Source organism: Neoarius graeffei, chromosome 14, assembly GCF_027579695.1.
Source record: "Neoarius graeffei isolate fNeoGra1 chromosome 14, fNeoGra1.pri, whole genome shotgun sequence".
NCBI classification, from domain to species: domain Eukaryota; kingdom Metazoa; phylum Chordata; class Actinopteri; order Siluriformes; family Ariidae; genus Neoarius; species Neoarius graeffei.
The window spans coordinates 80,225,494-80,369,672 of NC_083582.1; positions in this window are offsets into that span (position 1 = coordinate 80,225,494).

Here is a 144,179-nt window from a genome sequence, read left to right on the forward strand (position 1 = left end):
TTCGTTCTGTTGTGATCATTCTGGAGCTTGTAAACAATGAGACTTAATCTCACAAATGGACTCAGGAAGGAGGATGAAGCGGTGACTGAACACTGTAGCTATAACGAGTGTGTGATGAATAAATGCAGGCCAGGCTGCAGCTGCAGGCAACGGAGCTTTGTGTGGAGGAGCTCCGTCTGATAAACAACAATAATTAGTCCCCTCACACCTGCTTGATCTGCTCTCCAACCTTCGCACCATGGATACATGGCTGAGAAATAAATGTACAGGGATTTCTAACCTCGTCATGTTTGCAGTCACGCTGTGAACTACAGTTTCAGATCAATAATTGAGCAGTGATGAGAATTCATGGTGCCTGATCGAACCCAGACCTGTTCTTCATTACCATGCTCATGGAAGATTGCCTGCTTCGATTACAGCATTGATTTTTTGGGGGTTTAAATTGGAAAGACAGAAAGAAATACAAGGGATGACAAGGTTGAAAAAGACTCATTTTTTATCATGTGGTACATTTTGTGTCTTCATTAGAGCTCACTGTGTTTCTAAAAAAAAGAGCAATATCAGTTGTAAAAGTGTGACTGATTAAAGAACTTCTCAACGCCAGATTATACATTACAGTACGTTAGATGATTCTCTAATGACAGACATGAAATTGAAAAAACTTCACATACAGTGCTACACTCTGCTTTCTCCAAAACGCAACGTCCAAAGAAACCCCAGATACTGAAAAATAGCCCAAGATAACAGGGGGCATGACATTAAACTGGCGCCTCTGCTAGTGAAAGGAGTCTGGGAATTTTCCTGTAATAAATAACCTTGTGCTGGTAGAAAGGAAATGGTAATGTTTGATAAAGTTTAAAATGGCTTTTAGTAAGAACGTAACGATCGGACGATTTGGATTGATGCATCGATTTAAAAGGCGACTATTAAAATAAGTCATGGCAAGAATAATACATTGATTATTATTTAAAAAGGGATGAGAACTGGACATCAGGACAGCCAGCAGACAAGGAAAAAAAAATTTTTTAGCCATAATTTAAGAGGCTAGCAAGGTGATTTCTCGATAACTGATATTTTAAAAATAATCCTTCTCTACATCATTACATTTGTGAATTGACATTAGGCCTAGATTCAGTGGTATTGTCAAATATCAAATAATTGCCTTAAGAATCAAAATTCATCTCATCTCATCTCATTATCTGTAGCCGCTTTATCCTGTTCTACAGGGTCGCAGGCGAGCTGGAGCCTATCCCAGCTGACTACGGGCGAAAGGCGGGGTACACCCTGGACAAGTCACCAGGTCATCACAGGGTTGACACATAGACACAGACAACCATTCACACTCACATTCACACCTACGCTCAATTTAGAGTCACCAGTTAACCTAACCTGCATGTCTTTGGACTGTGGGGGAAACCGGAGCACCCGGAGGAAACCCACGCGGACACGGGGAGAACATGCAAACTCCACACAGAAAGGCCCTCGCCGGCCACGGGGCTCGAACCCAGACCTTCTTGCTGTGAGGCGACAGCGCTAACCACTACACCACCGTGCCGCCCCTAGAATCAAAATTATATCATATTATATTATACAGGCCCAAGTGTTTTAGTGTGAAATACACCACTCGTGTTTTTAATCTGAGCTCCATCCGGGACATGGAGAACCAAAACCATGACATAAATCTCTATTTGTCACTCGTGAGGAAATCGATTAATTGTTTTTGATAAATTTGGGGACTTTTTGTTTGTGAATGTGTCGATATAATAAAAAGAAACTCACACATTGGCTTGAAGATATGAAGTTTATCTTCTCATGTTGGAAAACTCGCATTTTTCATACAAAACACATTGCGGATCTGAGTGACATACAGTTATGTCCATATATATTTGGACACTGACACAATTTTCTTTTTTTACCTGTTTACTGAAACATATTCTAGTTATAGTTATATAATGGACATGGACATAAAGTCCAGACTTTCAGCTTTCATTTGAGGGTATCCACATTAAAATTGGATGAAGGGTTTAGGAGTTTCAGCTCCTTAACATGTGCCACCCTGTTTTTAAAGGGACCAAAAGTAATTGGACAATTGACTCAAAGGCTATTTCATGGGCAGGTGTGGGAAATTCCTTCGTTATGTCATTCTCAATTAAGCAGATAAAAGGCCTGGAGTTGATTTGAGGTGTGGTGCTTGCATTTGGAAGATTTTGCTGTGAAGAAAACATGCGGTCAAAGGAGCTCTCCATGCAGGTGAAACAAGCCATCCTTAAGCTGCGAAAACAGAAAAAAACCCATCTGAGAAATTGCTACAGTATTAGGAGTGGCAAAATCTACAGTTTGGTACATCCTGAGAAAGAAAGAAAGAAAGAAAGAAAGAAAGAAAGAAAGAAAGAAAGCACTGGTGAATTCATCAATGCAAAAAGACCTGGACGCCCACAGAAGACAACAGTGGTGGATGATCGCAGAATAATTTCCATGGTGAAAAGAAACCCCTTCACAACAGCCAACCAAGTGAACAACACTCTCCAGGAGGTAGGCGCATCAATATCCAAATCTACCATAAAGAGAAGACTGCATGAAAGTAAATACAGAGGGTTCACTGCATGGTGCAAGCCACTCATAAGCCTCAAGAATAAAAAGGCTAGATTGGACTTTGCTAAAAAACATCTAAAAAAGCCAGCACAGTTCTGGAAGAACATTCTTTGGAGAGATGAAACCAAGATCAACCTCTACCAGAATGATGGAAAGAAAAAATTATGGCGAAGGTGTGGTACAGCTCATGATCCAAAGCATACCACATCATCTGTAAAACATGGCTGAGGCAGTGTGATGGCTTGGGCATGCATGGCTGCCAGTGGCACTGGGTCACTAGTGTTTATTGATGATGTGACACAGGACAGAAGCAGCCGGATGAATTCTGAGGTATTCAGAGACATACTGTGTGCTCAAATCCAGCCAAATGCAGCCAAACTGATTGGTCTGTGTTTTATAATACAGATGGACAATGACCCAAAACATAAAGCCAAAGCAACCCAGGAGTTTATTAAAGCAAAGAAGTAGAATATTCTTGAATGGCCAAGTCAGTCACCTGATCTCAACCCAATTGAGCATGCATTTCACTTGTTAAAGACTAAACTTCAGACAGAAAGGCCCACAAACAAACAGCAACTGAAAACCGCTGCAGTAAAGGCCTGGCAGAGCATTAAAAAGGAGGAACCACAGCGTCTGGTGATGTCCATGAGTTCAAGACTTCAGGCAGTCATTGCCAACAAAGGCTTTTCAACTAAGTATTAGAAATGAACATTTTATTTACAATTATTTAATTTGTCCAATTACTTTTGAGCCCCTGAAGTGAAGGGATTGTGTTTAAAAAATGCTTTAGTTCCTCACGTTTTTTATGCAATCAATTTGTTCAACCCACTGAATTAAAGCTGAAAGTCTGAACTTCAACTGCATCTGAATTGTTTTGTTCAAAATTCATTGTGGTAATGTCAAAGTCCTTCCCATGCCTTACAGTACCTGGTGTGGGTGCAATCAGTTACTTATTGAAATTAAGTGATCAATCTCGTTAAATCAGTCTCATTAAATTTTGAAGGTTAATAATTAAAATGAATCAATCCCATTGAATCATTTACTTTGACTCACTTGAAGTGAATCATACCATAGAATCAGTCTCATTCAGTGAATCATTCAATGAATCGTTTAATGAATCATTTAGTGAATCGTTCAATGAATCGTTTAGTGAATCATTTGGTGAATCGTTCAATGAATCGTTTAGTGAATCATTTGGTGAATCGTTCAATGAATCGTTTAGTGAATCATTTAGTGAATCATACCATTAATCCTGGTGCTTAATAATAAATTACCAAACAGCTAAATTATGGTATATTTCCAAATTATTACGATCACTTACCATATAACATTTGCACCCTTTTGAATTCTTTGAGAAGATTGGGGATTTCAGATATTGTTGTTCACACAAATAAACAGTTTGTTTAATAAATGAATTTATTATACAAAGATAAAAAGGTAAAATAATAAATCAATATATACAAGCAGTGAGGTGTGTGTGTGTGAAGGACTTGACCATGTGTTTAGCCTCGTGTAGCTAACTACACGTGGTGGAGGCCTAGCTTGTTGGTAGCTAAACAAAAGAATGTTATCTAAACAGAACAAAGGATTAGCTCTGTGTTTAGCCTTGTGTTGCTAGTGTGAGTTTGCTAAAGGCCCTATGGCCTAGCTAAAGTGTGTTTGTTAAGCCTGGTGAGGCCTACTGAGCACGTGTTGCTAAAGACAAGGGTATTAGCCGTAGCTAACTAAAAGCTAGCTTGTGGATTTCTAGCTGAGGTGTGGTTTATCAGGCCTGATGAGCACATGGTAGGCCTTGATTAGCTTTGTGTTGCTAAGCAGACAAAAGGGAAGCTGTAGCTAACCCACTAGCTCATAACCATACTGAATCCACTGAAATCTTGAGATCAAGATGTATAATAAGAGAACTATATGTTAGTAGTAAAGAATAAGAGAGAGAAGCATGCGCAGCCTATCTATTAAACAATTGAGAGAACATAGAACCAAAATAAATCAACACGCTGCGTGTCTAACAGTGTAACAGATAAACCTGGGTTTAAATTCACACTATTTCAAATAAAAGCAAATTCCTAAGACTATCCTAATTATGCCCAAATGCCAAAATCTTACTTAATCCTGCCTTTAGCAAGATATGAAGAACTATTCGCCGGTGTAGTCTCGGGCCTCGCCGTGGGAGCACGTGAGCCGCTCGTGATGGAGGCGCAGAAAACTTTCTGGTCCAGCGGAGCACTTGGGTGGTTCCCGTGGAAAGCAGAGGATTCTTGGTCCGAACCTCAGCGTTCGTGAGGAAAAGTCTCTGATCAGAATAAGATGCACAGCGCTTTGAGTTAAAAAGGATTCAATCGCTTCTTAACTTTTGACTGCCTGGGCTGCAGTCGTGACGTCACTTCTAATGCAAGTAAACCGGTTGTAACTCAGGTTGAGTTTAAAGATCGCGCGACTCTAGAGTTTACCTTTGCCAAGGGTAAGAAGCAAAATCGCGCTGAGTGATGGATCTTGCAAGAAAGAAGACGTCTTTTTGGGGTGGAGAGCGCGCCTCTTTATACATCCAGATTCATCGGAAGCTAGACGTGAGAGACAAAATGGAAGAGCTTTGTCCCATTGTTTTATGTTTCCTTGTATGATGACGTAGATGATCCCGCCCACGCGTGACGTAGGTCACACGGAAGTGGACTGGGAATTGTAGTTCTGACACAAGATGGCGGCATGATACCTACACTGGTATTCCTAGGCAGTCTCCCACTCAAGTACTAACCAGGCCCAACCTGTATGTGGCGCATCGGGCGGCGCCGATCTCTGTTTCCATAGCCCTCAGCCTCTCGCCTATTACATAGCTAGGGTTACAGTGGGGGGCTAGTCCTCTGGTAACCACGAGAGTTTAATTCCCCATGCACATCTGTATTGCAGCGTGCCTTGCCAGATGGCGGTAGGTACCATTTTTATGATGGTCTTTGGTATGACCCGACCGTGAATAGAACTCACGATCTCCCGATCGAGAGGCGGACATGCTACCACTAGGCCACTAGTCGGTATTGTGGTAATGTACAGAACCAAAATTAGAAAAATGTTGTCTCTGTCCAAATATTTATGGACCTAACTGTATTTAAATAATATCATCTGGCTTTTTTTGTGGTCTATCAGATATATTCCATTCAGCGAGCATGATACTGAACGAGTCGAAGACGAAGAGCTGAGTGGAATATATTTGATAGACCACGAAAAAAAGCCAGATATTATTATTATTATTATACATACACATTCCTTTCGGGTGTTCAACGCGTCTTTCTCTTTCAAAATTCACTCAAAATCTTCTGTATTTAATGAAGCAAACCTGGCGGCCATGTTTGTTTACAAATTGTCACAGTCACTCGCTAGCGTGGAAGTTTTACATCTCCGATGTGTGACGTGATGTTGTCTTGACAACTATGCAATATCGTAAACCATATTCAACGCTCATTCTCCATTGGGTAGAGTGATGTAATACATGTAGGATAAGCGATATGCTAACAATATTGCATGCTATCAAACCAAATGAATGAAACTGGCTAGAAGGGAATAGAACACTTGTTTTTATTCCATGGAAAAAGTATCATGTATGGATAATGTGCTTTATTTTCTGAGAGATCATGTTAGAAAATGAACTGGCTGTATTCTTGTTCTGATGGCTTTTCACTTAAATGAACAGAGCTCCTTGTTTTCAATCCTTGTCTCATAGTCAGTCTAATTTCTTTTCTTTCCCATTTTCTCTTGAAATGTTCATCTCAGGATCTAATTACGGTGAATTTCAAAACCACTTCATGCTCTGTAATACTAAGGCTTTATTGCAGGGTGCTCTTCAGGGTCAGAGAACAAAAACAAAGGGAAAAAGCTCATGCCAGTTTAACGTGCAAATGACCTTTCATCCCTGTGCATTTTGTTACCATGGAGACAGACAGATGATGTTGAAACAGATACAACTCAAGGACCAAACTAATCAGGTGTACATCATAAGGGAGATGACCCCTGTGTGTCCTTCAACCAGAGACATGACAAAGTTTATCCAACAGGTTGTTCAAATCTCTGTTGCTGAAACAGCTACAGGATGACAGGGATGGTATATAAATGTCTAAGTATTTAGGTCTGTATAGGGTCTTGATTGTCCTGCTGAATCATCTTCAACATCTAACATTAAATCTCTTTACTGTAAATGATTCAGTGAATCATTTGTTTAAATAAGTTATCTGCATTTGTATTGTTTCCCACTATTCATTACAAATGACTTGATTTAATGCATCATTTGTTACAATAAGTTATTCATTAAAACAAGTCATTTGAATTTGTATCATTTTTCCCTGTTATAATGAATCATTTGCTAAAAGGATTCATTTGTTAATATGAATCATTTAAATTCATATCAGTTTACCTTGTTATTTACAACTTCAAATACCATATTAGAAAGAATCATTCATTTAAATGAGACATTTATTAAAAAAGGAGTAATTTGAAATAATATTTTTTCCAGATAAATTACTCTTTAAAACGGCCTGTTATAATCTCATCTCATTATCTGTAGCCGCTTTATCCTTCTACAGGGTCGCAGGTGAGCTGGAGCCTATCCCAGCTGACTACGGGCGAAAGGCGGGGTACACCCTGGACAAGTCGCCAGGGCTGACACATAGACACAGACAACCATTCACACTCACATTCACACCTACGGTCAATTTAGAGTCACCAGTTAACCTAACCTGCATGTCTTTGGACTGTGGGGGAAACCGGAGCACACAGACACGGGGAGAACATGCAAACTCCACACAGAAAGGCCCTCGCCGGCCCCGGGGCTCGAACCCAGGACCTTCTTGCTGTGAGGCGACAGCGCTAACCACTACACCACCGTGCCGCCACCCTGTTATAATCATTTGTGAAAATGAATAATTTGTTAAAATAACTCATTTGAATTCATATTATTCTTCCAATATCATGTACAACTTCACCTGCCTTGTTATAATGAATTATTTCTTGTAATGAGTCATTTGAATTTGTATTATTCTTCTCATAGTGACTCGTTGTAATGAATCATTTGGTAAATTGAGTTATTCATTAAACTGAGTCATTTGAAATTGTATTATCCTTGCCATATTAATTATATTAGTTCATTTGAATTCGTATTATTTTTCCAATATAATTACAACTGACTTGATTTAACGAATCACTCATAAGGGAGTCATTCATTAAAATTAATCGTTTGAAATTGTATTATTGGTTTCATTAACTACATCTTCAAATGCCTTGTTATAATGGAATCATATTAAAATGAGTCATTCATTGAAAGGAGTCACTTGAATTCATATTATTTCTCCCATATAAATTACATTTTCAAGAGCCTTATAATGAATCATTTGCTAAAATGAGTCATTTGTTAATACATATAATTCTTCCTATTGATTGATTGATAGATTGATTGATTTTCACACATGCACACATCATCAAAAGAAACCTTACAAACATATTAACATTACTACAATGACTCGGTATGTGAAAAAGGGGGCACCCCAAGGAAGCTACTGTACTTAAAGCTCATAGCAGGGGGCCCAATTTCTCACAATCACACTAACACAACAGACATTAAATACAACAACACACTATAAGGCAGACACTCAACAGACATTCCCAGCATTCAACGCAACTTTGCATGTGAGGAAAAAAAACAAGTCAGGACACAACAGTTTAGGAGCAGGATACAACTATTAAGGGCAGCATTGCCAACAATGAGTGGCATGTGGTGTAGTGGTTAGCATGGTCGCCTCATAGTAAGAAGGTTCTGGGTTCGAACCCAGCAGCCGGCGAAGGCCTTTCTGTGTGGAGTTTGCATGTTCTCCCTGTGTCTGCGTGGGTTTCCTCTGGGTGCTCCGGTTTCCCCCACAGTCCAAAGACATGAAGCTAGGTTAATGTGGGGTGGCCTTGGGCTGAGGTGCCCTTGAGCGAGGTACTGAACCCCTGACTGCTCTCCGGGCGCTCTGGTGTGGCTGCCCACTGGTGTGTGTGTGTTCACTGCTTCAGATGGGTTAAATGCAGATGAATTTCACTGTGCTTGAAGTGTGCATGTGACAAATAAAGGTTTCTTTTTAATTTTCAGGGCAACATTGATGAGAGGAAACACACCACCGGTACACCAAATTACCCGCCTATATACATGACTGGTCAATCAAACATACATTGACAATAGTTGTTTCTTTAAGTTTTTCTTAAAGATTGAAATACAGCGTGACATTTCTAGAGTGTCATTGAGCTCGTTCCAAACTGTGGTCTTCTACACACAACACTGAAACTGGTGCAGTTTAGCTTTCGCCTTTTTCCTGTGATGAGATGTTTGTTTCTAGTGCTGTAGGTGTGCAGAGGTAGACAGATTGGAATGAGGTCACATAATTTATGATTGAGTTTGTGCACAACTTGATACATTAACTCAGCGTTTTGGAGATAAATGTAATCAGTAAGCTTCAAAAGATTAAAACGACAGAAAAGTGGTCCGGTGGGAGAATTGTAGTGGGACCATGATAAGGCACATATGGTTTTCTTCTGGAGAATCTCTAGTTTTTTAAAGTAAGTAGGAAATGTGTTGCACCATATGACATTACAATAATTTAACTGAGGTTCAAATAAGGTTTTGTATAGGATAAGAAGCGCAGAAAGTGGGATAAAATGCCTCAATTTGAAAAACAAACCGACATATTTGAAAATTTTTTTTAATAGACCATCAATGTGTTGTTTGAAGTTGAGAAATTCATCGATCAGGATCCCCAGAAATTTTGTAGAGCTAACTTTAACAATGCTCTGTCCATTCATTTTAGGACAAATGTAATCAGTATCGGTTTGTTTTTTGTTGGGACGAAACATATAATTTGTTTTGCTGATATTAAGAGACAGATTGTTACATTTAAACCAGGTGTCCACTTGTATGAGCTCACTGTTTATGGTTTGTTCAAGTTCAACAAGGTTTTTGTGAGAAAGAAACATGTTTGTATCATCAGCAAATAGAACTTTATGCAATACACACGAGGAATGAACTAAGTCATTTATATACAAAATAAAAAGAAGTGGCCCCAAAGTGGAACCCTGGGGAACCCCATGTTTAATGGGTTTGAGTGATGATTTATGGTCATGTACACAATGTTGTCTCCCAAATAAATAGCTACTGAACCAGTTAAGTGATAGGCCCCTGATGCCATAGTGTTGTAATTTATTGATTAGGATTTTGAGGTCGATGGTGTCAAATGCTTTAGATAAGTCCAGAAAAATACCAACGCCATAGTTGCCTTTGTCAGTGGCATCACTGATCTTTTCAATTAAATCTAGTACTGCCATACAAGTGGTGCTATTCTTCCTAAAGCCATACTGGGATGGAACGATGATGTTTAGCTTGTCCAGATAATTATTCAGTCTACTATAAACTACTCTTTCCAGGACTTTGGAGAGAGTAGGCAGGATGGAGATTGGATGATAATTGGACAAATCATTTTTGTCACCAGATTTAAAGATTGGAGTGACTCGGGCAATTTTCGCGAGTTTTGGAACCACTTCAGAAAACAGAGATAAGTTAATACAGTAAGTAAGGGGTTCAGCAATTTCATTCACAATACCTTTTAAGATTCTGCTGGAGATTTCATCAGCTCCAGCTGAATTTGAATTTTTCATGTGCATGATGATTTTACATACTTCATCACAATGACTAGGTTTCAGGAAGAAAGTGTTAGGACTGGGACTGTTTTGGCCTCTAGAGGCCGCTGTTTTGTTTATCTTGTCATGTTTGTTTTGGCCTCTAGAGGCCGCCACTGTTTTGTGTTTGTCTTGATTGCCTGTTTCCTGCCCCGCCCTGTTCCTTAATTGTTTTGTGTATAAATACCCCTCTGTTTGTTCCCTTGTCATGGAGTCTTTATTCTATGCTATGTTGCCTAGTGCTAGTTTCCTCTGTCCCACGTATCTTGCCTGTGCCCTTGTGTTTTTGCTTTCTTTGGACTTTGTATTTTTGATCTTCTGAGCGTTTGGATTTTGCCTTTTCTTTTCTTATCTTTGGCCTTTTGTTTTGACTTTGAACTTTTGGATTTTTATTTTTCTTGTACATCTGAGCTTTTGGATTTTCTTTTTGTTTTTCCCACCAGATTGTATATATTGTAAATATACGATTTTTTTGATACTCTACCTACGCCTCACGCCTCTGCACTTGAGTCATCCCCCTGGTGGCCTAGTGGGGGTTTGCTGGATTATAACACCAGCGACCCGGGTTCGAACCCTAACAGAAAGACTCCATCATGACTGACTCAGCAGAGGCTTCTTCAACTGTCTACCCAGCTAACCTTCAGGGAATGATGGCTGCATTAACATGCCTCGGATCCACCATGGACACTCATGGACGGACTCTTGCAAGCCAACGTGAGACCCTTGCTCGCCACAAGGTACTGCTTCAGCAAATTGGAAAAACCCTGGCACAGCTGACTTCTCTGCCCCCATCTCCTCTGCCTGATTCTGCTCCTGCTCCACCATTCGCTCCAGTGCCTCCTGCCATGCTGCCTTCTTCACCTCGTGAACCCAGCCTTCCTGCACCACAGAGGTATGATGGCAAGCACAGTAAGTGTCGGGAGTTCCTTACTCAGTGCCAACTCACCTTTGAGCTCCAGCCTACCACCTACACTACGGATCGCTGCAAGATTGCCTTCGTGATAACCTTGTTAGTTGGTAAGGCACGAGCTTGGGCAACAGCCATCTGGCAGAGACAGGGACCCGAGTGCTCTGATTTCCAGCTGTTTATGGAGATGCTTCGTGTCTTTGATCAAGCAGACATCAGTAAAGACGGAGCCAGAAAGCTCATGTCCATCCGGCAAGGAGGAAGCGTCGCAGACTACGCCATCTCGTTCCAGTAAGTGGATGGAACGAGACTGCCCTGGTTTCAGCCTTTCACCATGGTCTGTCTGACCTCATCAAAGACGGTCTGGCCTCTTTCGGATGCCCAAGTGACCTCGAAACACTGATTTCTCATGCCATTCGTCTGGACAACAGGATTAGAGAGTGTTGCCAAGTCCTGAGTCTCCCTGGCCTCACTGCCTCAACATGGAGCCTGTCTACAGCGTTTGATCTGCTCCAAGGTGCCACTGTCTTCACCAAATTGGACTTATGGAACGCATACCACCTCGTATGTATCCAACAGGGAGATGAGTGGAAGACTGCCTTTAACACCCTGTCTGGGCACTACGAATACCAGGTGATGCCCTTCGGACTCACCAACGCACCAGCTGTTTTCCAGGCCCTAATCAACGACGTCTTGAGGGACATGATTAACCTGTACGTTTTTGTCTACCTCGACGACATCCTAATCTTCTCCAAGACCATGCAGGAGCACCGCCACCATGTCCGCCAGGTTCTCCAGAGGCTGCTACAGAACAATCTGTTCGCTAAGGCCCAGAAATGCGAATTTCATGTTTCCGAGGTCTCCTTTCTGGGTTTTATTGTACGGACAGGCCAACTCCAGATGGATCCAGCCAAGACCCTGGCCGTCCGGGACTGGCCCACCCCCAAGTCCATCAAAGAGGTTCAGCGGTTCTTAGGATTTGCTAACTTCTACCGCAAGTTCATCAGGAACTTTAGTTCTGTAGCAGCGCCCATATCGGACCTCACCAAAGGGACAGGTGGATCATATGTCTGGTCTCCTCAGGCGGAAAAGGCGTTCAAAGACCTCAAGCACCGCTTCTGCACGGCACCCATTCTGGTCCTCCCGGACCATTTGCAACCCTTCGTCATCGAGGTGGACGCCTTGGACAGTGGTGTCGGTGCGGTCCTCTCTCAACGCTCGGAAGGAAGGTTGCACCCCTGCACATACTTCTCCCTCCACCTGAGTTCTGCGGAGTCCCAGTATGACGTGGGGGATCGAGAACTGCTAGCAGTTAAACTGGCCCTTGAGGAGTGGAGGCACTGGCTGGAGGGAGCGCAACATCCATTTTTGGTCTGGATGGACCACAAGAACCTGGAGTACCTCCAGCAAGCAAAGAGACTCAATCCACGACAGGCTAGGTGGGCCTTATTTTTCAGTCGGTTCGACTTTACCCTATCATACCACCCCGGGCTCCAAAAATACCAAACCTGACGCGCTTTCCAGGCTGTTCGCTCCCACCAACAGGGAGAGCGAAGTTGGGCCTATTATCCCTGTGTCCCGGATTGTGGCCCCTGTCCGCTGGGGTATTGAGGAGGCCATCCGACGAGCCCAACGCCAGGACCCCGGTCCTGGGACAGGGCCACCGGGCCTCTTGTACGTCCCACATCAAGCCCGGGCCAAGGTTCTCCAGTGGGGTCACTCGTCCCCTCTCACTGCCCACCCGGGAGCTTGAAGGACCCTGGACTTTTTGAGAAGATGCTTCTGGTGGCCTAGCATGGAGAAGGAAGTGAGGTCATTCGTCCTTTCCTGCAAAGTGTGCACCAGAAGCAAGAACCCATGTCAGCATCCCCAGGGTCTCCTGCATCCCTGGTCCCACGTGGCAGTCGATTTCATCACGGGTCTCCCTGAGTCACAAGGTAACACTGCCATTTTGGTCATAGTTGACAGATTCTCCAAGGCCTGCCGCTTTTTACCACTGTGCAAGCTCCCTTCTGCTCTTGAAACAGCTAAACTGTTGTTTAATCACGTCTTCCGAGTCTTTGGTCTCCCACAGGATATCGTCTCTGACCGGGGGCCCCAGTTCTCCTCCCGAGTGTGGCACGGGTTTTGCAAGGTCATCGGAGCCACTGCCAGCCTCTCCTCTGGTTTCCACCCACAGTCCAATGGCCAGACGGAGAGGCTCAACCAGGACCTGGAAACCACCCTGCAAGGCCTAGCTATGGATAACCCGACATCGTGGAGCACCTGGCTGCCATGGGCAGAGTACGCCCACAACACCCTGCAGTCATCGGCCACCAAGCTGTTGCCATTCCAGTGCCAATTCGGGTTCCAGCCACCCCTGTTCCCGGACCAGGAGGAGGACGCTGGGGTGCCCTCGGTCAATCAGTACGTGAGACGGTGTCGCAAGACCTGGAGCAAGGTCAGGAGGACCCTCATCCAGACCTCCAGAACCAACCAGACTCAGGCCAACCGCCATAGAAGACCTGCCCACGCTTTCCGCCCTGGGCAGCGGGTTTGGCTGTCCACCAAGGACCTTCCACTGCGGGTGGAGAACCGCAAGCTTGCTCCTCGCTACATTGGCCCCTTCAAGGTGGTGCGCAGGGTGAACCCTGTCGCCTACCGGCTCCAATTGCCCTGGACTCTGAGGATCAACCCCACATTCCATGTTTCCCTGTTGTGGCCCGTACTGATGTCCACGTATGCCCTGGCCCCTAGGAATCCCCCACCCCCCCGCATCTTCCAGGGTCAGACTGTGTTCACTGTGCATCGCCTGCTTCACTCCCGCCGGGTCCGCGGCGGACTTCAATATCTGGTAGATTGGGAGGGCTATGGCCCTGAGGAACGCTGTTGGGTCCCTGCCTGGGACATTTTAGATAAAGGACTGTGCCGGGACTTCCATTCGGCCCATCCAGATCGCCCTGGGAATGTCAGGAGACGCTCCTGGGGGGGGGGGTGTCCTGTTAGGACTGGGACTGTTTTGGCCTCTAGAAGCCGCTGTTTTATTTATCTTGTCATGTTTGTTTTGGCCTCTAGAGGCCGCCACTGTTTTGTGTTTGTTTTGATTGCCTGTTTCCTGCCCCACCCTGTTCCTTAATTGTTTTGTGTATAAATACCCCTCTGTTTGTTCCCTTGTCATGGAGTCTTTATTCTATGCTATGTTGCCTAGTGCTAGTTTCCTCTGTCCCACGTATCTTGCCTGTGCCCTTGTGTTTTTGATGTTTTTGCTTTCTTTGGACTTTGTATTTTTGATCTTCTGAGCTTATGGATTTTTGCCTTTTCTTTTCTTTGGCCTTTTTGTTTTGACTTTGAACTTTTGGATTTTTATTTTTCTCATACATCTTCTGAGCTTTTGGATTTTCTTTTTTTTCCCCACCGGATTGTATATACAGTATTGTAAATAAACTATTTTTTTGATACTCTACCTACGCCTCACGCCTCTGCACTTGAGTTATCCCCCTAGTGGCCTAGTGGGGGTTTGCTGGATTATCACACCAACGACCTGGGTTCAAAACCCTAACAGAGTTCGGATAGTTACCTGTTAAGTAGTGTTTAAAAGAAGTGCCATATGGTTGACTGATTTTACTAGACAAGTTATCTCCAATGGAGACAAAATAATCATTAAATTTGTCTGCAAGACTGGTGTTGGTATTACTACTCATGGTATTATCTATATCAGGGAACACTGTGATTTTTTTTTGACCCCTATTTAAGACCTTGTTGAGCACTTTCCAAGATTTCTTTGGATCTCCATGTGATGCTTTTATAAGTTCTGTATAATGATTACTCTTTTTCTTATTATATGAGTTTGTTTTTATAATTGTTATATTAATTTTTGTTGGTAGTGTTTGGGTTTTTTATGTAGTGATTATACAGTTTATTTTTGTGCTTAATCGATTTTAATATGCCCTTGGAGATCCATGGATTGTGAGTAGTACTGTAAATGACAGTCTTCTCAGGAATGGTCCTCCAAATGGAGTCTGTAATTTCATTGGTCAGAGTGTCAAATGTAGCCTCAACATCACTATAATTGCAAACTTTGTCCCATGCTTTGGTCTGCAAGTTCTCTCTCAGACATCTTAAAGTTTCTTCATTAATTACTTTGATCTTTATTTTGTGATGTGAGAGTGAGGATCTGCCAGAAAGGTAAAAAAAAAATACAATAGGGAAATGATCAGAAATCTTGGAGAGCACAACTCCTGACTCCAGTGAGGTATTACGAATGTTTGTGATAATATTGTCAATAATAGATTTAGTGGAATGAATCACTCTGGTAAATGTATTTATAATGGGGAAAAATGAATATAATGTATTTAGCTGCATCATCCCTTGAGAGGTCTATGTTGAAGTCCCTGAGGAGGATGCAGTTTTTATTTTTTTCATTTATGGAGAATAAAGTTTCCTCTATTTTGATGTTAAAGGTATCAAGGTTGGCATCTGGGGGACGATAGATCACGCTAACAATAAAATTCTTCCCATCTTTTATATTTATCTCAACAAAGAGTGAGTCAGAGTGATTATCTGTTATGGCAATATCATCCCGGACATTCACCTGGAGTGCGGAGGAAATATATAGACACATACCACCGCCAGATCTACCATATCTGTTCTTGATAAGCAGTTTATAGCCTTGAAGGTTTAGGATGTCAGTATATGATCTATCATTCAGCCAGGTTTCGCTACAACCTATTACATCAAAGCTGCAACCAGTGTTGGTAAGCAAGAGTTGTAAGATCATCATGGTGTTTGCTCAGGCTCCTGATGTTAAGATGTAAAAAAGAATAATTATTTCTATTTTTTAGGTGTGTTAGCTGCTCTGGAACATATTGATTGCAGCTTATGTCCCTACCATAGTCAGTACATTGTGTCACTACCATTGGTATCCTCATTGAAGACCATATGTACATTGACTAATGTGATTTACTGGGGTTGCCCAACATACCGTAAATACATACATAAAAGCACAGACTTACACACACACATACCGAAAGTGGCCAAACACACACACCCACACACAAGCACAAACACACAAATGTTCTGTTGACATTAGCCGCTGTATTGTCACGGAACAAGCACACACACACACAAAGATAATGAATCGTTATAATGAATCGTTTGCAAAAATGAATGATGTGTTAAAATGACTCATTTGAATCCATATCATATGATTCTTCGCGTATTATTTATGACTTCAAATGACTCGTTATAATGAATAATTTGTGAAAATTGTTCATGATTTAAACCGAGTAATTTGAATGTGTTTATTTTTCCCCATGTTAATTAAGGTCAAGTCAAGTCAACTTTATTGTCAAATATGCTATACATGCTCAACATACAGCACAGATGAAATTTCAGTCCTTTTTGACCCACGGTGCAAACAGGCAATACAATAAATAAAAATAGAATAACGGAAATAAACAATATAAACAGTATAAACACTCTAGATAAGAAATAGACAAACACTCACAGGTATATATATATATATATATATATATATATATATATATATATATAAATCTCCTTCTCACCCCTGGCGGGGGGGTGGTATCCATGTCATCCTCAAGCTCGGGTCCTGGGAGTTTGAGGGTTCTGTGCAGTATCTTTGATGTTCCTAGTACTGCGCTCTTCTGGACTGAGGCTTCAGATGTTGTTCCTGGGATTTGCTGGAGCCACTCTCCCAGTTTGGGGGTTACTGCCCCAAGTGTCCCCACTACCACGGGGACCACACAACCCTTGACCTTCCACATCCGTTCCAGCTGCTCTTTCAACCCTTGATACTTCTCAAGTTTCTCATGTTCCTTCTTCCTGATGTTGGCGTCAGCTGGGATCGCCACATCTATCACCACCACCCTCTTCTGCTTTTTGTCCACCACCACTATGTCCGGTTGGTTAGCCAGGATCTGTTTGTCAGTCTGGAAGCTGAAGTCCCACAGAACCTTGGCCCTGTTGTTCTCAGCCACCTTCTGTGGTATGGCCCATTGGGACTTGGGTACTTCTATTCCATACTGGTTGCAGATGTTCCTGTATACTATCCCAGCCACTTGGTTGTGCCTCTCCATGTACTCTGATCCAGCTAGCATCTTACACCCTGCTACTATGTGCTGGACTGTTTCAGGGGCTTCTTTGCACAGTCTGCATCTTGGGTCTGATCTACTCTGGTAGATCCTGGCCTCTATGGCTCTTGTGCTTATGGCCTGTTCTTGTGCTGCCATGATTAGTGCCTCTGTGCTGTCTGTCAGTCCTGCATTATCCAGCCACTGGTAGGATTTCTTGATATCAGCCACTTCCTCTATCTGACGGTGGTACATGCCATGTAGGGGTTTGTCCCTCCAGGTTGTCTGTTCCTCCTCCTCCTCTGCGCTCTCATCAGGGTTCTGCTGCCTGAGACATTCACTTAGCAGTTCATCCTTTGGGGCCATCTTTCTGATGTATTCTTGGATTTTCGATGTTTCATCCTGGACCGTGGTCTTGACGCTCACTAGCCCTCGGCCTCCCTCTTTCCGCTTAGTGTATAGTCTCTGGGTGCTGGACTTGGGGTGGAACCCTCCATGCATGGTGAGGAGCTTTCTAGTCTTGATATATGTGGCTTCTATCTCCTCCTTTGGCCAGTTTATGATACCAGCGGGGTATCTGATGACTGGTAGTGCATACATGTTGATGGCTTGGACCTTGTTCTTACCATTCAGCTGACTTTTCAGGACCTGCCTTACTCTCTGGAGGTATTTGGCTGTGGTTGACTTCCTTGTGGCCTCTTCATGGTTTCCATTAGCCTGTGGGATGCCAAGGTACTTGTAGCTGTCTTGGATATCACCTATGTTGCCCTCTGGTAGGTCAATCCCCTCAGTCCGGATCATCTTGCCTCTCTTTGAGACCATCCGGCCACACTTGTCCAATCCGAATGACATCCCTATGTCATTGCTGTAGATCCGGGTGGTGTGGATCAGCGAGTCTATTTCTCACTTGTTCCTGGCATACAGCTTGATGTCATCCATGTAGAGCAGGTGGCTGATTGTTGCCCCACTACGGAATGGGTACCCGTAGCCGCTCTTCGTGATGATCCGACTGAAGGGGTTCAGGCCTATGCAGAACAGCAGTGGTGATAGCACATATGCCACACTTGATGCTGACTTGGGCAATGGGTTTTGAGTTGGCCTCTAGGGTTGTCTTCCACATTTCCATTGAGTTCTGGATGAAGGTCCTTAGGTTCCTGTTGATCTTATACAGTTCCAGACATTCCAGTATCCATGTGTGTGGCATTGAGTTGTAGGCTTTCTTGTAGTTAATCCAGGCAGTGCACAGGTTGGTCTGTCTCTTCTTACAGTCTCGGGCGACTGTTCTATCGACCAGTAGCTGGTGCTTGGCTCCTCTGGTGTTACTGCCAATCCCTTTCTGTGCCTCGCTCATGTATTGAGCCACATGCTTACTCATTTTTGCTGCAATGATGCCTGACAGGGCCTTCCATGTTGTGCAGAGACAGGTAATTGGCTGGTAGTTGGATGGGATGGGTCCCTTCTGGGGGTCCTTCATGATTAGGACTGTCCTGCCTTGGGTTAGCCATTCTGGGTGGGTCTCATCCTTCAGCAGCTGGTTCATCTGTGCTGCTAGGTGTTCATGGAGTGCAGTTAGCTTCTTCAGCCAGTACGTATGGATCATATCGGGGCCTGGTGCTGTCCAGCTCTTCATCTTTGACACTCTTTCTTGGACATCTGCCATTGAGATGGTTACTGGTTCTTGTTCTGGGAGGTTGCTGTGGTCCGCTCTTAGATCCACTAGCATTGGTGTTGTGTGATGCCTTTCTTTCCCATATGTCTTTCCAGTATTTTTCCACCTCAGCTCTTGTTGGGTCGGACCGGTTGTTGTTCCCCTGCCACTGAGAGTACAGTGAACAGCTTGTTTATTCTCCTGGCCTCTCCCTCCTTGGTGTATCTCTTCAACCAGGTGGCCAGAGCTGTTAGTCGCTGTTTGGCAGTTTCGAGTGCCTCTGGTATGGAGAGTGAGTTGTACTTCCTGGGTGCCCCTTTATTCACCATGTTCCCTTTCTGTAGTTCAGCTAGCTGGCTAACTTCTCTCCGTGCTGCCTTTATCTTGGCCTCTAATTGTCTCTTCCATGGTGGATACTGTTTGTTATGTCCCGAGCCCACCTTGTGTTCAACCATCTCCATGATTACTGTTGCTGTACTGTGTATCAGCTTGTTGGTCTCAGTGATGGTTCTTGTGGAGATTGTCTTCAGAGCAGCATTCACATCTACTAGTAGTTCTTCTGAAGGTACTTGGCAACTCAGCTTCGGTATTCGTCGGGGGCTCCAGGTTTCCAGTTGGGTCATGATCTTCCTTCTCAGGTCAGCAGCACTTGTGTTGAGGCTGTTAGCTGTTGGGGCCTGGTACCCAATCTCTGGTTGTGGGGATGATGATGACATCTCCCCACTGACCTGTCTTCCTGGCTCCCCCTTGCTGTAGCATCGTTGTTGTATTTCATTAATCTCTAGTTGTGATAGTAGATTTCAATTATGGATGTTGGAACACTGGGCTAATAGCTGTTTCTTTGTTAGCCTTGATTGTGGGTTTCGAAGTATCCAATGGTCCCACATTCGCTGCATGTATCCCCTCTCTCTGGGGATACATGATACCATGATACTACCACCACCATATTTCACAGATGGGATAAGGTTCTTATGCTGGAATGCAGTGTTTTCCTTTCTCCAAACTTAATGCTTCTCATTTAAACCAAAAAGTTCTATTTTGGTCTCATCTGTCTACAAAACATTTTTCCAGTAGCCTTCTGGCTTGTCTACATGATCTTTAGCAAACTGCAGATGAGTAGCAATGTTCTTTTTGGAGAGCAGTGGCTTTCTCCTTGCAACCCTGCCATGCACACCATTGTTGTTCAGTGTTCTCCTGATGGTGGACTCATGAACATTAACATTAGCGAATGTGAGAGAGGCCTTCAGTTGCTTAGATGTTACCCTGGGGTTCTTTGTGACCTCATCGACTATTACATGCCTTGCTCTTGGAGTGATCTTTGTTGGTTGACCACTCCTGGGGAGGGTAACAATGGTCTTGAATTTCCTCCATTTGTACACAATCTGTCTGACTGTGGATTGGTGGAGTCCAAACTCTTTAGAGATGGTTTTGTAACCTTTTCCAGCCTGATGAGCATCAGCAACGCTTTTCCTGAGGTCTTCAGAAATCTCCTTTGTTTGTGCCATGATACGCTTCCACAAACATGTGTTGTGAAGATCAGACTTTGATAGATCCCTGTTCTTTAAATAAAACAGGGTGCCCACTCACACCTGATTGTCATCCCATTGATTGAAAACACCTGACTCTAATTTCACCTTCAAATTAACTGCTAATCCTAGAGGTTCACATACTTTTGCCACTCACAGATATGTAATATTGGATCATTTTCCTCAATAAATAAATGACCAAGTGTAATATTTTTGTCTCATTTGTTTAACTGGGTTCTCTTTATCTGCTTTTAGGACTTGTGTGAAAATCTGATGATGTTTTAGGTCATATTTATGCAGAAATATAGAAAATTCTAAAGGGTTCACAAACTTTCAAGCACCACTGTATATATTAATTACAACCCCGATTCCAAGGTGGCACGGTGGTGTAGCGGTTAGCGCTGTCACCTCACAGCAAAAAGGTCCGGGTTCGAGCCCCGTGGCCTGCGAGGGCCTTTCTGTGCGGAGTTTGCATGTTCTCCCCGTGTCCGCGTGGGTTTCCCCCACAGTCCAAAGACATGCAGGTTACCGTAGGTTAACTGGTGACTCTAAATTGACTGTAGGTGTGAATGTGAGTGTGAATGGTTGTCTGTGTCTATGTCTATGTGTCAGCCCTGTGATGACCTGGCGACTTGTCCAGGGTGTACCCTGCCTTTCGCCTGTAGTCAGCTGGGATAGGCTCCAGCTTGCCTGCAACCCTGTAGAACAGGATAAAGCGGCTAGAGATGATGAGATGAGACAACCCCGATTCCAAAAAAGTTGGGACAAAGTACAGATTGTAAATAAAAACGGAATGCAATAATTTACAAATCTCAAAAACTGATATTGTATTCACAATAGAACATAGACAACATATCAATTGTCAAAAGTGAGACATTTTGAAATTTCATGCCAAATATTGGCTCATTTGAAATTTCATGACAGCAACACATCTCAAAAAAGTTGGAACAGGCGCAATAAGAGGCTGGAAAAGTTAAAGGTACAAAAAAGGAACAGCTGGAGGACCAAATTGCAGCTCATTAGGTCAATTGGCAATAGATCATTAACATGACTGGGTATAAAAAGAGCATCTTGAAGTGGCAGCGGCTCTCAGAAGTAAAGATGGGAAGAGGATCACCAATCCCCCTAATTCTGCACCGACAAATAGTGGAGCAATATCAGAAAGGAGTTCGACAGTGTAAAATTGCAAAGAGTTTGAACATATGATCATCTACAGTGCATAATATCATTAAAAGATTCAGAGAATCTGGAAGAATCTCTGTGCGTAAGGCTGCTGGGCCATAGAAGGTTCACGCTGTACGCTGCATGCTGCACGCTACACGCTACACGTTCACGTGAAGAACCGGACCCTGGGCCATTAAACTTCATGCTTGGATGTTCACGTGTTGCGTCTGTTCTACTTTGACCGAGTAACCAACAATATGGACTCTTCGGATGACGACGATTGCCTCATTCTGCTTTTACTGAGACAGAGGAAGAGAAAAAGGAACAGAATTTGGAGCCGAGAACACTTCCTTCTGAGAGAAACCCGTGGTGAATTTCACCGAACATTCTATAATCTGCTTGACAATCCCGATGAAGAACTATTTTTCAATTATACCATTCAATTATATTTTTTCTGAAGTTTTCCCCTGAAAGCATAGAGTTATCTCCCTAGACCCGTTCTGATTGGCTGGCGCGGCGGTGACCGCATGCATTGACTGGAATTTCCATCTTCACGCCTAGAAAAAAGTGTGCATGTTCATTTCACGCTTCACGCGTGAAGTGTGCAGCGTGCAGCGTGCAACGTGAACGCCGTTCTATGGCCCAGAGCAAGTCATGCTACGTTTGTCCACTTTTCTTTACACGCGTGTAGCGTGTAGTGTGCTGCATGCAGCGTGAACCTTCTATGGCCCAGCTGCCTAAGGGTCAAGGCCGGTAAACCATACTGGGTGCCCGTGATCTTCGGGCCCTTAGACGGCACTGCAATACATACAGGCATGCTTCTGTATTGGAAATCACAAAATGGAAATCACAAAATGGGCTCAGGAATAGCCCATTTTGCCGTTGCCAGCTAAAACTCTACAGGGAGTGCAGAATTATTAGGCAAATGAGTATGTTGACCACATTACCCTCTCTATGCATGTTGGCCTACTCCAAGCTGCATAGGCTTGAAAGCCTCCTACCAATTAAGCATACCAGGTGATGTGCATCTCTGTAATGAAAAGGGGTGTGGTCTAATGACATCAACACCCTATATCAGGTGTGCAAAATTATTAGGCAACTTCCTTTCCTTTGGCAAAATGGGTCAGAAGAGGGATTTGACGGACTCAGAAAAGTCAAAAATAGTGACATATATTGCAAAGGGATGGAGCACTCTTAAAATTGCCAAGCTTTTGAAGCGTGACCATCGAACAATCAAGCGCTTCATTCAAAATAGTCAACAGGGTCGCAAGAAGCGCGTTGAAAAAAGAAGGCGCAAACTAACTGCCCGTGACCTGAGGAAAGTCAAGCGTGAAGCTGCCAAGATGCCACTCGCCACCAGTTTTGCCATATTTCAGAGCTGCAACATCACTGGAGTGTCAAAAAGCACAAGGTGTGCAATACTCAGGGACACGGCCAAGGTAACAAAGGCTGAAAAACGACCACCACTGAACAAGACACACAAGATGAAACGTCAAGACTGGGCCAAGAAGTATCACAAGACTGATTTTTCTAAGGTCTTATGGACAGATGAAATGAGAGTGAGTCTTGATGGGCCAGATGGATGGGCTCGTGGCTGGATCAGCAAAGGGCAGAGAGCTCCAGTCCGACTCAGACGCCAGCAAGGTGGAGGTGGGGTACTGGTATGGGCTGGTATCATCAAAGATGAGCTTGTGGGACCTTTTCGGGTTGAGGATGGCGTCAAGCTCAACTCCCAGTCCTATTGTCAGTTTTTGGAAGACACCTTCTTCAAGCAGTGGTACAGGAAGAAGTCAGCATCCTTCAAGAAAAACATGATTTTCATGCAGGACAATGCTCCATCACACGCATCCAAGTACTCCACAGCATGGCTGGCCAGAAAGGGTCTAAAGGAAGAAAGATTAATGACGTGGCCTCCTTGTTCACCTGATCTGAACCCCATAGAAAACCTGTGGTCCCTCATCAAATGTGAGATCTACAAGGAGGGGAAACAGTACACATCTCTGAACAGTGTCTGGGAGGCTGTGGTTGCTGCTGCACGCAATGTTGATCGCAAACAGATCAAAACACTGACCGAATCCATGGATGGCAGGCTTTTGAGTGTCCTTGTAAAGAAAGGCGGCTATATTAGTCACTGATGTTTTTTGTTTTGTTTTTGAATGCCAGCAATGTATATTAGTGAATGTTGAGTTGTTATATTGGTTTCCCTGGTGAAAATAAATGAGTGAAATGGGTATATGTTTGTTTTTTGTTAAGTTCCCTAATAATTATGCACAGTTATAGTCACCTGCACACACAGATATCCTCCTAAGATAGCTAAAACTAAAAAAGCCCTACTCCAACTTCCAAAAATACTCAGCTTTGATATTTATGAGTCTTTTGGGTTCATCAAGAACACAGTTGTTTTTCAATAATAAAACTAATCCTCAAAAATACAACTTGCCTAATAATTCTGCACTCCCTGTATAGTTCAAAGAAGCAGCCGTATCTAAACACGATCCAGAAGCACAGACGTCTTCTCTGGGCCAAGACTCATTTAAAATGGACTGTGGCAAAGTGGAGAACTGTTCTGTGGTCAGACGAATCAAAATGTGAAGTTCTTTATGGAAATCAGGGATGCCGTGTCATTCGGACTAAAGAGGAGAAGGACAACCCAAGTTGTTATCAGCGCTCAGTTCAGAAGCCTGCATCTCTGATGGTATGGGTTTGCATTAGTGCGTGTGGCATGGGCAGCTTACACATCTGGAAAGACACCATCAATGCTGAAAGGTATATCCAGGTTCTAGAGCAACATATGCTCCCATCCAGACGACGTCTCTTTCAGGAAAGACCTTGCATTTTCCAACATGACAATGCCAAACCACATACTGCATCAATTACAGCATCATGGCTGCGTAGAAGAAGGGTCCAGGTACTGAACTGGCCAGCCTGCAGTCCAGATCTTTCACCCATAGAAAACATTTGGCGCATCATAAAACGGAAGATACGACAAAAAAGACCTAAAGGCCCGGCCCCACTGCACTTACGGATGCAAAGAGGATGTAAAACGTAAAAAAATCTTTGCCATCCGTTGGAAAACGCTATGCATCCGTTGTGTACTCATTGCATACGTGCTTCATACGCTCTATCCATCGAGCATCCGTCCACTGTGATTTCATCCGCGCAAAAAGTTTTGAGCTGCACAAAACTTTTAGAATGGATGAACTTTCCGCCGTGTACGATGTAAATCCGCGACATATACGAGCAACAAACGTTCTATGTCCGTTATCATCCGTTAAACGTCTGCTGTATCCTCTCTGCATCCTCTGGGCATCCTCGCAACTCACATCCGCTGCAGCTGAAAATGGAAAGAGGGAGGACAGATAAGGTACATGAAACGTCTATTCATCGTTAGTAGCACGGAAATAGAAAAGATGTAAGCGTATGCATCTCGTATATAAAATATTCAAAACGGACAAAGCGTTTATATCTGGGATGTATCTCGTATATTTAGGATGTCTGGAGTATGTCTAGAGTATGTAGAAGGATGTAGTAGAGATGTATCAATGTAGCCTTCTTCAAAAACGAGATGTAGTAGAGATGTATCGATGTAGCCGCCAGCACGTCTTTCCGCTTTATGCTGACGGCGTGCGTGCTACATCCCTTTATATCCGCGGAGCAGACGCAATTCATACCCCCTGCATGCGCAGTGAATGGTCTGCATCCGATATACATCCGCGCAACATCCCCTTTGTTTCCGTTAGGCGTACGTGATGCATCCCCTTCATCCGCTATGCATCCGCTCTTTCTGCTATGCGTCCACTTCTCAGTTATCACCGGTAACCCCTTTGGAGCTGTCATCCACTTCCATCCGCTTTCATCCGCTAGGCTTCCTATGAACATGCGTTTAACATCCCCGCTATATACTACCCACGTCCGTTCTTTTCCGTTCTGTTTTTGCAAATTTTCGCCAATTTTGTCCATTTCTGGAGCGGATGAAAACGGATAGAGCCACCCCCGAAATTTTGCTCGTCCGCTGTGTCCTTTTTGCATACGTTTTGTGTCCATCGGCCAGTGGGACCGGGCCTTAAGACAGTTGAGCAACTAGAATCCTACATTAGACAAGAATGGGTTAACATTCCTATCCCTAAACTTGAGCAACTTGTCTCCTCAGTCCCCAGACGTTTACAGACTGTTGTAAAGAGAAAAGGGGATGTCTCACAAACATGGCCTTGTCCCAACTTTTTTGAGATGTGTTGTTGTCATGAAATTTAAAATCACCTAATTTTTCTCTTTAAATGATACATTTTCTCAGTTTAAACATTTGATATGTCATCTATGTTCTATTCTGAATAAAATATGGAATTTTGAAACTTCCACATCATTGCATTCCATTTTTATTTACAATTTGTACTTTGTCCCAACATTTTTGCAATCGGGGTTGTACGTTATTGATTATCTTAGTCATCTTTTATAAAAAAATTTTTGAAAACCTTTTATCACTAATCTGATTTCTTGTTCTTTCTTTCTTTCTTTCTTTCTTTCTTTCTTTCTTTTTTTATAAACAATTGTCCTGAAAGCCATGCAGTGTGAGACCTTTTGGAAAAACACACTCAAGAATGAATTTTATAACAATCTGCATAAACATATTTCATTTTTGTTCTCTAAGATTCAACAGACATCCTGTGCATGATTGTTTTCATAAACCCATCCACCATCATCTCAGTACGGACTGTTTATGTGTCTTGGATGGCAGCTAGAATATATTTCCATAATTGTATTATTTTAAATGCAAACCCATTGATGAGATGCTGAAATCTTTCTTCAAGGATCCCTGCTGCTCACATCCTCCGGGGTTCTTCTCACACGGGTAGAGATCAGTGCAGCTCTGAGGATCTACAGTATACATCAGCTAAAAACGGCCTCCTGACACATGAGCACTGTATTTGTACAGTCACGGAAGTAATATTTGCTGAACCTGGCAGGCAGTTTAAATAAAACACCACCTGACTCATTATCTTTGCCATTTGATGGAAAAAACAAATACTACATTACGGCTATTGTTTGTTTTAATACACATTAGGGAAGAATCTGAAGAATAAATAATGGATGATATAGTGAGTGTATTTTTCATATTTTCAATATATAAGAAAATAAAACACTTCATGTCGTGCTGTTGTAGGAAAATGTCCTGACGGCATATTCCAAAGTGTTTTATTCCTTGTATACTTCAGCAGTCTGCGAATGATTGCGATTTTTATTTATTAAAAAATGAGGTACTTTTTATCCCTTTATAGTTACATGAAATAAATTAGTGCCCTCACCACACCAGCCTCTCTTTATTCTCTGTCACCTGTCCTGAAGACTTTCCCATGGCAGAAAACTTCTGACTAATACCTAAAAAGCTGTGAGACTGGAGATGCCTGACATAAATGTTTAATAAGCATCTTTAAAAATTTATTTATATGTCACATCATTTGTACAAGTCTCCATGAACTAGCTGTTCATAGAAACAATAGTATACTGTATTAGAGTGAGTGTATTAATGTAAACCTGTGATTTGTAGCTACACTACTGTCAGAGCTGCGACTTATTATGGAAAATTAAGCAACACCTTCAACAACACTGTGGTAAATGATCCAATATATGATGATGATGATGGATTCTCATGTCGAGGGCGACGTATGAGTATTCTGTGACTGATGATTTTTTTCGTGGGAGTGGAGACCAATACTTGAATGGCAGGCCCAATTACAGGTTCTACAAATGTAAAGTGTTGATGCAGCTGTGTTGGTGGAGTTGATCTTCCTTCTGGCCCTTTGATCTTTAAGGTGTTTTGTTCTGCTTTCCTCAAACATCTGTACCCCCTTAAGGCAGGTGCTGCACCATGTCATATGTTCTTGGGCAGTTGTTTCCCAAGTGTTAGGGCAGACTCCACATGCCTTGAGATTTTGCTTCAAGGTGTCTTTATACCTTAGTCTTGGTCTTCCAACTTCTCTCTTACCATTGGTCAGTTGACTGAAGAAAAGTGCTTTAGGGATCCTGGCATCCTCCATCCTGACGAGGTGTCCAGCCCAGCGAAGCTGTGCTTTGATTATTTGACATTCAATGCTAGTGATGCTGCAGCATTCAAGGACCTTGACATTGGTGACCTTGTCCTGCCACTTGATACCTCATATTGATCTCAAGCAGCGTTGTTGGAACTGTTCCAGGACTTTAATATGACGTCGATAAGTTGTCCAGGTCTCACATCTATAAAGAAGGGTGGTTAGGACACAGCTTTGTAGACTTTGACTTTCGTGCATAGCCGGATGTCATGTTCATCCCACAGTCTCTGTCTTAGCCTCCCAAAGGAGCTGCTGGCTTTAGCTATGCACTGTGTTATCTTGTCATCGATGGTTGACGAGTTAGACAAGAAGCTACCCAGGTAGCAGAATTTCACAACGGACTTGAGAGGCGCATGGCTGATGGTAATAACTGGATCTGTGTGGATTCGGTTTGGAGAGGGTTGATACATAACCTCCTGTGGTAAATAATCCAATATATAATTACCAGTTATTCCATGAAATCGAGTCATACATGAGCTGATAGGTGACGAGGCGCGTAGCACTGAGTTGTCTATAATCCATGTACAATGAGATTGAGTGGAATAACTGTTTTATTCTCTCCACATTCACTGGATTTTCAGAAACAGAGCATTTTTATTTTTTGTAAATTCGATAAATGAAAACTTTATAAAAAACGTCCAACAAAATCATTTCCGCTTAGAATGTAATCAAACCAGTGAAATGACAGGAGCAATTTGTGAAAAATGTGAGAATAATAATTCTTGAGAAATAAAAAAAGATATGCTCTTACCATCAAATAATTCCATTCCATATTTTGTTGCTTTTTTGTATTTCTGGGGGTTTTGTTTTCAAGTAGAATTTTTATTTCATCCTCGATTGGTTCAGCAACACGCTCCACCATTTTGTTTTTCTTCTTCTTCTTTAGGGTTTTTTAGTGGTTGGCAAACCAACTTAAAGGTGCAGTACTGCCACCAACTGGGCTGGAGTGTGGAACAGGAGCTATTGGAGGAGAAAAAACTATTTTCTTTTAGCTATTTCTGTTTCTATTAAATAGCTGATAACAAAGTGATACAGTGTCTTGCAAAATTATTCATCCCCCTTGGTGTTTGTCCTGTTTTGTTGCATTACAAGCCGGAATTAAAATGGATGTTTGGGAGGTTAGCACCATTTGATTTACACAACATGCCGACCACTTTAAAGGCGAAAATTGTTGTCCATTGTGACACAAACAATAATTAAGATAGAACCCTCCCCCCCCCCCCCCGAAATCTGGACTGTGCATAAGTATTCACCCCCCAAAGTCAATACTTTGTAGAGCCACCTTTTGCTGCAGTGACAGCTGCAAGTCTCTTGGGGTATGTCTCTATTAGTTTAGCACATCTAGCCACTGGGATTTTTGCACATTCCTCAAGGCAAAACTGGTCCAACTCCGTCAAGTTAGATGGGTTGCGTTGGTGTTCAGCAATCTTCAAGTTATGCCACAGATTCTCAATTGGATTGAGGTCTGGGCTTTGATTAGGCCATTCCAAGACATTTAAATGTTTCCCTTTAAACCACTCCAGTGTAGCTTTAGCAGTATGTTTAGGGTCATTGTCCTGCTGGAACTTGAACCATCGTCCCAGTCTCAAACCTCTGGCTGACTCAAACAGGTTTTCCTCCAGAATTGCTCTGTATTTAGTGCCATCCATCTTCCCTTCAGTCCTGACCAGATTTCCTGTCCCTGCAGATGAAAAACATCCCCACAGCATAATGCTGCCACCACCATGCTTCACTGTAGGAATGGTGTTCTCAGGGTGGTGGGTTTGCGCCACACATGGCGTTTCTCATGATGGCCAAAAATTTCCACTTTTGTCTCATTTGACCAGAGAATCTTCTTCCATGTGTTTGGGGAGTCTGCCACATGTTGTTGGGCAAACTCCAAACGCGTTTTCTTTAAGCAATTACTTTTTTCTGACCACTCTTCCATAAAGCCCCGCCCACTCTGAGGAGTGTAGGGCTTAAAGTGGTCCTATGGACAGATATTCCCATCTCCGCTGTGGATCTTTGCAGCTCCTTCAGTGTTCTCTTTGGTCTCTTTGTTGCATCTCTGATTAATGCCCTCCTTGCCCGGTCTGTGAGTTTTGGTTGGTGCTCTTCTCTTGTCAGGTTTGTAGTGGTGCTATATTCTTTTCATTTTGCTATAATGGATTTAATGGAGCTCCCTGGGATATTTAAAGTTTGGGATTTTTTTTATAAGCCAACCCTGATCTATACTTCTCCACAACTTTGTCTCTGACCTGTTTGGAGGCTCCTTGGTTTTCATGTTGCTTGCTTAGTCATGTTGCAGAGTCAGGGTCTTTCCAGAACAGGTTGATTTATACAGACATCATGTGACAGATCATGTGACACTTTGATTGCACACAGGTGGGTCTTAATCAACTAATTATGTGACTTATGAAGTGAATTGTTTGGACCAGATCTTATTTAGGGGTTTCATATGAAAGGGGGTGAATACTTATGTACACTCCAGATTTCTGTTTTCTCATCTTATTGTTTGTGTCAAAATAAAACAGCAATTTTCACCTTTAAAGTTGTCGGCATGTTGTGTAAACCAAATGGTGCTAACCCTCCAAAAATCAATTTTAATTCCAGCTTGTAATGTGACAAAACAAGACAAACACCAAAGGGGATGAATACTTTTGCAAGACACTGTATATCTGACTTGATGTGTGCCGCCATTTTGTTTTTCTCTACTCACAGTATATGAACTGATAGCCAAGTAGTAGAGTAGCCAATCAGAGCATGCTATTGCTCATATCCAATGAATATATATATATATATATATATATATATATATATATATATATATATATATGGGTATGTCTCAGAAACTGGGTACTGTGGGGGTACCCCAATAAATATACTCACAGTCAATAAACTATATGGTTTTGAATGGTGATGTTGGTTTTAATTTGAAATAAAATGATGAAAGAAATAATACAGATAAAACTTAATCTTTGATGTGAATATTCAGAATTTGGCAAAAATTCTGCAAATTTATGGAAAAATGGCGGCTTGATCTGGGACATGATAAACGGTCAACTACATCGCATTCCCTTAAAAAGGCTGTAGTCCACTGAAAAGTCTACAGTTATCACTAATTGTATTTTAAGTTGTAACTTTATACACCCAAGGATTGGTGCGCTCACAGAATAATCATAACCATAATAAAACATCATGCAAAATATTTGATCACCATTGTAACTCCATTTTCCGCAAACCCAAAACCAATACGATCGTGTGTTTTGATCTAAATGGAAAGCCTCAGGGTCAAGGTCACTACCTCACCAAAGGTAGTAACTTAAAATCACTACACCATATAAACATTTAGTTATAAATCTGCAATTTTGTTTTTTAAAACTAAAGCTGAAAGTTAGGTATAGAATATGTTTCTTACAGAATATGTTACGATGGTAGCTGGTCTTGTATGAATTTCTGAGCTATAAAATGAGTTGTGGTCTATTTTTTACCGTAGCGTGTTATTTGTGTGCGGGGAAGGACACACATTAACAATTTGCATGTGTAGAATGGAATTTTCCACTCAAACAGTTAGAAGTTGATCGTGCTTCCATTTGCGGTCTTTCTGTTACGCGGGTGATCTGTTCGGACGTTATCACTGAAAAGGTGAGTTTTGACAGTTTTATTTTGTTTTAGTCTTGCAGTATAAGGCAATAGAATGTTTCTTTTTCATCTTACTTTCATATTTCGTTGTGTTTGCGTATTTGTGGGCAATATTTTGCAACCGTGGTCAATTTAGATCGAACTTTTGATAGAATCTAAAGCCAGTCATTTTGCCCCACCCCCACCTCGCACTCTGTCCGGTGCGGTAGTGATGTCCCGTTGCTCGCGCGCCGCAGCAGAGACCCGCGCGACCTTCAGCCGGTACAGTCGCTGTTCTTTTACCACCGCCGTTATTCTCATCTTTCCGGTGTGTTCTTGATTTTTCCATTGTGTCCTATTTCGCCATATCAAATCCCCAAAATGTATCATATTATTCATATTTAAGTGAATAATCAATTCAGTCATCATAACTTGGCATTTTTAACTCAAGCAATCAAAAAGAGGAAATTTATTCAATATTTTCACTCATGGGGCGGCACGGTGGTGTAGTGGTTAGCGCTGTCGCCTCACAGCAAGAAGGTCCTGGGTTCGAGCCCCGGGGCCGGCGAGGGCCTTTCTGTGTGGAGTTTGCATGTTCTCCCCGTGTCCGCGTGGGTTTCCTCCGGGTGCTCCGGTTTCCCCCACAGTCCAAAGACATGCAGGTTAGGTTAACTGGTGACTCTAAATTGAGCATAGGTGTGAATGTGAGTGTGAATGGTTGTCTGTGTCTATGTGTCAGCCCTGTGATGACCTGGCGACTTGTCCAGGGTGTACCCCGCCTTTCGCCCGTAGTCAGCTGGGATAGGCTCCAGCTTGCCTGCGACCCTGTAGAAGGATAAAGCGGCTAGAGAAGATGAGATGAGATGAGATTTTCACTCATCTGTGAAGGAGGGGCTTTAATTCTTCATGATGTAATTATTTTATATGTAAATCAATTTTACAAAAGCATTTTAATTGTAATAAAAAAAAATGTTCCACAGTGGAGGCCAGATAAAGCAAGATGCTATCTTTATTCTTATTAAACATGACAAAAGAAACATTGAGTGTTCGGTAAATGCAAAAAAAATAGCAAAATTAGAAAATGTATTTTTTGACCATAATGTCCCAAATGAGAGACCAGTTTCTGAGACAGACCATATATATATATATATACATATATATATAAAACAGAAAGTGATGCAATCAACTGAGAAGTATCCACACATCATCCATTTAATCAGCGTTTATTTCCTTCCTGTCTTGCTTCAAATACCACCATATTCTCTCATACACACCTCATTCCCTTCATTACACTTTAATTGTTGTGTTCATTTGTTCATTTCATGGCTCAGACACGCAGTAAAAGTGCCACAAGTCCTGAAACATATGGTGTGATGCTCAACCCTGTAGGCTAATCTCATTACATCCTTACACCCACCAGTAGAAATGAGCTCTAATGAAGCCTCTCTTCAACGACTTAACACTGGATCATCTCAGATTGCCTGAAGGCTGTGGATGAAAAGAAAATATATTGTAATCATAATCATGATAGATGAGAAATCTGTTCTTTCACACACGAAATGCTGCTTAGCATAGAACACCTAATGAGCAGAAATTTCAGGAACAACACATAGGGAGCTTGAATGGAATGTTTAATCACTGCAATTATTTTGTCTAATCTTTATTAGGTGTAAGGTTTGTTCAAATTAAAGCACAGAAATGACTCATGTCCTCTGCAATTTGAAGACAGTCACCTCACTGTGCTCTTAATAGCCATGGCCTGAAGGTTGGCGAAGCAGCCTTGGGCTCAAAGGTCACTGGTTTGATTCCTGGGACTGGAAGTAAAAATGAGAGGGGAGGTCATGGCTCCTGTATCATGGCTGAAGTGCCCTTGAGCAAGGCCCCTAACCCCCGGGTGCTGTAGCATAGCTGCCCACTGCTCTGTGTGTGTGTGTTTGTTCACTGCTTCAAATGGGTTAAATGCAGAGGAGGAATTTCACTGTGCTTGAGTGTACATGTGACCAAATAAAGGCTTCTTCAGTTTTTCTTGAATTGATTCTCCAAATGTCTCCACCCTTCTGCTGAATATATTCACCATTGTTGCTGTTCTCTGTTGCTGTTCTGCCAGCCTTCCTACACCAGATGATGAAGATGATGACAGTGACATGGACATGCATGTTGGGAAAAAGCTGCATGACTCTAAATGAGCTATCTGACTGTTCTTATTCATGTTGCATTTCCACATATTAGATAGGTATCTGATCTTGACCACATATGAAAGGCTCCCTTCACATAATCAGGTTGAAGTGACACAAATCTGATTCTGATTTTCTGCTGTAATGTGACACAGATCTGATTTTTTTTTTCAGGACTGTGTGGACATGAAAACCTTTACAGATCAGATCTGAACTACTTTTGTATGATGTTTTAGATCAGAGACATTTCAAACTGAGGTGCATATAAGGTGTGTCATCGGTGTGTTCACATCAAACACACTGTAACAAGTCCCTGATGTGGGTGGAGTACAGAAGCATGGCAGGCGAGAGTTGATGTTCACACACACACTCTTTATTTAACTTATTTTTAGCTTTTCAGTTTCACTCACTCACACAGTCACACACAATACACACACGTGTTGTGGTCGGGAAAGCTCCCTCTTTCTGCTCTCTCCCTCCTTTTCTATCTTCTGTCACTGCAACACAGACGCACAACATTAATTAAGCACAGGTGCATTGACTTTGCCACACACCTTCCCCGGCCCCACCCTCCATTCACAAACTGACGCTAGGCCACGACCCCACTGCCACATACCCCCACTGCCCGATTCAGGCTGGGGAGCCATCCGGCCTGCAGCGGACTCCTCCCCCTGACAGGACACCTGTGGACCACCTCAAATTTAAATGGCTGGAGGGCAAGATACCAATGGGTGATCCGCGCATTGGCATCTTTCATGCAATGAAGCCATTGGAGGGGCATGTGGTCCAAACAGAGGGTGAAAGGGTGCCCCAGCAGGTAGTACCAGAGGGTGAGGACCACCCACTTGATGGCCAAGCACTCTTTCTTGATGGTGCTATACTTAAACTCGTGCATCAAGAGCTTGCGGCTGATGTACAGCATGGGGTATTCCTCGCGCTCCACCTTTTGGGACAAATGGCCCCCAGCCCTCTGTCCAATGTGTCCATCCACAAAATAAAGGGGAGAGAGAAGACAGGGGAGTGTAAGAGTGGTCCCCCACACAGTGCAGCCTTTACCCTGGTGAAAGCCTGTTGGCACTACTCTGTCCACTGGACCAGATCTGGCACTCCCTTTTTAGTGAGATCAGTCAGCGGGCTGGTGACGTCCAAATAATAAGGTATAAACCATTGATAGTAGCCAGCCAGCCCCAGGAACTGTCTCACCCCCTTTCTGGTCTTAGGCCTCAGGCAGGCTGCAATTGCTGCTGTCTTGCCAATTTGGGGACACACCTGCCCATGACCCAAGTGGAAACCCAGATACTGTACTTCCACCCACCCAACTGTACACTTTTTTGAGTTGGCTGTGAGACCTGCCCAACTTAGTGACTCTAGGATGGCCCTAAAGTGTTCTATGTGCTGCGGCCAGTCACCGCTGTATATAATTATATTGTCTAAGTAGGCTGCTGCATAGGTGGCGTGGGGGTGGAAGATCTTATCCATGAGCTGCTGGAATGTACCAGGAGCCCCAAACAACCCAAAAGGAAGCATGACAAACTCATACCATCCAAATGGTGTGGAAAAAGTGGTTTCTCTTGGGATAGAGGAATCAAGGGGATCTGCCTATATCCCTTCGTCAAATCCAGTGTCGAATAAAAGCGAGCAACATCTAACTGATCAAGCAACTCATCAATGTGAGGCATTGGGTACGCATCAAATTTAGACACCACATTGACTTTTCTATAGTCCACACAGAACTGGACCGACCCGTTGGCCTTGGGTACCAGGACCACTGGGCTGCTGTGTGACTCCTTGATTATGCCCATGCCGAGCATGGCCTTGAGTTAATCCTGAACCACCTTTTTTTGTTAGAGTAAGCAGCAAGGGTGGCTACGCACCACCACCCCCGGGGGCGTTTCAATGTGGTGTTCTATGAGGTGGGTGCGGCCGGGAAGGGGCGAGAACATGTCAGAAAATTCCTCCTGCAACTTGGCTACCTCTGTGAGTTGGGCCAGTGAGAGGTGGTCTCCACAAGGGACTGGAGCAGTTCAGGTTGTGGTTTTGGTTGTTTTTACCTCCGGCCCCAGCTCCGCCTTCTCCAGACCTACCGACGCCAACGCCACAAGGACCCCCTCATTCCAACACTTTAATAGGTTGAGGTGGTATATTTGTAGAGCCTTGCCCCATCCAGATGGGAGCTGTAGCACTGTGAGCTGCACTTCACTAGTCAGAAGCGGGAGGAGGCGTGCCACACGCTGCTTGAACGGCCACCCCCACTTTTCGGCTGCTTGCTTAAAGAGACCGAGGAAAGCTTCTGGACTGCAAGCCCATCTTCGAGAGGGTGACATGAGGAGGGTCTGCTGGGGTGACGGTCGAAGCCCCTGCCGATGCAAGCAGATGCCAGAACACCTGGCGATCTTCTTGCTGGGCCAGCATCAAGGCTTCAAAGCATTGCTCTTGCTGCTTCTGCAGGGTGGTCAGCGCTTGATGCTGGTTCTGTTGGGCAGTAGTGAGGGCATGGATGAGCTCTTTGAATGGGGAGGACTCCATATGATGGTTCCCTTCTGTATGTCCCGGGTTTTGGCACCACTGTCACAAGTCCCTGATGTGGGTGGAGTACAGAAGCATGGCAGGTGGGAGTTGTTCACACACACACTCTTTATTTTACATATTTTTATCTTTTCAGCTTCACTCACTCACACAGTCACACACGCAACACACACATCGTGGTCAAGAGAGCTCCCTCTTTCTGCTCTCTCCCTCCTTTTCTATCCTCTGTCACTGCAACACAGACACACAACATTAATTAAGCACAGGTGCATTGACTTTGCCACTCACCTTCCCCGGCCCCACCTTCCATTCACAAACTGATGCTAGGCCACGCCCCTGCTGCCACACACACATATGGTCACTTACAGTTTCAAATATGAACCGTCAAAATAAACAGATCCAATTTGAGCAATAAATAAATAAGAATTTTGCAAAGAAGCTTGCAGTGTGAATGTAACCAAAGTGGCTCAGGTCTGATTTGATTAGGTTTTGTGTTCACACAGTTCTGAAAAACTCAGATCTGTGTCACATCAAGGCAAAAGAATGGGATTTGTGTTACTTCAACCTGGACACCCAACAATATATTCGGTCACTTTGTTTAGGCACATTGGGACTAGCATAAGAAATATGGATTAAGTCAGATTGACAAAATTACACATAGGATAAGTTCACATTACAAGGCTCATTTTTAAATTCTGTTTATTTTCTCTGATTAGATTTCTGAATGCATCTATCCTCCAAAATGGCCCACATATGCACATTGATACGTTTTTGTATGAGTCGTCTGCATCACCAACAATAAAAAATGTCATATTTGTGAGATGACTCATGTTATTAAAACAGACAAAATGGATGCACTAGTCACAAGTGCATGCATCAGATTTTGCTCTGGAAGACAGCAAACAGTTCATCAGCTGCCTGATGAAGACAAGTGCTCAGCAAATGAGTGTAGGCAAAAAGCCACATGAATTACGATCTGACCATTCTCATTCATATCACATGGCCATGAATCAGGTATGTATCTGATCTAGGACAACATATGAAAGTAATGCACATCTGATTTGAAAAGATCAGATTTTTTGATCCACTCAGCCCTGAAAAACATCAAATCTGTGTCACATAAAGGCAAAAAATCTGATTTGATTCACTTCAGCCTGGTAACATGAACATAGCCATAGTGCACGGGCGATTGCTCTAAGACAATGAGGGAGGCTCAGCCTCCTCTAAAAATGACGAACATTGTGTAGGATGAATTGCGCTAGGCTTATGTTATAGCCGACCTTATAACATTGCTATTTCAAATCCAGAATCATAGAAATATATGTGCTCAACCCAACTACAGTGCGAAATCATTCCGTTATAACTTTCCCCAGTTCGCCTAATGTGTGCGTGAGTTTTTCCCCCTCATGACAGCGCGATGCAGCCCAGCCTCAGTGCACTTCAGTGGCATTTGGGAGCTATGCGCTTTTCAATATCAAAATGCAAGATGATTATTGGACAAATACTGCGAAAACGCCCGCCCACGGACTCCCACGGACTCCCAGCCTCACAGTGGGAGGCAATGAGAGGGACATGGCAAAGCTTTCCGCGAGGAGACTGGTGATTGGTGAAAACGGCCAGATATTTTCTTTGATTGACAGCTCGTTTCAAATATAGACAGGCAGCGGTGAATCTCAGTTCAGTCCCATGCGGATTCACAAGTGCTGTGGTGTATTGTAAGAGATCAGCTTACATTTTGATTTCATTCATTACATATGGTTTCTAGCAGCTTTTTTAGTTTGTATATATTTTCATTGTAAATAAAGTGTAAATATAGTGTTGTCAAGTTTGCTATCTTAGTTCCAGAAATTTCGTTTATTTGAGTGACTGAACTTGAGGGGGCTAGTCAGCTAGCAAGAAAGCTGCGCACGGATGCCAAGCATTGTTGATTTAATTTTGGAGAAGCCATTTGCCAGTCTTCCTTTCGAGGAAAAAATTAAAATTAAAGAGCAGGGTAGACCAACGCCTCAAATTGACTTGGTGAAAAAGGTAGGGAATAATACTCATTCCTTTCAGCTCTCCTGGTACGAGAAAGTGAATTGGCTAACAGCAAGTTCAGTGACGAGGAAAATGTATTGTTGGCCATGCCTCTTGATTAAACCCGGATCCATGATTTGGTCAAACGTGGGCTTTGATGACCTGCACAATTTCACAAGGGCATATAAAAGACACGAGATCAGCAATGAGCATGTACTCAAAGTCGACTCAGCAACCTTGCTCTACTTGCAATTGAGAGGAAGTTAGAGAAGTCTCTAGAGAAGACTCCCACCTGGTATGACAGGGTAACTGAACATTTTCTAGAAAAAGAAAGGAGGGCAGAATTTTCTTTTAAATAATACTGATATGGTGGTGACCCACATCAACAACAGTAAATAGGCTACTTTAGTAATATGTCATGGATGGACCAAAAATATAGAATCTATTTAAAATGTTTATGCTGAGTATATTATATTGGAATATATTTTTTTCTGGATATGAATTAAACACAGCTACAATTTGGAAAACATTTTTAAACAAAAACACAGCCGAGAACATTTCACACTACAGACCTGGATTAAAAGTGAAGGGTTATCAAAATTGTCAATAAAACATTTCTCAGTCAAAATAAGTAAAATATAGGGAAAGTGTCATTGAATGAAATGTGTGGCACCCAGCTCTATGTTTGGCTCCCCAAGGTCAGTGCTTGTGCCTATTCCAGAACACTCTGCTGTTACTGCTGAGGTTCCTGACAAAGAGCTGCTTTCAATAATGATCAATTTTTAAACAACATACCACATGCCACAATTTTAAAATATAAAATGTTAAAATATACCCCCCCAACACCACCATCATGTATATTGGACAGTAGGCTAATGGGCCAAAAGAACCTGTTATTTCACAGTTTGTGACCCTGCCAACAATCAGCCAGATCATAGGCAAGAGTATGGGCAAAATTGATGTGTTTTTCTTTTTTCTTTTAAAATCTGGAAATATCGTAACCGACCAGCCTCCCTTGTTTGAAAGACTACCAGCCGCCACTGCCATAGTGTCTTCTATAGGCTCTACTGAAACATCACACCACTGACCTCAGACAGAGGGTCAAGATCAGGAGGTGGGGCAAAGGTATGTTTCTAAGATAAAACACCAAACTCCAGTGCTGCCCCTTTTCAGGACACTGTGAGAGGTTAATATATTGGGTTCCCTCTGTCCTAAAGAAACACCATCACCACCTTTACAGCACTCCTGCTCTATACCAATGCTAAATGCGTCTTTTCTTTGATGGAGCCTCCAGAGTGTTTTTGCAACCGGTCATTTGGGAACCCACACAGTCCAGATGTTTTCAAGGCATTAGAACACTATTCCTATACTGAAAGCCATGATTTGGAGGTGGAGCAAAGTTTTTTTTCTTAGATAAAACATGAAAATCCAGCACTGTCCCATTTCAGGGCACCATGAGAGGTTAATATACTGGGCCACCTCTTACATAGTGAAACGCCACCACCACCTTAATGGCATCCCTACTCTCTAGCAAAGCAAAATTTCTCTTCTGGGGTTTGAAGGAACCATCTCGGTGTGTTCATAACAAGTCAAGTTTATTTGTACAGGTATAGCGCTTTTAACAATAAACATTGTCGCAAAGCAGCTTTATAGAATGTGAACGACTTAAAATATGAGCTAATTTTATCCCTAATCTATCCCCAATGAGCAAGCCTGTGGTGACAGTGGCAAGGAAAAACTCCCTCAGATGACAGGAGGAAGAAACCTCAAGAAGAACCAGACTCAAAAGGGAACCCATCCTCATTTGGGCAACAACAGACAACATGACTATAACATTAACAGTCCAACATAAAGTCAGCTTCATTGATGCTATAAACCCCCCACCCATGGAAACCCGAGCTCAAAAACTTTCACGACAACCGCAGTCCCAAAGTCAGCAAGTCAACTGCAGTCCGAAAGTCAGCAAGTCAACTGCAGTCCCCAGCCACAAAAGCACCACTGCAAGAGTCCAGAGTGTCCTCCAGGCACTACCCCCAACTGTCCACATGGGGCTGCCCTCCACAGGAGCGATGTGATGAGACTCCAACCAGACACAGGGCACCAGGATGGATCAGGCAGGTCTGAGGAGCAGAAGAGGTCAGCATCTCGATCCCAGGACCGACATGTAACTCAGAGGGACAGATTTGGGGGGAGGGGGAGAAGAGAGAGAAAACACAGGTTGTTAGGTATGCCCAATGTCACCTGAATAAGTAGGAACAGTATACAAATTGAACTGAGTACAAGCAGGGACTCCGGCAACTAACTATGACAGCATAACTAAAAGGGGAGAGCCAGAAGGTAACACAGGCATGAGGGGCCCCGGGACATAAAGCAGCAGCCACTACACCGTCAACAAACTCGAGTGAGCAAGCGAGTGGGGGACTGACAGCATCCATACATCCCAGTTTACCAAAACACTCTGTCTGAGGACCCTCCAGATCTACACCTTTACCTCATAAACACCATTAACACAAGACTTGACTAAACAGATATGTTTTCAGCCGAGACTTAAACACTGAGACTGTGTCTGATTCCCGAACACTACTTGGAAGGCTGTTCCATAACTGTGGGGCTTTGTAAGAAAAGGCTCCGCCCCCTGATGTAGCCTTCACTATACAAGGTACCAGCAGATAACCTGCAACTTTTGATCTAAGTAGGCGTGGCGGGTCATAGAGGAGCAGAAGTTCTCTCAGGTACTGTGGTGCGAGACCATTCAGTGCTTTAAAGGTCAATAGTAGTATTTTATAATCAATACGAAATTTGATTGGGAGCCAATTCAGTGTGGATAAGACAGGGGTGATGTGGTCATATTTTCTAGTTCTAGTAAGGACTCTTGCTTGCTGCATAACAGTGTTTCCCAAACTGGTCTTTGGAGAACCCAAGCCTTCCAGAACCAAGCCTGACTCTCAGAACCCAGGATACATATTTCATACTGTATTTAATTGCTTGGCTTTGGACACAGGATCCTAACTCTGGAGCTTGGGAGTGTTCCAAAGCCAAGGTTGCGAACCTGTGGCTGAATCATATTGGAACTATGGTTCACGAGGTCCAGTTTGGGAAACATGGGGTAAGTATGATATACAAAATCAAACACAAAACCTCCTCATCCTGCACTAAGGCATTATGCCATTAGCTCCACACTTGGGCCATGATCTTGATGTTGAGCATAGGTTTGCTAAGATGAAAGGTGTCAAAGTAAAACACCAAAATCCAGCACTGGCCCCTTTGTAGGACACATATTTGATAAGACCCAAACTCAAACATCCCTTCCCTCTGTATTCAAGTCTTAGAATTTCCTCCGAGAGTCAGAGCCACTGGGGATGCATAAGCATACTCTTGGTGCCAGTCCCAAGCCCGGATAAATTGGAGAGGGTTGCATCAGGAAGGTCATCCGGCATAAAACTGTGCCAAAACTAACATGTGGATTGAAAAGAGAAATACCATACCAGATCAGTCAGGGCCCGGGTTAACAACGACCGCCTCTGGTACTGTTGGTCAACAGGGTGCCGGTGGAAAGTATGCTACTGTTGCACCAAAACGGAGAAGGAGAAAGAGAGGGGGGAGGCATGTTAGGAGAGAGCATGAAAGATGGAAGGAAAGGAGCTTAGAATTGAGGGTAGGAACACTGAATGTGGGAATATTGACTGGCAGAGTGAGAGAGTTAGCAGGTATGATGGAAAGAAGGAAGTTGGACATTTTGTGTGTGCAGGAGACGAGGTGTAAGGGAAGCAAGGCCAAGAACATTGGAGGTGGATGCAAGTTGTTTTGAGTCGATGGAAAGAGAAATGGTGTTGGTATTGTTTTGAGGGAAGAGTTGGTCAACAGTGTGATTGATGTGAAGAGGGTGTCAGATAGAGTGATAGGCATGAAGTTGGAGATTCAAGGAGTGGTAATCTTTTTTTTTTGTATAGCACTTTTAACAATAAACATTGTCCCAAAGCAGCTTTACAGAATCTGAATGACCCAAGACATGCGCTAATTTTATCCCTAATCTATCCCCAATGATAAAGCCCGTGGCGATGGTGGCAAGGAAAAACTCCCCCAGACGACACGAGGAAGAAACCTCGAGAGGAACCAGACCTGAAAGGGAACCCATCCTCACCTGGACAACAACAGACAACATGACTATAACATTAACAGTTTTAACATGAAGTCAGTTTCGTTGATGTTATACAGTAACTCTTCATTAATGGAAACTTGAGTGCAAAACTTTTCATAAAAAATGTTGTGTGTGCATATGCCCCACAGGTTGGATGTGAGAATGAAGAGAAAGAGTTTTTCTGGGAAAAGATGGATGACTTCCAGCGCCTCTTGAGAGCGGCAGCCAGTTACAGCAGCTCCTCTCTTACTTTTCATTCTTACTTGTTTTTTTCTTTTTACCTTTTTTAATGTTCTTTTTAGGTTTTTCACAGTTTACTGAGTTTCTTTTAATTACTATTTATTTTATGACACGAACTATGTTCGGAACACTTGTGTTTTTTTCTGCTTGTTTGTGGACTTCTGTTCACACTCACATCGGGGGAGCCAGCGTATAGCCATGGGGCTATTGTTTACACCAGGGAACAGCTGCTAGCTAGCACTCAGTAACACTGCTTTGACCCCCAAGGAGATTCTGGATATACCATGAAAATTAAGGAGGCAGAGAAGGGGAAAACATGCCGGTGCTGAGCATCGTGCCAGGAAGAGACGCTACAAACTCATCCTTCCATCTGTTATCAATAAAAAATCTAACTGACTTATCTAACTGATCGTTATCGTTATCAGTATGTTGATATAAATGGTGATATTTCTAGACGTACCGAGGTAAAGTTTGGTGTTCCACAAGGTTCTGTCTTGGGTCCACTGCTTTTTTCTCTATATATGTTACCTCTGGGCGATATTATTCATAAACATTGTATTAGTTTCCACTGTTATGCTGATGACACACAGTTGTATGTCTCTGCAAAACCTGATGAGAGACACCAGCTTAATAGAATTGAGGAATGTGTTAAGGACATTAGACACTGGATGCTTATTAATTTCCTTCTGCTTAACTCTGACAAGACTGAAGTACTTGTGCTAGGACCACATACAGCTAGAAGTAAGTTTTCTGATTCCACAGTGACTCTGGATGGCCTTTCTGTTTCTTCACGTGCAGCAGTAAAAGACCTCGGAGTGATTATTGACCCCAGTCTTTCATTCGAAACTCACATTGATAACATCACCCAGATAGCTTTCTTTCATCTCAGAAATATTGCAAAAATAAGAAATTTAATGTCATTGCATGATGCAGAAAAACTAGTCCATGCTTTCGTTACCTCCAGGTTGGATTATTGTAATGCCTTACTGTCTGGATGTTCCAATAAGAGCATAAACAAGCTCCAGTTAGTTCAAAATGCAGCAGCAAGAGTCCTTACTAGAACTAGAAAATATGACCACATCACCCCTGTCTTATCCACACTGCATTGGCTCCCAATCAAATTTCGTATTGATTATAAAATACTACTATTGACCTTTAAAGCACTAAATGGTCTCGCACCACAGTACCTGAGTGAACTTCTGCTCCACTATGACCCACCACGCCTACTTAGATCAAACGGTGCAGGCTATCTGCTGGTACCTCATATAGTGAAGGCTACATCAGGGGGCAGAGCCTTTTCTTACAAAGCCCCACAGTTATGGAACAGCCTTCCAAGTAATATTCGGGAATCAGACACAGTCTCAGCATTTAAGTCTAGGCTGAAAACATATCTGTTTAGTCAAGCCTTGTGTTAATGGTGTTTATGAGGTAAAGGAGTAGATCTGGAGGGTCCTCAGACATACTGTAGAGTGTTTTGGTAAACTGGGATGTATGGATGCTGTCAGTCCCCACTCGCTTGCTCACTTGAGTTTGTTGATGGTGTAGTGGCTGGCTGCTTTATGTCCCGGGGCTCCCTCATGCCTGTGTTACCTTCTGGCTCTCTCCTTTTAGTTATGCTGTCATAGTTGGTTGCCGAAGTCCCTGCTTGTACTCGGTGCAATATGTATACTGCTCCTACTTATTCAGGTGACATTGGGCATACCTAACAACCTGTGTTTTCTTTCCCTCCCCCCCACCCCAAATCTGTCCCTCTGAGTTACATGGAGTCAACAGGAAATCTTTTGGTGGAGAGGGTGGAGACCTCGACTGGCTATCGTAGCCTGCAGGGAATCGGCCGTCAGACATTCTGTCGCATGTCCCAGACCCGGTGAAATGTAACTGAATTGTCTTGGCCAGCCCTAAGGGTCCCATCTGCATCTCATCATTGCTGAGGAGTGTGCTCCCATCACCCAATCAAGCATCCAGCCAGAGCAGGTCATGATATTTTTTACCATATTAACATGCCATTGTTGTGTGTTATGCCTGATATAAAGACTCTCGTCTCTGTGAGCCTACCACACAGATTTAATACTTGTCATTTTTAGGGCATACCTAACAACCTGTGTTTTCTTTCTCTCTCTCTCCCCCCCCCCCCCCCCCCCATATGTCCCTCTGAGTTACATGTTGATCCTGGGATTGAGATGCTGGCCTCTTCTGCCCCTCGGACCTGCTTGATCCATCCTGGTGCCCTGTGTCTGGTCGGAGTTTTATCGCACCGCTCCTGTGAAGGACGGCCCCATGAGGACAGTTGAGGGTTATACCTGTTAAAACTGTTAATATTATAGTCAGGCTGTCTGTTGTTGCCCAAATGAGGATGGGTTCCCTTTTGAGTCTGGTTCCTCTTGAGGTTTCTTCCTCATGTCGTCTGAGGGAGTTTTTCCTTGCCACCGTTGTCACAGGCTTCATCATTGGGGATAAAATTAGCTCATGTTTTAAGTCGTTCAAATTCTGTAAAGCTGCTTTGCGACAATGTTTATTGTTAAAAGTGCTATACAAATAAACTTGATTTGATTTGATTATCATGGGAAATGTAAGATCTCTTCCCAATAAAATGGATGAGTTAGCGGTGCTGACTCGGCACCAGTGGGAATACCAGCAGTGTAGTCTGATGCTGTTTACAGAGACATGGCTAATTGAGCTAACTTCAAATGCTAACATTGCACTTGATGGCTTCCAAATTCAGTGTGCAGACAGGACAAAGGAGAGCGGTAAGAGGAAAGGAGGGTGACTGGCTGTGTTTATCAATGATAGATGGTGTAACCCGGGACACATCACAATTAAAGAGAAAATCTGCAGGAAGGATATTGAACTGTTAGCCGTTAGCATGAGGCTGTATTATTTACCAAGGGAATTCTTGCATGTTATTGCGATAACTGCTTACATTCCCCCCTGTGCTGACGCGAATGCGGCATGTGACATCATCCACTCAGTCACAAGCGGACTGCAGACACAGCATCCACAGGCTCTCATCCTGATCTCTGGGGATTTTAACCATGCTTCCCTGTCCTCCACTCTCCCCAACTTCAAACAGTACGTAACATGCAGCACAAGAGACAATAAGACACTGGATCTGTTTTATGCCAACACCAAAGAAGCATATCGTACATCACCCCTCCCCCCAGGCAAATCTGATCACAACTTGGTGCATCTCCCACCAGTCTACAGACCTATTGTTCACAGACATCCAGTCAATACACAACAGGTGAGAAGCTGGACTGATGAGGCTTTGAAGGACTGCTTTGGCACTACAGACTTGGATGTTCTTTGTGAGCCCCATGAGGATGTAGACAGCCTCATGAGCTGCATCACGGACTACATAAGCTTCTGTGTGGAGAAGAGTGTGCCCACTAAAACAGTACGGTGCTTCTCAAACAACAAACCCTGGGTCACTCCTGAGCTGAAGGCTCTCCTGAATGAGAAGGAGAGAATATTCAGATCAGGAAACAGAGAGGAATTGAGGCGGGTACAGAAGGAGCTGAGAAGAAAGATCAGGGAAGGCAGAGACTGCTACAGGAGGAGGATGGAGGATCAGCTGCAGCAGAGAAACGTGAGTGGAGCCTGGAGGGGCCTTAAAACCATCTCAGGGCTTAAGGAGGCCAATAGGCAGCTTGGAGGTGAGGTGCAATGGGCAAACGACCTGAACAACTTCTTTAACAGATTTGACCAGGCACCGGCCCTCCCCCCAGATCAGCCCACTGTTACTGCTACTGTCTCTTCCTGGTCATCATCACCCAGCCTGCAGACCTCCTTCTCACCCTCTCAGCACCCCTCAACCATCATACCTACAACTCAGTGCTTCACACCTCCATGCGTAACACCAAGCACTCAGCTGTGCTCTTCTTTGTCCTTCAACAGAGGACAAGTCAAGAGGGAACTGAGTAAGATGAAGGTGAGAAAGGCTGCAGGTCCTGATGGCATCAACACCAGGCTCCTGAGGCATTGTGCTGACCATCTGTGTGGAATAGTGTGGGACATTTTCAACTTGAGCCTGGAACAGGAAAGAGTGCAGGTCCTTTGGAAGACTTCGTGTGTAGTCCCGATACCAAAAACTGCACACCCCACTGATTTAAACGGATATGGACCAGTGGCACTGACCTCTCACCTGATGAAGGCTCTGGAAAGACTTGTTCTGGCACATCTCCGCACACTGGTGGGGCCAGCTATGGATCCCCTGCAGTTTGCCTACCAGCCAGGCATTGGGGTGGAAGATGCAGTCAGGCACAGAAGATTTAAACTGTTCAACTATCATCAAATCAGACAAATCATCAAACGTTTTAATGTCACCGGCAGAGCACCATCGAGTGAAATGCTTACACAAATCTCTCGCAAACTCCAGATGCATTTGTCCTACTTCTTTCCTTGCTTGCTGAAATCTCAGGCGGTACGCCTCAGGCACAAGCTCGTATGCCCGCAAAACAGCAGCTTTAACCTTAAAGTAGTCTCTTGCATCCTCCGAGGACAAAGAGGAGTAAGCCTCCTATGCTTTCCCATGTAACACACACTGCAGCAACAAACACCTGTGCTCATCGGACCACTTCCTGGTGTCTGCAACACGTTCAAACAAAGTAAAGAATACATCAGGGTCCTTATCATTAAACTGAGGAACCAACCGCAAACTAGATGACACATCCTTTGAACCCTCTACACCCAATTTACCATCCTTAATTAAATCAAGCTTTCAATATTCCAGGTCTAACTTCACCTTTTCTAAAGCAATACGGTTAGTTTCTGACGCTTGTCTCAATTTTTCCTGTTCTATCTCCAGCAACAGCAATTCTTTCCTCTGCTCGAATGTCAATATTTCACCTCCAGGTGGTGTCCCTGGAGCGGACTTTGGGTCAGGTTCCTGAAGCAAAATTCCCTTGTCAAGCAAGGCCCCTTTCAGCGACAACTTAATGCTATCTTTTAATTTACGGTCCGTGTCTGAAATAGGAATCTTGTAATGGGAGGCAATTTGCAACAGTGTTTCTTTAGTGCAACTGTCCAAATACGAGTCACACGGAGTCTCAACAAATGTACTGACATCCATGTTGGAGAAAATAAAAGCGTAAACAAGCACAAATAAACGTGATCACCCCAACTAACTACAACCCAAAACCCTATTTACACTATGCCTAGTCTTCATGCGGTTACAAGCGAGGGGTACTTATGCACTATTACCAGCAGAACGCCGGCCGCGACTGACAATCAGCAACAGCCTGTGATTCCACGGAAGTGCTCCCGAGCAATGCTCTACTTGCCTTCACCACAACACTATTATAAAAACAACCCGACATGCCTGAAAATGAAACACACCGCTAGACCTACCCAGGGTTAAATCACATTCATTTGAGCACTGCTTACTCACCTGATAAGACTAAATCTCCAACAATGGACAATCCCGCACACTGCACTCACTATCCTCCACACTGACTAAACCAGATGCAAACCAGATACAAAACAACCAATTCAACTAATCGCAAATAGACGAGCCCCCATATGTTACGTGCGGCTCAAAAACGTAACAACACCAAAAAAAACACAAAAACCAAATTCAAAATACCATGGGTCTTTTATTAAAACACTTGCAAGTTCACAATCTCAGAAAACCAAACGCACACAACAAGCGGCCAACGTGAAGCCTAATGCTCACAGGCAACTAACAACTGAGGGAAGTCCAATAAATAAGAGCGCAGGTGAGCTCATCCCGCCAGGTGGCAATCAGGCAATCAGTGCAGCCGCGCCCAGGAGCACTCGCAGTCATCACCATAGACCGTATGGTCGTCACACAGACGTAGTTTGAATAAGATGAGATAATGATCTGAGATAACTTCAGACTGTGGAAGTATGACTATATTTTCTACGTATAACCCGAATGTTCGTATTAGATCGAGGGTGTGACCACCATTATGGGTTGGTCCTATGACATTCTGATTAATCCCTACTGAATCTAAAATGGACACAAACGCTGTTTTCAAAGGGTCTTCTGGGTTATCGAAGTGAATATTAAAATCTCCGACAACTAAAGCTTTGTCTAAGGAAATAACCAGATTTGAGATAAAATCTGCAAATTCAGAAAGAAACTCAGAATATGGCCCCGGGGGCCTGTAAACAATAACTAACGGAATTAACTGGGTAGACTTATTTTTCGAGGCTACATACATTATATGAGTATGAAGAATTTCAGAAGTGCAGGCAGGGTGGAGCAGTTGGAGAAGGATTTCGGGAGTCATTTGTGATCGGAAAGTCCCAGCAAAAGTGAAAGATAAGATGTATAAGACAGTAGTGAGACCAGCTGTGATGTATGGATTGGAGACTGTACCCTTAACGAAGAGACAGGAGGCAAAGTTGGAGGTGGCGGAGTTGAGGATGCTAAGGTTTGTGATGGGAGTGAAAAGTTTGGACAGGATAAGGAACGAGCACATCAGAGGGACAGCACATGTGGAGAGCTTGGGAATGAAGCTAAGAGAGATGAGACTGAGATGGTATGGGCACATCCTGAGAAGAGATGCAGAGCATGTGGGAAGGAGAATGTTGAGGATGGAGCTGCCAGGCACACGAAAACAAGGAAGGCCAAAGAGGAGATACATGAATGTGGTGAGAGAGGACATGAAAGTGGCAGGTGTGGTAGAGAAGGATGCTGAAGACAGGGAGCAATGGAGATGAAAGGTCCGCTGTGGCGACCCCTAATTGGGAGCAGCCAGAAGAAGAAAAAGAAGAGGTCAGACTGACCCAAAGAGGAAATTACCTCCAGTTCTCATATTAACACACTGATTAGTTTTTAAAATCAAAGCCACAGCAAACATGGCTCAGCATTGTCCTCACTTGGTGTAGTGGTCAGCACCTTGGTTTATGGTGCAGAAGGTCCGAGGAAAGCAGGACAAGTGTGAAGTTGTGTGGCTCAGTGGTGCTGGGAGGCCAGATCCTGGGCAGGATTCTCGAATATCTGGAGGCACATGGAGTGTCTGAGTAGTAAAATAAGGATGTGTTGTGCTGTGCAATGCATTGGAGGTCGAAAGGAGGCTGGAAAGTAAACCAGCGGTTCTGGAGAATAACGTTTTAAGAAACTTTGAATCACAACCATGCTGATATTCAGTATAACCTCACTCTTGCTCTTGCAGTATTGCTTAATTATTGCATGATGGTTATGACTTCACCATGTTCATGTATGTTCACCTGCTCAAACTCATCAAAATGATGACGAGTTTGATTAAGAGACAACATTTGACAGACAATCGTACTAATTTTTGTGCTTCAAAATAGAAATAAGCTCATGAATGGTGATATTTCAGTACTGATGAGCTCGAAAAATACAAACATTTCCCCTGTATGCCGAGGAAGTGGTGTATTTTATCATATGGATGAGCCTCCAGCTGGAGCAGAGCCTCAGAATTCCTGAGGTGAAGTTTCTGAGGCAAAGCTCAATGAGTGCCACATCGCAAATCTCTCCATTGCCTATATCCAGAAATGCCCAGAGATTTGACTGACCTTCTCAAGCTCAACATATCATCCAAAAATGATGAGCTCAGTTTTCTAAAAAAAACCCACAAAAACAAAAAAAACCCCAAAACATCCACAGTGCCTAATGAGACATGCAGTAAACAATCCCTTCAGGAAATGCTTATAGAATGAATTAATGTAATGTATTTTTCCTTTGATACTTAAGGTTTGTTTTGAGAGAGGACTTCAGAGAAGCTCTCGCAGAGAAGATCAGTGAGAGAAAAAATAAAACCACACAAAGTTTGGAATGCAGGACTTCAGGATGCCACTCCAGGCATCACTTTCTGCATATATACATTATTATCTTAAGGTATAACCTTACCCATAACTATCGACTCCTGGAGCGAGGTTAATGTCTAAGCACAGTCCTCTATCCAGTGATCAGACTGCACTTAGTCACTTGTGCTTACTGGATTTCTTTGAGCACTATTGAATTTTTATTTTCATCACAGTTTCCTCAAAATGGCCACGTGTAGTGTGGCATAAAACAGATAAGCAGCTGACAAGACTTGGCACTTATCTTCTCAAAAGTGTATTTTTTTCCATTTTGCACTTCGTTCATTTTCTGCATCTCCCATTTCTTTCAAAGATTAATTGGGATTGGATGATAAATCAATATGACCTTTTATAAAAATCAAGATTTCTGTCCAACAAAAGACATTTACATTTTTTTTAATAAAAATCATACTACCTCTTGGTGGGTTTCAATTGCAGTTTTGCACAAAATAGAAATGATAAGTGTTGGCATGGTGATTTTCATTGGTTGTATTCCTCTTCATGTCATGTGACTTACAGTACCAGTCAAAAGTTTGTACACCCCTACTCTACTCATTCATAAAAAATTTTTTCCTGTATTTTGTATTTTCTACATTGTAGCGCAATACTGAAGCCGTCAAATAACATCTGGAACATATATGGAATTATGTAGGAAACAAAAAAATGTTAAAAAATATGTTTGATATTTTAGATGATTCAAAGGAGTCACCGCTTACCTTGATGACTCTTTGTACACTATTGTAATTCTCTTAACCAGCTTCATGAGTAAGTCACCTGGAATACTTTACAGTTAACAGCTGTGTCTCATCAAAAGTTAATTAGTGGATTAGTTTCTTAACTTCTTAATGAGTTTGAGATCAAACAGTAAATAATAAAAATACAGTAAATAGCCCTATTCCACAACTGTAGTAATCCATATTATGTCAAGAACCAAACAACTCAGTAAAGAGAAATTGACAGTCCATCATTGCTTTAAGACATTAAGTAACTTTTAATTAATAAAAAATAAAGAAAAAACACTGAATTAGAACCAGTGTCCAAACTTTTGACTCATACTGTATATGTGAACTTCTTCTTATTTATTTATTTATTTATTTATTTTTGCAAAATATTACTTTGCCCATTCATATGAAAAACCACTTTGTGGCAGCGGGAGCGTGGTCAAGCGCCGGTCTGTGACAGGAGGGCAGAGTCAGGGAAGGTAAGTGGCAGAATCACTACACCTGATGGCAATTAACCTGTGTTTGTGTGTCTTCCCAGTGACCACGCCCTATTTAAGGAGGGAGAATGAGAGCGGAGGAGCTCTTCCCTGGATGAGATGCTGGTGTGCGTGTCTCGGAATGTTTGAAATATATATTGTTGTACTGAAAAGTGTGGCAATAAAGCCTCTGTTTACACTTGATCTCTGTCCTGCCATCCTCTGTGCTCCACCCACACGTATTGAGCCTTACAGTGGTGCCGAAACCCGGGATTCAGAGTGGAGCACCAACCGATCAGCCCCATGGAGTCCTCCCCATTCGCCGACCTGGTCCACGCCCTCGCCACGGCCCAGCAAAGCCAGCACCAGGCGCTCGTCACCCTCCGGAAGGAACAAGAGCGACGCTTCGAAGCCCTGGTGCTGGCCCAGCAGGAAGACCGCGAGGCATTCCGGCACCTCCTCGTGTCGGCGGGGTCCACCAGCACTCCGGCCGCGGGCCCGTCTCCCCTCATCGTCACCAAGATGGGCCCGCAGGATGACCCCGAGACGTTCATCACGCTATTCGAACAGGTCGCTGAAGCCTCAGGGTGGCCGATGGAGCAGCGCGCGGCGCGCCTCCTCCCCCTCCTAACGGGAGAGGCACAGCTGGCCGCGCTACAGCTCCCCGCCGACCGCTGGCTGGCCTAAGAGGACCTCCGCCGGGCCGTCCTCCAGCGCGTGGGGCGCACTCCTGAGCAACAGCGCCAGCGCTTCCGCGCTCTGCGCTTGGAGGAAGTCAGCCGGCCGTTCGCGTTCGGCCAGCAGCTCCGGGACGCCTGCTGGCGGTGGCTGAGGGCCGACGACCGTGACGCCGAGGGGATCATCAACCAGGTGGTGCTGGAACAGTTAATCGCTCGCTTGCCCGCAGGAACCGCGGAGTGGGTCCAGTGCCACCGCCCGGCGTCGCTGGATCAGGCAGTCGAGCTGGCGGAGGATCATTTGGCGGCTGTTCCGGTGGCAGGACAGCAGACGGCGTCTACTCTTCTCTTCTCTCTCTCTCTCTCCCCCTCCTTCTGTGTCCCGTCCTCACCCCATTCCCCCACCGCGGAGACGGGGGCCGGCACCACCCCAGCCGGCCCGCCGCACCCGCGGTGCCCTCCCATTTCTCCCTTCTGTGTCTGTCTCTCCCCCACCTCAGGTGAGTGAGCCCCAAAACACCGGTGCAGAGGGAAAGCCCGGGCCGGTTTGCTGGCTCTGCGGGGAGCCGGGCCACCTTCAACAACAGTGCATGGCAATGGAGGTGGGCACGGTGGTTCGGCTCCCCGATGCGCCAGAGGCCGCCCTTGATCGGGCCGGAGCGTATCGCATACCGGTGAGTATCCAAGGGGCTACATATCAGGCGTTGGTGGATTTGGGTTGTAATCAGACCTCAATTCGCCAAAGCCTGGTGCAAAACGAGGCATTGGGGGGAGCACAGGGGCGAAGGTGTTGTGTGTGCACGGGGATGTTCACAGCTACCCTTTGGTGTCGGTCCACATTTTTTTCAGAGGGGAAAAATTTATAGTGAAGGCGGCGGTTAATCCTCGCCTTACCCATTCTTTGATTTTGGGGACTGATTGGCCGGGATTTCGGGGGTTAATGACACGCTTAGTAAAGAGTGGGTCCTGCCATTTGACAGGGGGAGGTCCCGGTGTCACTTTGGTGGGAGCAGCTGTCACAGAGCCGTCTACGTCATCTCTGCGTCAGAGTGAGGAGCCGCCAGCTCCTCCTCTCTCTATTGGGGAATCCCTCATGGATTTCCCATTAGAACAATCGCGAGACAAGACTCTGCGACATGCGTTTGACCAAGTGAGAGTAATCGATGGTCAAACGCTCCAGCCAAATGCCACCCCGTCCTTCCCCTACTTCGCAATTATGAAGGATAGGTTATACCGAGTGACACAGGACACTCAAACTAAAGAGCGAGTCACGCAGCTTTTGATTCTGAAGAGCCACCAGGAATTGGTATTCCAAGCGGCTCACTTTAATCCCATGGCTGGACACTTAGGGCAGGATAAGACACTAGCCCAAATAATGGCCCGATTCTATTGGCCGGGGATTCGCGGCGATGTTCGTAGGTGGTGTACGGCATGCTGCGAATGCCAGTTAGTGAATCCAGCGGCCATTCCAAAAGCGCCTTTGCGCCCTCTTCCATTGATCGAGACCCCATTTGAGAGAATTGGGATGGATCTCGTCGGGCCATTAGATTGGTCAGCACGAGGGTACCGCTTTATATTAGTTCTGGTGGACTATGCAAAGCGATACCCAGAAGCAGTGCCTCTGCACAATATCTCAGCACACAGTATTGCAGAGGCACTCTTCCGCGTTATCTCCCGAGTCGGAATCCCGAAAGAGATTCTGACTGATCAAGGCACTACATTCATGTCACGGACACTGTGAGAACTATATGGGTTATTGGGGATTAAGCCGATCTGCACCAGTGTGTATCACCCACAAACGGACGGTTTAGTGGAACAGTTCAATCGCACCCTCAAAAATATCATTAAAAAATTCGTAAGTGAGGACACACGTGATTGGGATAAGTGGCTCGAGCCCTTGTTGTTCTCAGTGTGAGAGGTTCCCCAAGCCTCCACGGGGTTCTCCCCATTCGAATTATTATATGGGTGTAAGCCGCGCGGTGTCCTAGATGTGCTGCGGGAAAATTGGGAGGAAGGACCTTCACAAAGCAAGAACGAAATTCAATACGTTATGGACCTGCGCGCAAAACTCCACACGCTCACCCACCTAACTCAGGAGAATTTGCAGCAGGCCCAGGAACAGCAAGCCCGCCTGTACAACAAGGATACGTGCCTTAGGGAGTTCACCCAGGGAGATAAAGTACTCGTACTGTTGCCCACTTCGAGCTCCAAATTGATCGCCAAGTGGCAAGGGCCCTTTGAGGTCACACGGCGAGTCAGGGACGTCGACTATGAGGTGAGGCGAACGGACAGGGGTGGGGCCCTACAAATTTACCACCTCAACCTGCTCAAACTCTGGAATGAGGAGGTCCCCGTGGCATTGGTGTCGGTGGTTCCGGAGAAGGCGGAGCTGGGACCGGAGGTTCAAAAAAGGGCATTGGCATCACGCACCTCTCCGGTCCCCTGTGGAGACCACCTCTCCCCGACCCAACTCACGGAGGTCGCCCAGTTGCAGACTGAGTTTTCGGATGTGTTCTCGCCCCTGCCCGGTCGCACCAACCTCATAGAGCACCACATAGAGATGCCCCCGGGGGTAGTAGTGCGTAGCCGCCCTTACAGGTTACCCGAACACAAAAAAAAGGTGGTTCGGGAAGAACTTGAGACCATGCTTGAAATGAGCATCATCGAGGAGTCCCACAGTGACTGGAGCAGCCCGGTGGTCTTGGTACCCAAGGCCGACGGGTCGGTCCGGTTCTGTGTGGACTACAGAAAAGTCAACGCAGTGTCTAAATCCGATGCGTACCCGATGCCTCGTATCGATGAGTTGCTCGATCGACTTGGCACTGCTCGCTTTTATTCGACGCTGGATTTGACGAAGGGATATTGGCAGATCCCCTTGACTCCACTATCCCAAGAGAAAACGGCCTTTTCCACACCGTTTGGTTTACACCAATTCGTCACCCTTCCGGTTGGGCTGTTTGGGGCGCCCACTACGTTTCAGCGGCTGATGGACAGAATCCTCCGCCTTCACGCCACTTATGCGGCCGCCTATCTGGATGATATTATCATCTATAGTAATGACTGGCAGAGGCACCTCGAACATCTGAGGGCCGTTCTTAGGTCGCTGAGACGGGCGGGGCTCACAGCCAACCCAAAGAAGTGTGCAATTGGGTGGGTGGAAGTACGGTATCTGGGCTTCCACTTGGGCAACGGGCAGGTACGTCCCCAAATTAATAAGACGGCAGCGATTGCGGCCTGCCCGTGGCCCAAAACCAAAAAGGGGGTGAGACAGTTCCTGGGGCTGGCTGGCTATTACCGTAGGTTTATACCTAATTATTCGGACGTCACCAGCCCGCTGACTGACCTCACTAAAAAGGGGGCACCAGATCCGGTCCAGTGGATGGAGCAATGCCAGCGGGCTTTTTCTGAAGTGAAGGCTGCACTGTGTGGGGGGCCACTTTTACACTCCCCTGACTTTTCCCTCCCCTTTGTGTTACAGACCGATGCGTCGGACAGAGGGCTGGGGGCGGTTTTGTCCCAGGAGGTGGAGGGGGAGGACCGCCCCGTCCTGTACATTAGCAGGAAGCTGTCAGTGCATGAGGGGCGCTACAGCACGATCGAGAAAGAGTGTCTGGTGATCAAGTGGGCGGTCCTCGCCCTCCGTTACTACCTGCTGGGGCACCCTTTCACCCTCTGTTCAGACCACGCGCCCCTCCAGTGGCTCCACCGCATGAAAGATGCCAATGCGCGGATCACCCGTTGGTATCTGGCACTCCAACCCTTCAATTTCAAGGTGGTCCACAGGCCGGAGGCGCAGATGGTCGTGGCGGACTTCCTCTCCCGTCAAGGGGGGGGAGTCGGCTGCAGGCCGGACGGCCGCCCGGCCTGAGTCGGGTGGTGGGGGTATGTGGCAGCGGGGGCGTGGTCAAGCTCCGGTCTGTGACAGGAGGGCGGAGTCAGGGAAGGTAAGTGGCAGAATCACTACACCTGAAGGCAATTAACCTGTGTTTGTGTGTCTTCCCAGTGACCGCGCCCTATTTAATGAGGGAGAGTGAGAGCAGAGGAGCTCTTCCCTGGATGAGACACTGGTGTGCGTGTCTCTGAGTGTTTGAAATATATATTGTTGTACTGAAAAGTGTGGCAATAAAGCCTCGGTTTACACTTGATCTCTGTCCTGCCGTCCTCTGTGCTCCACCCACACGTATTGAGCCTTACACACCTCATGTGAGTATGTACATTTTTTGTGATATTTGAGATGTCCTCCCCCCCCGAAGTTCACGTGTTTCCATTACTTGTTTTTTTAGTTCATAATTTCAAATTGTGCATTAATCAGGTTAATGAAAACCCACCCACTAACAGCAACACATTAAAGCTCCTGTTAATGTTTCTTACACCACAATGCTGTTGAAAGCTCAATTCTGATTGGTCAGAAGAGAAGGTGTTGATTAATTTTCCATAGCTGCTAATCACAGGTTTATATTAATGCACTTGTTCTAAGACATAATCGTTTCTATAGCAACAACTTCTGAAGAAACTTGTATGGTGAACAAGCCAGATAATATGAAAAATGTGTTTTTATTTAACAAAGAAAAACATATAAAAACATATTCAGTAAATGCTGATATAGTGATGCTTTATGTGAGATTTTTATTTAATATTTATGGAAAAGAAAAAATTGAAGAGAAAAAAGAAAGGCTGGTGAGGGATTGACTGTTTACAGTATGAATAAATGAATAATCGAATACGTCTTGTATGGATATTATTTGCCAGCATAAAGGAGTTTATTTCTTGGGTTTAGTTTGGCTTTAAGACCTCAGGGAACTGTGTCAACTTGTGGAAAAGGGGTATAATACAGCACCTTTAAAATACCTTCAGTTGAAATCATGTAGCAGTGAGAGACAAGAATGTCTCATAGAAGCAGTGAGAAATGAGAATTACATTAATGGCATTGAGCAGACACTCTTATCCAGAGTGACATACAACACACCCAGAGCAGCCTGGGGAGCAGTCGGGGGTTCGGTGCCTTGCTCATGGGCACTTCAGACATTCCTGCTGATACAGGGAATTGAACTGGTAACCTTTTGGTCCCAAAAGCTGCTTCTCTAAACATTAGACTATGTGCATTCTAAAAAAAAAAAAGTTAAGATCATCTGTAAACATTCAAGTTGTGAATATTTCTGTGTTTAGTATATTGCATATGAGTTAGTTTTAAAACTTGGACTTTTTCTAATGAGGAGACATGGCTGTCTGATGTGTTTGATAATTAATACATTATACTGTATATGTCTTAATACAATAAACAACAATGGAAAGCAACAGAAATAGATGACCAAGTCTACATTTAAACAGGAAAAATAGCTATTAGGGTTAGATTAGATCTGTCAAAGCCTCGAATAGGTAGCATGTGACAGAGCATCGTTTCATAAAGCTATGGCCTAATGGCTAGAGAAGCAGCTTTGGGACCGAATGGTTGCCGGTTTGATTCCCTGGACCAGCAGGAATGGCTGAAGTGCCCTTGAGCAGGGCACTGAACCCCCAACTGCTCCCCAGGCTGCTCTGGGTCTGTTGTACATTGCTCTGGCTAAGAGCGTCTGCTAAATGCATGTAATGTAAAAGGTAGAAAATTACATTATCAGTACTGTGATATTGTTTATTTTCCTATAACCTCACATCCTGGAGGATTTTATTCCTCTGATACCACATCCAATGATTTGCAAGTGATACAATTTTTTAAATGATTAAAGACAAGCACATATTGTACTTTCTCCCCCTTTATAGTTACATTTAATCTTGTGGAACATCCACAAGACAAATTCTGGTTGTTATTATTATATTAAGTTATGGCAGCTATAACCAGGTGTTCTCTCAGCAGCGTTCCTTTATTCCCGCTTGAAGTAAAACAGCTTGATAATCAGTAAAGTGTAAGCTCCTCTGGTCTGGACAGATTGAGATATATCGAAGTGTTATCAAATAAGAATGAAAAAGACCTGCTGAGCCAGAGTACCTCGTTTATAAAATACAGTATCGTGGCTCTGGCTTTCTTTATCTGGATGAATTTTGAACCATGAGTTTCCTAATAATAATAATTGGTCTTCTCTAATAAACACCTCAAAAGCCCATGAGACTGCTATGTCTCAGGCCTTGGACTGTTAGGCCTCCTAATGAAGGCTTTATGCAGTTGATATAAGCAAGTAATGAGCAGTTGAGCTCCATTTCATGTCTCCTTTATATAACATGGATAGTTTAGTTTAGTTTAGTTTAGTTTAGTTTAGTTTAGTTTAGTTTAGTTTAGTTTAGTAGCTTATTTGACAGGGACCATGTACAAGACATCGCTAGTACCAGAGTTAGCTAGAAAGCTAATTTGCGTCTGTGGTCCCTGGGCAGGGAGCTATAAAAACACAAACATACACACATGACTTACTGTTGCCAATATGAAGTACACACTAAAATAGCAACAGCATTCTAAAACATACATCATACTAAAACATATAAAAAACATATACTATCACATCATCACATAAAAACAACACACATACAACAATAGACATCGTCATATAAAACAATACACATACCATTTCACAATACTTACTATAAAACAGCACACTGATTAATGATCACATATTTGATTAGCCTTAAGCCATACCTTTAATGATAATTTAAACTGGCTAAAGCTTGCACTGTTTCTAATGTGAACTGGAATTACATTCCATTTTTCAGCTGCACTAACAGAAAAAGCTGATTGACCAAAGGAAGTTTTCCTATAACCCACATAGCAATCACCTCTCACAGAGGACCTTGAAACTCTTAAATTGTCTCTGCACAGTGATATACACTGCCTAAGAGGTGATGGTGCAAGATCATGGAAAAGTTTATACAATAAACACATATTAGCAAAACAAATAAAACTCTCAAAGGACAGCATGTTGTATTTTGATATAATAGCACAATGATGGTAATATCTTGGCTTTTTGTCCAAAATCTTTAAAGCCATTTTGTAAAGAGAGGCTAATGGTTTTATGGTGGTCACACCTGCCTGTGACCAACTTGTACAACAGTATGACAGATGTGAAAAGATCATTGAGTGTAGGAACAATTTTGCAGCAGACAGTGGCAACTGGTGTCTGATATGCCTAAAATTTACTAAACTAGCTCTAACACATTTGGATATCTTCTTGATATGCATTTTAAAAGACAAATTAGAATCAATGATAACACCCAGATACTTTAAATTATCAACAGTTTTTATGGCCTCTCCCTTAACAAAGATGTCAGGTTGCTGGCTTGCATCACACCTCTTGATGGAAAAGTACATGGTCACTGTCTTGCCCACATTAAGAGTAAGACAGTTGTGTGTCAGCCAGTCTGACACCTTGTTTAAGGCTGAGGTAAGTTTTAGTGCAGCTTGTTCTCTGGTTTTGGCATGAACAAAAATAACTGTATCATCTGCATACATTTGCATTTGAACATCTGGGCAAACCAAAGGTAAATCATTAATATATAAGCTAAATAAAATTGGTCCTAAAATTGATCCCTGTGGCACTCCAGTTGTGCTATTGGACAGAGTAGAGCATGTGCCATTAATTCTTGTGCACTGCTTTCTAGAGTCTAAATATGATTCCATCCATGTCAAAGCGGTAGTAGAAAAATCAAGCTGTGAGAGTTTAGATAACAAAACATTGTGATTAACTGTGTCAAATGCCTTCCTGAAATCCAGGAAGACAGCACCAACTACACCACCTCCATCAAGCTTAGATTTTATTTGTTCTATAAAGTAACAGAGGGCCGTTTCTGTTGAATGGTTTTTCCTAAATCCAAACTGCATAGGATGCAGCAGGAAACGGTCTTCTAAGTAGGCCATCAACTGGTTACACACAACTCTTTCAGTTACTTTAGAGATGGTGGGAAGAATGCAAATAGGCCTATAGTTGGTAATGTTAGTAACATCCCCAGATTTAAAAATGGGGGTTATTACTGCTGTCTTCCAGGCAACAGGAAAATAACTTTCTGTAATGGATAAATTGACCAAGTGGGTGATAGGGGTACAGAGTATATTTGCGTATTTTTTGACAAATGCACAATCGCAGTCAAAAATATCTTTTGCCTTAGAATTTTTAACTGCCTTTGGATTTTAGTTACAGAGGTTTCTGACACTTCTGACATGCTAAAGGATGACATATCATCTTTCACTAGTGTAATGGTTTTCTATCTTGCACCAAAACCTAATGCAAGATCATAGACTGAGTTAATAAAATAGTCATTGAACATAGAGGAAATTTGGACTTTATCCCTTATAAGGGTCCCCTGCACTAGCAATTCATACTCAGTATATTTTTTATTATTGTCTTTCTTAAGTAATCTATTGATATTTTTCCATGTTTTCCTTGTGTTCCCTTTTGATTCATTTATAATATTAATAAAGAAATTAGCTTTAGCCTTCCTCAAGTCATTAACAACTTTGTTACGTAGCTGTTGAAATGTTCTCCTGTCACATGCTAATCCAGAGTTAAGTGCAATTTTCAATGCATGATCCCTTTGACGCATTAAGGCCCAAACTTGCTCATCAACCCAAGGTAGATTTTGTTTTTTTCTTGAGAATGTAACATTTTTACTAAACTCACCTTTAATCCTATTAATAGTAGCCATTAAGTTCTCAGAGGCATTTTCAAGGTCCCTGATTGACAGAATCATGTTCCAATTTTGTTGCTTAAACTGACATTCAAATTCACTAATAAGCCTCTTAGGTATAATATTAAATATTCTCCTTTCCTGTCAATACATAAACCTTTGTTTCGTTAATTTCCTTGATAACAATGTTAAGTTATGGTCTGATATTCCAGTTAGAAAATTAAATGTTTTTGTTATTCTCTCAGGCTTATTACTAAATATCAAATCAATTTGTGTTTGAGATGATAATGTAATTCTGGTGGGCCCTTGAATTAGTTGAGTGAAGTAAAACTGATTTGTTAAGTCTTTAAGTTTCTTTCTAACTGACTTACTAGCCCAGTTTATGTTAAAATCACCAAGTAAAATTATTTCTTTATTTGTGTTCATTTCCTTCAAAATGTTTCTTAAATGTTCATAAAACATAGTGTTTGATGAGGGTGGTCTATATATGCACATTACGGTGAATGACATGTTGGTGGATAAAGCCATTCTTATTGCCATGCATTCCAGGTCCGTGCACTTAATTTCAATTTCATTACAATTTATGGAATCTTTAACATACATCAACAGACCACCTCCTCTACCAGATATTCGGTCTTTTCTAAAAATGTTAAAACCAGGCACTCGGTATGCAACGTCAGATGACGAGTCTGCCAGCCATCACATTTTAGAACTGATAGCATCAGTTCTAAAATGTGATTGGCTGAGCCATGTTCGAACAGCTGTACTAATGCACCAAACCATTGTTCTGTCCATACAGTACCTTAATCTTTGTTATGTTGCTTAGCAACCAAGGCCTACTTCATGTTAACAGTGTGCATTGTATAGCGGACAGATTGTTTATCCCAAATATTATTAACAATAAATGATTCATTGAGCACTGGATTTTATGATATTCTGTTTGTCAACATTTTATAAACTCAGTAAGCCTCTTGAGAGAATGAACTGCAGTGATTTTATCTGCAGGGGTTTTACTCTGCATTGTGTTGTGCTTAAGAGTACCCTTACACATGACCTCAAATGGCTTATATCTGTATTAAAGACAAGAATAAACAATAAGGAAGGAAACTCAGAATCTTTGTAGACACTCCTAGACAAAATGGTTCCTTATGGGAATCCTAATTCAATTCATTTTTACAATGCTGCAAATGTACAAAAGTTACAGTGGGGGTAAATACTTATGCAAGGCCCTGACAAACCTTTCAGTGTTCGATTATTTTTTTAACATGTTCACCTGTTTTCATATGATCCCAAATACATATAGTAGTTGAAAAGAGGCAATATATAACTGTTAAAAAATAATATCCAGGCCTTTAGGGGTGAACAAGCTTTGATTCGCCTGAAAAGACCCAGCTTCTAATTTATCTTAGTACTTATGTAATCTATATGATCTTCCCAGCTCAAGTTGGTGTTGATAACAATCCCTAAATAATTAAATGAGGTTACAGCTTTGGGAACATTGTTGCCAACAAACATAGAAACAGAACCCACTTTACTGAAGCGTTGGCTACTCCCTGTTAGAATGAACTTAGACTTCTTAATGCTTAGAGTAAGTTGATTAGACTCAAGCCAAGAACAAACTCTAGATAAATCAGAATTTAACATAGATTCAATGTCATACAGAGACTTAGATGATATATATAAAACTGTGTCATCTGCATAAAGAGTCACATTGCAGTGTTCCAGAACATCAGGCAAGTCATTGATGTAGATGATGAATAACAGTGGACCCAAGATGGAACCTTGGGGAACTCCAATAGGTATGTTAGCAAGGTCAGACTGGACATTACCACAGACAGTGGTTTGACTTTGACTGGAAAGGTATAATTGGAACCAGGAACAGGCAGAATTAGCTATTTTATCTTGTTCAGAATCATTCAACATAATTTGAAGTTCTCCTGAGCTGGAAAATTCAGAAATGATGATGAGAACGGTGCAATTTAGCATAAGGACGAGACTCCAGCTGGAGCAGAGCCTCTGAAATCTCTCAGGTGAAGGGTCTGAGATGAAGACCTTTGTGTGTCCTGGAGCAAACCTCTCCATTTCACATTTCTCCATCACTCTTCCAAGGTCCAGCAAACTTCTCATGCTCTACATATCATTCAAAAATGATAGGCTTGGTCTTCGGGAAAAGATACTGCTTAAGGAGCCATGCTGCAAAATGATCCTGTCTGGGAATGCTGACACACGTGAGTTCTGTAAGACAGAAAATGAGTTACTTCAATTGGACAAATATATACTATTACTGTCACTGTATGCAGCAACCCCAAGACATCTTGAAGCAGTGTGTGTGGGAGTTATTTGGTGAGGAAGATGGCAGCAGTGGGTGGAACTGATAGACCTTGCCCAATGACCCAACGTTAACCCAATCAAGCTGCTCCAGGAGGAATCGAATTGAAAGGTCTGCAAATATAGTGCAACCAGCTTGGAAAACCTCTGGGACTTTCTGCCAGCTGCTTGACAGTGCATTCATATGGAACACCTGGAAAAAAAAAAAAAACAATCATTATGCAAGTACCAAGTCACAATTATTTTGGCTAATTTTGTCCTATGTTTCCAATTAAAGGTGCTGACAGCAAAGTCATCTGAAATGTATTTATTTATTTATTTTAATTGTGCATGACATTTTCCTCTGTCCCGCAAGAACAATATCATGTGGACAAGATGTCATTTTGATGTTCTGAGGGTCACATTTGCTCTGGTTTGGGACCGTTTTCCTCCCTCCTGAGGTAAACAGTACAGTCCTACAGAAACACAAAACAGCCGAATAAGAGGAGCTTTAACTAATTAGCATAGCTATGGAACTGCATCACACCAAGATAGCGATGCCCAGAAAACATTGTGACTCTGCGTCGATCTTGGAGAGTTCTGAGTCACAGGGATGTAATTTGTGGTTGACGTTCACGAATAGATCCATGAAACAAAAGACCAATATTTATATCTTTCCTCTGTTCCTGCTTTTGTGTTCTCATTTCTTTCTCTGTAAGATTAAAACATTAGGTGTGTAACTCCATACTCTGACTCAGCAATCCAAGTGCTGTAAATTCTTCATCAGATTTCACGCCTGTTTCATCCTTCAGCCGACTCCAGCAGTCGATCTGTCCCCTCATGAAAATTCTTGCAGACAACCTTTTGGTTTCCATCGCTTTTCTGGTGTGCTTTCTAGCTGCTTCACGTTCATATTTTCCTTTTCTTTTCCACTGGCTTTTAGCTGGAGGGAGAGCCGAGTCCGCCATGTTTGCCCACGCTGACTTGTTTTGGTTAAAAGAAGCTCAAACACGTCCCATGGTGGTCACGTGATATTGTTGCTCGCTTGTTTGAGCGATCTCCGGAATCATAAAATGTGGGGCACTTTTTATCTTGGCAAAACATTACACACAGGATACACACTGTGTGTGTGCAGCAGTGCAGCATCTCCAAACTCCAACAGCAACAGAAACAGAACATTTTATCCAGAATTCAACTTTGCAGTCAGAACCTTTAAAGTTATACACTTTATAGTCAATTAAAGTGAAAGCAAATAAAAATACAAGATTCTCAGTGAGTATAATTAAATCATACAGTATTTAAAACTTTTTTCCTGCATCTATGAAATACCACCTCTAAGTTTTCTTTCCCAAAGTGCTTGTTTTAGATTAGATTAGATAGAACTTTATTGATCCCTTTGGGAGGGTTCCCACAGGGAAATTAAAATTCCAGCAGCAGCATTACAGAATAAACAGAGAATAGAAAATAGAGAAAACTTCTAGATAAATTAAATTAAGTATTTACATACAAAGATAAAAAAGAATAAGATATGGGAAAAGAAGAAAGAAAAAGAAAAAAAAGTCCAGCAGGAGAGATATTGCACATTATATTGCACATTTATATTGCACATTGTCCGGTATTGCTTTTTGTCAGGCTAGGCTGCTGCTCCTTCCCGTCCTCTGTCCTCCTGTTACCCCTCCTCCCCCCCAGAGAGGAGTTGTACAGTCTGATGACGTGAGGGACAAAGGAGTTTTTAAGGAGTTGTTTTTTGTAAGTCATCATTTTTATCCATGTATTGTTCCATTTAATGTTATGGAATGGCCATGAAACAAGTTAGATTGTATTCTTGCTTATGTTATAACAGCTATAAACAGTCTTTCCCTCACTGGCTTCTCTTTTCTCTCTCTTAAAGGGAATAAGATTGTCATGTTACAGAAAAACAACTTTACCTCTAACACTGGAGATTCCTTCCATAAACAATTCAGTTGTAATTGTGTCAGAAAACAGAATCCAGGGACACATGTCGGCCCAGGGGCATTTTGAGTTATTGACAGATTCAGAAAGTACAGTTTCTAAGCTTTCCAATGATGCCTTCCATGTGGAGATCTGACAATATTTGAAGAATGTGTGGCCTTTTGAAAGTGTATACCTCTTAAAACAGAAAAGGGAGAAAATCGCCCTCAAAGTTTTCCATCTCAGCTACTCTGGGTGTAGGGCGGGCACATAATGGTGCTCATCTGCATGACATTAAGGAAAGCCCTACCCCCTACGAGCTAGCACAATGCTACTTTCGTGTAAACAAAGATCACCACATCAATTTTCTTTCCATGCAAAGTATGCCCAACACAATTATGAAGTACAAAAATAAGTCCTAAAGTATACTTTAACGTTTTGTGGTTGAAAAATTACACTGTAAGAAAGAAAGATAGCACGATGATGACACAACTAACACAACGCTAGTTTCATGTAAAGCCTCGGCCACAACCGGCCGTACAGTACGCGCTCCTACGGCCGGTCTACATGCAAAAAACGCACGAGAGCGCGCGTGAAACGCACGAGAGACGTGCTGATTTTCGAGCCGCAGACCGGCCGCAGAGGTTCTTTGTCATGTCAAACAAACTCTACGGGCGCTTACGTTTTTTTTTTTTTTTCAGGTTGCAAGACAAACTTACGGCCAACGCGCGTCTTTCTCCGTGAACAAAAAAAAAAACCAAAAACGCAGCGATTTGGGAAACGCCAAAAATCACACAGCCAAAAAATCATACGTCTGGTTGTGACCTAGGCTTAACCAAACCACAACACTCTCCGTTACATGCAAAAATAACCACACAGCCTTAGATTAATAAACTCACCCCATCAGAAAGAGAAACGGCGCCTTGCACACACCAATACCTCCGATGGAATGTAATCCTAGAACGGTCCGTGTATCATCCAATCATTCAAGTATTCCATTAAATCTGGAAAACGAGGTTGCGTTTTTTTTTCTAGAAATGGTGATCTCCAATGTAAATACCGAATGTCTGTTTGCTTTGCGGTGTTTCAGCTCCTCTGCGCTCTGTTTAACTTCCTCATTCCATAGTGAAATTACATGCCTGTATGCAGCTAAGTAGCCATGCGCTCAGCCCGTATCATACAGCTGATTTGCGAAAAAAAACAACAAAAGACTTAAATCATCATGTGAATGGCCCATATGGTAATTTACCCACACCCCCCAGCAGGCTACAGTCCTGACAAAAACGAGACAATTTGCAACAAAAAATGTATGCTTTTCCAACAAAACAATCTATTATCTGAAATACTGATTGCATTCTTCAAGATCTCAACTTGCACATGATGGAAAAAAACAAAAATCACAAATTTCGAAAAAAAAATGCTTCTTTTGCGATTATCTCGGATTCGTTTCGGCCGACATGTGTCCCTGGATTCGGTGAGGGGTCACAATTATTAACCACTTACACATTGGTCCTGCCATATCTACGGTGGTGGATCCAGAGAGTATCCAGGGAGAACACTAGGCAGGAACGAGGCAGGAATACACCCTGGATGAGATGTCTAGGGAGTATTTAGATTTATTTATTTAGTATTTATGGAGTATTTAACCTTCTGGCATGTTTTTGGACAGTGGGAGGAAACTTGAGAACCCAGAGGGCACCTACATGGACATGAGGAGAATGTGTGAAATGCTATACAGACAGTAAACTGAGCTCAGGATTGAACTGGGGACTTTGGAGCTATGAGGCAGGAATGTTATCCACTGCACCTTGTTGATATCAGTTTGCTGAAATCTTTCTTGACATTTTTTCTGTTGATTTTAACTTCTTAGATTTCCATTTATTTCTATTCAAAAAGCCATCAGCGATGTACACTTGACAATACAATTTGTCCATTCACAAAATACAACCCCAATTCCAAAAATGTTGGGACGCTGTGTAAACTGTAAATAAAAACAGAATGTGATAATTTGCAAATCATGGAAACCCAATATTTCATTGAAAACAGTACAAAAACAATATATCAAATGTTGAAACTGAGAAATGTTATTGTTTTTTGAAAAATATTTACTCATTTTGAATTTGATGTCAGCAACATGTTTCAGAAACGTTGGGACAGGGGCGTGTTTACCACTGTGTTGCATCACCTCTACTTTTAACAACACTCTGTAAATGTTTGGGAACTGAGGAGACCAATTGCTGTTGTTTTGAAAGAGAAATGTTGTCCCATTCTTGCCTGATATATAATTTCAGTTGCTCAACAGTTTGGGGTCTCCTTTGTCATATTTTGCGCTTCATAATGCACCAAATGTTTTAAATTGGAGACAGCTCTGGACTACAGCAGGCCAGTTTAGCACCCGGACTCTTTTACTATGGACCCATGCAGTTTTAATATGCGCAGAAAGTGGTTTGGCATAAAAGCAATAAAATTTCTCAGTTTTAACATTTGATATGTTGTCTTTGTACTATTTTCAATTAAATATTGGGTTTCCATGATTTGCAAATTATCACATTCTGTTTTTATTTACAGTTTACGCAGCGTCCCAACATTTTTGGAATTGGGGTTATAAGCTGCACTTTAAATCTTACAAGTAACAAAGTTATAAAAGAGTTTTTGAGGGGGAAAAATCAGTTGCTTGATTGGCAGTGTATACCAGTGTGAGTAATTCTTATATTCTTCACACAGTGTAGGTGCTGTAGGTTCATGAAATGCCAAAAGTGACTGTTATTGCATTAGTGTCTAATTGCTTACACACTGCACGAGTCAGATAAATGAGCTCAAAGTTTGTTTGTTTGTTGTCCAACTATAAGACACTGCAGAATATCAGAACTTGTCATCAGATCCTCTTTGATCTCAGCCTCCTGCTGCAGTAAACGGAGCTTGCTACCAACCTGCACACAAACATGGAGAGGAACACCAGTTTTGGTTTGTAGATGAAAACATATACTGTACGCAGATATCAAGGAAGCAAAAAGCATATCCCTTTCCTTGTCTGTGGCATGAGAGAATATAAGGTATGTGTTTTGTATCTTGAGTACACATATTCCACTAGGAAACATGACGAGTTTGTGTCCATAAGGCTACGTGGCATCTACATGTCATGACATCTCTCATAAATCTACACAAGCAGCTGTGAAACAGGAATGCAGACTGTTATTACAATTGACTTGACAACTTAGTGTACTGTACTGTCCTGAAACATGTCGAAATCACATCATATTGATAATCTGATGTGTCAAACACATCAAAGAAAACATACTGTACATAACTCTGTCATTACTGAGCTACAATGGTGTTCATAAGGCTACATAGCACCTTCCTAAGCCTGTCATGACATCTCACATAAATCTACACCCAGCACCTATAAATGTTAATTATTCCAACAGGAATCCAACAGGAACTTTGATTTCATGATGATGGACCCATTTTAAACATTTCCTAATGAAAATGAAAAGTTGTTATGATATTTTCTGTGCTAACATGAACTTGCTGTAGAAGTTTATAACACTTGGGTAAGTGCTTATCATGCTTCTGAGCGGTACATCCAGGTTACACATGTCCCAGCTGCTGCTGAGAATCTCAGTCATGTTTGGACTCATTTGCCCGTCGTTAAAGTTGTGAGTAGACATGGTACTCACATAAAATGTCCTTGTGTTTAATGTTTCTGTCTTGCCTTTATATTACAAATCTGGATGTTTTCTTTTGCTGATTCTTGACTTAGTGCAACATTGATGTACCATGAGTCTTGATTATTGATTTAGATTGTGCTCTAGTGTAAGCTCTTGTTTGTTGGAGGCAATGGTGGTGAGGAAAAACTCCCTGAGATGACATGAGGAAGAAACGTTGAGAAGAACCAGACTCAAAAGAGACCTAGTCTAATCTGGGTGATAACAGATAGTGCAATTAGTCCTATGGTCAAAAACCATGACTTGGCATAGTGGTTAGCGTGTCCACCTCTTGACTGGGAGATTGTGAGTTCTACTTGTGGTTGGGTCATACCAAAAACTGTCATAAAAATGGTACCTACTGCTATCTGGCGAGGCACACTGCAATACAGGAGTCAAACTCTCACGGTTACCAGAGGACCAGTGCCCCACTGTAACCCTTGGTACATATGTAATAGGTTAGATTAGATAAAGATTAGATAAAACTTTATTGATCCCTTTAGGAGGGTTCCCTTAGGGAAATTAAGAAATTTAGGTGAGGGGTCGAGGGCTGTCTCCCTGTGTCTGGGTGGGTTTGCTCCGGTTTCCCCCACAGGTCAAAGACATGCAGATTAGGTAAAATGCCCAGCCACTGGGTTTGCACAAGCCAGTGCATACTTAGTGCCAGTCCCAAGCCCAGATAGACTGGGGAGGGTTTCACACAAGTCCTAAAAGTAGATAAAGAGAACCCAGTTAAACAAATGAGACAAAAATATTATACTTGGTCATTTATTTATTGAGGAAAATGATCCAATATTACATATCTGTGAGTGGCAAAAGTATGTGAACCTTTGCTTTCAGTATCTGGTGTGACCCCCTTGTGCAGCAATAACTGCAACTAAACATTTGTGGTAACTGTTGATCAGTCCTGCACACCGGCTTGGAGGAATTTTAGCCCGTTCCTCCGTACAGAACAGCTTCAACTCTGGGATGTTGGTGGGTTTCCTCACATGAACTGCTTGCTTCAGGTCCTTCCACAACATTTCCATTGGATTCAGGTCAGGACTTTGACTTGGCCATTCCAAAACATTAACTTTCTTCTTCTTTAACCATTCTTTGGTAGAACGACTTGTGTGCTTAGGGTCGTTCTCTTGCTGCATGACCCACCTTCTCTTGAGATTCAGTTCATGGACAGATGTCCTGACATTTTCCTTTAGAATTCACTGGTATAATTCAGAATTCATTGTTCCATCAATGATGGCAAGCCGTCCCACTGTAAGCCCGGATAAGTTGAGTTTACTTAAAAAATTTGAGGAAAGTGGTTGCCTTAAAAAAATTAAGTAATGTATAATCAAAACTTGAGTGAATTAAACTTAAATGCTTGACGGGAATGGAATTGCTATTTTAAGTACAACACACTAGATACCAAGTTGATTTAACTTAAAATCTTTTGCTAAACCAATTGCTTTGTATAATCATTAAATGTAACATATTAAGTTCATTACACTAAATGCCAAGTTGGTTTAATGCAATATAAATAGCAATATTAACTTTAATGAACAAAAAAAGAAAACAAATGTACATTCTTTTTCTCTTTTATTTTACTGTAGATAGTACATTTACAAAAAAAAGGAGCAGAAAAAAACAATCAAATCCTGGATTCACAAGACTGACAGCATGGTGTTCATCTTTCTTAATGGCAGGACTGAGAAAATATGCATATACTATATAAGATTTTCACTGACAGAAATATTTACTTTCAGAGAGAGAGGGAGAGAGAGACAGGAGGGCAGAGAGAGAGAGGATGGAAAAGGTAAGCAATAGTGATGAACTGACACACCAAAAACCTACTTAACCAAATAACATGTCCAAATAAATCCAAACAAATGACAGTAACTGGATCATTAACCCATGATATCACTGCCCACATCATCAGACAAAGTGAAAACAGCGCACAAACGGCAGCACACTTATCTAAAAGAGCAACATTAAAAACTAAGCACCTGATATCTGGAACAGCAGAATACTGTATCTGGAACAGTAGCATACAGTAGCATCTGGAACAGTAGCATAACTACTTGAAACCCCTTAGACTTCAAGCTGATTTTTCAGAGTCTGAATTTTGGGTGCCAGCTCACTTTTACCCAGGTTGAACATCACCTGCTGGACAAAGTAAAAAGTGTTTTTCATGTACTTTGGATAATCCAGGTGTAGGGCGTACTGTATATCAGCCCAAAAAGGACACAGAAGGCCTGAGGAAGGTTGGGCAGCTCGTCCATCACCACAATGCCTTTCAGGATGATTCCTACTCTGGACGGGTTCAGCTGAGGACTTTCTTCATCAATGCAGAGGATTCCCACTGGAGTCTGACTGTATAAGTCCTTGCAAGTTGCATCCTGACAAGAGAAAGATTGACAGTACAGGACACAATCATACCAGTTAGATATTTAAAATGAAAAGCCTCAGAAAATAAGTGAACTGAATGTAATTATTGAAAGGACAATAAAGACTGGTCATATTTGGATCTGAGTGTTGCAAGTGCTAATTCCAAAACTGTCTGTTTGGTACCTTGGCAACTAAGGAAACTTAAAGGGGTTTGAGTGCACTTTTTGGAATAACCAAGATTTAACAAAAAACTTGGGCTAAAACATTTAATTAAACTTCCAATTAACTAAGCCATTTCGCTTTGTTTGATCCGAATAATGAACTAACCTAGCCCATTTCAGTTCATGGTCGTCTCAAAATGCAACAGCACTTACCAAATTGAGTGAACAGTGATACACCAACGGACCGTCGCCTTCCTTTCTCTCTCCTTCTGCCTTGTGCTGCGCAGCGGGAAGAGCGCGTTTTCTGTGCTGTCGGTCGGGTGTTCAATGCAGCTAACAGCTAGTGAGCACTTAGCTAATAGAGGAAGAACGTCAATTCTAACGTTAGCTACTTAATCGTACAATATATCATGATTAAACCTATGATATGGTTGTGCTGTATACTTACATTATCTGAAAAGTCTTCAAAAGTGTCCCATTCCAAATCCAGAGAGCTCTCCACAGTGACAAAAGCAACTTAGCCAACAGATGAAAATGACGTGAAATTGGTAAAATACCACCTGTAACTGTAAAACACGCGATTTCCACTGCTCTTAAAGTTAAAACAAACATTCCCACCGACAGTCAGGATCCAAAATACTAAGTTCAGAGAACAAATGTTGGATGAAGCTCACTCTGAATTTTACCAAACCTCACGTAACCGCTGCTGATCTGTGAAAGTTAAAATGGCGGCTCCACAACTCTGCGCAGATTAAAAAAGAGGTGTGGTCATGACTAAAACTTAGAATTTTAAGGCCATTCAACTTAAACTTATTAACACTTTTGACTATGTGTACAAATTAGTAGAATATACTTAATATTTTTTAGTAATGCAATCAAACTTAAATTTTTACGTACATTGTAATTAAAACATTTAATTAAATACAAAGTCCGGGCTTACAGTGTGGCCCAGATGCAGCAAAACAGGCCCAAACCATGATACTACCACCACCATGTTTCACAGATGGGATAAGGTTCTTATGGAATGCAGTGTTTTCCTTTCTCCAAACATAACGCTTCTCATTTAAACCAAAAAGTTCTATTTTGGTCTCATCTGTCCGCAAAACATTTTTCCAATAGCCTTCTGGCTTGTCCACATGATCTTTAGCAAACTGCAGACGAGCAGCAATGTTCTTTTTGGAGAGCAGTGGCTTTCTCCTTGCAACCCTGCCATGCACACCATTGTTGTTCAGTGTTCTCCTGATGGTGGACTCATGAACATTAACATTAGCCAATGTGAGAGAGGCCTTCAGTTGCTTAGAAGTTACTCTGGGGTCCTTTGTGACCTTGCCGACTATTACACACCTTGCTCTTGGAGTGATCTTTGTTGGTCAACCACTCCTGGGGAGGGTAACAATGGCCTTGAATTTCCTCCATTTGTACACAATCTGTCTGACTGTGGATTGGTGGAGTCCAAACTTTTTAGAGATGGTTTTGTAACCTTTTCCAGCCTGATGAGCATCAACAACACTTTTTCTGAGGTCCTCAGAAATTTCCTTTGTTCGTGCCATGATACACTTCCACAAACGTGTGTTGTGAAGATCAGACTTTGATAGATCCCTGTTCTTTAAATAAAACAGGGTGCCCACTCACACCTGATTGTCATCCCATTGATTGAAAACACCTGACTCTAATTTCACCTTCAAATTAACTGCTAATCCTAGAGGTTCACATACTTTTGCCACTCACAGATATGTAATATTGGATCATTTTCCTCAATAAATAAATGACCAAGTATAATATTTGTATCTCATTTGTTTAACTGGGTTCACTTTATCTACTTTTATGACTTGTGTGAAAATCTGATGTTGTTTTAGGTCATATTTCTGCAGAAATCTAGAAAATTCTATAGGGTTCACAAACTTTCAGGCACCACTGTATGCAGAACAGATCCACTGTCATGACCCCTAATGGGAGCAGCCAAAAGAAAAAGAACAACAACTGGAGACTTGAGTGCAAAACTGTTCATGGCAGTTGTAGTCCTCAGCCATCGTAGCTAAACTGTTCATATCAATTACAATCCAAAGCCATCTTCATGATTTCTAAATGCATCTTTATGTTGTCCATATGGGGCCATCATCTGCAGGAGCGAAGTGATGAGAGCTTCAGCCAGAAGTAAGGCATCAGGATGGATCCTAAAGTTAACGAATATGATTGGACCTCACTGAAACAACACAGTTGAAGATTGGGAGAAGACCAGGTGATGTTTTTCCTTCATCTTTCATGCAATTCTGTTTTTTGACCATCCCTGAGTAACAAAAATTTAGGAATAAAAATATCCATAGGACTAAAAATATATGTTGTATATTTAATACATTTTGACATAACAACAAATAATTTACACGTGATGTTCTGACCCATTTTCCTTTCCAAAATCTCATTCTCTATCCATCTCTGTTTTATTTTACCTGCTCGTACTGTAAATGTGCAGCCTCTCTCAACTGTCAAATGACAGCCATGCGTGTTTGAGCTACCAGAACCAGATTCGGAGCCAGAGGATACCGACTTCCCTGAGAATCAAACTCATTCCTCTCAGTCTGCAACAGAATGGGAGTTTTCTCTCCCATTTTTATCCCCCAGTATATAATGTGTCTGTTCGTCCATATGCACTGCAAAAAAATGAAAACTGAATTTTAGATTAGATAAGATTAGATTAGATAGATGCTTCAGGACAAACTGAACAGGATGTGAGTGGACCCTTGCCTAGTCACCTGGATCTCCAGCTACCTTACCAACAGGCCGCAGTACGTCAGGCTGAAGGACATCACATCTGACACTGTGATTAGCAGCACCAGAGCACCCCAGGGCACGGTGCTGGCCCCTCTTCTCTTCACCCTGTATACTGCGGACTTCTTCTACAACTTGGAGCTGTGTCACATTCAGAAGTTTGCTGATGACACAGCCATAGTGGGGTGTATCAGGGACGACAGAGAGGAGGAGTATAGGAGCCTGGTGAGGGACTTTGCCATTTGGTGCAATAGGAATCATCTGCAGCTCAACACCTCGAAGACCAAGGAGCTGGTCATTGACTTTGGGAGGTCCAGACCAAGGTCAAGATCAGTTTTGATCGAGGGAGTTGAGGTAGAGGCTGTGGATTCCTACAAGTACCTCGGGCTGTAGCTGGACAGCAAGCTGGACTGGACTTGTAACACCAACCACCTGTACAGGAAGGGACAGAGCAGGCTATACTTCCTGAGGAGGCTGCAGCCCTTTAACATCTGCAGGAAACTCTTGTGGATGTTCTATCAGTCTGTGGTTGCCAGTGTCCTGTTTTACACTGTGGTGTGCTGGGGGGGGGCAGCACATCCAAGAAGGACACATCCAGGCTGGACAAACTGATCAGGCGGGCCGGCTCTGTGGTTGGCATGAAGCTGGACTCTGTCGTGATGGTGGCAGAGAAGAGGATTATGGACAAACTACTGGACATCATGGATGATGCTAGTCACCTTCTGCACACCATCATCAGCAACCAGAGGAGCCTGTTCAGTGACAGAATGCTCCTTCCCAAGTGCAGGACGAACAGACTCAAAAACTCCTTTGTCCCTCACACCATCAGACTGTACAACTCCTCTCTGGGGGGGAGGAGGGGTAACAGGAGGACAGAGGACAGGAAGGAACAGTAGCCTAGCCTGACAAAAAGCAATACTGGACAATGTGCAATATAATGTGCAATACCTCTCCTGCTAGATTATTATTATTTTTTCCCATATTTTATTTTTTATATTTGTATCTGTTAATACTTAATTTATCTAGAAGTTTTTCTCTATTTCTTTTCTCTGTTTATCTGTAATGATGCTGCTGGGATTTTAATTTTCCTGAGGGAACCCTCCCAAAGGGATCAATAAAGTTTTATCTATCTATCTATCTATCTATCTATCTATCTATCTATCTATCTATCTATCTATCTATCTATCTATCTATCTATCGTCAGAACGCAACTAATAAATTAATGTGCCTCCTTTGTGACTCAATGTTGTCACAGATAATGACTCACTCTCTATTCCCTCAGACTAGTGAGGTTCCACAGCTTCCTCTGACCCCATTTTTCATTCCTTTGTCTTTGTCTTTCTTCTTTTATCTCATGCATTATCAAAATTTCAATCAGTACTTCGGTTGCGAAGATTCACTCATGAAGCATGTGCTTCGTCAACGTGTTCTTCTGTAACTCAGTCCCTGGCTTCACTTCACGTTGTTGAGGTGGGTGACTTGGAGCAACTGTGAGGTAATTTCCATTTCAAACCTATTTTCCCCCCCAATCATTTTCTTCCCTCAAAGGCATGGCACTTTGATGTCCCTCAAATCTCATTACAGCCGGATTACTTGACAGCAGAGGCTGATTTCTTGGCTCTGCGTCATGCGCATGTGGATGAGGGATAACGGATGGCTTCCATGTGGAGCCTTGACTACGCTAATACAGGACTGAGAGAGAAAAAGAGAGAAACAGGAAGCATGACAAAGTCCTGCTATGGTGCATTCAATGTGTTTAGGAGTTATTAGCAGTTTTCAACTTGCTTTGATACTGCAGTACCATCAGCCACGAGAACCCAAAGCTTTGTACAAACAAAACTGTGTTTTGTAGGTTTAAGGCAATCGTTTGGCCAAACATGCAATTCATACCATTTTCACTGACACAATCATTATGGGTGGTGTTCATAAAGCTACATAATGTCTACATAAGCCTGACATCTCACATAAATCTATCAAGCACCTCAGACATTACACTTATTTAATTTGTTTTGCTGACATGAGGTTGTTATGACATTTTCCAAATACACATACCATGCATAAGAGCATTATTACAACTGACTTTGTGTGCATTTAGCTTATAGTACTTCTAGTATGTCAGAGTCACATTATACCAATGATCCAATGTGAAAAACTTGTATGAGCCATCACAGAGTTCATAAGGCTACATGATTATTAGCATTATTAGCTGACTTTGTGTCTTAGTTATCCTATATCCTATACAACTTTGTTACATCAGAGGTATAATAGTGATGATCTGATTCATAAAGGATTCATGATGGGGTCATGACATGACATAGGTGTTCATATAAATGTTATAAACACATATGAACCTCACATTAGATTAGGGTCAGAGAAAATACACCATACATAACTCTCGTCATAATGTCAAGCTTTTACAGAAATGCAGTATGAGCATTATTTTACTCAACATAACCCTGTTATAACAGTCTAATGATGGTATGTCATAGGGTTACACAGATTAATATTTCCACCAAGTGTCAGTGTATATTGCGATATATGGAGCCATGACATGTTATAGATATTCATTAAAGTGTTATAAACTTTCATATAAATGTCACATGGGATTATAAACTAAAAGGTCAAAGGAGTATACAGTACTGTGCAAAAGTCTTAGGCCCCCTGGTTCCCCCCCATACAAACTTTGTTATAGTTTTCTATTTTATGAGATGTTTCCACCAAGTGCCAGTGCATCTTTGGGAAATGTCACCTTTGTTTCATTTTCTAATTAACACTCACTTAGCAAGCAAAGTTGTATCATAACCAGGACATTAAGTTGTTATGCCAATGATAATCATAAGCCAGATATGCCTAGTTTAGCCAGGCATGTTCACACTGAATGGAAATATCCAGAAGTTGTTCATGTATCAGCCAAAGTAGAGCAGATCTGATTTCTGATTCCAGCGATTCAGGTCAGATTGTGTCCAATTATAAGCTTGCAGAATAAATATCTCTGACTTTCAGAGGTCTCAAAGCTAAAGTGACACATCAGATTAGTCCTGCTGTCATGAAGACCAAAGAGCTGCCCTCAAAGCACTGCGATGTAGTTGTTGGGAAGAAAAAAAGTTGGTGAAGATTATAAAAAAAAAAACAGCAAGGCAAAGGAGCACTGTGAAATCCAATATACGTAACAAAGTGGGAAAAAATGGTACAACTCAGACAGTACCAAGATCAGGTTCAACTGAGAGCTCAGGAAACAAGCCAGAGATGTGTCCAAGAGTCCAGATACAACACTGAAAGAGGAGAAACTGTGTGGAACTCAATAACTTCATCAGCTCTTTTCACATCTGGGTTCTATGGCAGCATGACCAATAGAAATCAACATGTGAGGAACACCATGGGGGAAAATCTAAGCACTTTTTGTGGTCTAAAGTTGAGTTATTTGGTCTAAAGCCAAAGCATAATATGTGGCACAAACCAAATACAGCCCAACACCCAGGGAACCCCATTCCTATGATCAAGCATGGTGGTGGTAGCATCATATCTCCAGGATTGCTTTTTTTTTTTGCAGGAGGAACTGGAAAGCTTATTGTCCAGTCAACCAGATATCTGTGTTTAGTGGGTGACAATTCTTCATTTGCACTTGACGTCATAGCTAATTCTGCATGAGGCTTTGAACCAGAAGGTGGCCATGTTGGAGGATCTACACAAACTCACACGGTGCACATTTACTATAGAGGAGAGAGGTTGTTACACTCAAGAATTCCTTTTATTTCTTCACTATGCCGACTCTTTGTGCTGTAACAGGATGTGGGCACAACTCTATTCGAGACAAGGGGACTTATAAGTTCTTTAGAATTCCAGCAATTAAAAATAATCAAGGAGACAAAAAAGAGAATTGTCCATGGAGCGTAGACGTCACTGGCTGTCCAATATAAATCGGACTGATCTCAGCGATGAGGAAGCAAAAACGACATGAGTATGCAGTGAACATTTTTATCAAAGGTAAGTGCTACGAACTAGTTATTAATGAAAGATCGCAATATATAAGAAATACTTGGTCGTTTAATAGCCTGGTCATGAAGAAACTTGCCACAGTCATTGAGTGAGTGAGCTGACAATCAAAGGCTTCTACAATTATTTCATTTTAAAAAGAGCTGTATATCATTTTTGATGACGTTGCTTTTATTTTGCTTTTTCTCTCCATTAGGGAAACCAACCGATCTCGACAATTGTACGGATCCAGACTGGGCTCCGACACAAAATACGGGCCACAACAAAATCAAAGATGGTACTAAAGCAGGAGCTTGAAATGCTCGGCTTACAGAGTGCAGAAAGAAATGCAAAATTATTGAAGAATGATTTTTGAAAGAATCTTCCCAAACAATCACAGAGTCAAACAAGATTCATGTCAATCCATGACCTCAAATCCTGCAGCCTCGTCACCCAGTGAGGGCTCTTTTAGAACTAAATATGTTATATAGTATGTTAGATACCTGTTTTTTGAAGCAGTCAAAATGATTGTTTTTAAAATAGATTTGAGAAATGACTACAAGCGCATCTCATCTCATTATCTGTAGCCGCTTTATCCTGTTTTACAGGGTCGCAGGCGAGCTGGAGCCTATCCCAGCTGACTACGGGCGAAAGGCAGGGTACACCCTGGACAAGTCGCCAGGTCATCACAGGGCTGACACATAGACACAGACAACCATTCACACTCACATTCACACCTACGCTCAATTTAGAGTCACCAGTTAACCTAACCTGCATGTCTTTGGACTGTGGGGGAAACCGGAGCACCCGGAGGAAACCCACGCGGACACGGGGAGAATATGCAAACTCCGCACAGAAAGGCCCTCGCCGGCCCCGGGGCTCGAACCCGGACCTTCTTGCTGTGAGGCAACAGCGCTAACCACTACACCACCGTGCCGCCCCTGACTACAAGCTTCTAAATGTAACTCCTCTTTACCTTCCAGTCTCTGCTCTCACCACTGTGTATCTTACCACTGCACCAGATACATAATGGATGATACTGAAGGTCAGAATGATACAGATAAATGCTTACAGATGCTGTTTACAGATGCCAGATTGTTTGATTGTATATCCTCCAACATGGCAGTGGTCAATGATGCAAGCCGTTTTGGTCATGTGGTTGCAAAAGTAGAATATATGTTCCAACATGACCATTTGCCAAAGCACAGAGAAAAATCTACAAAGGAATGGCTTGGAGAAAAAGTCAAAGCGATTACATATAAGCAATGGCACGATTTGTGTACATGTAATGCTCAGTAAAAGCCTCGCTCTCTGTATTCCATGTTGGTGTTGACGTGATGGTTCCTGTCTTATGTGAGCAGAAAGAAAAAAGTCATGTCTCTCAGTCCAGCCTTGTTCAGAAACACTTTAAACACCACTCTCACTCCACTACTTATAGAAAACAAACATTTATCCTACAGCATTCCTCTTGAAGCTCAGCGCCAGGCTTTTAGCCGAGCTGCTGAAATAATGATGGTGCTTTCATGTGTTTCCAGAGGACCATCTCACCCTCGACACCCACACTATAGACTATAGCAAGACTAATGAATGGAAAATATACCTCTCTCTCTCTCTCTCTCTCTCTCTCTGTATAACAGTACCCCTCTCTAACCTTCACTAAATGTCCTAAAATGGTATAAAACACAACATGGAGTGTTGTTACAGGAAAATCATCAGTGATGGGTTGGTGTGATGTGGCCTAATGAAAAGTAGATGTGCTTTTTATCCATTCATAGTGACATTTCATGATGTAGAACATCAACACATTGTTGTTTACAGTATAGCAGCTATAATCAGTCATTCCCTCACCAGCCTCTGAACAGACTCGTTCCATAAATGTGAAATCAATATCTCCTCAACTATATTATTTATTAATACATTATACATTTTTAAAAATATCTGCACTTTAAATAAGTTTATTATTAATGTTTTTATTATTTACATCATCTGCTGTACAAATCCCTGAATGAGCTGCTACTCTAGAAATGATAACGTATTAGAACAAGAGCATTAAAGGTGCATTAGGTAAGATTAGACCTTTTTTCTCCCAAGATGAGATCTTGAACACTGAGGTGGGATTGACATTTGAATGATTTTTATGAACTCCTTGAGTGCCCCATTCATGTGTGCCTGTGTTCCCAAAGCTCCGCCCACATGATGTATCATAGCTCGGAGAGTAGAGTCTATAAAATGACTAATGGGAAGCTTAAAACATCATTTTATTATCATGTCCTACAGTGGCGGCTGGTAGTCTTTCAAACAGGGGAGGCTGGTCGGTTACGATATTTCCAGATTTTAAAAGAAAAAAGAAAAAACACATCAATTTTGCCCATACTCTTGCCTATGATCTGGCTGATTGTTGGCAGGGTCACAAACTGTGAAATAACAGGTTCTTTTGGCCCATTAGCCTACTGTCCAATATACATGATGGTGGTGTTGGGGGGGATATTTTAACATTTTATATTTTAAAATTGTGGCATGTTGTTTAAAAATTGATCATTATTGAAAGCAGCTCTTTGTCAGGAACCTCAGCAGTAACAGCAGAGTGTTCTGGAATAGGCACAAGCACTGACCTTGGGGAGCCAAACATAGAGCTGGGTGCCACACATTTCATTCAATGACACTTTCCCTATATTTTACTTATTTTGACTGAGAAATGTTATATTGACAATTTTGATAACCCTTCACTTTTAATCCAGGTCTGTAGTGTGAAATGTTCTCGGCTGTGTTTTTGTTTAGAAATGTTTTCCAAATTGTAGCTGTGTTTAATTCATATCCAGAAAAATATATATTCCAATATAATATACTCAGCATAAACATTTTAAATAGATTCTATATTTTTGGTCCATCCATGACATATTACTAAAGTAGCCTATTTACTGTTGTTGATGTGGGTCACCACCATATCAGTATTATTTAAAAGAAAATTCTGCCCTCCTTTCTTTTTCTAGAAGTTCAGTTACCCTGTCATACCAGGTGGGAGTCTTCTCTAGAGACTTCTCTAACTTCCTCTCAATTGCAAGTAAAGCAAGGTTGCTGAGTCAACTTTGAGTACATGCTCATTGCTGATCTCGTGTCTTTTATATGCCCTTGTGAAATTGTGCAGGTCATCAAAGCCCACGTTTGACCAAATCACGGATCCGGGTTTAATCAAGAGGCATGGCCAACAATACATTTTCCTCGTCACTGAACTTGCTGTTAGCCAATTCACTTTCTCGTACCAGGAGAGCTGAAAGGAACGAGTATTATTCCCTACCTTTTTCACCAAGTCAATTTGAGGCGTTGGTCTACCCTGCTCTTTAATTTTAATTTTTTCCTCGAAAGGAAGACTGGCAAATGGCTTCTCCAAAATTAAATCAACAATGCTTGGCATCCGTGTGCAGCTTTCTTGCTAGCTGACTAGCCCCCTCAAGTTCAAGTTCAGTCACTCAAATAAACGAAATTTCTGGAACTAAGATAGCAAACTTGACAACACTATATTTACACTTTATTTACAATGAAAATATATACAAACTAAAAAAGCTGCTAGAAACCGTATGTAATAAATGAAATCAAAATGTAAGCTGATCTCTTACAATACACCACAGCACTTGCAAATCCGCATGGGACTGAACTGAGATTCACCGCTGCCTGTCTATATTTGAAACGAGCTGTCAATCAAAGAAAATATCCGGCCGCTTTCACCAATCACCAGTCTCCTCGCGGAAAGCTTTGCCATGTCCCTCCCACTGTGAGGCTGGTAGTCCGTGGGCGGGCGTTTTCGCAGTATTTGTCCAATAATCGTCTTGCATTTTGATATTGAAAAGCGCAGAGCTCCCAAATGCCATTGAAGTGCACTGAGGCTGGGCTGCATTGCGCTGTTACGAGGGGGAAAAACTCACGCACGCATTAGGCGAACTGGGGAAAGTTATAACGGAATGATTTCACACTGTAGTTGGGTTGAGCACATATATTTATATGATTCCTGATCTGAAATAGCAATGTTATAAGGTCGGCTATAACGTAAGCCTAGCGCAATTCATCCTACACGATGTTCGTCATTTTTAGAGGAGGCTGAGCCTCCCTCACTTTCTTAGAGCAATCGCCCATGATGTACTACCTATTTTGCATGTTATTTTAAAAAAAAAACTGTGCCTGCATTTTTCTCTCTCTCATGTGTCTGTCTCTCTTGTGTCACTCTCTCGTGTATCATTCTCTCTCTCTCGTCTCTCTCATGTCTCTCATCTCTCATGTCTCTCCCTCTCTTGTGTGTATGTCTTTCTCTCTCTCTCCTCTCTCTTGTCAAGTCAAGTTTATTTGTATAGCACTTTTAACAATAGACATTGTTGCAAAGCAGCTTTACAAAATTTTAATGACTTTAAACATGAGCTAATTTTATCCCTAATCTATCCCCAATGATGAAGCCTGTGGTAACAGTGGCAAGGAAAAACTCCCTAAGATGACATGAGGAAGAAATCTCGAGAGGAACCAGACTCAAAAGGGAACCTATCCTCATCTGGGTGAGAACAGACAACATGACTATAACATTAACAGTTTTAACATGAAGTCAGTTTCGTTGATGTTATAAACTCTTCATTAATGGAAACTTAAGTGCAAAACTGTTCATGACAACTGCAGTCCTAAAGTAACCTGAATGTTAGTATTAGATCGAGGGTGTGACCACCATTACGGGTCGGTCCTATGACATTCTGCTTAATCCCTACTGAATCTAAAATGGACACAAACGCTGTTTTTAAAGGGTCTTCTGGGTTATCGAAGTGAATATTAAAATCTCCGACAACTAAAGCTTTGTCTAAGGAAATAACCAGATCCGAAATAAAATCTGCAAATTCAGAAAGAAACTCAGAATATGGCCCCGGGGGCCTGTAAATAATAAGTAACGGAATTAACTGGGTAGACTTATTTTTCAAGGCTACATACATTATATGAGTATGAAGAACTTCAAATGTATTAAATTTATAACCAGGTTTGTGTGTTACACCTAGATAATCATTATAAATAACCGCGACGCCTCCTCCTCTGCCAGTTAGACGAGGCTGGTGTATATAACTGTATCCAGGAGGACTCGCTTCATTTAATGCTATATATTTATTTGGCTTAATCCATGTTTCAGTTAAACACAGTACATTAAACTCCTGATCAGTAATGAGTTCATTAACCATTAGCACTTTAAGTGTAAGAGATCTAATATTTAATAGCCCCACCTTTAGATCAAAGGTGCTGGCAGCAGCTGTACAGTCAGTCTGATCTAATTTTATATTGATTAGGTTACTGGAATAAACACTCTGAATATTTCTACCTTTTTGTTGAGCTTGGGGAACAGACACAGTCTCGATGTAGTGGACCCTGAGTGACGACTCTGTGCAGCTAGCAGACAGTCGGTTTAGCCTGTTCGTCTGCTCCCTGGCCTTGGCTCTGGATTGTCAGAAATTAACTAGGCCTGTTCTGAGACTATGACCTATGCTGCAGGAAATGAGAGCAGCACCTTCCCGAGTGGGATGGATACCGTCCCGCCCTAACAGGCCAGCAGTGCCCTCAAAATTAGCCCAATTATCTATAAAGCCCATACTATTTTCAGAGCACCACCTGGACAACCAGCAGTTCAGCGTCCATAACCTGCTGTAAGCTACATCGCCACGCCGCATTGGGATGGGGCCAGAGCATACTACAGCATCGGACATCGCCTTCGCTAATTTAAACACCTCTACAAAGTTACTCTTAGTAACCTCAGACTGACGAAGGCGTATATCATTAGCTCCTGCATGGATAACTATCTTTGAGAACCTGTGCTTGCCTAGGACCCTAAGATTACCTGCTATGTCCGGCGCCCTGGCTCCCGGTATACACCTGACTAAAGCTGCTGGTGCCCCTAAAGGCTGAGCTAATTTCACGTGCCGTATGGTAGAGTCCCCTATAACCAGAGCTCTTTCAGGTTTCTCAGCGGGTGCATCACTGAGGAGAGCAAACCTGTTCGACACGTGAAGCGGAGAGGAGTAGTTCTTCCAAAAAAAATTAAAATGCAGAAAAAGGAAAGCAAAAGTGAAAGAACAATAAAAAATGAAAAGGACACTGGAAAATTATTTGTAGAGAAAATAGAAAAGATTAGTGATTAACGGCAACACTTGTGGAAAAAAGACTCATCGCAAACAACTCAGAAACCATGAATGCACCAACTCTGTTCATGTGTCTTTTGTCTATCTCATGTCTCATCTCTCTCATGTCTCTCTCATGTCTCATCTCTCTCTCTTTCTCTCTCTCTCGTGTGTGTCTGTCCCTCTTGTGCCTCTCTCTTGTGTATCGCTCTGTCTCTCTCTCACCTCTCTCATGTGTCTCTTGTCTCTCTTGTGTCTCTCTCATCTCTCGTCTCTCTCTCTCTCACTCTCATGTCTCTTTGGTTTAGCTGCACTAATGCCAGAGCTGCTGTTATAGAAAATTAATCAACACCTCCTAATCAGAAAACATCACCACTTGAACAGTCCGTGGTGCCGGAGCAGCTAATCAGTAGAACCAGGAGGTTTCCTGGTGGGCCTGTGCTTCAGTGATGCAATAAATGTCACATTAGCGTTATAATTTAGAATTACTTGTTGTGGCATCAGCTGCAGGCAGTTGCACTCAGAGACACACACACACACACACACTGGTAGTCTGTCGATCACAATCCCGCCTCCCCCAGCCAGGATGTAATGAAACATCAAGAGCAGCCCTCTGAGATCCTTAATTGGTCGACTGAGTTCAGGCTGGTCACATGACAAATGTCGAGGTTTACAGTTCGAGCAGAGAGCCCTCTGAGCCTTTAATCAACATGGACAGCAAAAAAAAAAAAAAGAAAACAGGGAGCAGAAAAGTCCAGATAAAATAAGAGAAAGGAAATAGAGAAAGATGCAGGTAAATGCACCAAATTCACAGACTTGTTTCCAACAGAAACAAACCCAGATGAAGATCCTGCAGCTGCTGTATCATCTACAGTGCACAGGAGATACTCTACTGCATTAACGCATGAGAAACTTACAGCTTGCCAAGCTCCACATCTCAATAGCCCAACTTTCCTTCATCTTCAAGCTACTTTCAGTTTAGTGTTTAGTAATTTTCAAAGCATTGCTGGGATTTTTGTGAATGACTGAGTCAGTTGGTTAGTTTCAAAATGATGTGGCCAACTAAGTGTGAAAGACATTTGTTATTTTGTGGTCTTTGAGAAGCCACATTTATATTTGTATTACTCGTGGCCTAATGTGTCTGTTTAACAATAGAGTACTAGTGGAGTGAAGCTCCATATGTCAGAGAATATGATAAAGCACTGACCTGATTTTTGATGGCTTTTGCAAAGGTAAGAATGACATCCGTGTCCCGCCACAGGGAACCTGATCGTAAGGGCAAGGCAATGTATCTCATAAACACTTGACCACTGGACAACGAAATTTCTCTCTTTATTTACACAAGATAGATGGGGTTTTATCCAGTGCTTACTTTTAATTTACTTTTTAAAAAATAATGTTGGATTATGGCGGCACGGTGTTGTAGTGGTTAGCGCTGTCGCCTCACAGCAAGAAGGTCCGGGTTCGAGCCCCGTGGCCGGCAAGGGCCTTTCTGTGTGGAGTTCTCCCCGTGTCCGCGTGGGTTTCCTCCGGGTGCTCCGGTTTCCCCCACAGTCCAAAGACATGCAGGTTAGGTTAACTGGTGACTCTAAATTGAGCGTAGGTGTGAATGTGAGTGTGAATGGTTGTCTGTGTCTATGTGTCAGCCCTGTGATGACCTGGCGACTTGTCCAGGGTGAACCCCGCCTTTCGCCTGTAGTCAGCTGGGATAGGATCCAGCTCGCCTGCGACCCTGTAGAACAGGATAAAGTGGCTACAGATAATGAGATGAATGTTGGATTATTTACTAAAGAAAGAAGAAAGCATGAAAGCACAATTTTATTCATCACACACTTGTGAAATTTCCCCTCTGCATTTAACCTATCTGAAGCAGTGAACACACACATGCACAATGAGCACACACACATACCCAGAGCAGTGGGCAGCCATGCCAACAGCACCCGGGGAGCAGTTGGGAGTTCGGTGCCTCGCTCAAGGGCACCTCAGCCCAAGGCCGTCTCATATTAACCTAACCTGCATATCTTTGGATTGTGGGGGAAACCGGAGCAGAAACCCACACAGACACGGGGAGAACATGCAAACTCCACACAGAAAGGCCCTCACTGGCCGCTGGGTTTGAACCCAGAACCTTCTTGCTGTGAGGTGACTGTGCTAACCACTGCACCACCGTGCCACCCACAAACTAACACATTTAACAGAAAATATTCACAACACATTCATATAAAACTAGTTAAAACAGTTTTATTAGTCCACTCGCTTGTTGGATAATTGACACCAGACAAATGTTTGACGTATCAAGTGTGAAAGATTGAGATCGCAGCTTGAACCCTCAGAGCTCATACACTGTATTCGGGCAAAGAGGATGTTTTCCAGTAGATTTTTTTGAAGGTTTTATCCTACTGTTTTGTTTTTTCATAACATACTATGTCCTTTTTTTTTACCTGAGTGATTTCTTTCTCTGCACACTCATCTAAATGTAATTACTGTAGAGTTCAATAGCAATTATGACAATCTTTCCTTAGCATTAGATAATCTTAAATTACCGTTGATCGATATTGATTAGCTCTTATGTGCAATGATATTGGATGGTAACGCTACAGTAGTGATGTAAAGTGAAAGTGCTGGTTCACTGCTGTCCCCCAGGCACCCAGCAGTGTCACACCATAATAAATGTGGTGGCGTTGTTTCTGGGCAATGGCATGCAGTGTCAAAGAAAGGAATAAATATGTATCATAACTGCAATGTGCATTTCATTATTGGTCTCACTGTCACAAGACAATGCAGTGAATTATTGAGGTGAAAAACACGACACGACACAATTCACTGGTTCATTCATGGTGCTGTAATATTATTATTCTATTCAGGGGATTTTGTGCTCTTGGAAATATTTTGCTCATAAACTCATCAGGAGCTCCACTTTTAGGCACTGAGTAAATATATACACCAATCAGCCATAACATTAAACCCACTGACAGGTGAAGAAGTGAATATCATTGATGATCTCATTACAGTGTTAAGGGGCGGGGTTTATTAGGCAGCAAGAGAACAGTCAGTTATTGAAGTTGATGTGTGGAAGCAGGAAAAATGGGCAAGTGTAAGGATCTGAGTGACTTTGATAAGGGCCTGGCTTAAACAGAAACGTGTCAGCAGTAACTTTTTCAGCAGTTTGTGCTACAGTAGCTCTTCTGTGGGATTGGGCTGTATAGGCTAGCCTTTGTGCTCCATGTGAATCAATGAGCCTTCAACACCCATGACCCTGTCGCCAGATCACCGGTTGTCTTTTAGATCCTTGGACCACTTTTGTTTGGTACTAACCACTGCATACCAGGAACACCCCACAGGATGGGCCATTTTGGAGATGCTCAAACCCAGTCATCTCACCATCACAATTTGGTCCTTGTCAAAATCGCTCAGATCCAGTGATCCGGTAACAGGGTCATGGGTGTTGAAGGCTCATTGATTTGCATGGAGCACAAAGGCTAGCCCATATGGTCCAATCCCACAGAAGAGCTACTGTAGCACAAACTGCTGAAAAAGTTACTGCTGACACTTTTCTGTTTTAGCCAGGCCCTTATCAAAGTCACTCAGATCCTTAGACTCGCCCATTTTTCCTGCTTCCACACATCAACTTCAAGAACTGACTGTTCTTTTGCTGCCTAATAAACCCCGCCCCTTGACACTGTAATGAGATCATCAATGATATTCACTTCTTCACCTGTCAGTGGCTGATTGGTGTATATTAATGTCAAAACAGTTCAGCTGAAAGGAAATAGGGTGGAAATAAAGTGCCAGTTTAAGCATAAAGCATGAAAGTTAATTATCTTCATCAAAATATACCTTTGAAATTAGCTACAGCCTTTTATGTTTATTTTAGGCCTATTAAATTTTGTTGCATACATAGTAGTTGGTGCCTACTGTGCAATATCTTTATAAGCAAATAGTCAAGAGAGTTTAAACTGCAGATTTGTCATTGAGGATGTCTTGGGCTGAAAATCAGTCCTATTCCAGCCCTTTTAACAATTATGGTAAACAAGTTAATCATTCTGTACAACTTCCTGGAAACAAACTGTTACTATAGACACAGTAATGTATTTTGTAGCCATAATTACAATCACAGTTGCTGTTACACAGAATTAAGCTGACCAATCAGAATCGAAGCTTTGACACAGAAAAATGAAGGATATACTGTAAAAAATGGTGTTTGTACTTGTAAACTGGTGAGTACTACAAAAAATTTATACCATAAAACATGTGCTGTGTCTCCTCATGTTCACTCAGAGGCATGGAGGAACCCGAGGGAGGCTGTACCAAGCATAAAGGCAACAGATTAGACGAAATGTCACAGATGAAGAGCAATAGATAGAAGAGGAAAGAAGGAAAGGCAGAGGGAGGAAAAAAGAGCGAGTGTCGATCATAAAATGATTTTTCTTTCTCTGCAAGAAGTAATGAAAAGAGACACAAGAGCAACACAGCCACTCAGGTGACATTCTCTGATAAGCGGCTCTATACTTCCAATACCTCACGACGTAGCCGGGTTCCTCGTCCTGATGCTGATTATGATCCCGAGGAGAGCCGTCCAGCCCCATGAGGCCGAGCCTGAGAGCTTGCAGCCAGATGAGCAGGTGGAAGATGGCTAAAGATTAACTCTGCTAACAATGCAGGAGGCAAAAAGACAAGACTGAGAATGAGCATTAAGGAAATGGATCCTGCCCACCTGCTCGGGTATTAGACTCTGTCCTGTTCGTAATCCTTCTCAGAGCTCTTCAGGAGATTATCACAGGCTAATACTTTTCCACAAAGAAATACATGGACATGCAAACCACCAGGGAATATTATTACAATGTACAGACAAATCCAAGTATTATTTGTTCAAATGTCCGGAGTTACTCTTAAGAGTGTTTTAGTACTTTTATTTAGTACCATAGCAAAAACACATCAATACATTTGTGTCCATTCTCACTTATGGTATAGCAGCTCTTAAAAAAAAAATCAGCAATGCAAGACTTCCCCGTGTCAGAAAACATCAATTCACAGTTTCATTTCAAGAAGAAGAAGCCTTTATTTGTCATACTCAAGCACAGCAAAATTCCTCCTGTGCATTTAACCCATCTGAAGCAGTGAGCACACACATACATATCCATCCATTATCTGTAGCTGCTTATCCTGTACAGGGTCACGGGTGGGCTGGAGCCTATCCCAGCTGACAATGGGTGAGAGGCGGGGTACACCCTGGACAAGTCACCACATCATCACAGGGCTGACATACAGAGACAGACAACCATTCACACTCACATTCACACCTACAGTCAATTTAGAGCCACCAATTATCCTAACCTGCATGTCTTTGGACTGTGGGGGAAACCGGAGTACCCGGAGGAAACCCACACAGACACGGGGAGAACATGCAAACTCCACACAGAAAGGCCCTCGTCAGCTGCTGGGCTTGAACCCAGAACCTTCTTGCTGTGAGGTGACAGTACGAATCACTAAACCACTATGACACACACACACACACACACACACACACACACACACACACAGAGCAATGAGCAGCTACACTACAGCGCCTGGGGAGCAGTTGGGGGTTCAGTGCCTTGCTCAAGGGCACTTCAGCCATGATACAGGGGGAGGGGAAAGTGCTGTTCATTCATTCAACTCTCCTCACATTCTTGCCAGTCCCAGAAATCGAACCAGCAACCCTTTGGGCCCAAGGCTGCTTCTCTAACCTTCAGGCTATGGCTGCCCCCGATTGTTACAAAGCGCTGACACTGAAGACTCCTTCCATAAATATTAAAAAAAAAAATCTTCCAGAAAAAAAAAATGCCCCAGAATGTCAAGGATGTGGTATCTCATCTGGGCTGCCATCAAAACAACCATGATGACCAAAACAACAAACAGAACTGAAATGTGACAATGTGAGAGAGGACCAACCTCCACAACAAACTGTTTACAACAGGAACATCAGCAAACAAATGACCAAGTTTTGTTCCCCGAGGGAAGATTGACCCAAAACATCAGTCAGAACTAGAATCAGATGAGAAACGAGAGAGGAGATACAATTCTAGTGAGAAGCCTGGAAAATTAATTTATTTGGCCTAATTAGTAAAAAAATTAGACAAAACAATGATCAAGTTTTCAATCTGGCTCTCTCCTTTTAGTTATGCTGTCATAGTTAGTTGCCGGAGTCCCTGCTTGTACTCGGTGCAATATGTATACTGTTCCTACTTATTCAGGTGACATTGGGCATACCTAACCACCTGTGTTTTCTTTCTCTCCCCCCCCACCCCAAATCTGTCCCTCTGAGTTACATGGAGTCAACAGGAAATCTTTTGGTGGAGACGGTGGGGACCTCGACTGGCTATCGTAGCCTGCAGGGAATCGGCCGTCAGACATTCTGTCGCATGTCCCAGACCCGGTGAAATGTAACTGAATTGTCTTGGTCAGGCCTAAGGGTCCCATCTGCATCTCATCATTGCTGAGGAGTGTGCTCCCATCACCCAATCAAGCATCCAGCCAGAGCAGGTCATGATATATTCTTTACCATATTAACATGCCATTGTGTGTTATGCCTGATGTAAAGACTCTCGTCTCTGCGAGCCTACCACACAGATTTAATACTTGTCATTTTTAGGGCATACCTAACAATGTGTTTTCTTTCTCTCTCTCTCTCCCCCCCCCCATCTGTCCCTCTGAGTTACATGTTGATCCTGGGATTGAGATGCTGGCCTCTTCTGCCCCTCGGACCTGCTTGATCCATCCTGGTGCCCTGTGTCTGGTCGGAGTTTTATCGCCCCACTCCTGTGAAGGACGGCCCCATGAGGACAGTTGAGGGTTATACCTGTTAAAACTGTTAATATTATAGTCAGGCTGTCTGTTGTTGCCCAAATGAGGATGGGTTCCCTTTTGAGTCTGGTTCCTCTCGAGGTTTCTTCCTCATGTCGTCTGAGGGAGTTTTTCCTTGCCACCGTCGCCACAGGCTTGCTCATTGGGGATAGATTAGGGATAAAATTAGCTCATGTTTTAAGTCGTTCAAATTCTGTAAAGCTGCTTTGCGACAATGTTTATTGTTAAAAGCGCTGTACAAATAAACTTGATTTGATTTGATTTGAAGTTTTGTGTGGCATAATGAGTTCTTTCAAACAAAACAATTGGAACGAAATCCGTGGAGAACTGACGGAAGAGATAGGATTTAACTGAATTGTGGACGATGAACGGTACGCCATGGAAACAGCTCATCACCCTTATGGACAGGTGACTGTGGCAGCGGGGGCGTGGCCTAACATCAGTTTGTGAATGGAGGGTGGGGCCAGGGAAGGTGAGTAGCAAAGTCAATGCACCTGTGTCTAATTAATGTGTGTCTGTGTTGCAGTGACAGAGGATAGAAAAAGACGGAGAGAGCAAGGCAAGGCAAGGCAAGTTTATTTATATAGCACATTTCATACACAGTGGCAGTTCAATGTGCTTTACAGAAGTAAAAGCAGAACAGTAAACAATAGAAAATAAAATTACATAAAATAATTGGGGAAGAAAAATAATAAGAATTAAACAATAGTAGAAATAAAATAATAAAATGAAATAAAGTTCAAAAAAGGAATCAGCCTCGAGATTAATTATTATGGGTTTAACTCATAAAGTGCGCTCTTCCCGTGGCTCTTCCACGAGGATCACCAAAAATCCTCCCGCAGACAAAATCTACTAGGATCACCAAATAAAATCGTCCCGCAGACAACATCTACGAGGATCACCAAAAATCGTCCCGCAGACAAAATCTACGAGGATCACATAAAGTGTGCTCTTCCCGTGGCTCTTCCACGAGGATCACCAAAAATCGTCCCGCAGACACAATCTACGAGGATCACCAAATAAAATCGTCCCGCAGACAAAATCTACGAGGATCACCAAAAATCGTCCCGCAGACAAAATCTACGAGGATCACAGTAACAAAGAATTAAAGTAAAAGTAAAATCATTAAAATCCAAGATTAAAAAGAAATTAAAATAAAGAAAGTAAAATCATTAAAATCAAAATTAAAATAAATTATGTTAAAGGAAATTAATTACTTAGGTAAAAATTAATCAAGTGAAAGCATCTGAAAACAGCTTTGTCTTGAGCCTGGATTTAAAACTAACAACAGTAGGAGCATTTTTGATATCATCTGGAAGTTGGTTCCAAAGCTTAGCAGCATAGCAACTAAAGGCTGCTTCACCACACTTCATTTTGACAGCTGGTATTACTAGCAAGTTTTTCTCTTGTGATCTTAGAGACCTAGTTGGTGCATATAATTGAAACATATCCAGTAGGTAGCTGGGTCCCATCTCATTTCATGTTTTAAATAGAAGTAGTAGTGCTTTAAAGTCAATTCTATAGCTCACTGGGAGCCAGTGCAGAGACCTTAGGATTGGAGTGATATGGACTACCCTTTTTGTTCTTGTAAGAACCCTTGCTGCTGCATTTTGGATTAGTTGAAGCTCTTTGATGGTCTTTTTTGGAAGACCTGTGAAAAGGCTATTGCAGTAATCAACCCTACTGGAGATGAAAGCATGAATAAGTTTTTCTAGATCATGTTTTGACATGAGACCCCTGAGTTTAGAAATGTTTTTTAGGTGATAGAATGCAGACTTTTTTACCATTTTCATATGACTGTTGAAGTTAAGTTCGCTGTCAATAAGGACACCAAGGTTTTTGACAGTATCCTGTGCTTTAAGCCCCTTAGTTTCAAGAACAGTGGCAATCCTAAGCCTTTCCTCCTTTTTGCCAAATATAATTGCTTCAGTTTTATCTGCGTTCAGCTGAAGAAAATTGTGAGACATCCATTTGTTAATTTGGTCAATGAATCTATGAAGAGACTCAAGAGGGGCATAGTCATTAGGTGACATAGCTAAGTAAAGCTGAGTGTCATCTGCATAGCTATGGAAGTTTATTGAGTTATTCTTAATAATTTGTCCAAGTGGGAGCATATAAAGGTTGAATAGTAATGGTCCCAGGACTGAGCCCTGGGGAACCCCACAGTTCAAGGACACGGGTGATGAACTGTGGCCTCCAATGGCCACATAAAAAAATCTTTGTTGTAGGTAAGATTTTAACCAGTTGATTACTATACCAGTAAATCCAACCCAATGCTCCAGTCGATGTAACAGTATGGAATGATCTACCATGTCAAATGCAGCACTAAAGTCTAAAAGCACCAAGACTGATGTTTTACCAGCATCAGAATTAAGACGTAGGTCATTCATGACTTTAGTAAGAGCTGTTTCAGTGCTATGATTGGCACGAAAACCTGACTGAAACTTATCAAAACATCCGTTTAATGTCAGGAAGGCAGTTAATTGATTAAAAACAATTTTTTCAATTATTTTACCAACAAATGGCAAATTGGATATGGGCCTGTAGTTGTTGAGTACTGGTTATTCTTTTTCAGTAGGGGTTTTACAACCGCTTTTTTCAGAGATGAGGGAAACATGCCAGTTCGTAAGGAGGTGTTGATAATCTGAAGTACCTCGTCTGATATTAGGTGAAGAACAGATTTGAAAAAGACTGTAGGTAAAATGTCCAGTTCAGATGTGGAGGAGCTGAGACTTTGTACTGTTTTTCTCAGAGTCTCAACATCAATTAAACTAAATGTTGACATTGTATTATGACCCCCTCTCTCGTTATCCAATGGTTCCAGATTTTGAAGTGTTCGCACCTGTGTGGCTATATTCATACGTATTTTATCAATCTTTCCTTTGAAAAAAGATGCAAAGTCGTTGCATGTATTAACTGAGAGAAATTCAGAAGGCGTTTGTTTTGATGGGTTTGTTAGCTTTTCAACTGTAGAAAATAGCACACGGGCATTGTTGATATTCCTATTAATAATGTCAGCAAAAAAAGACTGTCTTGCTTTAGAAATTTCTAAGTTGTATTTACATAACATCCCTTTGTAGATTTGATAATGAATCTGGAGTTTAGATTTATGCCATTTTCTTTCAGACTTTCTACATTCCCTCTTTAACATTTTAACTGTTGGATTTAATTTCCAGGGTGCTTTTCCTTTGTTTATGACTCTTTTTGTTTTAAAAGGAGCAATAGCATCCATAATATGATTCATTCTTGAATTAAAAATTTCCATTAGATCATCTGCACAATCTGAAGATTGACATGGAAGTTCTGAGAGTGCCTGCTCAAAAAGAGCTGCTGTGCCATTGGTAATTACCCTCTTTTTTACAGTCACAGACTTGTTTTGAAAGTGAGGGGAAACGGAAACATCAAAGAAAACACAGAAATGATCAGATATACCCAGGTCCATGACACTAGTAGATACATTAAGACCCTTAGTGATGACAAGGTCGAGGGTGTGGCCATGGGAGTGTGTTGGCCCTTGTACATGTTGTGTTAGGTTGAAGGCATCAATCAGTGTAAGAAATTAATTTGCATATGTGTTATCTGGATTATCAACATGGAAATTAAAATCCCCAGAAATAATAAGATTGTCAAGCTCTAAACAAATATTTGACAACAGTTCCCCAAACTCCTCTAGGAACAGTGGTGCAGAAAGTCTTGGTGGTCTGTAAATAGTCAACACTAATATGTTAGAAAAACATTTTAGGATTGCACTTAGGTATTCAAAAGATGTAAAATCACCAAGAGTTGTCTGTTTGTACTGAAAACATGCCTTGTATATATTTGCTATTCCTCCTCCCCGTTTATTGGCTCTTCCGACACTCATGAAATCAAAGAGTGGGGGAGTTGCTTCAATAAGAGTAATAGCGCTACTTGATTGTTCAAGCCAAGTTTCAGTAAGAAGCATAAAATCCAGTTTGTGTGTACCGATGAAGTCATTAATTAAAAAAGGCTTATTAAGTGATCTTACATTCTGAAGAGCTAGTTTTACAGTGAATGTGGGGATAATTTCCACAGAAGCGTTCTGTGGTTGTTTTGGAACTGGAAGGAGATTTGACGAGTTTACCCCATTGATAGGATGAATAAGAACACCTCTCCTTCTTGTTAGCACAGGAATAGAAAAGTACGTCGTGGGTCCCAGCTTATTTTCAAAACTACCATCTGGACCCAGATTATATCAGTTTGTTCCAACATGAAGGTCTTCACTGCTGCTGGTGAACTGTAGCTGTGCACATGGTCCTTGAGTCTTATCTGTAATCACAGGGGGAGGTGGTGCCCTCTGTTTCTTGGGTGCTGTGGCAGTTGGATATATCATTAGAGATTTTGGGGTACACAAGGCCTGACCATGAGACAGCTCTGTGTACGGTACTTGATTTGAGTGTCCTCTTGGGCTTGCCAAAGACACTCGGCTTAAAGACAATAGTCTCTCCATTTTCTCAGGAAAACGCAGTCTGGGGGTGAAGGAGATACAGAGGAGCTTGGGGTTACATCCACTGCTGTTGTTGGTGATTGCCTATTGCCAGTCTCCAATCCTAAGGTCTCTGCACTGGCTCCCAGTGAGCTATAGAGTTGACTTTAAAGCACTACTTCTTCTATTTAAAACATTAAATGAGATGGGACCCAGCTACCTACTGGATATGTTTCAATTATATGCACCAACTAGGTCTCTAAGATCACAAGAGAAAAACTTGCTAGTAATACCAGCTGTCAAAATGAAGTGTGGTGAAGCAGCCTTTAGTTGCTATGCTGCTAAGCTTTGGAACCAACTTCCAGATGATATCAAAAATGCTCCTACTGTTGTTAGTTTTAAATCCAGGCTCAAGACAAAGCTGTTTTCAGATGCTTTCACTTGATTAATTTTTACCTAAGTAATTAATTTCCTTTAACATAATTTATTTTAATTTTGATTTTAATGATTTTACTTTCTTTATTTTAATTTCTTTTTAATCTTGGATTTTAATGATTTTACTTTTACTTTAATTCTTTGTTACTGTGATCCTCGTAGATTTTGTCTGCGGGACGATTTTTGGTGATCCTCGTAGATTTTGTCTCCGGGATGATTTTATTTGGTGATCCTCGTAGATTGTGTCTGCGGGACGATTTTTGGTGATCCTCGTGGAAGAGCCACGGGAAGAGCGCGCTTTATGAGTTAAACCCATAATAATAATTAATCTCGAGGCTGATTCCTTTTTTGAACTTTATTTCATTTTATTATTTTATTTCTACTATTGTTTAATTCTTATTATTTTTCTTCCCCAATTATTTTATGTAATTTTATTTTCTATTGTTTACTATTCTGCTTTTACTTCTGTAAAGCACATTGAACTGCCACTGTGTATGAAATGTGCTATATAAATAAACTTGCTTTGCCTTGCCTTGCCTTGCCTTGCCTCTCCTTCGGCCACTCAGTCGTCCTACCCCGCCCAGATGATCAACTGTGGATCGTGTCTGATGGCGCAGTCAGGAGGCCTGGCATAGCTGCCACACTGTATGTGATGCGTGATGACAAGCTTGCCCTTGCTGGCTTCTTTAGCGCTAAGTTGCGTGACCATCAGTTGACATGGCTGCCCTGTGAGGTTGAGGCCCTCGCCATTGCTGCGGCCATCAAGCATTTTGGCCCCTACATCATTCAGTCGACAAACAGGGTGTGCGTCCTGACCGACAGCAAGCCATGTGTCCAAGCCTACGAAAAGCTGTGTAGGGGCGAGTTCTCTGCTAGTCCTTGTGTCTCTATGCTCCTCTCCACGGTGAGCAGATTCCAAGTATCAATATGACATGTGGCCGGCGCAGCCATCCTCCCTGACTTTGCTAGCCGTAACCCTCCCGACTGCACAGACATGGCATGCCAAGTGTGCAGCTTTGTGCAATGCACTCAGGACTCAGTCATCCAGCTACTGTCCACTGAGGATATCCTGGCAGGTCGAGCAAGGCTTCCTTTCACGAGCAGGATGGCGTGGCGATCACTCCAGTCTGAATGCCCTGATTTGCGCCATACCCATGCTCATCTTACCCAAGGGACCCGACCATCTAGAAAAATGACAAACATCAAAGATGTTAAAAGGTACCTCAGCGTGGCATCCATCGCTAGTGACGGCTTGCTCATTATGAGACGCGAGGAACCCCTCTCCCCATGTTGGGAGTGCATAATTGTCCCCAGACTGGTCCTGGATGGCCTCGTGACTGCTTTGCACTTACAGCTCAGCCACCCCTCCACCAACCAGCTCAGAAAGACGATTAGCAGATACTTCTTTGCCCTTGACAAGGCCGTCCTCCAAGTTACAGAGGGCTGTCATTCTTGTGCGGCTCTCCGTCATACCCCCCAAGTCGTCATGGAACAGTCGTCGTCTGCGCCCCCCGCTGCAGTTGGCATCACCTTTGCTGCTGACGTCATGAAACGCGCACGCCAACTGGTGCTTGTATTACGAGAGTGTGTGACGTCCTACACAGTGTCGATGCTGGTGGAAGACAAGGGGAGCCAAACCCTGCGGGATGGACTCATCAGGCTCTGTGTGGAACTGCGGCCCCTGGATGGTCTGTTTGCCGTAATACGGACCAACCTGGCCCCTGCTTTCAAGGCCCTGGCTTCCGACTCGCTCCTCGCACAACATAGAATCTCACTGGAGCTGGGGCGGGTGAAGAACCTGAACAAGAACCCTGTTGCAGAAAAGGCGGTGCAAGAGTTGGGAGAGGAATTACTGTGACAGCAGCCTCGCGGTGGTCCCATATCGCCGAGGCTCCTAGCAGTCACCACAGCTTGCCTTAACTCCAGACTGCGATCCCGCGGCCTGTCTGCCCGGGAAATGTGGACACAGAGAGACCAGTTCGCCTGCACACAACTGCCTCTCGCCGACAAGGAACTTATACGCTTGCAGCACGAAGGGAGGGTGAGGAACCATGCACACAGCGAGAGGTCCAAAGCCCCGCGTGGAAAGACCCTAATCCCCTCTTCAAATGAGGTGGGTGACCTTGTCTACCTTCACGCTGACTGCAACAAGGCATGCAGCCGTGACAGATACCTCGTCGTGCCTGTTGAGGGTCTCTGGTGTGGCCTGCACAAGTTTGCACAAACTTACAAGGTCCCTGTTGCCAGCCCTGACACCATTCATCCCTCTGAGGATGGGGACGCATCTGATGATGACTGTCCTCTACCCCCGACTATGCCCCAAGGTGTGCCCCCCCGGCACCTGCTATTCCCCCTGAAATTGCGTCAGTGCCCACCCCTGCTGGGTCCGGTGGATCCTGCCCTGTCCTGGGATGGCAATCACCTGCCGTCACTGCCCTGCTGTGTGACCCGCCAGAGGACCCAGGGTCTTCGTGTGCTGACCCTGGCAGCGCGCCCTCCTCACCCAGGCGTGGCACCAGGCTACGTCGTCGGCCAGCTCATCTCAGTGACTATGTCTTGGATTTGTGATGGACTCTTCTCGTATCCTTTTTTGGAACAATGTTGTGTTTTGTGTTATTATTCACAGTGTTGATATTCATATGTTGCCTTACACTGTTGTGTTTAGTCGTTAGCCTGTGCAGGCGTTCTAGTTGCCTGTGTTGTGATAAGTTACAGTACTGGGTTCTATCTGGTTGGGGCGGGTGTGAGAAAGAAAGGTGGTCACGCCAGTCTACTGCCTGGTTATTGTTATTCTATTTTGGCGCATGCGCGCCCTCTGCCTCTTCTGGTGTGTATTTACTCTGTGTGCGCTTTTCCTTCAGTAAAGTTGTGTCCAACTACCCACACTCTCTCGACCGTGAGTTATTCTTAATTACTGGTGTTGGGTCCACTGCTCCCCTCCTAGAACTGCCACCTTATTGTGGTGGAGGGGTTTGTGTGCTTGAATGATCCTAGGAGCTATGTTGTCAGGGGCATTATGCCCCTGTTAGGGTTTCCCAAGGCAGACAGGTCCTAGGTGACAGGCCAGACCAAGAGCAGTTCACCAAAACCCCTATGGAGAAAAAAACGAGGACCGTGACGTTGCCCGGTATGACGCAGCTGGGGCCCCACCCTGGAGCCAGGCCCGGGGTTGGGGCTCGTATGCGAGCACTTGGTGGCCAGGCCTTTGCCCATGGGGCCCGGCCGGGCTCAGCCCAAAGAGGTGACGTGGGCCCGACCTCCTGTGGGTTCACCACCCACAGAGGTAGCAGTAGGGGACTGGTGCAGTGTGGATTGGGTGGCAGTCGAAGGCAGGGGCCTCGACAACCTGATCCCCGGACACAGCGGCTGGCTGTTGGGACATAGAATGTCACTTCGCTGGGGGGGGGAAAGAACCTGAGCTTGTGCGGGAGGTTGAGAGGTACTGGCTAGAGATAGTCGGGCTCACCTCCATGCACAGCTTGGGCTCTGGAACCCAGCTCCTCGAGAGGGGCTGGACTCTCCACTTCTCTGGAGTCACCCATGGTGAGCAGTGGCGGGCTGGTGTGGGCTTGCTTATAGCTCCCCAGCTCAGCCGCCATGTGTTGGAGTTTACCCCAGTGAATGAGAGGGTCACCTCTCTGCGCCTTCGGATTAGGGAGAGGGCTCTTGCTGTTGTTTGTGCCTATGGCCCAAATAGCAGTATAGAGTATCCGGCCTTCTTGGAGTCCCTGGGAGAGGTACTGAGGGGTGCTCAGACTGGGGACTCCATTGTGCTACTGGGGGACTTCAGTGCTCACGTGGGCGACGACAGTGACACCTGGAGGGGCGTGGTTGGGAGGAACGGCCTCCCTGATCTGAACCTGAGTGGTGTTTTGTAATTGGACTTCTGTGCTAGTCACGGTTTGTCCATAACGAACACCATGTTCGAGCATAGGGGTGTCCATAAGTGCACATGGCACCAGGACACCTTAGGTCAGAGGTTGATGATAGACTTTGTAGTCGTTTCATCTGATCTCCGGCCCTATGTCTTGGACACTCGGGTGAAGAGAGGGGCTGAGCTGTCAACTGATCACCACCTGGTGGTGAGGTGGATCCGCTGGTGGAGGAGGAAGCTGGACAGACCTGGCAGGCCCAAACATATGGTGAGGGTTTGCTGGGAACATCTGGCAAAGCACTCTGTTGGGGAGGTCTTTAACTCCCACCTCCCCGAGAGCTTTTCCCAGCTTCCGAGGGAGGCGGGGGACATTGAGTCTGAGTGGACCATGTTCTCTACCTCCATTGTGGATGCAGCTGTTCGGAGCTGTGGCCGCAAGGTCTCCGGTGCCTGTCATGGCGGCAATCCCCGAACCCGGTGGTGGACACCAGAAGTAAGGGATGCCGTCAAGCTGAAGAAGGAGTCCTATCGGGCCATGTTGACCTCCAGGACTCCTGAGGCAGCTGACGGGTATCGGCAGGCCAGGCGTGCTGCAGCTCAGGCAGTTGCGGAGGCAAAAACTCGGAACTGGGAGGAGTTCGGGGAAGCCATGGAGAAGGACTATCAGTCGGCCTCGAAGAAATTCTGGCAAACCGTCCGGCGCCTCAGGAGGGGGAAGCAGTACTCTGCCAACACTTTTTACAGTGCGGGTGGGGAGCTGTTGACCTCGACTGGGGACATTGTCGGGCGGTGGAAGGAATACTTTGAGGATCTCCTCAATCCCACCATCATGTCTTCCACTGAGGAGACTGAGGCTGATGATTCAGAGGTGGACTCATCCATTACACAAGCTGAAGTCACTGAGGTGGTTTGCAAGCTCCTCGGTGGCAAGGCACCGGGGGTGGATGAGATCCGCCCTGAGTATCTCAAGTCTCTGGATGTTGTGGGGCTGTCTTGGTTGACATGCCTCTGCAACATCACATGGCAGTCGGGGACAGTGCCTCTGGAGTGGCAGACTGGGGTGGTGGTCCCTCTTTTTAAGAAAGGGGACCGGAGAGTGTGCTTCAATTATAGGGGAATCACACTTTTCAGCCTCCCAGGGAAGATTTACTCCAGGGTACTGGAGAGGAGAATTCGACCAATAGTTGAACCTCGGATCCAGGAGGAACAATGCGGTTTTTGTCCTGGTCGCGGAACACTGGACCAGCTCTATACCCTTCATAGGGTGTTCGAGGGTTCATGGGAGTTTGCCCAACCAGTCCACATGTGCTTTGTGGATCTGAAGAAGGCATTCAACCATGTCCCCCGTGGTATTCTGCGGGGGGTGCTTTGGGAGTACGGGGTTTGGGGCTCTTTGCTAAGGGCTGTCCGGTCCCTGTACGAATGGAGCAGGAGTCTGGTTCGCATTGCCGGCAGTAAGTCAGACCTGTTCCCAGTGCATGTTGGACTCCGGCAGGGCTGCCCTTTGTCACCGGTTCTGTTCATAATTTTTATGGACAGAATTTCTAGGCGCAGCCAGGGGCCAGAAGGAATCCTGTTAGGGAACCACAGGATTTCATCTCTGCTTTTTGCGGATGATGTTGTCCTGTTGGCTTCTTCAAACCAGGACCTTCAGCATGCACTGGGGTGGTTTGCAGTTGAGTGTGAAGCGGCTGGGATGAGAATCAGCACCTCCAAGTCCGAGGCCATGGTTCTCGACTGGAAAAGGGTGGCTTGTCCTCTCCAGGTTGGTGGAGAAGTCCTGCCTCAAGTGGAGGAGTTTAAGTATCTCGGGATCTTGTTCATGAGTGAGGGAAGGATGGAGCGCGAGATCGACAGGCGGATCGGTGCAGCCTCCGCAGTGATGCGGTCACTTTACCGGTCCATCGTGGTGAAGAAGGAGCTGAGCCAAAAGGCGAAGCTCTCAATTTATTGGTCGATCTACGTTCCGACTCTCACCTATGGTCATGAGCTTTGGGTTATGACCGAAAGAACAAGATCGCGGATACAAGCGGCCAAAATGAGTTTCCTTCACAGGGTGGCTGGGCGCTCCCTTAGAGATAGGGTGAGAAGCACAGTCACTTGGGAGGAGCTCAGAGAAGAGCCGCTGCTCCTCCACATCGAGAGGAATCAGCTGAGGTGGCTCGGGCATCTTTTTCGGATGCCTCCTGGATGCCTCCCTGGGGAGGTGTTCCAGGCATGTCCCCCCGGGAGGAGGCCCTAGGGAAGACCCAGGGCAAGCTGGAGGGACTATGTCTCTTGGCTGGCCTGGGTTCTTCCCGAGGAGCTGGCCGAGGTGTCTGGGGAAAGGGAAGTTTGGGCTTCCCTGCTTAGACTGCTGCCTCCGCGACCCGGTCCCGGATAAAGCGGAAGAAGACGAGACGAGACGGGTCCACTGCTTTTTTCTTTATATATGTTCCCTCTGGGTGATATTATTCGTAAACATTGTATTAGTTTCCACTATTATGCTGATGACACACAGTTGTATGTTTCTGCAAAACCTGATGAGAGACACCAGCTTAATAGAATTGAGGAATGTGTGAAGGACATTAGACACTGGATGCTTATTAACTTCCTTCTGCTGAACTCTGACAAGACTGAAGTACTTGTACTCGGACCACATGCAGCGAGACGTAAGTTTTCTGATTCCACAGTAACTCTGGATGGCCTTTCTGTTTCTTCACGTGCAGCAGTAAAAGACCTCGGAGTGATTATTGACCCCAGTCTTTCATTTGAAACTCACACTGATAACATTACCTGGATAGCTTTCTTTCATCTCAGAAATATTGCTAAGATAAGAAATTTAATGTCACTACATGACACAGAAAAACTAGTTCATGCTTTCATTCCCTCCAGGTTGGATTATTGTAATGCCTTTGTAGCAATTCGGATGGGTGGGGGGAGCACAGAAGGACGGCAGGCCAGAACTGAGTTAAAAAAACCCTCTCTTTATTGTCACTTTCCAGTGATTTTTACACTCTCCCAGCCACGCATGCACACAGGTCATCTGGTTGGTGAGAGAGCTCTCTTCTTCTGCTCTCTCTCTCCTTATATAGGGTGCGGTCACTGGGGAAAACACACAAACACACATTAACTGACATCAGGTGTAGTGATTCTGCCACTTACCTTCCCTGACTCTGCCCTCTGGTCACAGACCAACGTTTGACCACACCCCTGCTGCCACATACCCCCACCGCCCAACTCAGGCTGGGCAGCCGTCCGGCCTGCAGCCGACTTCCCCCCCTCTTGATGGGAGAGGAAGTCCACCATGACCATCTGTGCCCCCAGCCTGTGGATCATCTTGAAGTTAAAGGGCTGGAGTGCCAGATACCAACGGGTGATCCACACGTTGGCATCCTTCATGCGGTGGAGCCACAAGAGGGGTGCGTGGTCTGAACAGAGGGTGAAAGGGTGTCCCAGCAGGTAGTAGCGGAGGGCGAGGACCACCCACTTGATGGCCAAGCACTCTTTCTCTATTGTGCTGTAGTGCCCCTCATGCACCAACAGCTTTCTGCTGATGTACAGCACAGGGCGATCCTCCCCCTCCACCTCCTGGGACAGAACAGCCCCAGTCCCCTGTCTGGCGCGTCTGTCTGCAACATAAAGGGGAGAGAAAAGTCAGGGGAGTGTAACAGTGGCCCCCCACACAGTGCAGCCTTTACCTCAGAGAAAGCCCGCTGGCATTGCTCCGTCCACTGGACTGGATCTGGTGCCCCCTTTTTAGTGAGATCAGTCAGCAGGCTGGTGATGTCCGAATAATTAGGTATGAACCTACGATAGTAGCCAGCCAGCCCCAGGAACTGTCTCACCCCCTTTTTGTTCTTGGGCCTCGGGCAGGCCGCAATCGCTTTTTTCTCCTCCTGTGTAAAGTCCACAAGCGGAGGCCATCTGATCTGCTTTAATATCAACAGATCTTCATTTAAGGTACGTGAATCTTTTCATCATGGCACACCTTCAGCCTGTTCAGTGTGCTGAGTGCAGGATGTTTAGTCATTCTTCCTCCGTCACTAGCGATAGCTCTATTAGCTTTACTTGTGATAAGTGCAGATTAGTTAGCTCTCTGACGGAGAAGATTTCAGTGCTAGAAGCGCGTGTCCAGGCTTTAGAGCAGGTTAGTGAGCGTGAGAACAGTGTAGTTTCTGTTAGGGAAAGTCTGGACGCCCTAGGTGGAGTTAGCAATCCCCCAAATCCGGCATGAGAGCCCTTACAGCGGGGCGAATGGGTGACGGCTCGGCGGCATAAGCGTAGAGCCAAAGCTACCGCTGAGGCTCGCCCACGGGAGCACCACTCCTCTCCGCGTCACGTGTCGAACAGGTTTGCTCTCCTTAGTGATGCACCCACTGAGAAACCTGAAAGAGCTCTGGTTATAGGGGACTCTATCATACGGCACGTGAAATTAGCTCAGCCTTTAGGGGCACCAGCAGCTTTAGTCAGGTGTATACCGGGAGCCAGGGCGCCGGACATAGCAGGTAATCTTAGGGTCCTAGGCAAGCACAGGTTCTCAAAGATAGTTATCCATGCAGGAGCTAATGATATACGCCTTCGTCAGTCTGAGGTTACTAAGAGTAACTTTGTAGAGGTGTTTAAATTAGCGAAGGCGATGTCTGATGCTGTAGTATGCTCTGGCCCCATCCCAATGCGGCGTGGCGATGTAGCTTACAGCAGGTTATGGTCGCTGAACTGCTGGCTGTCCAGGTGGTGCTCTGAAAACAGTGTGGGCTTTATAGATAATTGGGCTAATTTTGAGGGCACTGCTGGCCTGTTAGGGCGGGACGGTATCCATCCCACTCGGGAAGGTGCTGCTCTCATTTCCTGCAGCATAGGTCATAGTCTCAGAACAGGCCTAGTTAATTTCTGACAATCCAGAGCCAAGGCCAGGGAGCAGACGAACAGGCTAAACCGACTGTCTGCTAGCTGCACAGAGTCGTCACTCAGGGCCCACTACATCGAGACTGTGTCTGTTCCCCGAGCTCAACAAAAAGGTAGAAATTTTCAGAGAGTTTGTTCCAGTAACCTAATCAATATAAAATTAGATCAGACTGACTGTACAGCTGCTGCCAGCACCTTTGATCTAAAGGTGGGGCTATTAAATATTAGATCTCTTACATCTAAAGCGCTAATGGTTAATGAACTCATTACTGATCAGGAGTTTAATGTACTGTGTTTAACAGAAACATGGATTAAGCCAAATGAATATATAGCATTAAATGAAGCGAGTCCTCCTGGATACAGTTATATACACCAGCCTCGTCTAACTGGCAGAGGAGGAGGCGTCGCGGTTATTTATAACGATTATCTAGGTGTAACACACAAACCTGGTTATAAATTTAATACATTTGAAGTTCTTCATACTCATATAATGTATGTAGCCTCGAAAAATAAGTCTACCCAGTTAATTCCATTGCTTATTATTTACAGGCCCCCGGGGCCATATTCTGAGTTTCTTTCTGAATTTGCAGATTTTATCTCAGATTTGGTTATTTCCTTAGACAAAGCTTTAGTTGTCGGAGATTTTAATATTCACTTTGATAACCCAGAAGACCCTTTAAAAACAGCGTTTGTGTCCATCTTAGATTCAGTCGGGATTAAGCAGAATGTCATACGACTGACCCATAATGGTGGTCACACCCTTGATCTAATACTAACATTCAGATTAAACGTAGACAATATAGTCATACTTCCACAGTCTGAAGTTATCTCAGATCATTGTCTCATCTCATTCAAAATATGTCTGAGTAATAATATATGCACCTCACCACGCTACTGTATTAAACGTACTTTCACGTCAACTACTGCACAGAGCTTTATAAATGATCTCCCAGAGCTGTCAACTTTGATTGGGTCACTGTCAGCCCCTGCAGAACTCGATCAGGCAACTGAATGCTTAGAGTCAACATTCCGCCATACTTTAGATAATGTAGCTCCTCTAAAAAGGAAAATGGTCAGAGACAAAAAATTAGCACCCTGGTATAATGATGACACTCGCACATTAAAACAGACCACTCGAAAATTGGAACGTAAATGGCATCAAACAAAATTGGTAGTGTTCAAATTGGCGTGGAAGGAGAGCTTCCTGAAGTATAAAAAAGCTCTTAGTGCTGCGAGATCAACATATCTCTCCTCCCTAATAGAAGATAACAAAAATAATCCTAGATTCCTATTTAATACTGTAGCAAAATTAACCAGGAATAAGTCCACTATCAACACATGCACACCTGCAGTATGTAGTAGCAACGACTTCATGAATTTTTTTAATGACAAAATTGAGAATATCCGACAAAAAATTCAAACTACTAATTTAAGGTTAGACAATGAAAGTGACCTTGTAGTTAACAATATAACTGTATCAGATCATCAGTTAGAATGTTTTACTCCCCTAAAAGAAACTGAATTACTCTCATTAATCTCTACATCAAAAGCCTCAACTTGCGTACTAGATCCCTTACCGACACATCTATTCAAACAGATAATGCCTGGAGTAATTGAACCGCTTCTAAAAATAATAAATTCTTCTCTTATGATTGGCTATGTACCCAAATCCTTTAAACTAGCAGTTATCAAACCCCTGATTAAAAAACCTGACCTTGATCCCTGTCAGCTGTCCAATTATCGGCCAATATCAAACCTCCCCTTTATCTCCAAGATCCTTGAAAAAGCTGTGGCACAGCAGTTATGCTCATATTTACATAGGAATAACATCCATGAAATGTATCAGTCAGGATTTAGACCTCATCATAGCACAGAGACAGCACTGGTTAAAGTAGTAAACGACCTACTGTTGGCGTCTGATCAGGGCTGTGTCTCGCTACTTGTGTTGCTTGACCTTAGTGCAGCATTTGATACCATTGATCATTCCATTCTTCTGGATAGACTAGAAAATGTTGTGGGAGTTAAGGGAATGGCCCTCTCCTGGCTCAGGTCTTATCTAACTGATCGTTATCAGTATGTCGATATAAATGGTGATATTTCTAGATGTACCGAGGTAAAGTTTGGTGATCCACAAGGTTCTGTCTTGGGTCCACTGCTTTTTTCTCTATACATGTTACCTCTGGGCGATATTATTCGTAAACATTGTATTAGTTTCCACTGTTATGCTGATGACACACAGTTGTATGTCTCTGCAAAACCTGATGAGAGACACCAGCTTAATAAAATTGAGGAATGTGTTAAGGACATTAGACACTGGATGCTTATAAATTCCCTTCTGCTTAACTCTGACAAGACTGAAGTACTTGTGCTAGGACCACATACAGCTAGAAGTAAGTTTTCTGATTACACAGTAACTCTGGATGGCCTTTCTGTTTCTTCACGTGCAGCAGTAAAAGACCTCGGAGTGATTATTGACCCCAGTCTTTCATTCGAAACTCACATTGATAACATCACCCAGATAGCTTTCTTTCATCTCAGAAATATTGCAAAGATAAGAAATTTAATGTCATTGCATGATGCAGAAAAACTAGTCCATGCTTTCGTTACCTCCAGGTTGGATTATTGTAATGCCTTACTGTCTGGATGTTCCAATAAGTGCATAAACAAGCTCCAGTTAGTTCAAAATGCCGCAGCAAGAGTCCTTACTAGAACTAGAAAATATGACCACATCACCCCTGTCTTATCCACACTGCATTGGCTCCCAATCAAATTTCGTATTGATTATAAAATACTACTATTGACCTTTAAAGCACTAAATGGTCTCGCACCACAGTACCTGAGTGAACTTCTGCTCCTCTATGACCCGCCACGCCTACTTAGATCAAAAGGTGCAGGCTATCTGCTGGTACCTCGTATAGTGAAGGCTACATCAGGGGGCAGAGCCTTTTCTTACAAAGCCCCACTGTTATGGAACAGCCTTCCAAGTAATGTTCGGGAATCAGACACAGTCTCAGCATTTAAGTCTAGGCTGAAAACATATCTGTTTAGTCAAGCCTTTTGTTAATGGTGTTTATGAGGTAAAGGAGTAGATCTGGAGGGTCCTCAGACATAGAGTGTTTTGGTAAACTGGGATGTATGGATGCTGTCAGTCCCCACTCGCTTGCTCACTCGAGTTTGTTGACGGTGCAGTGGCTGGCTGCTTTATGTCCCGGGGCTCCCTCATGCCTGTGTTACCTTCTGGCTCTCTCCTTTTAGTTATGCTGTCATAGTTAGTTGCCGGAGTCCCTGCTTGTACTCGGTGCAATATGTATACTGTTCCTACTTATTCAGGTGACATTGGGCATACCTAACCACCTGTGTTTTCTTTCTCTCCCCCCCCACCCCAAATCTGTCCCTCTGAGTTACATGGAGTCAACAGGAAATCTTTTGGTGGAGACGGTGGGGACCTCGACTGGCTATCGTAGCCTGCAGGGAATCGGCCGTTAGACATTCTGTCGCATGTCCCAGACCCGGTGAAATGTAACTGAATTGTCTTGGCCAGGCCTAAGGGTCCCATCTGCATCTCATCATCGCTGAGGAGTGTGCTCCCATCACCCAATCAAGCATCCAGCCAGAGCAGGTCATGATATATTTTTTACCATATTAACATGCCAGGGGCGGCATGGTGGTGTAGTGGTTAGCGCTGTCGCCTCACAGCAAGAAGGTCCTGGGTTCGAGCCCCGGGGCCGGCGAGGGCCTTTCTGTGTGGAGTTTGCATGTTCTCCCCGTGTCCGCGTGGGTTTCCTCCGGGTGCTCCGGTTTCCCCCACAGTCCAAAGACATGCAGGTTAGGTTAACTGGTGACTCTAAATTGACCGTAGGTGTGAATGTGAGTGTGAATGGTTGTCTGTGTCTATGTGTCAGCCCTGTGATGACCTGGCGACTTGTCCAGGGTGTACCCCGCCTTTCGCCCGTAGTCAGCTGGGATAGGCTCCAGCTTGCCTGCGACCCTGTAGAACAGGATAAAGCGGCTACAGATAATGAGATGAGATGAGATTAACATGCCATTGTGCGTCATGCCTGATGTAAAGACTCTCGTCTCTGCGAGCCTACCACACAGATTTAATACTTGTCATTTTTAGGGCATACCTAACAACGTGTTTTCTTTCTCTCTCTCTCCCCCCCATCTGTCCCTCTGAGTTACATGTTGATCCTGGGATTGAGATGCTGGCCTCTTCTGCCCCTTGGACCTGCTTGATCCATCCTGGTGCCCTGTGTCTGGTCGGAGTTTTATCGCCCCACTCCTGTGAAGGACGGCCCCATGAGGACAGTTGAGGGTTATACCTGTTAAAACTGTTAATATTATAGTCAGGCTGTCTGTTGTTGCCCAAATGAGGATGGGTTCCCTTTTGAGTCTGGTTCCTCTCGAGGTTTCTTCCTCATGTCGTCTGAGGGAGTTTTTCCTTGCCACCGTCGCCACAGGCTTGCTCATTGTGGATAGATTAGGGATAAAATTAGCTCATGTTTTAAGTCGTTCAAATTCTGTAAAGCTGCTTTGCGACAATGTTTATTGTTAAAAGCGCTGTACAAATAAACTTGATTTGATTTGATTTGAATCGCTGCTGTCTTATTAATTTGGGGACGCACCTGCCCATTGCCCAAGTGGAAGCCCAGATACCATACTTCCACCCACCCAATCGCACACTTCTTCGGGTTGGCCGTGAGACCCGCTCGCCTTAGCGACCCAAGGACGGCCCTCAGGTGTTGTAGATGCTGTGGCCAGTCGTTACTATAGATTATAATATCGTCTAAGTATGCAGCTGCATAGGTGGCGTGGGGGCGGAGGACCCTGTCCATAAGCTGCTGGAACATAGCGGGTGCCCCAAACAGCCCAAAAGGAAGTGTGACAAATTGGTGTAAGCCAAACGGTGTGGAAAAGGCCCTTTTTTCCCAGGATAGTGGAGTCAAGGGTTAGTTGTGAGTTGGGTCAGGGAGAGGTGGTCTCCACAGGGGACCGGAGAGGTAAGCGATGTCAATGTCCCTTTTTGAACCTCCGGCCCCAGCTCCGCCTTGTCTGGAACCAACGACACCAACACTACGGGGACCTCCTCGTTCCAGAGTTTGAGCAGATTGAGGTGGTAAATCTGTAGCGCCCCACCCCTGTCCGTTCGCCTCACCTCATAGTCAACGTCCCCGACTCGCCGTGTGACCTCAAAGGGTCCTTGCCATTTGGCGACCAATTTGGAGCTCAATGTGGGCAACAATATGAGTACTTTATCTCCCGGTGCAAACTCCCGAAGGAGCGTACCCCTGTCGTACAGGCGGGTTTGCTGTTCTTGGGCCTGCCGCAAATTCTCCTGGGTTAGGTGTGTGAGTGTGTGGAGTTTTGCGCGCAGGTCAATAATGCATTGGATATCATTTTTGCTCAGGGAAGGTCCCTCCTCCCAATTTTCCCGTAGTACATCTAGGATGCCATGCGGCTTTCGCCCATATAATAATTTGAACGGGGAGAACCCCGTGGAGGCTTGTGGGACCTCTCACACTGCAAATAACAGAGGTTCGAGCCATTTATCCCAATTGCATGCATCCTTGCAAGCAAACTTTTTAATTATATTCTTGAGTGTGCGATTGAACCGTTCGACTAAACCGTCCATTTGTGGGTGATTAACATTGGTGCGGATCGGCTTAATTCCCAATAACCCATACAGTTTGCTCAGTGTGCGTGACGTAAACGAGGTGCCTTGATCAGTCAGAATCTCTTTGGGGATTCTGACTCGGGAGATGATGCAGAAGAGTGCTTCCACAATACTGCGTGCTGAGATATTGTGAAGAGGCACTGCTTCCGGGTATCGCGTTGCATAGTCCACCAGAACTAAAATAAAGTGATACCCTTGTGTTGACCGATCTAATGGCCCAACGAGATCCATCCCAATTCTTTCGAATGGGTTCACGATTAATGGTAGAGGGCGCAATGGCGCTTTTGGAATGGCCGCTGGATTTACTAACTGGCATTCGCGGCATGCCGTACACCACCTACGGACATTGCCGCGAATCCCTGGCCAGTAGAACCGGGCCATTATTCGGGCTAGTGTCTTATCCTGCCCCAAGTGTCCAGCCATGGGATTAAAGTGAGCCACCTGGAATACCAATTCCCAGCGGCTCTTTGGAATCAAAAGTTGTGTAATCGGCTCCTTAGTCTGAGTGTCCTGCGTCACTCAGTATAATCTATCCCTCATAATGGAGAAATAGGAGAAGGACAGGGTGGCATTTGGCTGGAGCGTTTGACCATCGATTACTCTCACTTGGTCAAATGCATGCTGCAGAGTCTCGTCCCATGACTGTTCTAACGGGAAATCCGTGAGGGATTCCCCGAGAGAGGGAGGAGGAGCCTGCGGCTCCTCACTCTGAAGCGGTGATGATGTAGACTGCTCTGTAACAACTGCTCCCGCCAATGCCACACTGGGACCTCCCCCTGCTGAACTATGGCAGGACCCACTCTTCACTAAATGAGTCATTAATTCCCGAAATCCCGGCCAATCAGTCCCCAAAATTAGTGAGTGGGTAAGGCAAGGATTAACCGCCGCCTTTACACTAAATTTTTCCCCTCAAAAAAGAATGTGGACCGACACTAAAGGGTAGTTGTGAACATCCCCATGGACACACAACACCTTCACCAATTGTGCTCCCCCCAATGCCTCGTCTTGCACCAGGCTTTGGTGGATTGAGGTCTGATTACAGCCAGAGTCCACCAGAGCCTGATACGTATCCCCTTTGACACTCACCGGTATGTGATATGCTCTGGCCTGATCGAGGGCGGTTCCTGGCGCGTCAGGGATCTGGACCACCACACCCACCTCCATTGCCGAGCACTGCTGCTGGAGGTGGCCTGGATCCCCGCAGCGCCAGCAAACCAGCCCGGGCTTTCTCTCTGCACCAGCACTCTGGGGCTCACTCACCTGAGGGGGGGAAGAGACAGACACGGAAGTGGGAAATGGGAGGGTACCGCGGGTGTGGTGGGCTGGCTGGGGTGGAGCCGGCCCCCGCCTCCATGGTGGGGGAACGGGGCAAGGATGAGACACAGAAGGGGAGGGAGAGAGGAGAGGGGAGAAGAGGAGATCTGCTGTCCTGCCATCGGAACAGCCGCAAAATAGTCCTCCGCCAGCTCGATGGCCTGATCCAGCGACACCGGGCAATGGCACTGGACCCACTCCACGGTTCCTTCGGATAGTCGGGCGATGAACTGTTCCAGTACCACCAGATCGACGATTCCCTCAGCGTCGCGGTTGTCAGCCCTCAGCCACCGCTGGCAGGCGTCCCGGAGTTGCTGGCCAAACGCGAATGGCTGGCTGACCTCCTCCAGGCGCAGAGTGCGGAAGCACTGTCGATGTTGTTCTGGGGTGTGCCCCACACGTTGGAGGATGGCCCGGTGGAGGTCTGTGTAGACCAGCCGGCTGTCAGTGGGGAGCTGTAGCGCGGCCAGCTGCGCCTTGCCCATTAGCAGGGGGAGGAGGCGCACTGCTCACTGTTCCACCGGCCAGCCTGAGGCCTCTGCTGCTTGTTCAAAGAGCGCAAGGAAGGCCTCGGGGTCATTGTGTAGGCCCATCTTCGTTAGGATGAGGTGGGGAGGCCCCGCGGCGGTGGAGGTGGTGGACCCCGCTGACGCGAGGAGGTGCTGGAACGCCTGATGATCTTCCTGCTCTGCCAGCACCAGGGCCTCGAACCTTTGCTCCTGCTCCTTCCGGAGGGCGACTAGCACCTGGTGCTGGCTCTGCTGGGCCATGTCAAGGGCGTGGACCAGGTCTGCGAAGGGAGAGGACTCCATGGGGCTGTTCTTCTCCATGCTCTGAGTCCCGGGTTTTGGCACCACTGTAGCAATTTGGACGGGTGGGGGGAGCACAGAAGGAAGGCAGGCCAGAACTGAGTTCAAAAAAACCTCTTTATTGTCACTTTCCAGTGATTTTTACACTCTCCCAGCCACACACGCACACAGGTCATCTGGTTGGGGAGAGAGCTCTCTTCCTCTGCTCTCTCTCTCTCCTTATATACAGTAGGGCGCAGTCACTGGGGAAGACACACAAACACATGTTAACTGACATCAGGTGTAGTGATTCTGCCACTTACAGTACCTTCCCTGACTCCACCCTACGGTCACAGACCGACGCTTGACCACGCCCCTGCTGCCACAGCCTTACTGTCTGGATGTTCCAATAAGTGCATAAACAAGCTCCAGTTAGTTCAAAATGCAGCAGCAAGAGTCCTTACTAGAACTAGAAAATACGACCACATCACCCCTGTCTTATCCACACTGCATTGGCTCCCAATCAAATTTCCTATTGATTATAAAATACTACTATTGACCTTTAAAGAACTGAATGTTCTTGCACCACAGTACCTGAGTGAACTTCTGCTCCTCTATGACCCGCCACACCTACTTAGATCAAAAGGTGCAGGCTATCTGCTGATACCTCGTATAGTGAAGGCTACATCAGGGGGAAGATAATAATAATAATAATAAATTTTATTTATAATGCACTTTCTATTGTTAAAATCTCAAAGTGCTACAAAAGGTGGATAAAAAGGGAAGTTAAAAAAAGGGTTGCAATAAAAAAAGTATTGCAATAAAAAATGAAAGGAAGCAGAGGCAATAAAATAAAAATGAAAAGAAGGAACAAGATTAACAGTAGGCCAATTTAAAAAGATGTGTTTTTAAGTGCCTTTTAAAGGTTTCTGTAGGCTGTGGGGCCCTTAGATGGTCAGGGAGGGTGTTCCACAGCCTTGGAGCAGCACAGGAAAAGGCCCTGTCACCCATACTGTGGAGTTTGGTTCTGGGTATGTGGAGGGTATTTGTGTTTGTGGACCGGAGGGAGCGTGTGTTGACCTGGGGGGTGAGGAGTTCTTGTAGGTAGTGGGGGGCATTTCCATTTATGCACTGGTGGGTGAGAAGTGAGACCTTGTACTGGATTCTGAAATGGACCGGGAGCCAGTGAAGGTTTTTCAGAATGGGGGTGATGTGTTCATGTTTGCGCACCCTCATCAGGATCCTGGCAGCAGAGTTCTGGATGTATTGAAGCCTCTGGATGTTCTTGCCAGGAATCCCGATGAGGAGTGCATTGCAGTAGTCCAGTCTGGAGGAGACAAAGGCGTGGACGAGCTTCTCTGCATCTCCCAGGCTGAGTAAAGGACGGAGTTTGGCTATGTTTCTGAGGTGATAGAAGGCTGTCTTACAGAGATGTTTGATGTGGGTGTCAAAGGTGAGGTGTGAGTCCATTTTAACACCCAAGTTAGTGACAGCTGTGGATAAGGGGATGTTTTGGCCAGAGAAGGAGATGCTGGTGATGGTGGAAGAGCGGAGTTGATGAGGAGTGCCAACCAGTATTGCTTCTGTTTTGGAGCTGTTTAGTTGTAGAAAATTGTGTCTCATCCACGCCTCAATCTCCTCCAGACAGGTGGCCAGGGTGGATGTTGGCTGGGGAACAGATGAGGTGGGGGTTGTCCTGAGGTAGAGCTGGGTGTCGTCGGCGTAGCAGTGGAAGGAGATACCATGTCTGGTGATGATATGTCCAAGGGGGAGCATGTAGATGGTGAAAAGTGTGGGGCCCAACACCGAACCCTGGGGGACACCACAAGTGACTGTGTGCGAGTATGATTTTGCCCTGCCCAGTGCTACGTGTTCAGTTCTGTCTGTCAGATAGGAGGTGAACCAGTTGTGTACAGTGTCCGAGAGTCCAATGATGTGTTGCAGGCGGTAAAGGAGGATGTTGTGGTCAACAGTGTCAAAAGCAGCTGTCAGGTCCAGGAGGATGAGTAGGGAGGTGGAGCCGGCATCTGCCGTCATCAGGAGGTCATTTGTGACCCTGACCAGAGCTGTCTCTGTGCTATGGCCAGGGCGGAAGCCAGACTGAAACTTCTCGAACAGGTTATTATGTTTGAGGTGATTATGGAGTTGAGCTGCAACTGTTTTTTCCAGCACTTTTGACAGGAATGGGAGATTGGAGATCGGCCGGTAGTGGGAGAGGACATCTGGATCGAGGGTGGGTTTTTTCAGCAGGGGTCTGATGACAGCAGTTTTTAGTGCAGAAGGAACATGGCCATCCAGGAGGGAGTGGTTTATGATGATAGTGATGAGAGGGGACACGGCAGAGATGTTGGCCTTCAGCAGAGCTGAGGGGAAGGGGTCCAGAGCACAGGTGGATGGCTTCATTTTTGTGATGATGCGCTCCACTTCTTCCTGTGTGGCTTCTGAAAATGAGCAGAGGGGCTGGACAGTCGTCGGCGAGGAGTCATCGGTTTGCAGGGGTAGGACAACAGTGGCAGAGAGGTGTAACCAGATGTTGTGAACTTTTTGCCTGAAGAAGTTCATGTGCATGTTGCACCTCTCCTCAGTGGTCTCAGAGTGGGAGGATGAGGGGGGCTTGAGAAGTTGATTTATTGTTGAGAAAAGTTGTTTGGAATTACCAGGGCTGTTATTGATGATGGAGGAGTAGAACTTGGACCGCACATCCCTCAAAGCTTCTGTGTATGCCCTCCTGTGTTCCCTGTATGCCTGTTTGTGGACAGTCAGTCCAGAGGCTTTGAGCTGCCGCTCAAGAGCACGCCCAGCCGTCTCCATTTTTCGCAACTCACCATTGTACCAGGGGGCTGAGCGCGTGAAGGAGACTGACCTGGATGTTAGAGGTGCATGGAGGTCCAGGAGGCTGCTCAAGGACTGGTTGTAAAAATCCACAGAGTCAACAACAGAGGGGGAGACAGTGAAGCTAGAAGAGACACGTTGAAGGTCCAAGGCCAGGGCATCCTGGTTAATGCCTTTCAGTTTTCTGAACTGCATCTGCCGCTTTAATTTGGTGTGAGGAGAGGGGAAAGGCAGCTCCATTGATATAACCATGTGATCTGATACACCAAGATCATAAACCTGTAGGTTGCTGATAGGAGCAGAGTTTGAGATGACCAAATCAAGTGTGTGCCCTCTGGAGTGTGTGGGGACATCAACATGCTGATGTAAGTTCAATGAGTCAAGCAGCTGAAGGAAGTCGGCTGCGGGTTGACGAGAAGGAACATCAACATGTATGTTTATATCTCCCAGGATTATCGTATTTGCAGACGTAGTGCAGAGTGTTGTAAGGAGATCAGACATTTCTGAGATGAAGGCAGAGTTTGATTTTGGGGGCCGGTAGATAAGGAGAACAGTCATGGGAAATGGTGGCTTGCATTTAAATGCAAGACACTCACAGGAGGATGTTACAGGCAGTGTGATGGGGGTCAGTTCCAGGCCCTGTCGGAAAATGACAGCAAGGCCACCACCACGGCCGGTGCTGCGAGCTGCCTCCAGATAACTGTAGCCCGGGGGACAGGCTTCATTGAGGGCAGAGTAGTCCTCTGGCTGGTGCCAGGTTTCTGTTAGGCACATGAAGTCAAGTCCTCTCTCCCTGACATGTTCTTCAATTAATGAGGATTTATTCTTTATGGATTGACTATTAAAAAGTTCGATTTTGACCAGAGACTGTGGAATGACTCTCTGAACAGGTCGCAGGACACTGAAATCCACTCCACGAGATCTGGGATATCCCAAGCTGGAATGCAGAGATCTCGCGATATTCCCATTGTTATTTGCAGCTGAAGCAACAGTGCTCTGATGACGCGTTAGACGTGCGCCAGGAGACCAGAGAGCTGGAATGTTTGTTGCAGAGCTGCTTGGCTGTTTGTGGAAAACAAACTTTCGACTGGAGCCCCTATGGGTGTAGCGAGGGCGGCGAAGGAGTCCAAGCTCATTGATGATGGGGATGTTAAGTCCAGGCGTGACTTTGGGTCGAAGTTGCCGAAGTTGTGAGCTGGAGTAGCTGAGCGCCATGCTGACCCAGGAGAGGCGCTAGCCTGCCGGCGTTAGCGTCGTGTGCTGGATCGGTGGCGGCAGGTAGAAAGTTGTCCGCCAAGGCGTTATGGCGTCGCTGGATTGTCTGAAACAGGTAGGTGCTTAGCTACCTGGTTTCCCCACTGGTCAAAGAGTGGGTGAAAACGTATGCTTCAGGGTCCCGAAAAATTGGTGCTTTAGGCTCGTAGAAAGCATAAATGACAAAAATAGCTCAAGCTTAAAAATAGCACAGATAGATCGCTAGATTGTCATCAAAGCGTTTTTTTTTTAAAAACTGTGCAAGCAGGCTATTTCAAAAGATCTCAGGCGGAGAAGCGGCGAACAGACAATGCCAGCGTCCTCTCCCCTTCCCAATCTGAGTGCCACCTCAAGGTTCATAACCAATACCCTTTTCTTACAAAGCCCCACAGTTATGGAACAGCCTTCCAAGTAGTGTTCGGGAATCAGAGACAGTCTCAGCATTTAAGTCTAGGTTGAAAACCTAGTTTAGTCAAGCCTTTTGTTAATGGTGTTTATGAGGTAAAGGTGTAGATCTGGAGAGTCCTCAGACATAGAGTGTTGGTAAGCTGGGATGTGTGGATGCTGTCAGTCCCTCACTCGCTTGCTCACTCGAGTTTGTTGACGGTGCAGTGGCTGTTGCTTTATGTCCCAGGGCTCCCTCATGCCTGTGTTACCTTCTGGCTCTCCCCGTTTAGTTATGCTGTCATAGTTAGTTGCCGGAGTCCCTGCTTGTGCTCAGTGCAATATGTATACTGCTCCTACTTATTCAGGTGACATTGGGCATACCTACAGTAACAACCTGTGTTTTCTCCCTGCCCTCCCCCAAATCTGTCCCTCTGAGTTACATGTCGGTCTTGGGATCAAGATGCTGACCTCTTCTTCTCCTTGGACCTGCCTGATCCATCCTGGTGCCCTGTGTCTGGTTGGAGTCTCATCGCATCGCTCCGGTGGAGGATGGCTCCATGTGGACAGTTGAAAGTCACACCTGGAGGATGCTCTGGACTCTTACAGTAATGCTTTTATGGCTGAGGACTACAGTTGACTTGCTGACTTTAGGACTGCAGTTGTCATGAACAATTTTGCACTCAAGTTTCCATCAGTGAAGAGTTTATAACATCAACGAAACTGACTTCATGTTAAAACTGTTAATGTTATTGTCATTTTGTCTGTTGTTGCCCAAATGAGGATGGGTTGTCTTTTGAGTCTGGTTCCTCTCAAGGTTTCTTTGTCATGTCGTCTGAGGGAGTTTTTCCTTGCCACTGTCGCCACAGGCTTCATCATTGGGGATAGATTAGGGATAAAATTAGCTCATTTTAAGTTGTTCAAATTCTGTAAAGCTGCTTTGGACAATGTTTATTGTTAAAAGCGCTATTCAAGTAACTTGACTATCTCCTGTTAAAACGTGAAATAATTTCTGGTGACAAAGTAATGATCAAGTCCTGCCTTCTCGACCAGGCCTAATGATCATGTACAAGAAAGTCATTTCAACTTTGCTGTTTTAATTATAGGCTATGTCAAAGGAAGAGATGAGGGGGAAAGATGAATAAAGCCATGAGTTTGTATGTAGTTTAAGGCATGATTGTTATGGGCTAGGGTTAAGGTTAGGGTTAGTATGGTGGTGGTAGCATCATGCTCTGGGACTGTTTTGCTGCCGGTGGACCTGGTGCATTGCACAAAGTGGATGGAATAATGAAGAACTGCAGAATTCTTCAGCATAATCTCAAACCATCAGAAACTTAGGCACAACTGGGTGTTCAAACAGAACAATGACCCCAAACTCACATCAAACCTGGTTGTGGAATGGAGAAAGCAGGTTAACATGAAGCTTAAAACAGGCCTGACCTCAATCCTATCGAAAATATGTGCACTGTGCTTAAAAGTCAGATCTGTGCCAGGAAACAACACACACACACTCACACACATTTAATTGAACCAATTCTGCCAAGAAGGATGGTCAGCTATCCAACCAGAATTTTGCCAGAAGCTTGTTGATATCTGGTCAAAGCGAAACTTACTAAAGGACATTTAACCAAATAGCAATAAATAAATAACAGCAATGTTATGTTTGGAAGATTAATTTTTCATAGTCTGTTCTTGTTTTCTTTTTGTGCCTTGACATGACTTTGAAATTAAACTTGAATTATTCTGCTCATTGATCTGTCTACTAGAAGTATGATTGGTTTTTTTTAATCCCACTCTCTCCCACTCCCGAAGGAAATCTGACCAATCCTGCACACTCCCAAAGGATATTCTGACCAATCCTGCATGCTTCTGAAGGAATTCTGACTTGTCTCACATGCTCCTGAAAGGAATTATGACAACATATGTTGCACAAGGAATTCTGACCAATCATGCATGTTCCCAATGGAATAATATTCACCAATCCCCACATGCTCCTGAAAGAGCTCTTACAAACCCTGCATATTCCTGAAAGAGTTCTAAAAATCCCACATGCCCCTTAAGGAACTCTGATCAATCCTGCACACTACCAAAGGAATCAGACCAATCTCAAATATTCTTGAAGTAATTTTGACCATTCCTGCAAACTCCCATACGGTAGGAATTCTGACTAGTTCTGAGGCTCTGACCCCAGATTACTAACAAGGTGGGATATGCAATGAAGGATTTCACTGTACAGTTATTTACTGCAAACTTATTTTGTTGCTTTCTTACCATCACGTGCTATACTGTGAAGTGCTCGGCCATGTGAAGGTGCTCATCCAACTTCCAGGAAAGCCTGGTCAAAGATAAGAGATTCTTGCGCCTTTCTGTATCTTTTCTTTCAGGTGGAATTGATTGGATGAGGATCGTGAACCAGAGCTCCATGTATTTCATTTTTCCTGTCAGAAACAACTATAAAACAGAACAAAACACTATCTCATCTCCACATGAGCCATTTAATGAGCTTGTCTGAACTGAGCCTGGAAAAGAATTTTATTTCTTGATCTGTTTGTTGTTGTTGTTGTTGTTAACAAACTGCTGAAGAAGTCACTAAACTGAATCTCCTTAATAAGTCAAATCAAGTCAACTTTATTGTCAAATATGCTATACATGCTCGACATACAGCACAGATGAAATATCAGTCCTCTCTGACCCATGGTGCAAACTGGCAATACAATAAATAAAAATAGAATAATTGAAAAAATAACAAACAATATAAACAGTATAAAGACTCTAGATAGGAACTAGACAGACTAAACACTCAAACAATATTAACAGTATAAATAAACAGTATAAACACTAGATAACAACAAGACAGACTAAACACTCAAACAGACAATATAAACAGTATAAACACTCTAGATATTAACTAGACTAAACACACACACACACACACACACACAAACTGGTACAATAACCAAACAGTCAAGGGCACTTGAGGTATACCAGGTAAACATGAAACATGAATAAAGACCAAATGGAAGTGCAAAATCTGTAAACAACTGATCCATGACTGTTTTAGAAGTGTGGCGGGAAGAGTTGTTGTATTTAGGGTCAGTTTGGTCATCTTTGATATTGTGCTGTATATAAAGACCCCTGGCAGCTGCTGGGCTCGAACCCAGGACCTACTTGCTGTGAGGCAACAGTGCTAACCACTACACCACCAGCATCAAATTCAGTGTATATTTACAAAAAAAAAAATGTTTTCTAGTTTGAACATTAGTTTGTCTTTGTACTGTATTCAACTGAATATAGGTTGAAAAGGATTTTCAAATCATTGCATTTTGTTTTTATGTTTTGCACAGCATCCTGACTTTTTTTTTTTAATCATGGCTGTATATTCTATCCTGTTCTATTCTATGCTATTGTATTGTATTGCATTCTTTTCTATGCTATTCTACCCTACTACCCCCTTGATTTTCATTATTTATTTATTTTTTTACAGTTCAGTGGATATTAATGATATGTCTCAGTTGGCTGTTACACATTTGGTCTGATGTTCCTTTTACAAAAACAAGGCTCTGCACATTGCATTTCACATCAGTCCATAGCACTGCTGCTAATCTGTACATCGTGGTGTGTGTGTGTGTATGTGTGTGTGTGTTGCCTGATTAATGTCTCTGAATTCATCTTTTTCAAAAGGGAAATAATCCCTGTGTACTTAGTCACACATATTTACATTTGCTAATGCGTAGCTCAGGGCCACATTTGTCACAGCTATGTAAACATATGTAAACATTTCATACGCTTTTACACAGGCATCATAACCAAAGTGGATTAAATGGCTTGGAACAATTTAAGACTTATTAAATGAGGAGTCGTGGAGTGGTGCATCTGATCATAACAGAACAAGTGTATGACTAAGTGTCCTCATTGAACCTCCAAGCCAAAATAAAGCTTTAACCCGTCTGCTTGTGTGTTAAATGAGCATTCGGATATATACACTGCTGAAAAAGGAGGAAAGGAGACCAACAATGCTATTTGAGGTATGGAAGGCGGTCACGGGAGATAATTTCTCATGCACAGTGCCAAACAAAATGTCCTTTTGTTGAACAGAGCCTTCCCTCTCGGGTCTTGGAGACTGTGGGAATTTTTAGTTTATATAGAAAAGAAACAGCTTCAGAGAGCACCTTGGAAAATATCTGGTGTCTTCTTCTTCTTCTTCCTCTTCTTCTTCTTCTTCTTCTTCTTTTGCTAAATGATCTTTAAAAGATGTGATGAAAGAACTCCAGCATGAATTTGCAATTGCAGAAGTCCTCTAAATGGCTGTAAGGATGAGTAATGAATGGTATCAGATGAATTGGAAGATGGATTGTGGAAGTGAAGGGCACAAAATTACCAGGTCTACTGCATTCTAAATATACAGTGGTGTGTGAAAGTTTGTGAACCCTTTAGAATTTTCTATATTTGTGCATAAATATGATGTAAAACATCATCAGATTTTCACACAAGTCCTAAAAGTAGATAAAGAGAACCCAGTTAAACAAATGAGACAAAAATATTATACTTGATAATTTATTTATTGAGGAAAATGATCCAATATTACATATCTGTGAGTGGCAAAAGTATGTGAACCTCTAGAATTAGCAGTTAATTTGAAGGTGAAATTAGAGTCAGGTGTTTTCAATCAATGATCCCATGACAATGACAATCAGGTGTGAGTGGGCACCCTGTTTTATTTAAAGAACAGGGATCTATCAAAGTCTGATCTTCACAACACATGTTTGTGGAAGTGTATCATAGTACAAACAAAGGAGATTTCTGAGGACCTCAGAAAAAGTGTTGTTGATGCTCATCAGGCTCGAAAAAGTTACAAAACCATCTCTAAAGAGTTTGGACTCCACCAATCCACAGTCAGACAGATTGTGTACAAATGGAGGAAATTCAAGACCATTGTTACCCTCCCCAGGAGTGGTTGACCAACAAATATCACTCCAAGAGCAAGGTGTGTAATAGTCAGCGAGGTCACAAATGACCCCAGGGTAACTTCTAAGCAACTGAACGCTTCTCTCACATTGGCTAATATTAATGTTCATGAGTCCACCATCAGGAGAACACTGAACAACAATGGTGTGCATGGCAGGGTTGCAAGGAGAAAGCCACTGCTCTCCAAAAAGAACACTACTGCTCATCTGCAGTTTGCTAAAGATCACGTAGACAAGCCAGAAGGCTATTGGAAAAATGTTTTGTGGACGGATGAGACCAAAATAGAACTTTTTGATTTAAATGAGAAGCGTTATGTTTGGAGAAAGAAAAACACTGCATTCCAGCATAAGAACCTTATCCCATCTGTGAAACATGGTGGTGGTAGTATCATGGTTTGGGCCTGTTTTGCTGCATCTGGACCAGGACAGCTTGCCATCATTGATAGAACAATGCATTCTGTATTATACCAGCGAATTCGAAAGGAAAATGTCAGGACATCTGTCCATGAACTGAATCTCAAGAGAAGGTGGGTGATGCAGCAAGACAATGACCCTAAACAAGTCGTTCTACCAAAGAATGGTTAAAGAAGAATAAAGTGAATGTTTTGGAATGGCCAAGTCAAAGTCCTGACCTTTATCCAATCGAAATGTTGTGGAAGGACCTGAAGTGAGCAGTTCATGTGAGGAAACCCACCAACATCTATCTTCCAGTGCCCCTCGAGAGTGGCAGCCAGTTACAGCAACTCCTGTCTTACTTTTCATTCTTTACTTGTTTTTTTTTACCTTTTTTAATGTTCTTTTTTAAGTTTTTCACAGTTTACTTAGCTTCTTTTAACTACTATTTATTTTACTACACGAACTATGTTTGGAACACTTGTGTTTTTCCTGCTTGTTTGTGGACTTCTGTTTGTGCTCACATTGGGGGAGCTGGCACACAGCCATGGGGCTATTGTTTACACCAAGGAACAGCTGCTAGCACTCAGTTAACACTGCTGTGATCCCCGAGGAGATTCCGGATATTCCATGGGAATTAAGGAGACAGAGAAGGGGAAAACATGCCAGTGCTGAGCGTCGTGCCAGGAAGAGACACTACAAACCTGTGCTTCCATCTGTTATCATGGGGAATGTAAGATCTCTTCCCAATAAAATGGATGAGTTAGCGGCGCTGACTCGGCACCAGTGGGAATACCTGCAGTGTAGTCTGATGCTGTTTACAGAGACATGGCTAACCGAGCTAACTTCGGATGCTAACATCATGCTTGATGGCTTCCAAATTCAGCGTGCAGACAGGACAAAGGAGAACAGTAAGAGGAAAGGTAGGGGACTAGCTGTGTTTATCAACTATAGATGGTGTAACCCGGGACACATCACTATTAAAGAGAAAATCTGCAGTAAAGATATTGAATTGTTAGCCGTTAGCATGAAGCTATATTATTTACCAAGGGAGTTCTCACATGTTATCTTGATAACTGCTTACATTCCCCCCTCTGCTGATGCAAATGCAGCATGTGAGGTGATCCACTCAGTCACAAGCGGACTGCAGACGCAGAATCCACAGGCTCTCATCCTGATCTCTGGGGATTTTAACCATGCTTCCCTGTCCTCCACTCTCCCCAACTTCAAACAGTACATAACATGCAACACAAGAGACAATAAGACACTGGATCTGTTTTATGCCAACACCAAAGAAGCATATCGGACATCACCCTTCCCCCTCTGGGCAAATCTGATCACAACTTGGTGCATCTCTTGCCAGTCTACAGACCTATTGTTCACAGACATCCAGTCAATACACAACAGGTGAGAAGCTGGACTGATGAGGCTTATGAGGCTTTGAAGGACTGCTTTGGCACTACAGACTGGGATGTTCTTCGTGAGCCCCATGAGGACGTAGACAGCCTCACAGGCTGCATCACGGACTATATAAACTTCTGTGTGGAGAAGACTGTGCCCACTAAAACAGTATGGTGCTTCTGAAACAACAAACCCCGGGTCACTCCTGAGTTAAAGGCTCTCCTGAATGAGAAGAAGAGAGTATTCAGATCAGGAAACAGAGAGGAATTGAGGAGCATACAGAAAGAGCTGAGAAGAAAGATCAGGGAAGGCAAAGACCACTACAGGAGGAGGATGGAGGATCAGCTGCAGCAGAGCAATGTGAGTGGAGTCTGGAGGGGCCTTAAAACCATCTCAGGGCTTAAGGAGTCAAATAGGCAGCTTGGAGGTGAGTTGCAATGGGCAAATGACCTGAACAACGTCTTTAACAGATTTGATCAGGCACCGACCCTCCCCCCAGATCAGCCCACTGCTACTGCCTCTTCCTGGTCATTGTCACCCAGTTCACAGACCTCCTTCTCACCCTCTCAGCACCCCTCAACCATCATACCTCCAGCTCAGTGCTTCACACCTCCGTGTGTAACACCAAGCACTCAACTGTGCTCTTCTTGGTCCTTCGACAGAGAACAAGTCAAGAGGGAACTGAGTAAGATGAAGGTGAGAAAGGCTGCAGCTCCTGATGGCATCAACACCAGGTTCCTGAGGCATTGTGCTGACCAGATGTGTGGAATAGTGTGGGACGTTTTCAACTTGAGCCTGGAACAGGAAAGAGTGCCGGTCCTTTGGAAGACTTCGTGTGTAGTTCCGATACCAAAAAATGCACACCCCACTGATTTAAATGGATATAGACCAGTGGTGCTGACCTCTCACCTGATGAAGGCTCTGGAAAGACTTGTTCTGGCACATCTCCGCACACTGGTGGGGCCAGCTATGGATCCCCTGCAGTTTGCCTACCAGCCAGGCATTGGGGTGGAAGATGCAGTCATCTACCTGCTTCATAGATCTCTCTCTCATCTTGAAATGGCAGGAAGCACTGTTAGAATCACGTTCTTTGATCTATCCAGTGCCTTCAACACCATCCAGCCAACTCTTCTGAAGAAGGGGTGGACCATCATCTTACCTCGTGGACTATGGACTATCTCACAAACAGACCACAGTATGTGAGACTGAAGGACTGTGTGTCAGACACCATTCTTTGCAGCACAAGGGCTCCACAGGGCACAGTCCTGGCCCCATTTCTGTTCACACTTTACACTGCGGACTTTAGATACAATACAACTACCTGTCATCTACAGAAGTTCTCTGATGACTCTGCTATTGTGGGCTATATCCTAGATGGCAATGATGGCGAGTACAGAGAACTGACAAGGAACTTTGTGGACTGGTGCCAACGGAATTCCCTCCAGATCAATAGAAGTAAAACCAAGGAACTGGTGGTGGATTTCTGCAGGATGAGGTTCTCTTCACCTACCCCAGTGAACATTCAGGGAAAGGACATTGAGATCATTAGGAGTTACAAGTACCTGGGTGTTCATCTGAACAATAAACTGGACTGGACTGATCACACACACGCCCTGTACAAGAAAGCCCAGAGCAAACTTCACCTGCTGAGGAGGCCCAGGGCCTTTGGAGTTCAGGGTCCACTTCTGAACTCTTTTTATGACTCTGTGGTGGCATCAGCCATATTCTATGGAGTTGTCTGTTGGGGAATCAGTATCACAACAGCAGAGAGGAAAAAACTGAACAAACTGATTAGAAAGGCAGGATCTGTCCTGGGCTGTGCACTGGACTCAGTGGACGTAGTGGGGGAGAGGAGGATGTTGGCCAAGTTGTCATCCTTCATGGCGAACACCTCCCATCCACTGCAGGAAACAGTAGCAGCACTGGGCAGCTCCATCAGTGACCGGCTCCTCCATCTGCAGTGTGTTAAGGAGAGATAGAGCAGCTCCTTCCTCCCTACTGCTGTGAGACTGTACAACCGGCACCTCACCAAGCACAGCACCAGACACTCCTCACAATAATGAACAATACTGTCCAGATCACTTCTACATCCCTAGAAACCCCTCTGAACGTATACTGTGTGTGCAGTCTATCAGCATCAGTACTTTACAGCGAACTGCTCACTACACATGGTTAAAATGGCCCTTGTGCAATACACCTACTTGTGCAATACTACCTGGGTAATACTGGTAATAATATATATGCAATACTTACACGTGCAATACCACCTTTGTAATACACTTATTTTAACTATATTTCTGCAAACCTGCTAATTTATGCAAATTTGTTCATTTTTTTAATCTCTAAATTTGTAGTTTATTTCTTTTACTGTATATATATCCTTTTTGTATACTTAGTTCTTTTGCACTACTCCTTCACTGCCTTATCTTTTTCTCTTTATATTTTGCTGCTGTAACAATGTAAATTTCCCCTTGTGGGATAATAAAAGTCTATCTTATCAAATCAACATCCCAGAGTTGAAGCTGTTCTGTACGGAGGAATGGGCTAAAATTCCCCCAAGCCGGTGTGCAGGACTGATCAACAGTTACCAGAAATGTTTAGCTGCAGTTATTGCTGCACAAGGGGGTCAGACCAGATACTGAAAGCAAAGGTTCACATACTTTTGCCACTCACAGGTATGTAATATTGGATCATTTTCCTCAATAAATAAATGACCAAGTATAATACTTTTTGTCTCATTTGTTTAACTGGGTTCTCTTTATCTACTTTTAGGACTTGTGTGAAACTCTGCTGATGTTTTAGGTCATATTTATGCAGAAATATAGAAAATTCTAAAGGGTTCACAAACTTTCAAGCACCACTGTATGTGTGTTCCTTGTGTGTGTGTGTGTGTGTGTGTGTGTGTGTTGAATGAGAGCTGAGATCTACTCACTCCTTGTAGCTCTGTTCATGTTTTGTCTTCATTTTTCTAAAGCCAATATGTGCTTTTACCCAGACCTGGTGTAAATCAAACCTGACACCCCCCCCCACACACACACACACCACCATCCCACCCCTCTCTAATTGCATTGCAGGTGTGTTGAGTTTTATTTGCTAGTTTGGTGTAGTGAGACTGTATCCTCTCCAGTTGGAATCTCCCAGCCGGAAAAAGAAAATGCATTGAACCTACATGCCACCTGGAAAACCATCAATGACATTACAGGCCGAAAATGCAGACCCTCTATCACCATTAAGGGCGGATCTCCAGAGAAAAGAAAGGACAATTGGCTAACCCACTTCCATAATCTTCTAGGGCGTCCTGCAGACACTCCTGACACTCAAAATCTCCTGTGAATACAAGTTGCTGATAACTTGGACATCTCAACTGAGCCTTTCACGATGGCTGAGCTGCTTGCCGTGGTTGAGATGACTAAAATGAACAAGTCCCCTGGCCTTGATAATATCCCAGCAGTATTATGGAAGGACCCAGTATTCCATAGCTTACTCCTGGATATCTGTAATAACACCTTCACAGATCTGACACCACCCTCGAAATGGTTAGAATCCAGCATTATTCCTGTTCCAAAGAAGGGAGATCTCACAAACCCGTTCTTCTATAGAGGCATCTCGCTAATACCAATAGCAGCAAAAATGTACAACAAACTCATTCTGAACTGACTTATACCACCGGTAGACCCGCTCCTTCGCACGAATCAGAATGGCCTCAGAAGAGGAAGATCTACCATCACCCAGATTCTGACACTCAGAAGAATAATTGAGGAGATGAACATGTACAACATGGATGTTGTCTTCTGTTTTGTAGATTTCAAGAAAGCTTTCAACTCCATCTGCAGAGAGACCATGTTTGAAATACTTCCCCTCTATGGAATACCTGACCACATCATGAAGGTGATCCGGGCACTCTACACCAACACCAAAGCCGCTGTTATTACACCTGATGGAGTGACTGAATTCTTTGATATCCATGCTGGAGTGCTACAAGGTAATACACTGGCTCTGTTCCTCTTCATTATTGTGCTTGACTATATCCTCCGGATATCCTTAGACATGCACCCTGAGAAAGGCTTTCAGCTACAAACAAGTAAAAGCCACAGACACCCTGCCGAATACCTTACTGATCTCGACTATGCAGATGACCTAGCCCTTATTTCGGAACATGTTAGAGATGCAGAGTCCCTTCTCCAAGCCCTCGATACTTCAGCCTCCCTAGTAGGTCTGTATTGTAACGAAGCCAAGACGGAATACATCTCTACTACCGCAGGTACCACAAGCATTTCCTGTCTCTCTGGTAAAGAACTAAAACGCATGGATCATTTTAAGTACTTTGGCTCCCACATAATGGACTCATATAAGGATTTCAAGACCCAGAAGGCACTTGCCTGGAAGGCGTGCAACTCCCTTGACAAGATTTGGCGCTCGAAACTGGATAACAACCTGAAACTACGCCTCTTTAAATCTGTTGTGGAGCCCATTCTACTCTACAGAGCTGAGGCCTGGACCCTAACAGTGCAACAACAGCAGCATCTGGATGGCAATTATACCAACCTACTATGCCGTATCCAGAATATACACTGGTTGTCACATTCCACGCTACAGGAGATCTACAAGGGCCTGCCTCAAATCTCTACTCAGGTTAGGAAAAGGAGACACCAGTTTGCTGGGGACTGTTTCCGCGCCAAGGAAGAGGCGATCTCCCGCCTGCTGCTATGGAGCCCAAGTCGGCTTCCTATGAGGTAGCGCAAGCTGACCTACACTGCAACCATCTCTAGGGACACTGGAATCCCACTCCAGGATCTTCCATCGGCAATGGGCGACCAGGAAGTGTGGTGGACTGTCGTACAAGGCATCTCGGCCAAGGCCGCAGGATGATGATGATGATAAATCACACTCCATGCCATGACTAATGCCAGTGCCCAAATCCTAATGAACAAGCAATGCAGACTTTTCTAGTGTGGTTGCATTACACCAAACTCACCCATATTTTTGTGAGCATTTGAAGGGTGTATCACCTATAGCTATCCATTTTTTTTAAGTATATTAGCTATTCTGTCAGTTATCACCAGCAACCTAGATTCTGAAAGTTGGTGGAGCAAACCATGGGGAAGTCATGGCCAAAAGGTTAGAAAAGCATTTTGAACCCAAAAGGATGCTGGTTCGATTCCCTGGATCAGCAGGAATGGCTAAAATGCCCTTGAGCAAGGCACCTACAGTAATCCCCAACTGCTCCCCAGGCTGCTCTGGGTATGCTGTACTTTGCTCTGGATAAGAGCATCTGCTAAATGTCATTAATGTAAATGCATTCAACTATATTCATTATTATATGATAACATTTATTAAACACTGTCCAGTAAGACTGAACTTTTCAGTTTCTCCTCGTAAGCATCAAAAGATATTCCGAAAATGAGCTGTGTGATTCAACAGTCAACATGCTAGCTCAAAACTAGCAAAAATTTCTTTGTAGAAGGTAGTGATAGCTCACTAGCTAGCTAAACCTATACAAATATTCAAACAAACTTTACATTTATAAATTATTTATAACATCTACCAATTACAATGATAAAATAACAAACTGTACAAGTTGGGTAAAACTGGATTCAGTTATGGATTCAGTTACTGACCGAGTGCTCTCTGTTTCATTGGCGCTGATGTGTTTAAGTTTGAGATGTCAGTCATGTTCATTACCATTTCAGTGATTGGCAGTTGGTTATGAGGTTCCACCTCCTCAAGAGATCTCCCAAATATCATATGGAGAAGCTGTCAAGTCAAGTCAAGTTTATTTGTATAGTGCTTTTAACAATAAACATTGTCGCAAAGCAGCTTTACAGAATTTGAACAACTTAAAATATGAGCTAATTTTATCCCTAATCTATCCCCAATGATGAAGCCTGTGGCGACAGTGGCAAAGAAAAACTCCCTCAGACGACATGAGGAAGAAACCTCGAGAGGAACCAGACTCAAAAGGGAACTCATCCCCATCCAGGCAACAATAGACAATATGAATTAACAGTCCTAACAAAGTCAGCTTCGTTGATGCTATAAACCCCCCACCAATGGAAACCCGAGTGCAAAACCATTCACGACAACCGCAGTCCCAAAGTCAGCAAGTCAACTGCAGTCCTAAAGTCAGCAAGTCAACTGCAGTCCCCAGCCACAAAAGCACCACTGCAAGAGTCCAGAGTGTCCTCCAGGCGCGAACCCCAACTGCCCACATGGGGCCGCCCTCCACAGGAGCGATGCGATGAGACTCCAACCAGACACAGGGCACCAGAATAGATCAGGCAGGTCCGAGGAGCAGAAAAGGTTCAGCATCTCAATCTCAGGACCAACATGTAACTCAGAGGGACAGATTTGGGGGAGGGGGGAGAAGAGAGAGAAAACACAGGTTGTTAGGTATGCCCAATGTCACCTGAATAAGTAGGAACAGTATACATATTGCACTGAGTAGAAGCAGGGACTCTGGCAACTAACTATGACAGCATAACTAAAAGGGGAGAGCCAGAAGGTAACACAGGCATGAGAGAGCCCCAGGACATAAAGCAGCAGCCACTAGACCGTCAAACTCAAGTGAACAAGCGAGTGGGGACTGACAGCATCCATACATCCCAGTTTACCAAAACACTCTGTCTGAGGACCCTCCAGATCTACACCTTTACTTCATAAACACCATTAACACAAGGCTTGACTAAACAGATATGTTTTCAGCCTAGACTTAGACTGGAAGCTGTGCATCCAGGTACACTGTTCAATAAACATTAAGATATTTTCTTTTTCTCTGTAAAACCCAACCCCACACTCCTGTCCACCCCCAGAGATGCCTGGCTAACAAGTATGGCTCAAAACAATGTGTTAAGAGCCTCTTGTCAAATGAGTGTTTATCTTTCCTCCTATTAAAGCACAATGTACTTGAATCTGTCCCAGAAGCCCACAGAAGCCATTGGATTTACTGGATTCTTATCAGTGCTGTATTGAGGGCTTTAGAGGAGATGTTCATGCAGGCTGTGCTGACCACTGAAAACAGTTTGCACTAAATGAACAAACAACATGATAGTGCAGTGAGATTGCTGAAAATCTGATGTGCTCAAATATTGAATTTCACCAAGAGTGATGAATAATACAGACATATTTCTGAAAAATTTTCAGGAGGTCGGGCTTCCCATTATATCTGTGTTACAAATATCTTGTCTTCATGCTTCTTCAACTCCTTTTGTTTTAATAAATAACATATGATGTGTCTCTACATGGAACTTACATTTCCAGATTTGGAGTCACTGAATCACACTGAAGGCCAACACTGATTCATTTCTGAGTCTGACTTGCATCAAACGCAGCAGAGGGGAACCATCAGGGCCTTCTAGGCCTTCAGAGAAGGACCAAACATATCAGCATTTCAAATGTTATATTTAATTGCTTTCATTCTTTCAGAATTTCATTATAATTCTTCTCTTCTAACAAGGAAAAGCTTTTTTGGGGGGTTGGCTTTTTTTCTTGTTTGTTTTTTTGTTTGTTTTTGTTTTGAAAAAAAAAAAAGTACTGTGAGTAGCCAGTGATAGAGCATTTACAAAATCACTGGCTCTGGGCAGTTACTGACTGGGCTGCCTTACTAACAACTACACACTTTTTTGTTAATTCATCATCATCATCATCATCATCATCCTTGTTGCTAGCGACAATAGGAGGCCATATTCAGGACTGTTTATTCCTGCGGTGGGCGCGTCATGCTGACGCTCGTTCTTTAAGTCTCTCATCAATCACAGTTTTGCCATGTTGCACCCACTGCCGCCAGATGTCGCGGTCGGCAGAGAGATCATACCAATCCTCTGGGAAGCTACATATGTCGAGGTCTTCCTTCACGCAGTCTTTCCATCGCTTTTTGGGTCTGCCCTGAGAACGCTTTCCATGGGCTAGCTCCCCAAACAAGAGCTGCATTGGAATTCTGATGCTGTCCATCCTGCAGACATGGCCCAGCCATCGCAGATGGTTTGATCTTATGGTTGCCTCGATGGAATTACAACAGGATTTCTTTAGCACTTCTGCATTTGTGATATGTTGCTACCATCGGATCCTGAGGATTCGGTGCAGTGAGCGCTGGTGGAAGCACTCCAACAAGTGCATATGCTGGGCTAGTGTAGTCCATGTCTCGCTGCCATAAAGAAGTGTTGATAAGATTATGGCCTTATAGACTACTAGTTTGGTGGTAATTGATAGTCCTTTCCTATCGAAGCAACGTGCTGAGAGGGAGCAAAAGGAGCCGGCTGCTCTGCTGATTCTCTTTTTGATCTTGGGCTCCAGATTGCCAATGTCTGTTAGATCGCTGCCGAGGTAGGTACATTTCTGTGCTATCTTCAGAGTGGAATCATCGATCGTAGTTGTAGGTGGGTCTTCACAGTTCACATGCATGACTTCGGTTTTTGGCTTGCTAATTGTGAGCCCAAAGTCTTTGCAAGTTTCATTAAGTACATTTACACCCTCTTGCAGAGATCTGTGGTTGCTGGTAATGAGTGCAGCATCGTCGGCATATAGGAAATCACTTAGATGCGATACTGTGGCAGACTTGGTCTTTAGTCTATGCAGGTTGAACAGCTTGCCATCTTGTTTATGGTGGATGTTGATGCCAAAGTCGGGCATTGATTGGTGGGCCTTCCTCAACATGTACGAGAAGAAAAGGATGAATAGGGCTGGTGCCAAAACACAACCTTGACAGAGACCAGATGAGACTCCAAATTCCCCGGTAAGCTCTCCTGACACAGACACCTTAGCTTGCATACCCTCGTGGAAGCTCGCGATGATATTAACAATTTTTGATGGGATCCCAATCTTGAGCAGGAGTTTCCACATGAGCGGTCTAATGACAGAATCAAAGGCTTTAACAAGGTCCACAAATAGGACAAGAAGTTCCTGATGTTGCTTGTGGCATTTTTCAATGAGTTGTCTCATGGCGAACATCATGTCATTGGTGGATCTTCCAGCTCTGAAACTGCATTGTGCCTCTGGGTAGTACTGTTTAACATGGAGCCATATCCGGTTGAGGATGAGTTTGGCGTAGAGTTTTCCTGCGATGGAAAGTAGAGTGATCCCTCTGTAATTACCACAAATGAAGCAACAGTTCTTCTTCAACAGATTGATGATAGTACCGTCTTTGAACTCCTGTGGCACCCTTTCTTCTTGCCAAATACGCAGAAGTAGCTCGTGCAGTTGAGATAGTAGAGGACGCCCGCCAGTCTTGAGGACTTCACAGGGAATGCCGTCTGGATCAGGGGCTTTGTCATTTGATAGTTGTTTTAAAGCCTTCTCCATTTCTGCCATAGTAGGTGGCTCAGCAAGCTCGATTTGCACCTCCTCCTGTGGAATGTCATCTAGAACTGACAGATTTGCTGTGTCCTGGTGGTTAAGGAGAGTGGAGAAATATTCTTGGCAGTATACCAGCATGGCATCCTTTTCAGTAAGTCTATTGCCCTCAGAGTCATTGATAGGGGTAAGACCAGATGAGCATCTTTGGGAGATCAGTTTTACTGCCTTAAAGAAACCTTTGGAATCGTGCCTGTCAGCAAGGGTCTCAATTTCGCGAGGTCAATCCAGCCACCACTGATTTTGCAGGTTGCGCAGCTCCCGTTGGCAGGAATTTCTTGCACTTCTGTAGCGTTGGTGGGATGCAGGAGTGTCATTTTGGAGAACCTATTGGAAAGCTGCCTGTTTTTGCTTGAGAAGGTTGGTGATGAAGATGTTGCTCTCATCGAACCAGTCCCAATGATTCCTTTTAGCAAAGCCAACTGTCTCATTAGCAGAAGCATAGAGAGCCTCTAGGAGGGTTTTGCAGTGTTGATCTAAAGTTTCCTTTTCCAGTTTAAGGTCTGATGTGTGTTCGGCAAGCCTCTGTTGTAGTTGGTTGCTGAACTCGGGGAATTTCAGATGAGCAGTGTTGAGGCGATGCAGACCAGATCTCTTTTTGCAAGATGTTGCATGGAAGTGTAGTTGTAGTCACGCTCAAGCAAGTCTGTGGTCAGTCCAGCAGTCTGCACTGTGGCGGACATGGGAGTCAACGAGGTCCGACCTGAAGTGATGACGAATAATAATATAGTTGATCATATGCCAGCGCTTGGATCTTGAGTGCATCCATGTGCCTTTATGAATGTCAGGGTGGGAGAATATAGTGTTGGAGATGGTAAGACCAAACTGGGTGCAGAGTTCGAGCAGCATAATCCCCTGATCATTTTCCTGACCAAGGCCATGAGGGCCGATAACATTTGGCCAAGTCACGTGGCCGCACCCAACCTTTGCATTGAAATCTCCGAGAAGAAAAAATTGGTTGTTTCTGGGAACCCCTGAGAGAATGTCAGTAAGTTGATCATAGAAACGGGTCCTTTCCTCGAAGGGTCTCTTGAATGTTGGGGCATAGACACTGATGATAGTTGCATGACAGGTCTTGTCTAGCTTGATGCGCATCCACATTATGCACAAATTGATCCCTTTCCAGCTGACCAGGAGCGGGCGTAGTTGGTTCTTCACTGCTATTGCAACGCCTTCTTGCTTAACCTCATCACAGCTTCTACCAGAGCGTATGAAAGTGTAGGAGCCATTGATGAATTCCCCTTCCTCTGAAATGCAGCATTCACTCAGACAAGCAATATCTATATTGAGGCGTTCAAGCTCGACTAATACCAGGGCAGATCTGCACTCAGGAGCTTGGCGATTGGATGTAGTAGCATCTGACAGCGTTCTTACATTCCAAGATGCTAGTTTGATCTGCTTCATGAAATTTCTGCGGGCATGTTTGGGCTTGTCGGAGCCATTGGGTCCTTGCGGCTTTACCAGTGGCTCGTCATTGATGCTTTTCCGCTGCCTTAGCGTGGGTCGCAGGTTGTTGTCTATAGTCATTTGAATAAGGTCTGGAGTGGGTAGAGAAAACACAGTCAGGGGCTGCTAACCCCTGCCCGTGGGTGAGTAGGCTGCCCTCTTCCGTAGTCACATCCCCCAAAGGCACTGGTGTAATAGTGAACTCAAAGGAGATGCATATCTATCGTGTCATCAGCCTCCGGGGCGGTCAAGTATACAACGGTCAGTGGACTGACCCAAGCTGGGACTGACCTGATGATTTTCCTTGAGGTTGTCTCCTGAAGCCTTTCCCGGACCAGGTATAGCCACAAGGCAGTGGAAGTTTGGAATCAGGGTTTTCCTTCCCCTAGGTGAACTGCCGACCAAGGCTAATGAGCTCCACCTACCCAAAGGGAATATACCGTCCCTCACTCGGTCCCTAGTATAATGTTTTGTCTAATACAGGTGCACCACATGTAGGTAGTTATACAGGAATTAGGTGACCAGAGCCATGAAGAGTAGTCACCCTACGCACCCAATATGCTGTTAATTTTGTTAACAGCATATTTAAAAAGTAGTAGTAGTCAGAGGGGAACCAACAGGTCCTTCAGAGAAGCTCAAACATATCAGCATTTCAAATGTTCTATTTAATTTCTCGTCTTGTCTCGTCTTCGTCCGCTTATCCGGGGCCGGGTCGCGGAGGCAGTAGTCTGAGCATGGAAGCCCAAACTTCCCTTTCCCCAGACACCTCGGCTAGCTCCTCGGGAAGAACACTGAGGCGTTCCCAGGCCAGCTGAGAGACATAGTCCCTCCAGCGTGTCCTGGGTCTTCCCTGGGGCCTCCTCCCTGGGGGACATCAGAATCAGAATCAGAAGCACTTTATTGCCAGGTATGTTACACACACGAGGAAGTTGACTCTGGTTCGACTTAGCTTTCATAGTACAGACAGAAAGAAAGTATAGGAAAAAAAAACCACACACACAGACATGCCTGGAACACCTCTCCAGGGAGGCATCCAGGAGGCATCCGAAAGAGATGCCTGAGCCACCTCAGCTGATTCCTCTCGATGTGGAGGAGCAGCGGCTCTACTCTACTCTATTGATCTCACACTCTATCCTTCCCTCACTTGTGAACAAGATCCCAAGATACTTAAACTCCTCCACTTGAGGCAGGACTTCTCCACCAACCTGGAGAGGGCAAGCCACCCTTTTCCGGTCGAGAACCATGGCCTTGGACTTGGAGGTGCTGATTCTCATCCCAGCCGCGTCACATTCGACTGCAAACTGCCCCAATGCATGCTGAAGGTCCTGGTTTGAAGAAGACAACAGGACAACATCATCTGCAAAAAGCAGAGATGAAATCCTGTGGTTCCCAAACAGGATTCCTTCCGGCCCCTGGCTGCACCTAGAAATTCTGTCCATAAAAATTTTGAACAGAACCGGTGACAAAGGGCAGCCCTGCCAGAGTCCAACATGCACTGGGAACAGGTCTGACTTACTGCCGGCAATGCGAACCAGACTCCTGCTCCGTTCGTATAGGGACCGGACAGCCCTTAGCAAAGGGCCCCGAACCCCATACTCCCGAAGCACCCCCCATAGAATACCATGAGGGACATGGTCGAATGCCTTCTCCAGATCCACAAAGCACATGTGGACTGGTTGGTCAAACTCCCATGAACCCTCAAGAACCCTATGGAGGGTATAGAGCTGGTCCAGTGTTCCGTGACCAGGACAAAAACCGCATTGTTCCTCCTGGATCCGAGGTTCGACTATCGGCCGAATTCTCCTCTCCAGTACCCTGGACTAAACCTTCCTGGGGAGGCTGAGAAGTGTGATTCCCCTATAATTTCAGCACACTCTCCGGTTCCCTTTCTTAAAAAGAGGGACCACCACCCCAGTCTGCCACTCCAGAGGCACTGTCCCTGACCGCCACATGATGTTGCAGAGGCGTGTCAGCCAAGACAGCCCCACAACATCCAGAGACTTGAGATACTCAATATTTAATTTCTTTCATTCTTTAATTATTCTCTTCTAATTCTAATTTGCCCTCATTTTCTATCAAATGTGCTTCAGAAATGAAAGGGTTACTGTCCTGAAAACATTAAAATCGAGTTCTTTAATGAGATTGTTTTGTTTGTTGTCTCTAGTCTGAGAAGAGTTTAGAGCTGCTCACTCATTGGTTAGGACTTCATTGCCGGGACAGAAGGCCATGGCAGTGGATGTTTATGTAAGAAGTGACATGAATTAACCAATCAGATTTTGATTTACAGTGGGAGGGACCAAAAATTTGCCACCCTCAGCCTTCTCGAAGGCCAACACCAGTTTAACTGCGAGTCTGCGCCATCAGCGCAGCAGTGAAGTCACCTTCCAGCCAGTGTAGTGTTCATCAGTAGTGTTAGCAAATGCTAATAAAGCGGTCAAGCCAGTGCTATCAAGAGCAAGCAGCACAGGCTGATGACTGAGAAACTAAGATTTCTGTCTCCAGACTCTTCTTCCACATTGCACGCTCACCACAGTATTTTTCACTCAGACTTAAGGATTCATTTCCCTGTGGAATTTACTGAGTTACTTTTAAAATCAACATCGACAGCTACACACAACGGAGCAACCTGGCAGCCTGATGCTAATCCCTTACAAAATCCTTTACCCTGTTGCTGTTTTGGTGTCTGGCTCAGTTTTGGCTGAGCTCAAGTCCCAGCTCTAATAGTAATAGTTCATCACTGAAATGCAGCATGTACTCATCACTGATTTTAACCATCATTTCAGGTCTGTGAGATGAATTTGGTCAGAGACATTCAACTCCCCAGCCTCTCTTTTTTCTTTCTCTCAGAGAGTTAGTAAGACAGAAACAAAAAACACATAGCTTGTAATGTTACAGAAAAACCACAAAGTGTAAACTCCTCTGTCCTGAGTATGTTATAAAACTTAAGTTATGTCTCTGTAGTGTTGTAGCCAAGATCACCTAAACTGAGACCAAGTCATGATCAAGACCAAACTGTATTGAGACCAAGACAAGACTAAGACTTTGAGAGGTTGAGATCAAGTCAAGACCAAGATCGAGGCAGGGCGAGACTGAGTCAAGACCGGAACCAGACCAGTGTGTGTGTGAAGGGGTGGGGGAGGGATGGCATCCGTTAACAGGAAGAACAATTTCAAATTAGTAATGAGTCACGTTGTTGGTCGCATTTGAAGCAGGAAGTTTTACAGCCGCTCACAGTAACGATGTTAACAAATAAATCAGACAATGCACAGACAATTTAGTGAAATACCCACAGTTGTGGTCTTGACTGGTCTTGAAATAAAATCCCGAGTCCTCTATGTCTGAGACCGAGACAAGACCAAGTAAAAATGCGGTCAATTCCGAGACGAGACTGAAACCTTCAAAAAGGGGTCTTGAGATCAAGTATAACAGCATTATACTTCCGATTATTACCTCTGATTGTTCCAAAGTGCTGACACTGGAGACTCCTTCCAGAAATGTTAACAGTTCCAAAATGTTTTTAAGGTTTATTTGGAGAAGTCCATCTGTAAGCTGTTCAACAGAAACAATAATGTATTAGAATGAGCGCATCATTATAAACCTGCTTTTGCAGCTGCGCTACTTTCAGTGCTGCTGTGATAGAAAATTAATCAACACCTACTGACCAATCTCAATCGGTGTTTCTACAGTGCTGTGGTATATGAAAATGTAAAGAAAATTATTTCCCTTTGAAATTGTGACAACAAATAGCACAGTCTCAATTAGCAACACTTACAGCATGTTTCTGTTTATGTACATCCACATCTGGAAACATTTAGCTCGATCAGCTCATGTCAGGGAGCTCCATGACTAAATATACCATGAATTTCATATGTTGGATTTTCAGTATTTGATAATATTATGAGTATTTTTAATCATATTTATGGGCAGCAGTGTGGTGGAAAAGCTGGTCTTTACACTGGGACCATTTATACATGAATGTGAATTATATGGTCTGCAATTTCACATCTTTACTGATGACTTGCATCTAAATTTTCTTCTGAAGATTCTCAGTGAGAACATGACTGGGATTTAAAATTCATTTAAAACAGGGATTATTTAATTTGGTTTCCTCAAGTGTTCATCTATGACACTTACAGCTCACTTTAAGTTAATTCATAATTTTGTCCTGAAAAGAATCTTGAAATAAACAATGCCTCTGATTAAAAAAAAAAAAAAAAAAAAAAAAAAAAAAATATATATATATATATATATATATATATATATATATATATATATATATATACTTTCCTTGCAGATCATCTTCTTTCCCATAACCAGCAAAGGCTGGAAGGGCACCACTGATGACATTTTAACAGTCCATCATTGGTGTGTCAAGGGCATTTAAACTTGGCAGAGCCCATCCCTCTCCAAGCTTGAGCAATGGACAATTTTGAATAGCCAGTTAGTTCAAGTTCAAGTCAACTTTATTATCAATAATGCCACATGTGCAGGACATACAGAGAGATGAAATTGCGTTTCCCTCTTATCCACGGTGCAAACAGTAATAAACATGAAATATAAAATATAGGTAAAAGATATAAACTTAAAAAAGGGGCATATATACATACGCAAACTAAAGCTATCTAAGAAAAGACAGTGGCAATCCAGAAAGTATAAATATGGCAAATGTGGCAGTGTGAACAGAATTAATGGTATAAATTTAAATGTGATGAATGACGATATAAACAGAATGAACAATGTAAACGGGAACAGCAGTCTGACAGTATAGTAGGGCAAAATAGCACGATATAAACAGAATTATCAGTATAAATATAAATAAATATGGCAGTATGAGCAGAATTTACAGTGTAAGTATAAATATGGCAGATATAACAGTATAAACAGTATAGCAGTGACGTCTATCAAAGATAAAAGATGTATAAAGTGTAAACAGTGTTGTAAACAGTTTTTATATAGTGCAATTAAGTAAAAAATATAACATGTAAACAGTATTGTAAAGAGTTTTTCATAGTGCAATTGAATTTTGTTAAAGTTTGTTAAAGTGGCTGGTGACATTTGGTTTGTGTATTAAGGGAAGGGGGTACTGGCCTGGGAGGGAGTTCAGCATCCTGATGGCTTGGTGGATGAAGCTGTTTCTCAGTCTGCTGGTTCTCACCCAGAGGCTTCTCATTCTCCTCCCAGAAGGCAGGAGGCTGAAGAAGTGGTGGTTGGGATGGATGGAGTCGCCCGTAATGCTGAGTGCTCTGTAGGCCAGGCATGTGTTGTAAATATCCTGAGGGGAGGGGAGGGGAGGGGGACACCAATGATCTTCTCAGCTGCTCTCACTATGCACTGCAGGGTCTTCCGGCAGGATGTAGTACAGCCACCGTACCACACAGTGATGCAGCTGGTCAGGATGCTCTCAGTGGTTCCGCGGTAGAAGGTGTGCATGATAGGGACTGGTGCTCTAGCTCTTTTCAGTCTGCGGAGGAAGTAGAGGCGCTGCTGAGCTTTCCTGGCCAGCGATGCGGTGTTGCTGCTCCAGGAGAGATCCTCGGTGAGGTACACACCCAGGAACTTGGTGCTGATCACTCTCTCCACAGCGGCACCGTTGATGGTCAGCGGAGGATGCTGGGTGGAGGCTCTCCGGAAGTCGACAACCATCTCCTTTGTCTTCTCCACATTAAGAGAGAGATTGTTGTCTCTGCACCATGTGGCCAGTTGGCTCACCTCATCCCTATAGTATGACTCATCATTGTTGTTAATGAGTCCCACCAGTCATGTCATCTGCAAACTTGATGAAGAGGTTGCTGTTATGTGTTGGTGTGCAGTCATGGGTCAGCAGGGTGAAGACAAGGGGGCTGAGCACATATCCTTGGGGGGCCCCATGTTCAGTATGATGGTGCTGGATGTGTTCTTTTTTCTTTTTTTTCTTTTATTGAGGTTTGCCACAATAAATACATAAATAGCAAAAGTGGCAGGAGAAGAATACAGGGCAAAGTCCCAATTAACATTCAACCCCTTAACAAAATACAAAACATATTTAGATGATTAAAAACAAGAAAAACAATAAATATAAAAAATAATTATCAATTGACAAAGTAACAAAAATATCCAAGTTAAATAAATATAGGTCATAGTGCCCGGTATGAGTACAATCTTGAATTATAATGTCTACGAAGTAGTTTTTTGAACTCAGGAACTGATGTAGACTGCTTTATATAACTAGAGAGACTGTTCCATAATTTTATAGTTCGAGGAAAATATGAGTTAGTGAAATAATCTTGCTTATGTGATGTAAGAGGACAAAAGTTGTTAGAATCATAGTTATGAGTTCTATAATGGCTGGTTGCAGGTGACAAAAAATTGACAAAATTTGCTGTTATTATCCCAGCTGTCATGGTCCTACCTGTGGGCTTCTCTCTTCAGGTAACATCTCCACTCAGCATTACCGGCCACGCCCGCACTCACTTCCTCTTATTAACTTCCAGTGGCTGTCATTGGCTGTTGCCAATCATCTGCTTCCCCCCATGTGTATTTAAGCTGCAGTCTTCCCAAGCTTCTGTGTCAGATCGTCTGCAACTTCCAGCATGATAACCTGCTCTGTGTTCCTACTACTTTGACTCCTGACGATATTCTGTTCCGTCTGACTCTGTCTGCTCTCCAGCCCCGGTAACCTGATCTGCCTTCTGTCCTGTCAACTCTGCCTCTTGCCTGCCTCTCCTGTACCTTCGCCTGATCTCCAGCCTGCCCAGCCCTGCTGCTTGCCTGCCTCTCCATCAGCCCAGTGTGAGCAGCCCTGCCTGGAGCCCTACTCTCCAGCCCCGGTAACCTGACCCTGCATTTCTGTCCCCTATCTTGCTATCTGATCTGTGACTCTGTGTTCCAGCCTGCTCCCTAACTCCAGCCTGCTGAGGGACTACTGCTGGGAGACTGCCTGAAACCCAAGTGCTGTCAGCTTATGGCCAAACCACTCTGACAACGCCTGAACCTATCTGATCTCAGAAGCTAAGCAGGGTTGGGTTTGGCCAGTACTTGGATGGGAGACCTCAGACGTCACCACCATGCTCCCATCAGCCATCCCTGCCTCTCAGTCCTCTTGCCACTGAACTTCACACACACATTCTCCCAACTCCCTGTTATTAATAAACTGTGGTTTGAGTGCATTTGATCTCCTCTCTTGTCTGGTTCCTGACAGAACAATCTGACCAAGACATGGAGTCAGCACCCGAACCCTCTGCCCTAGACCGGCTGCAGTGCACTGAAGGAGATGTCAGTCAGATGTCTGCCAACATTGCAGCCCTGATCCAGCTTGGTCAGCAACAACAACTGGACCAAGCACTCCAGCTGCTCACTGCCCTAACACCCCCTGCGCCTCCGAGTCAACCACCGCTGCCCCTCATTGCATCAGCCCCTGTCATACCCGCCGCTGACTTGCCAGCTCTGGGAGGTGCTCCTGCTGCACTCAATGCCCCGGAACCCAAGGTTGGCAGTCCAGAGCGTTTTGACAGTGACCCCTCCCAAGTCCATGCTTTCCTGACCAGCTGCCGGTTGCTGTTTGACCTGCAGCCCAGAACCTTCATGTTGGAGGCAGTGAAGGTGGCCTTCGTCATCACTCATCTGACTGGCTGCACCTGCCTGTGGGGGACTGCTGAGTATGAACGCCGGACACCGGCGTGTGCCTCCTTCTCCCTGTTTGCAGCGGAGATGATTAAGGTCTTCGACCTGGGCTCATCATCAGTAGAGGCATCCGGAGGACTGATGAGTATTCGCCAAGGCAGACGTAAAGTGGCTGACTACTCGATCGATTTCTGGACCTTGGCCTGGTGCAGCAAGTGGAACATGCAGGCACTGGTGGACGCCTTTCTGCACAGCCTGGCCGACTACATGAAGGACAAATTGGTCTCGTACGAACAACCATCGACACTCGATGAGGCCATCGCCCTGGCCGTCTGCATTGACCGCCGGGTCCAGACCCGTCGACAAGAGAGGGCCCGCCAGACTCAGTCAGTCATCAGCGCACAGAGAAGCCTGAGCTCACCGGACATAGGAGGGGCCCGGCTGGGTTCAATGATCCTCCAATCCTCCACCAGCCAGAAACCTATGCTCCAAGTTTGCCTTTGTCTGTCAGATTCCACCCACACCCTGGCCACCCTGGTTGACTCTGGCGCCAAGGCTAACATCATGGACACCGAGCTTGTGCACCAGTTGGGTCTGCAAAGCCATCATTTATCCTCTCCCGTTCCAGCCAGAGCACTGGATGGCCATCTCCTTGGCACCGTCACCTGCCTCACTGCCCCTGTCCTGATGACTCTGTCTGGTAACCACCACGAAACCATCCAGTTTCACCTGCTCCATTCCCCCGGCCAACCTCTCATCCTGGGCTATCCATGGCTCCGCCAGCACAGTCCTCACCTCGATGTGGGCCACTGGAGCGATAAGAGAATGGGGCAAGGACTGCCACCGGACCTGCTTATGAGCCGCCACTCTAACCTCTTGTACTTACCTGCCAGCTCTGCCCCGACCTCACTAATGTCCCAGTGTGTTATCACAGCCTTCTGGAGGTATTCAGCAAAGCCAAGGCCACTTCCTTGCCCCCTCATCAGCCCTACGACTGCGCCATTGATCTCCTCCCAGGCACTGCACCACCCAAGGGCCGTCTCTACTCTCTGTCCACTCCGGAAAGGAAGGCAATGGAGGCCTACATCAGTGACTCTCTGGCTGCCGGCCTCATCCATCCATCCTCTTCTCCCACCGGCGCTGGGTTCTTCTTTGTGGGAAAGAAGGATGGATCCCTGCGCCCCTGCATCGATTACAGGGGTCTCAACGACATCACCGTCAAGAACCGATACCCTCTCCCACTGCTTACCTCCGCCTTCGAGCTGCTCCAGGGAGCCACGGTCTTCACCAAACTCGATCTCCGGAATGCCTACCACCTGGTTCGGATAAGGGAGGGAGACGAGTGGAAGACCGCGTTCAACACCCCCACCGGTCACTATGAATACCGGGTGATGCCGTTTGGCCTTACCAATGCGCCAGCGGTATTCCAGGCTCTGGTGAATGATGTCCTGCAAGATATGTTGAACAAGTTCATGTTCGTTTTCCTCGATGACATCCTGATCTTCTCAAAGACCCTGTCTGAACACACCCAGCATGTCCAGCAAGTGCTCCGTCATCTCCTTGAAAACTCCCTCTTCATCAAGGCAGAGAAGTGTGAGTTTCACGCCAAGTCTGTGGGGTTCCTGGGGTACATCGTGGCAGAGGGGAGCATCCAGATGGACCCTGCCAAAGTCTCAGCAGTGACTTCATGGCCAGTACCAGAGAGCAGGAAGAAGCTTCAGCAGTTCCTGGGCTTTGCAAATTTCTACAGGAAATTCATTCATAATTACAGCACCGTTGCATCACCCCTCACCGCCTTGACCAGCACCAAACAGCCCTTCACCTGGACTCCGGCTGCCAATGAAGCCTTTGCCACCCTCAAGGCTCGGTTCACACTGCTCCCGTCCTCCAGATGCCAGATGCAGAGCGGCAATTCATCATTGAGGTGGACGCCTCGGATGTGGGAGTTGGGGCAGTGCTCTCACAGAGGTCAGCGGATGACAACAAACTCTACCTCTGTGCGTTCTTCTCCTGCCGGCTATCGCTGGCCGAATGCAATTACAACATAGGCAACCGGGAACTGCTGGCGGTCAAGCTCGCCCTGGAGGAATGGCGTCACTGGCTGGAGGGGTGCGTAGTCCCATTCCTGGTCTGGACAGACCATAAGAATCTGGAATACATCCACACCGCCAAACGACTCATCCCCAGACAGGCCCGCTGGGCTCTCTTTTTCACCAGATTCAATTTCACCCTTTCATACCAGCCCGGATCTCACAACACCAAGCCTGACGCACTCTCCCACCAGTTCCAGAAGGATGATGCCCCCTCCAAGGATCTGGCTC